The sequence below is a fragment of the Cupressus sempervirens genome, chromosome 6, assembly GCF_028749045.1.
Source record: "Cupressus sempervirens isolate cs-2001-9-10 chromosome 6, ASM2874904v1, whole genome shotgun sequence".
NCBI lineage: Eukaryota > Viridiplantae > Streptophyta > Pinopsida > Cupressales > Cupressaceae > Cupressus > Cupressus sempervirens.
This window is the reverse complement of record NC_143123.1, coordinates 532,714,173-532,858,351: the sequence shown is the minus strand read 5'-3', so window position 1 is coordinate 532,858,351 and position 144,179 is coordinate 532,714,173. Positions and strand designations below refer to the sequence as shown.

Here is a 144,179-nt window from a genome sequence, read left to right as displayed (position 1 = left end):
TTTTGCAAGGTACTCCGAATTTTCACATAGGAAGTGATCTTAACTGAAGTGTGCCTCTAAACCGCTGTAGTTTCAATGGTAATCATAGTGGCTAGGGTGACTTCTCTGGCATATGTAACAAGTATAATCTTCTATTTGCATATGCATATAAAGTTTATTTTCTCTATAGAATCCTTTCTGGCAAAAATCACAAATTTGATGGCCCATAAAACGTCCTCTTTCTATTCCACTGCCATCCACTTCTGAATCACCTTCTTTGTAATTTTCTACCTTGAGTTCCTTAACCTATATGTAGTCGGATGTCAAAGTCAATAATGCACCCTTAGCCAACTTGACACCTCCTATTTCAAACATTCTATTGTTATATCACTGGCCCTCTATATAGAGCACTCAACACTTAGAGCCAACTGTGAGTGGGGACATATCTATAGATTCTACTTCGTCCACTAGTTTTGCTAGCACGACTTTGGCATCTTCATACTCCAAGATGGAGCTAGTTATTTCCACATCTCTTATATTGCTTTTGCATTATGATACTTTAATAAAACAAATCCATTCCAATCGCAATTCAATCATGTTGAAAACTTCATTATGCCTTATAAATCTGATAACATTATTCGGGCCCCAAAGTGGGTTTGGCTAAAAAAATTTCATTTCCAAATGACTAAAATGCAGAAGTAATCCATTGATCATTTTGAACTAATTAGAATCAAATTTGATCATTGACTGATCAACTGAAACCTAGTTTACCATTAATCTGGAAACTATCAAATTAGTGCTAGAAGGTCCGTTGACTAGCCTTAAAAACTAATCCAAACAACTGACAATGCTCTAAAAATTGGCATATTGAATCTTTGCTCCACGTTCTTTCCTCCTGTCAATTTTTGTCTCATGAAGAGATCGCAGTCAAAAGATATTGACTGTCAAAGTTGCCTTCTCAGATCTACCTGCAATCAAACACGTCAGAAAGCAATAAACTAGGTTTGGATTCGGCTCAGAAAACTGGGAAAATGAACACTTGGGAAGACAAAAACTGGGGCACTCAATCTTTTTCATGAGGACATTACGGATCTATGATTTAGGCTCATGACAAGTACAACCAAGTACATATGCATCTTAAAAGCGTTTAAGGGCTTGATTTTTTCAATGGTGCTCAAAATCGAGAAGGCAATTTTGAGCGCCAACAGATCCAAAGGGTGAGAAAGATAGGTGATGTAAAGGAAGAGGGTATCATAGGCAAGGGAAAAAATGGGAGAAGGGATTTAAGGGGGTGTAGGGATGATGAGTGGTTATGATATGAAAGGTAACTAGGGTGATAGAAAAATAGATGTGGGGTGTAGAAGAATGGTGCAGCATATCACTAATCGGTCATGACCTTGGTTAGAGGGTAGGAACAATATGCAAAACTTTAAATAGGACATGCATAGAAGACTCCAGTGGATGGGACTGAGTAGGAAATTGGGATGATGGGGAAAGATTAGGTCATGGGGGATAAGAGTTTTGAGGGAGCAGGGGTAGAGAGGATAGGAGGGTAAGAGAATGTGTGTGAGGGGGTGATTATGGATGTGCATGAGGGTAATACAAACATGTAATTCTTCATATGGGAGAAAAAGGTGAAAATAAGGGGATACACTGGAAGCTTGAGAGAGGGGTACTTTGTAAAGAAGTACCACCATGTAGTGTGAGCATTTTATTTAATATAGGAATATTAAGGATTTTCCAAGGTTACTAAGAATGTCAAAGCCTATTCCCCAATATTACATAGGATTGATGCAAAGAAGCACGCAAGGATTGCCCCAACATCACACATGAGTTCTGAAGAAATTAGCATGGAAAAAATGTTGGGTGATCTACAAGCAAAGGATATTTCCCAACTACATCATGTGATCATAAATGAAAACATATTTGGAATATGCAAGGTGATATCCAACTAACTCACAAGTAGAAAAGGGGCATGGTCTAAACCATGCTTTTGAGTTGCCCCAGTCAAAGCACACCATGATATGGAAGACCATGACGACCATGAGGAGGGAACAACTAAATCGCTTGCAAATGCCCTGCTAAGATATACAAGAAAAAGACCAAAATCAAAAGAATGAACAAATCCATGATACAGTAACCTTTTGTCAAAGAGATCAAGATAATTGGGTACTAATGGGTCAATGTTAGGTACTAGGAATGAAGCATCCTATAAGGATTTAGCAATAGTATGTTTAGGATGGTGACAAAATTGGCAATGATACTTTCCTACATATGACTGGCTAGTGACATGGGGTTTTTCTATAAGACTTGAAAATGTATGAGCATGACCATACAATGGGTGGGTGACTCAAGATCATATGATAAAATATAGTAGTGGGTATGTGCATGAAGTGGGAAGCTTAGGATGAGGAGATAGCATTTTTGTAATACAATTATTGTTACCTAGGTATGATACATAAAGTACTACTATTGTTACAAGGATATAATACATAGAAATGGTACAAAGGATAAGCTACACCTGATAGGATACATGTGGTAGAGTATAAAAATACACCTAATATGATACATGTGGTAGAATACAAGTATAGGATAGATATATGAACTACAAATACAATACAGGATCTAGGAGGGGTGTTCAAACTAATGGATGTTGAAAGGCAATGTCATGAGGCATTTGGGAGGGTGAAGGTGAAACTATGGGGAACACCTTAGAAAATGGGAAGAGGGGTGATGAGGGAGTGAAGGGGTGATGGGGGAGATGGATTTCATTGATAGATATTAAAAAGGATAAGTAAACATGGCACCAAATTACTAGGTTTTCACTAGGGCACCTATCTAAGGTGCTTGAATTGTCAAGTTTTCACCATTTGGATGCTTGTTTTTTTTTACCTAATTTTTTTCTTTTCTTTTCCTATAAAGGGGGCAGGATACACTAAGGATATTTAAGTGTAGAATTTCTCGAGGTGAATGATGTTGGTGGGATCATTCAGGACTTCACCATCAAGTGTGGATAACTGATAGGCCCCTGACCCAAAAGATGTTGTGACTATGTAAGGACCAAACCACATGGGCTCAAACTTGCCTTTCTTTTCTCAGTCAGCTTCAAAATTCATGTTTTCTTTGAGGACCATGTCTCCTTCTTGAAAGTGGCATGGATGGACCTTCCTATTTAAATTGCACTTGAGGTGATTCTAGTAGACCATGAGGTGGTCATAAGCCTATTGCCTTTTCTGATCAAGTAAATCTAGTTGGGTAAGTCTAGCCACTCTATAATCCTCATCTAATATTCGGCCCTGCAATGAAATACATAGCGATGGGAGTTCAACCTCAATAGGTAATACTATTTTAGTGCCATAAACAAGTGAGTATGAGGTTGTTTTAATGAATGTATAGAATGAGGTGTGGTGGGCCTATAGAGAGAGGTTGATTTGCAAGTGCCAATCATAGTTGAAATCATTGAAAACTTTCTTTAGGATTTTGAGTAGGGTTTTATTAGTTACCTCCACCTCACTATTACCTTGTAGGAAGTATGGGCTAGAAAAATAGTGATGGATATGAAGGGAAGTGCACAATTCCTCCATGTTGAGATTTTTGAAATTACCTCCATGGTTAGTGAAAATGGTAGTTGGGATTTCGAAGCAACATATGCTATGATATAGGATAAATTTGGACACTTGAACTCCTATGGTAGTGACAAGGGGGACTATCTCAACCCACTTAGTAAAATAATCAGTAGTAGTGATTATCCACTTGTGTCCTTCTAAAGAGAGAGGTGTGATAACACCAACAAGGTCAAACCCCCAATAGGAAAATGGACATGGTGGTGCAATAGGTTGGAAATCTTGACCTAGGGCTCAGATTAGGTTAGCATATTTTTGACAAGGTAGACACCATTTTACAAAGTTGCATGCATCATGCTCTAGAGTAGGCCAATAATACCTAGCCCAAGGGATTTTCTTAGCTAGAACTATTCCACTCATGTGAGCACCAAAAAGTTTGGTCTGTACCTCCTTGAGAGCCATTACAACCTCATTTTGATCTAAATATTGAGAGAGAGTATCATGATAACTATGATGATAGAGGGTTTGAGCAATGATAATATAGAAGGAGGCTAGATGAATAAGGATCTAGTGTTGGGTTCATGTGAGATGGGGAGATATGGTACCATTTTGTATGTAGCCATGAATTTCATGGTACCATGGGGATTGGGGACCAACCAAGATGTATACCTATGTTGATTCATCATTCTCATACTCAAGCTCGTAATTACTCAACTAAGAATTCATATTGTGTAGCCTCACATGGTATGTCCAAAAGTGAACCAATAGTGGCCATAGCATTTGCTACCTTGTTTTGCAATCTAGGTATACGTATGAACTAAATTTGAGTAAAATGTTCCTTTAACTGGTCAACCAACTCCTTGTAAGGAAACAACATGTCATCCTTGGTCTGATATTCATCTAAAGCCTACTTGATGATAAGTTGTGAATCTCCATAGACCTGTACCTCTGTGATATTCCATTCAACAGTTATTTTGAGTCCTGCAATAAGGGCCTCATACTCTGAGATGTTGTTAGTACACTGGAACAATAGTTTGAAAGATTTAGGAATTTAATCTCCCTAATATGTGACCAAGAGTATGTCAATGCCAAAACCATGGGATGTCTAAGATCCATCAAAGTATAATTTCCAAGAGGGTTGTTTGTCTATTAAGCAGAGGTGCTTGTCTAGAAATTCCATAATAAGGGGGTGATCTACAACCAAAGGTGCATCTGCCAAGTGATCTACTATAGCTTTCCATTTGAGAGCCTTTTAGTCAACATATTAGATGTCAAATTCATTGAGAAGCATGACCCATTTTTCAAGAAGTCCTATGAGCACTGTGTGTGACAACATATATTTTAAAGGATCAATTTTGGATATGAGTTGCATAGTGTGGCTTAACATGTAATGATGCAACTTATGAGTGGAAAATACCATAGCTAAGAAAGTCTTTTCCATTGGTGTATAATTGATCACATATCCTACTAGAGTATGACTAATGTAGTAAACAGCCCTTTCCTTGCTTGCATCATCAAATTGTGCTAGAAGAGCACCTAGTGCTATTGGGGTAGTTGTGATGTAGAGTATGAGCAGATGGCCTACAACTTGAGTAACCAAAATAGGTGGATTAGCCAAGTACTACTTGATTAGTTCAAAGTTGCATAGGAAAATGGGGTCCCACATGAAATTCTGATCTTTTTTGAGTAAATGTGTAAATGGTTGGCACTTGTCAGCAAGCTATGAGTTGAATTGTCTGACTGATTGTAGCTTCCCTTGAAGAGAGCAAAGATGTCTAAGTGTCTAAGGAGGAGCCATATCCATGATGGCCTTGACCTTCTTATGATCAATCTCAATAGTACACCATGATACAATGAATCACAGGAGCTTTCCCGAGGTAACACTAAAGACACACTTCTTAGGGTTGAGCATGAGATGATATTTAGCCAATCGATCGAACACTTCCTTGAGATGAGATAAGTGAACAAGGGAATTAAGAGATTTGACTAAGATATCATCCATGTAATCCTCAAGATTTTTATGGATGAGGTCATTGAAGATGACTATCATGGTGTGTTGATATGTTTCCCTGGCATTCTTTAACCCAAATGGCATCATGTTATAATAGAATGTCCCTCAAGGGGCAATAAATGTTGTCTTATGTTAGTCTGCCTCTACTATTTGAATCTAATTATATCCAGAGAAACCATCCATGAGTAATAAGAGCTCATGGCCTACAGTGAGATCAATAATCATGTCTATTTTTTGTAAAGGAAAATCATCTTTTGGGTAAGCCTTGTTGAGATCTCTAAAGTCTGTGCAAATTCTAATATCACCAAAAAACATTGTGACAGGGACCATGTTGGAGATCCATTCTAAGTAGTCAATTGAGTGAGTGATCTTTGTCTCTAGCAAATTTTCTAGCTTCACTTTAACTAGTAAGGAAAATTTTGGGTGCATCTTATGGTGCTTTTTCTTTACAAGTTTGGCCCTTGGATCCACGACCAAATGGTGTACTACTAACTTGGGGTCCAACCCTAGCATGTCTTGATAGGACCATGCAAAGAAACCAACATTTTCATGGAGGACTTCGATGAGAAGTTATGTCTTCTAAGGTGGTAGAGATGTCACGATATATGTGATCTATGGTACTATGATTAGACTGATATTGATCGGTCTAGTTTTCTCTGTCAAGACTGATAAAATGGCAAGCCTGTGATCCTATGGGGGAAGGATAAAATCTCCATCCTTAAGTGCCTCTAAGAAGTTTTCACTGTTAGATACATCCTGTATTTTCTTTTCATTTTTTGAATTGTTCAATGGAACTCCATAGGATTTTTCACCAAAGGATGGTTTTACTTTGCTTTTTTCTTTTTTGTTTCATTTTTGGTTCAATTTTGTGACTGGAGATTTCCTTCTCCCCAAAGTAGTCTGTTGGATCCAATTTTTAGACATATGCTAATTGTGGTGGAAGTCATTTATGTTGTGTTTCTACCCCCATGAATCTAAGAAGCATGTGCTCTATAGAGAATTCATCAACATGGAAAACACATGCTTGGTCCCAATCAATAAGTTCGAGGTGAGTGAGTGGTAGGTCTATGAGATTTAGGGATAATTGGCAGAGCACAAAGGCTTTGAGGATAATTTTGTCAAGGAAGATATCATTGTAGGATTTCTTTTCTACTTCCTCGAGGATGTCTTTGACCTCAACAGAACTATTTTGGATGTTGGTGAAGGCATGGCCCTCTTTCATAGTGCCCCTAGTTGCAGGGAGTATATAGCCTAGGCCTTTCTTTTTCTTTTCTTGGTATGCTTCTACAGGCTACCTAATGCCTAACTCCAGATGGCCTAGACCACCTCCTTGATAATCTCATTTCTCAATAGCAAGGTGATGTGACCATGGGTATTTTTGTTAAAGGTGATCAAGAAGTTCTTCTCTTTTTGGAGGTGGCTCTTTGTATAGCCATGCACTAATGTTTGGAATGGTTTTTTCTCTATCGACGATACCCTTGGTAATAAATGTGTAGGACCCAACCATTTGAGTTGAGATATGGTATCTGGCCTTGGCCCTTGATGTGTAGGCACCCTTGAGTATGTGGTGTTGAGATAATGGGTGTTGCACACATTACATAATATTGTTATATTGTATTATTTTATTTTATTATGTAATGTTGTACCTAGATGGACATGCAACATGTAAAGATTCTCATGGAATATTCTTGATGAGTTGTATTGTAACATTGTGATAATATTTTATGTAATTATTTAATATTAGGGAAAAAAATTAAATGTCCAATATTAAATGTGGGGTCAGTGGTTTAGGTAGCACATGGTTTATGTAATACCACTTGGTGGTTTTATGGGACTTGCTACTATATAAGTAGCCACAAGGGTAGTTGTTGGTGTGCGAGAAGAAAAATTCAAGAGTCGAGTGGGACAAGGCTTGACAGGTTAGCCAAGGGAGCATTTGTGAAGGTTGGAACCATGGCATGGGATGTGTGGATTCTTGCTTGTTCACATGGATTGCTTGGTAGTGACTATGGCTTTGAAAGCTTTCATGGTTGTATTGCAATGATATTTTTGTTGAATAATGCATCGTGATGGATGCTTTTGGAGGCTAGGTTTTTCTCTCAATGAGGGTTTCCCAAGGTATATCTTGTGTCACAATTTTTTGTGGGTATGTTGTCTATTTTCTTGCATGTGGATTTTAATTCTGTGTTTATTTCAGATCTATTATGGGTTATGTGGAAACGGTTATATTCTTTATTTCTTGCAAGTTTCCTTACAAGTGGTATCAGAGCTATGGTTTTATTATTGTAACCCTAGATTGAATCCATGGGAATGCATGAGAGGATAAAAGAAAGGGAAAGATATATGAGTTGTTTATTGCAGATCTAAGGATTTTGGGTTTGTTGTTATGATGGGATATCGATAGACTTTGGGCATGTGAAATTTTTGGACAAAAATATTTCTTCAAATGTTTCATTTAAATGAGGGTTTTAGGGGGAGCTTGCAGAAATGACCTCTTGGGTAAAAATAAACCTCATCACTGGATCTAGGTCATTGTTTCCATAAATTTTGATATGTAATATGCTCTAGTTTGGCCATGTTCAGAGGAAATGAAAGAGTTTTTTAGTTTTAGCCCATGATGGACATCAAATTTAATTCCATCAATTTTTTTGTCAAAAAAAAAATTTTAAATTGCAGTGAAAATGGTAAAAATATTGTCTTAGTAAAATGACCATAACTTTCTCTCAGGATATCAAATTTCAAACTTCTTATAGGCGTTGGAAAGCTAATTTAGAGCACAACAACTTAGTTAGGTTTGGTTCTATGATTTTCACATTTTTTCAAGTTTTAAGGGCCCAAAAGTTGGATGTTATTTATTTTGAGCACATATTAGAGCATAACTTGGTCATATGGAGTTGGATTTTGGACTTTGAGTAGTCAACAAAAAGCTATTGGAGAGCTCTACACATTGGTTTAGATTTGGTGTAGGTTTGGCATGATTTATTTGGTGATATATTGATCTAAATAGTTTATGGTATATATTGACTATGATAACATTGTGAGTTTATGGTATTGGAGATTTAAGATATGATGTCATTGTATACTTAGTTTATATTTTAGATTGGTCTTATGATGATATGATTATCAGTGTTTTGATTTGGATATGTATGATGACTTTTTGGGTTTACAAGTTGTGCAATGTTGTAAGCAGTGTATACTTACAAGTTGCATTTATGGCTTGGTTATGGTTTGTCTTTGCCCATTGATCTTTCATTATTGATGCATATTCAGATTGGTGACTTGGATTTGGGTTGCCTATGCCCTAAGTAACATGATTTTCTGATTTTTTCTTCATATAAAAGGGATGAGATGTTGTTACCATGTATAGTCATGGTGGAGGATTGTGGTTGACTATTTTATGCTGATAGGTTGGACACTTTTGAGATGCTCAGTTCATAGATGTGATCATGGTGCCATGGAGTTTGGCATGACATGATTGGATATATATGTATATCCTTGATGTTCATTGGCTTGGATTCCTAATTTGGTTATGGTGGTATATCTTCTTGGTTGAGGATCATGGTTATTTGGTTTCTTTTGAGGAGCTCATGATGTGCACTTTGGGTTATTTGATGGTTTGATGTCTTGGTTGATTGTCATGGTTAGAGGATAGTTTTTCATCATGTTGTCATGGATAGCTTGGATACATAGTTTAGTGGTAGCTTGTGATAGTGAAGGATTAGTTCCTGGTTTGGTTTGTATCTTCTTGGTTTGGAGATCTTGGTTTCACTTGGTGTTGACACTTTGGTTGTGTGGGTGTAGACCTGGAGGATCTTCATGTAGGAGATGGGTTTCATGATGCTATTGGTGAGTTGATACCACAATTGAGTCAGAGTTTTTGGCATTGATATATTTATTGAGTGTTTGTAGATGTTGGAGGTTTGTCTTAGATCCCATTACTACAAAAATATCTTTGACATTTGCACAGTGCACTTTTTATCTTCATGATGTGTGGAGATGGTTTTATTGATGGTGTGTGGAGATGGTTGCATCTGGAGGACTTACGGGGTTCTTGGTAAAGGTGTAGTTTATGCTTTCATTTGACATGTTATCCTTGATATGATGATGGTTTTATTATTATGTCATAGTATACTCTTGATACATGTTTAGAGTTGTGACATGTTATACTATGTTCATATGGAGCATGATGTCTCTTTTTGAGATGGTTAGATCATGTTGTCATGTTTATGTTCCTAAGACCGTGGTTGGAACTTTGACATTGATCTTGATTTAGTATCTTAGTATTGAGTACACTAATCATAAGCTAGATACTTCATGATATTGTTATGTTTCATTTGGAGTTGGCATGGATTGATTGGTTATAGGTGCTCATGGGTGCTTAGAGACGGTGGTGATGCTGATTTCTCTTGGATTAGAGAACTATTTTTTGAAATAGTTGATGGTTTCAGTAGGAATTATGAGGGGCATTTACCTAATATGGACTTGAGATGATATTTTTCTTAGATGATTCTTGGTTGAAGACTTGGATATCTTGATGAGAATTCTCATTCCCCACTCTTGGTCTACTCGGTGATTTGCTACTTAAGAGATATACCCATTGTTTCTCTCACTTGCATTATATTTATGCTTGTCTTTCATGGATATAGATTATGAGCTATATTACATGAATTAGTTTTGGAGGGTTCATTTGAGAGATGGTTTAGCATTAGTTATCTCCATTTGAATATTTTGTTATGTTGGTTGAATTTGGGAGATGGTTTTATATTGGGCATATTCATTGGTTTAGGAATGGTTTATGAGTTTGATCTTCTTATGAGAGGCTTACATCCATGATTAGTTATATGGTATGGTTTGGGTGTTGTTGAAGCTTCTTGTTGGGGTTTTATGGAGGATATCATACTTGTATAGTTTACATCTATAGGTGTGTGTAGAAGGAAATGATATAGGCTATTATTTGCATGGTTTATCTCTAGTCTTGGTTATCTTCCTAGATGTTCAGTTTTACTTGCATTGGATTTGAGATTGGTTAGAGATTGTGATCACTAGTTTGTGTTCATTATGTCATGTAAGAGATGACATGATTATTCCTTTATCTCTTTCCTTTGTTGGTTGTGGAGAGCTTAGGAGACTACTAGAGATTGTTTTGAGAGTTGTTTTTGCATATTATTGGTTTATGTATTGTGGATGTCCTTGAGACTAAATGGATTCACTTCTTTGAGATGTTGTGAGTGGATTGGTTATAGATTTGATATTATCTTTTGCAATGGGAGCTTCTTGGTATATATGTGGTAGTTATTGCTCTTAAGGCTTGTAATTTTAGGTTACATATTAGATATGTTGATGATGTGAGACTCACTTGCTATATACCTTTGGAGGTATGGATAGTTGGATGGGTTTGGCACTTATTGTGGATGCTACTTCAGCTATGGATATATTTTGACAACTACAGATACAAGTGATTTCCTTTGGATCAATTTTTGTGCTTGGCATTTCAGTTGGTACAGGATTTTATGATCTTCTAATGCGACACATTTGCTAGTTTTTTCTTTGGATGGCTTCTATGTATGTCTGGTGGTAGTGGCATAAGAGGAAGTGAGATCATTCATGTTTGAGATGCTAGATACTTTGATTTTGTTGCAGGTACCAAGATGGAGCACTTTGTGTACTTTGATCCATGATGGTAGATGTGTTGGGAGGGATTGTTCCCTTATTCATTTATGTGGCTACAGATTTACCCTATGCAATGTATACAATAAGTGGAGGATTGTTGAGATAATGGGTGTTGCACACATTGCATAATATCATTATATTGTATTATTTTATTTTATAATGTAATGTTGTACCTAGATGAATGTGTAACATGTAAAGATTCTCATAGAATATTTTTGATGAGTTGTATTGTAACATTGTGATAATATTTTATGAAATTATTTAATATTGGGGGAAAGAATTAAATGCCCAATATTAAATGTGGGGTCAATGGGTTAGGTAGAACATGGTTTTAGCACATGGTCTATGTAATACCATTTGGTGGTTTTGTGGGACTTGCTACTATATAAGTAACCACAAGGGTAGTTGTTGATGTGTGAGAAGAAAAGGCAAGAGTCAAGCGAGACAAGGCTTGACAGGTTGGCCAAAGGAGCATTTGTGAAGGTTGGAAGCATGGCATGGGATGTGTGAATTCATGCTTGTTCACATGGATTTCTTGGTAGTGGATATGGCTTTGAAGGCTTCTATGGTTGTATTGCAATGATATTTTTTGTTGAATAATACATTGTGATGGATGCTTTTGGAGGCTGGGTTTTTCCCTCAATGAGGGTTTCCAGGGTATATCTTGTGTCACAATTTTTTGTGATTATTTTGTCTATTCTCTTGCATGTGGATTTTACTTCTGTGTTTATTTTAGATCTATTATGGGTTATGTGGAAATGGTTATATTCTTTATTTCTTGCAAGTTTCCTTACATGTAGATCTAGTGGTAGAGCACCAATAGCAAAAGCATTTATGAGACTATATTCACCACAAAATTGGTAGTTGATCTTAACCATGGAGATTTTGAAGGCTAAAATGGTATCTAGATCATGGTAGGTGCCAGAGGAATTGGCCATGGTGTGGCCAATTTCCATCCTAGGACAACGGTTGGTGTATGAAGCTTTGACCGCATTGCAATAAGCAAAGAGTACAAGATCTACGTGGATGGTTACCTCAATACCATTATGTATAAATTTGACACAATGATGGTATGTGGATGGAACAGCCTTCATGTCTTGAATCCATGGTCGACCAAGGAGGATGTTGTATGGAAAATTAAGATCAACTACGTGACACATTATTTCCTGAGTGGCTAGGCCAACTTGGAGAGGTAGCAAGATGGTTCCTTTAGTAGTGCACTCCAAGTTGTCATATGCTTTTATGGTAATTACCTCATTAAGGATATCTGCCTTAGTGTATCCTGCCTATTTGATGAATTTTAAGGTACATAGATTTAAAGTCAATCCATTATCTATCATGATGGCTATGCAAAGTGGAAGTACATGATCAGGTTCAACTATTGGGATGTCAAATGTCTTGAAGGAAAAAGCACATGATGTGAAAAGGTGGCTGAAAAAGTTACGAAACTTGGTGGCATTTATGTCAGTAGGGACACGTGACTCATGGAGAGTACTATCAAGAATCTCTTGATATAGTGGGCTTGTTCGTAAGAGATCTAGAATGGAAATCTGAGCTAGCATGTTTCCAAAGTGCTCCAAGATATTATACTATGGTCCTAATGGGGGTGATCCTGATGAAGGTGCTCTCAATGGAGGTGTCCTTGATGGTGTAGAAATAGATGGGCAACTATATTGAGTCAAGATCATCAAATAGTGACTGCACATTGGGCATCTGGGCCTTTGATGTTTATAACATTGATAGACAGTTCAACTTGTGATATGTAGCTGATAACATTTCCACAGTCCAAGTATGTTGAGGTATAGTTTTGAGACCTATCTCAATTATCACCTTGTTTGTTTTCAGCATTGTTGGGTTTGTTGGCAGGAGTGTTTCTAGGTGTTTTTCCTGTGTTTTTATTGTGAGGAGGAAAAGCATTTTTATATATCATTAATCCTGCATTGAGTGAGGCTTGTGTCTCCACTGTGATCTCTTTTTGATCAATAAGGTCTTAGATGTAGTCCTTGAGTTGCATGCACTTGAGGGTGGTATGTCTTTTGACATGATGGAATTTGTAGAACTCATTATCCTAATACCAAGATGCCCTTGACTGATTCGGTTCCAAAGATTGTGTTTATGGATGTCTAATAAGATTATCCTTGGCTAGTTTCTCAAAGATTACATCAAGAGGTTCCCCCAATGGGGTGTATACATGGGGTTATCTCTTAATGCATGGTTTAGGTCCAACTAAAAGTGTGATGGTTTTAGTCTGATTGTGATGGTTGTGCATTTGGACCTTGTGTGGGTTATTTTGCATAGCCTGAGATTGTTGATAGATTGGCGATTGTTGCTGGTAAGGTGGTTGTTGACTTGTTGAAAAAATGTGGTAGGTATGTTGGCTGCTACCCCAACAATATGAAAATGTTAGGTGTTAGTGATGCCATATGTCACTATGTTCTTATTCTTATTCCAATTTTGTGGTTTGGCATTTCTTGGGCCTCAGTTCTAGGTGTTTTCCTTAAAAAATTTCATGACACCTTCCTTGATGAGCCCCTACTCGAGTCTCATCCCTTTTCCCTTAATGTCTTTGTATGTTTGTAAATAGTTCATTACCATGTGATGAGAGAGGCTAGGATGTGCATTGTTGATGAACATTTTGACAAGGTGACATTTCGGGATGGTACATTAGATCCTAGTTGTGAGGGTTTTCCAACATTGTAAGTATTCAGCAAGGCTTTCTCCTCCTTTTTACTTGGTATGAACTAGGTCTACTACAAATAACTTAGTCTTAACCAGATGAGCATATTGAGCCACAAAGGCTTCAAAAAGATTAGCAAAGGTCTTAATGTTACCCTAGGGTATACAGCAAAACCATTCAAGAGCAGGCCCCCCTAAGCTTTTTGGAAAAATTTGCATGAGGAATACATCATTATAGGCCACTTCTTGGCAATGCATATAGAATTCTTTCACATGTGTGACTAGATCACTTTTCCCCTAAAATTTATCAAACTTGAGGATCTTAAAGTGTTTAGGAAAGGGTGTCATCATGATGGTTTTGTCAAACGGATATGGATAATCATTTTTGAATTTAAAATTTTTGGAGTCTATCCCATCTTTGAGGACTTTGAGAGCATTTTTTATCTCTTCCCATTCAGAGTTTATAGGTGAGGTAACATGTGCCCCCAGTCTAGGTGCCCCTAGTGTGGGATATGTAGTGGATGTTGAAAGCTGATATGGGAAACCCTAACTGCCATATGGTAGTGGCTAAAAAATATGTTGCACAACTATTAGGATGGATGTGATGGGTAGTTGGAATGTAGTTTGTGAATTCTACTACATATGTTAGGTAGATTGTTGAGTATGAGGTTGTTGCCCTACTAGATAATTTTATGGGGATGCCTAGGAATATTTTTGGTGTGATGATTGTGGTTGAAAAAATGGTAGTGTAGGTAATACCTAGGCCATGCTTTGGGAGTGTATGCCTTGCCCAATATATGTTGGTTGTGCTCCTGCTTGAGAAATTAATTGAGTATTAACATGGGCTAAGTAGTTGATGTGAGGAAGAGTGTTCACAGTCGAGTATTGTAAGGAAGGGGTGGTTTGGCTATGGCCTAAGGGTGGCATAGAAAAATAGTTGGTCATGGGTGGTAATAAATAGACTTGAGGAGTGAGGGATGAAAGTGACTGGGGTATGGATATGGATGTATTTTTGAAGGGTAGACTAGTGGCAGGTCCTTGTGCAATATCAAAACTCCAACGCCCTAAAGGAAATGAGGACGAAGTACTTTGGCTAGTGACAACTAGATTGATAATGATGTTGGGTGGGATGTAAGATGAATTATATGACCCTAGTGGAGGTATTTTGGTAGTGAATGGATTGGATGTGCTTTGAGATGGAAGGGAAAATGCAGTGTTGCTAGGTGTAAAAGGGGTATTTATGAAGCAAGGATATGGATAGTGGAAGTAAATGTAGGTGATACACTTGTGGTAGGTTGAGATGTGGTATGTACTAAGGGTTGAGTGAGGATGGGATGGGTGTTTTGTGGAATGGGATTAGTCACCTAAGTTGAGGGGATATTCGGGTCTACTGGTTCTATCTGTGGTGGTTGGTACCAAATAACACTACAAATGGTGGTTTCCATCCAAATAGAGGAAGTGTAGGATCTATAATGTTAGTAGATGATGAGCATCCAAACTCAAAGGTGCCAACATTATCCCTTAAGAAGTTTTCCATGATGGTATCCTTATTTCGATCTATGATGGCATTAACAATGGTTGCATGGCTAGGTTGGTTCATGAAAGCATCAATATCTATGGAAGAACATGTCTCTTCAAGGGTTTGTAGTGGTGGATCTGGTGGTGTCATGGAAACTATGGGTTATGGCTGAGCCCCAAGCTGTACTACTACTATGACTAGGATCCATATCCTTCTTTTTTTGTGTATTCTTACCAAAATGTGTGGTGGGTGGCATGAAAGGATAACTTCTCTAAGGATGAAATGTGAGAAGGATGATGCTAAGTGTATATAAAAAAGTGATTTTCCTAAGTGTGACTAGGGTGGATTGGTTTCCTAAAATGTAAAGAAGAGTGTGTGAAAGTGTGTTTAACGGTACCCTAGGAACCTAAATGATATGATACTAAGTGAAGGAGATTGTGTTTCCCTTAAGTATGAACTTGAAAATGTGATGGTGATATCAAACCCTAAGATAGCCTTATGTCCATTTTTGGAAGATAAAGAAGGATCAAGTGTGTAGCCCAACCTTTTTCTCAAGGTGATGCAGGACACAAGTAACAACCTATCCTAGACAATGCTTACTTTTAAGGATAACTATGATGGTGAGATGGATAGAAACTACTTTTTAGGGAAACAAAGCTCAATGAAGTGATGCTAAAATATTTCTAAGTGGATGAGTAAATAGTGGAGGGTTCTAGGACTTAATGATATATGTGGAGGATTCCTAAAAACCTAAGGTTGATGACAAAATGGGAGGAGATGGTTCTATTTTAAATGCTTGAATGGGGTAGTGATTTTATGTAAAAGACTAAATCTATGAGGAGATAAGTGCATAAGTGTGTGTGAAAAACAAGGACCTAATCACAGTGAGTAACACTAGATTTTTTTATAAGGCAATGGTTGACACCTTGTCAGAGAGTTAGGTTCTAAATTTTATAATCCCACTTAGTTTGTAATGCAATGTCTACATCATCTTTCTCAATTTGGTCTAGTTTGGTGATCCTTGGGATAGGGGTATATTTCTCATGTTCTACTTCTATTTCCTTGTAAAATGTTATTTGTGGAAGTTTAGCTTTTTTGAACTTGGTCTCAGTTTAGCCTGACATGAGATAACTCTAAGAGATTTGATCACAACTGTGGGTTTTAATAGGTAGTGACTACATTAAGTATACCTTTTAACCTTGGGTTGGAAACATAAATCAGCTGAGGGATAGCTAAGTTTCCAAAAATGGTAAAGTGGTAAAGTGGGGCAAGCTAGGCTTAGGATTTGTTGTGAATGAACTTGCTAACAATCCTTTTGAACAAAGGTAATGAGGACCTATTTTCAAGACAAATGTGTTGTTTCTAGTCAAGTAGGATAGGTAACAAGGATAGTTCTGAAAAAGGTAAAGTTTGAACCAATGAGACAAAAGTTGTTGTGAATGGACTTGCTAACAACTATTGTTTTGAAATAACAAGGAGGGCATCTTTTGAAGATAAACATGTTATTTTTGGTCAAGTAGGATAGGTATCAAGGATAGTTCTAAAAAGGGTAAAGTTTGAACCAATGAGACAAAATTTGTTGCGAATGGACTTGCTAACAACTGTTGTTTTGAAATAACAAGGGGAGGATCTTTTGAAGACAAATGTGTTATTTTTAGTTAAGTAGGATAGGTAACAAGAATATTTTAAAGGAGGAAAATTTGGACTAAAAAAGATTTGTAACTAGATTTTGCTAGTAGTTTCTTTTGAGAGAACAAGTATATTTTTGGGAAAGACAAAGTTGAACCAATGAGACAAAAGTTGTTGTGAATGGACTTGCTAACAACTATTTTTGAAATAAAAAGGATGGGATCTTTCTATTATGATGGATTATGAGAAAATAGTTTCTCAAAGGACAAAGCAACTTTGAGAAAGACAAAAAGGTAATCTCTTTAGTAAAAGGATTTGATAGTAACCATAGAAACTGTGTATGTTTTTACAAAAAAAATTCATAGGTCTTGAGCACAAATAAGACAATTCAAACACACTTTTAATCTGTAAGGTCAAATTTTGGTTTTAATATGCTATTCAATAGTCCACAACTTGATGTCTCCTAATTCTAGTGTAATATGTCCCTCTAATTGAAGAGGTGAGTTGATACAAGAGTTGATCGACAAATGATACACATCAAAGAATCTTCAACACATGGCAAATAGAAGTTCCCCTTCTGTGAGAGCAACAACCCTTGGATGTGAAACCCAAGTGGCCTTATGCCTCTACTAGGGGAGCACAATGGTGAGTAATCTTAAGAGATGTTGTTTCCCTTGCACTGTAAATGAACATACCATGGATAAAATTGAGAATGACTAAAATAGGGTTGTAAATGGGTCTGTAGAGTCTCACCAAATAGTTTTTACATATGTGATCCACTTAAGAATCTATTATGGATGTGCTAAAATTGTGGGAAATTTTTCCCACATCAGGCTACCCCTAGAAACACATAGCCCAAACTTGGGTGATAGAGCGAGAAGTTTACCTTTCCCCTTATTTATATATCAGCCAGAATTTTTACAAGTTTCAGCTTCTCATCAAAGGGGGCATGCTTCCCAAAGGTGGATGAACTCGCCAGAAGCACTCCTAGGTTGCAGATGATCTTGCTAACAATTTTGGTACATGCATCATATAATTTGAGGTCTTAAGTTGCAAAAAATAAAGAAGACCAAGATGTGCTAGAGGGCACAATCTCAAAACATGCAAGACACTTGATTCACTTCTATTTGAACACTTTAGTGTATCCTAATCAAGCTATTTTTTGAAGACACACATGAGCTTAGCATTCAATTATTTAATCCAACTTTATAGCCATAGTCAATAAAAGGAAATCAAGTCAACAAAAGGTTAATCGTGTGTGAAAGCTTTGAAAAGGAGGGAATAAGAACATTTTTATCCTTAAGGCATTCAAGATTTTATGAGTTCATTTTAAGCACTAAAATTGAGGTGTTCACACATAATGTTCATTTGCACCTTTAAATGAAGTGTTCATCACCTTGGTTCAATTTTAAATACTTGACATTCAAGAGTGGATTTTTTTAATTAAACTATCCAAGCATTCCAATCAAAAGAGTTCTAAAATATAGGCATATATTCCACAAAAATGCAAAATTTGTTCATTTTAGAGTATTTAAAGATGGATTTTCTAGCATCTAAGGAAACCTACAAAAACTTGTTCGTATTCTGCTCTAACAGATACCTACAACAAAAACATTAATCCAGTGATCCTACAGAAATACACAATGATCCCATAAGTTTAAACATCAATCCCACAATGTGGGAATGCAACTGAGAGGTGGCAAGATTATAGTATAGAGAACTAGTGAAACCATGGAAAATTGAGTCACAGGTAAAAAAATCATTGGTCAATCCCACAGGTCTATGAGGAAGTGTTCTCACTGAAGAATTTGTATGCAAGTTCAAAAGAGGAGGAAAAAAGTGTGGAGGACTGGTTGAATAAATAACACAAACATTTCTACAAGTTTTTAACAGCAATCCCATTGGTAAAAATTGGCATTCCCACAGGAATAGGGTCAGAAAGAATGAAAGGGTTTTAATGGCACATGGCAGTTTGTTTTGGAAAAGAGAGTGACCCCACCTTTGCAGGTCTATGTTCTTGTGGGTTTAGGACAACGATCCCACAGCTATGAATTCTTGATTTTGCACTCACGAGATTATGAACAAGAGGTGAAAAAAAGTTGTCTAAGTTGGATTTTTCTTTTATGGCTAGAAGCATGATTCTTGATAGAAAATTTTGGTGCCTGCAAAAAATATTAGAAAACCACCTATGTACAAAAATAAACACCAAATGTCAATTTGGTTAGTTCAAATATTAACAAGAAAAGGTGAGATTGTAGTGACCCAAATGTGGGCTCCCACTGAATGTGCCAAAATGTATCACCTAATCTAGTAGTGTAATATTGAATACTAATACTAACAAAAGCATTCACAATACTAAATAAACTAACACTTATGATAGGACCAAGGTTATCACCAAGAAGGAAGGCAAACTAAGAATGGTAGGCTCCTTATGGTATAACCTATGATGACATAGATATGTCCTATATGGATGGGGATGTACACTCACGTTGTGCTCAAGTTTCAAATAGGTGGGGTTTTTACCAAGTGTGTGTATGGGTGAGGGTTTCAATAATGGAGGTATGGATGGATTTCAACATTATGATGGTGTAAAATGGCTATGATGAAGTAGTTAGTGGAGCATTATAAGCTTGTATAAAAGTAGATGATGGAATGTGAAAAGGAAGGGCTTTATTTATAGGCTAAGGGGTAGTGAAATGGAAGTTCAGGATGCAAATATGGAAGAATAGTGAGGGAGGGGTAAGATTTTTTCAAAGGGAAGCACATGGATTCTGCTTGTTTGGAGCCAATAGGGGAGTGACACTTGTCACAAGGAGGATGAGTGTAAGAGGATGGGATAAGGGTCAAAGGGAGTAATGAGGGAGGATGAGTGTGTAAGAGGGATGTAAGAGTCATAAAGAGGGATGTAAGAGTCATTAAGAGGGATGTAAGAGCCATTAAAAGGGATGTAAGAGCCATTAATGCTCTTGGATAGGGATGGAAGAGGATAAGGGAGACTTGTTGACTTTGGCTTGGGTTAGCAAGTCTTAACTCTTGCTTAAAGTTGTGCACATGTTTAGGAGGGGGATTAGGCTTAGTTTAGAAAGGGGGTTAAAGAGCAAGTGGCTTAGATTTGATGGGATGGGTTAGTTAGGAGGCTAAGTGAGGTTAGTGTGGGTGAATGGGTTGGATTGGGGGTTAGGATAGGGTTTAGGGATGTTTTAAGGGCTTGGATAATTTATTAAATCGTTTATTTAATAAATAAGGGATGTTGGATTAAATTAAATAGAATTTTTGGAGATTTATTTAATTTAATAGAGGAATCAGGATTTAATTGATAAATTGATTTTGGCTTATCATTTGATTTTATCAACTCGACTATAGTTAATTAAATAAAATAATTAACTAAGGTATGATGATTAATTAATTAAATAATAAATATTTAATTGATAATGTTCTAGGAGATGACTAAATACAATTACCTAGTGATGTAATCAAATTTAGGTGTCTACACTTTATAACTAAACTAGCTCCTGGAATAGGCCACTGCGCTTTTGCAACTTCATCTCCATCACCTCCTTCATAATACTTTGTCAAATCTAAAATGTTAAATACTGGTGAAATATTCAGTTCATTAGGAAACTCCACTTCATAGGTATTTTAATAATCATTCATTTTCACTATCTTGTACGGTCCAAACTTCTTCATTTTCAACTTATTATATGTACCCAGTAGAAAATGCTCCTTTCTCAAATGAACCATGACTTCATCTACAATCTAAAATTCCTTATACCTCCTTTTCACATCTATCTCAGCTTTATACTATGTATTCATTGTAATAATTCCTCACCTCCTCATGGATATTCTCCAAATGTTCATCAAAATCTTTCACTTCAACACTACTTATTTCTTCTTTATCCCAATGTATCAATTTAGAAGTGTTTCTAGGATTGTTACCATATATAATCTAGAATGGTGATTTACTAGTACTCCTATTGAGAAAATATTAAATACAAATTCTACCTATGGTAAAATCATATCCTTTCCCTTTGGTCTATCTCCAACCAAGCATCATAGTAAATTCTCCAAACTCTGGTTTACAACTTTAGTTTGTGGATGATGTGATGAATAGAACTTCAAATTTATCTTCAATTTCATCCATAAAGTATGCTCAAAAAACTTGGTATCTTGATCTAAAACTATACTCTTTGGTCCAGACTATGTATCCTCACCACTTCTCTGAAAAACAACTCTGCCACATGAATAACATCACTAGTCTTCTTGTAGGAAATGAAATATTTCATCTTTGAAAATATGCCAACCACCACAAATATTGAATCATTCCCTTATTCAGTCCTTGGTTAACTAGGAACAAAATCTATGTTAACATCCTCCCAAGTCTTATTTGGTATAGGTAATGGTTGATACAACCCAATATTCTACTTCACTCCTTTTTCCACCTAACATACTCTGCAACTTTACACAAATTTCTTCACTTCTTATTGCAACTATGGGTATTAATAATTCTTAGCAAACAAAGCAATGATCTTATCTCTACCAAAGTGTCTAGCCAACCCTCTAGGATGCTTCTCCTTGATGAGATTCTCTCTCATAGAACTTCTAGGCATGCACAATTGACATCCTTTGAACAGCATGCCATCTTGGATTATAAAATCCAACTACTTTGTCATGCTAAGTGTTGGGCTTTTTGTACATGCCTTCCAAGATTGACCAAAATCAAGATCCTTTGGATAAAAATTCTTGAGTTCCTTAAACTCAACCACCTTAACTTGCATCTATGTCAACAAAAATTTTCTTCTAATAAGAGAATATGTAACTCTTTTAGACTTCCCACTCCTTTGTTTCAAAACAAATTTGTAACTTTGCAAAAACTCAACCCACTTCAAATGCTCCTAGTTCAATTTTTCTAGACTATTCAATTATTACAAAGCTTGATTATCAATATACAAAACAAATTTCGTAGGAAGAAGATATGGTCTCCACTTCTTCAACTCCTGAACTATAGCATAAAATTCTTGATCATAAAAAAAAAATATTTTCTTTTGGCATCATTCAACTTCTCACTAAAATAACGAATGGGTCTACCTTCTTGACTCAAAAAAATTCCTATTGCAGTACCACTAGCATCACAATCTACTTAAAAAACATCTTGTTAAAATCTAGAAGTGCTAAAATAGGTTGCTCTATAACTTTCTATTTTAACAAATTAAATATCTTATCTACTCCTAAAATCCACTTAAATTCTTTCCTATCCCCTCTCATTGTTTCAGTCAAGGGTCCACAAATACTATTAAAATATTTCATAAAATTTCTATAAAAACTATCCATTCCATGAAAATATCTTACCTTTGTTGCACTCTTTAGAGTAGGCCATTCAAGGATAACCTTCACTTTCTCAAGGTCCATTTTCAAACCTTCTGTTGAAACTAAAAATCCCAAGTACACCAACTCCTTCTTCACAAAACTACTCTTCTTTAGATTTATTAGCAACTTTTCTTCTCTCAACTTATCAAAAACCTTATGAATATGCATCAAGTGCCCCTCCAATGTCTTTCTAAACATCAAAATATCATTAGGTAACTAATGAAAAAATTACTTAGTAACTCCTTCAATAGCTCATTCATGAGCCTCATGAAAGTTCTCAATGCATTGATTAGCCCAAAATGCATGACAAATCATCATACAATCATTCTCTTGTCTTGAAGGCAGTCATCCACTCATCTTCTTCTCTAATGTGCATCTGATGGTACCCATTCTTCAAATCTATCTTTGTGAAATACACAACTCCACTCAAACAATCGTTAATATCATCTAGCCTTGGAAATGGAAATTTATACTTGATTTGATCATGTTGATAGCCCATGAGTTTGTGCACATCCTTCATTATTCATTCTTATTTGGTACTAATAATGTGGGTACAACACATGGACTCAAACTCTCTCTAATCAACTCCTTCTACAATAACTCATGAACTTGTCTATTCAAATCTTCACTTTCTGTTGGTGTCATTTCATGTGTTGCCTTGTTTGGAAAACTAGCTCCTAGATTCAAATACATCTGGTGACTAATCTTCCTCGCTAGAGGTAATCCATTAGGTACATTATCTGACACAATATTAGAAAATTCCTCCAACAAATCAAAAACTTTTGGCACCTCCTCTACTTCTTTACCATCTTTTTGGATTATAGAAAAAAACATATGCTTATGATTCATACATTTGAGAAACATCTTTCCATCAACAAAACATATTCTAGCAACACTACATACCTTTTCTTTTTTCTCTTTCAATGACTTCAAATTATGTTTCACTCCATCCTTTGTCAGAGTGTAAATATTTTCTCAGTCTTCATGTATAGCATGCCTATCAAACTGTCATGGCCTACCCAAAAATATATGACATATATTCATAGGTATATCACAAAGCACCTCATCATGGTAGCTTCCAATCTTGAACTTCACTAGGTACTACTCATTGACCATGACCTTGTGGTCATCCTGCACTCAAGAAATACAGTACATGGGTGTTTCTTCCTCTTGATATTTAACTTTGTGACCATCTTTTCTAACATTAGATTTTTTGTAGTTCCACCATCAATGATCACATCACACCACTTAGATTTCCATTTGCACCATGTGCAAAACAAACTCCTCCTTTGATTAGGCTCATTCTCACCACTCAACAAGACTCTTCTATTAACTAGAACTTATCCTCTTTTAGTATCTTCATAATGGGATGATTCGACATCCTCATCAACATGCACAACTCTATCTTGGCCTTTAATTCTTCTATTTGTACTTCCATGACACTAGGAACATTCAAATGCTTAATGGCCTTCTTCTCTATGGTGAAAACATTTTCCACAAAAACCTCCTCTTCTAGATCCTTTCCCTCTTCCTCTTCCTCTCTAATCTATATTATTGTGATAATGGAAATGATTGAAATTGTTTACCCTCTAGTTTTGACTATTACTACTAGCCTCATCCTTGTTCTTATGATCATCATTTTGGCCTCCATAAGATTGTCTATCAAATCTTCCACGTGACCTCTTCCACTATTCTTGTTATCAAACTTCTTATTTCTCTTTTCCTCAACTCTTAGAGAAAACTAATATGTCTCTTCAATATTGTTCATTCGAACTAGACTCAGCTCCTCCCAAATGATTGGCCTCAACCCATTAAGATAACGATCTACTTTCTCCTTATCATCTTTCGCATGATCAATTTGGATGAGAACTCAGTAGAACTCCTCAGTATACTCCCAAATAGATCTTCTCGCCTTCTTCAACCCTTTTATTTCCTTTAAAATATATTAAGCTCATAATCTATGGGAATGAACTATTGCTTCAATTTAGTTATCATATGATCTCATATGGTGTTTTTGTCCTTTCCTCTTCTATTTCACTCCAATTAAATCTCTTGGCACTAGATCTTTATGTGCACCTTCATTTTTTACTTCACAAGCTTGACCCTATAAAGATCCTCAATATCTTCATACTCAAAGTATTCCTTCAATCTCATTGATCCAATCGATCAACTCCTCTAGGTTAAGATTTTCCAAAAATGCGGGAACCTCAAACTTAGGTATTTTTCCAATCTTAGAGATGGTCTTTAAAAGTCTTTCTTCTTCCAAGTTCAAAACTACCTCTTCTTCAACATTTTATTTTTCTTCTTCTTTGTCTTCTTCCTTGCTTTCATCTCTTATAGCAAGATTTATCCCTCTATACATATGTTATGTCAATGCTTGTATTTGTCTCTAGATGGGTCTGAAATCCTCAGGTATAACAGCTACAACTCTCCCACCATGCTCTCTTTATGGAGGAATTTCCACACTTCCATTGAAACTCTAGTGAAAACTACCTCATAATTGGTGATATATCTACACACTTAGCCCAAACTACGGTCTTCATGCAACTACCTCATAGTGGGCAATCTATTTACACACTCAAGAACTCCTACTCTAATACCACTTGATGAAGGATACTCCCCTTAATACTATAAACACATAAGAGAAATAACACCAATTGGAAAGAATAAAATATAGGATTCTTATCAATGTCACAAATGTAGAATTACATAATTTTGAAATACAATATGCAAACCCACGTGGGTGTCTTCCATACAATAATTTACAACATAGATCTGCAAACTATCACCCAAACCTTTCCTAGACAATGTACGAGCATTCTGTATATAGGCATTTTTACACTAGTTGGGAAGTTTCTTAAAATCCAACCTAAACCCTTGATACCAACCCTAAAACTACATATAGAGTCAGCTTGAAATACATTTGACACTTATTTTGGAAATTGTGGTCAGTCTAACTTCAAAAGTCAATAACTTTTGAATCATTTCTTTGATTCACTATTATAACCACTTTTCAAAATCTAGAGCTTCTAATCTACATGACCTACCTTGTGCAAACTTTGGTTAACCCCATTTTGAAGCCCATCTAGGGCCTCAAAGGCCTTTGAAACTGAACCTGAAGTTTTTATACCAAAATTGAATACCAAAAATCCATAATAACTTCATGAATACTCATGATATAGCATTGAACCTCAACTAGTAGGTTGATATATCCAAGATGACCATCCACCTCTAAAATTAGGATATTCGAGCTCATATGACTGACTTACTAAGTAGCAACTCTTCATAGACAAAAACTCTACACTAAGACAACTCTTATTCAAGGAAAAAAAAAATTTGGGTGATGCAAGATTTTTGTTACACCCAAGATGCTCATGCATCAGACATCTAAGGTAATTTCAGAAGTGACCTTGTCATGTCTTAGTTTTTTAGAGAAAAACCAAGATGATTAACCTTCTCCCTTTCTAGCCATGATGAATCTTCTACTAGCCTCCCTTTCCACTTGACCAGGTACTCTTCATAAGTTATTTTCCTTGTATTTTTCCAACACAACTATCTAGTATCTCCTTAATCTCCTTTATGGCCAAACTAGTTGTTGCAATATGCCAATGCACTTCTACAACTTCATCTTTGTTGGCTCCTAATTTAACAGTGTTTTAATAACCAAGTATTCAAGGAAAGAATGCATCTATGGGAAGCTATCTCCAATAATGGACACAATTCACCAAGAACCCGAGCTAACTATAAGGCTACACTCCTTCTTCACTGCAGGCTCTGCAAAACCTAGGTGGGTGAACCTCTAAAGATCTGACTATGTGACCAGTGCAATAAGCATAATCAGGATCTAGAATAACAAATGGAACCCCTAATTCTTCTATACTTGATCGAGAAATCAAAAGCATGAGACAACTAATAACATGACTCATGAAACTGGCAAGCTAAGTGTGGGTTAAACTTTGAATAACTTTCAACATGAAAGGGGAAACATTTGATTAATGATGTTGATTCAACACAACCTCAAATATGTAGCAATATAACAAGTGATCCTATAACTGATCAATGCCTAATCCATTGGGCAATTCCATGAATTCAAAACATAAATATGTGACATAAGGACATATTTCATATACCAAGACATTAGATCTATCTAATCACTTTGTGATTCAGACATCAGTGTTCATTCAGATCTCATTCTCACAAAATATCCTTCTCAAGTAACCAGTAACCTTGTTAAACATATCAAGCATTTATTTGGCCCTTTGATCCAATAGCAAAATACATCAAACATACAACCTGAAGGGGATGCAAATGGATCTCAGATCTTTGTTCAAAGACCACATAAGACTTATAGATTGCTGAGACAAGAGACAAGAACCAGCATGAAACTAGTGAAATTATTGCTCATATGTACTCATTTCCTTGAAATAATACAATCAAATGCATGAAATTAAAACATGAAACAACCTAACAGATCTGAACTATTTGTATTATCTCTACAACTGTTGTTCACATGAGAAAATTGTGTTGAAGAATGGTGTCACAGTATTGGAAATACATCAAGGCTGGAACTAAAACCTGGTACCACAGTAATGTGCAAAAAATTTCCAAAGAACTGGAACCAATGGTTTCACAGTGAAAAAATTGGAACCTCTACAAAAAGAAAGAAAGAGATTGATATAGAGGAAGGAATTCCCAGATTGAATCTACAATTGATATCTGTCCACATAAAATTCCCTCTCTTCGCCATGAAAAGACTCTCTCTAATCTCTCTCCTCTACTGCCAAAATCAAATCATCATCATTTATTTCTAAAGAAAGAAATATCTGAGATATTTGATTCACCATTATAACTAATTTTGATGATAAGTTGAACTCATAGTAAAAGTGAAAAATCAGTTGAATATGGCCTTTAGAATGCAATATAATCTTTTCCAACTTATTTTTACCGCATTTAAGCTTCAATAAGTCTTCAAATCTACCTCATGACCAATTTTGATGATCAATGACGAAAAACACCTATTCTGCTAAGAACACCCCAAAATTTACAAAATGGCCTATAGTGTGAACCGATGAACACCTATGCAAAAACTGACCTCAAAAATAGAAAATTCAGCTCATTCTAGTTCCAATGGTATATTGGAGTGCCCATTTTCAATAAAAATCACCCCAATAATGGCTTTCTGAAGTTCAGGCCTCTGACTCCATGGTGTGCATTAAAAACCAAAGATTTTGAAAACTTTAAAAACTTCTATAGTTCAGACTATAGAATATTCACCTTTTAAAATTAAATTTTTCAAATCTCCTTTGAATGAGCGCATAGGCATTACTTTTATATTTAATAATAAATAAAAATTCTCTTTCCTCCTTTGATCAATCGGGTAATGCCACTTGTTAACCTTTGATTTTCTCTAACCATCCAATAGTGACACATGTCACTTTGAGATTGGTTGGTGACCTCATCTTGCTGCCACATGTCATCACCACATCTATGCTCACTACTTCACTATGTTTAACTAGTGAGAACTTTCAATTGGCGAGATAACAACACCCGCTGGATCCTCCACGTGGTGCGATCTTAGCCTCCATCGCCACATCATCACATGTGTGTCCTTGTTCAAAATTAGTGATGTCATTACCTCAGCTAGCATCCTCCAGGTCGAGTCCCACCACACATGGTTGGGCTTCCAAAAAGCCCATCTCTTATTGACATTGACCTTATGTTGTGCAATTGTATTTAAATACCGAAAGATGCCCTCACACAGGCGATGTGGGATAAATGGATTTCATTGTTTTTCCCTCTTTGACACAATGAAACTCTACGACTCTCTCCAAAATTTATTTTCTTTTACCTTGACTGCCATGCTCTTCAAACACACAGCTTTTCCTTAGCTACTACTCTTGTGTTCAATGTGTGGGCTGCTTTTTTGCTTGTTTGTGGGTGTCTTTCCTTTTAAGGGTAGCAATTAGACAAATATAAAATTTCAAATAATGTGCTTGCTACCTCCATTCATGTTGGAAATGTACCTTTTGATATGGTACTTCCTTTTAAGATGCATGTGTGCTTCTTTATTCTGCCTGGGTCTACCTTTGTTAAACTCTGATAAAGAACTCCTTTGCCTTCACGTGATCAATAGATTTAAAAGGCATCTCCCTTATAGCTACTACACTCCTCCTCATATGGCATCTCTTATTGTACCTATGGCTTGTTCATGGTCCTCCCCTTCAGGTTGCGTGTGGAGGCTTTAATAGTGCTGCAAATTCTTCCTTTAATACTGGAAGTTCTTTCTTTGTTTGGTGCTTTTGTTTCAGCATTTATTCTTATATTCATGGGCTTCCCCTTTTCATTTTCATCTTCATAGAGGTTGCAGCAAACTACTCTTCTCATGCATTTGACTTGGCCTCTTTTAACTTTATATGTTGAAGTCTTCAACTCGTGGCTTCATTTACCAAAGCTTTGACTAAGTTTGAGAAACATAAATCTTTTGGCTTCCTTTTTAATATTCAGCAGCTTCCTTCTTTCACAATACATTTTTATGCTGCTTCCTCTTCATTTGGGAGCTCTTCTTTATTGGATATTAATGCCAAATTGAATTAGCCGGCATTTTATGGCTCTTTGCATATCTTAAATCATTTGATTTAATGGCTTTCCAAAACATATTAATTCCTTTTGTTGTTGCATTATAAATGAAGTCCCCTTTTTTATTTTTTAATATGTTTGATTCCATTTTACCTTCACCTTCCAAATCTTACTTGCTCTATGGAATTAGTCGGCCCCCAAAGTGGGTCCAGCTAAAAACTTTTTGTTTTCAAACACCTGAGCTTTGTGAAGTAATCCATTGATCAATCTGATACTCACTAGAATTAATTTTGAGCACTAATTGACAATTAAAATTCATTTCACTTATTACCTACAAACTGTGAATTTGTGTCTGGAGGCCCACCAGCTGGCCTCAAAAATTGATTCAATCAAGTAACCAAGCCACAAAAATTGGCACACAAGTGTTCAATCCTACACACTCTATCATACTGCAAATTTTCAGCCCATGAGGAATTTTGATTCAAAATATTTTAATTGTCGAACATCCATACTTTAAATATCCTATGGGCAAACAGTGTTAAAAATATAGATGAGGCTCGAATTCGGCATTATAAACTGGGTTATTGATCACTTGGGGTTCTAAAAACCAAGGTATAGGTTCTTTTTCATGAGGAGAATATAATTCTATGGTTTGGGCTCATTATGAATCACAGGATGTATTTGGCAAATTTTTGAAAACAGGCACTTGGAAATTTTAAACTGGGAAGTGTGTCAAAAGTAATTTTTGGCAAATGGACAGACATATGAAAGTATGCAAATGGATTTGTCATGACTTGGAAATTGGCATACTTCAAGGATTTCTAGGACACAAAATCATGGTGCAATCCATTTAGGCTCACCAATCATAGTATCATAGTTATAATGTTCCGAACAGGGGTACAGATCAATCTGGATACCTTCGCTGTAACAAAACAATGTAAACTGGGTTTTTAATCATGTTAGCAAAGTGATTAAATGGATTCGTCATGATCTCAAAATTGGAACATATGAAGTGTCTAAACCCTAGAACACAATGCAAAAAAAAATTCTTCATTTGGGTCAACTGGGTCAAAGATATCATTAATTGAACAAGGCTTCCCAAAATTGTGAACAACTACACAAATGTACGAAACAGTAAATGACCAACTTTGAGGGGTTCACAAACTAGTCAAATGGATTCAAAATAACTTGAAACTTGGAACATAGGTTCTTTGATATGCATAATACACATCCCCAAAGTGGCAGGTCATAAAAAATTCCTGGGTAAAAGATATTCAAAGACAAACTGAGCCTCTTGTCACTATTTGACACTAGGGCAGAATTGCAAGTTTTGACGCTAGCTCAAAATGGGACTTCATAGAATGGTTTGAAACGTCAATTTAACTTCATGGAACACATAGACGCACTAAATGAAAGGTGTTAGAAACATAAAACACCACTTGGGGCTCAAAGGCACAGCCAGGTACAATCTCATTTAAAAGCACTCATAGGGCTCAATTTTCTCAACAGTGCTCAAAATTTGAGCTACAATTTTGAACGCCAACAATCTCCACCACCTCTTTCATAATACTCTATAAAATTTAAAATGTTAAATACTATTAAAATATTTAGTTTAGTAGGCAACTCCGCTTCATAGGAATTTCCAGAATCATGCCTTTTCACTATCTTGCATGGTCCAAACTTCTTCATTTTTAGCTTATTATATGTACCCACTAGAAAATGCTCCTTTCTCAAATGAACTGAGACTTTGTCTCCAATCTAAAATTTCTTATACCTCCTTTTCACATCTTCCTTATCTTTATATTGTGTATTAATCTTAATAATGTGCTTCCTCACCTCCTCATGAATATTCTCCAAATATTCAACAAAATCTTCCACTTCCACTTCGGCACTACTTATTTGTCCTTTATCCAACTATCTATATTTAGAAGTGTTTTTGGTACTATTCCCATATACAATTTGGAATGGTGATTTACCAATACTCTTATTAAGAGAATTATTGTATGTGAATTCTACCTATTGTAAAATCGAATATCAACCCTTTGGTTTATCTCCTACCAAGCATCATAACAAATTTCTCAAACTTTGATTGAAAAATTTAGTTTGTCCATCATTCTATGGATTATTTGATGAACTAAACTTAAAATATGTCTTTAATTTATTCCATAATGTATGCCTAAAGTACCCAACAAACCTAGTATCTCAATTTCAAACTATACTCTTTGGCAAACCATGTAGTCTCACCATTTCTCTGAAAATCAGCTATGTAACATAAACAGCATCACTAGTCTTCTCATAGGTAATGAAATGTGTCATCTTTGAAAATATTTCATCCACCACAAACATTGAATCGTTCCCTCATTGATTTTTCGGTAAACCAAGACCAAAATCCATGTTGACATCCTCCCACGGCTTTTGTGGTACAGGTAATGGCTGATACAACCCATTATTCTTCTTTACTCTATTTTCCATCTAAAAAACTCTAGAACTCTGAATACACTTCTTCACATCTTGTTTCAATTATGACCAATAATAATTCTTAGCAACCAAAGCAATGGTCTTATCTCTACCAAAGTGTCTAGCCAACCCTCCACTACGCTTCTCCTTAATGAGATTCTCTCTCATAGAACTTCTAGGAATGCACAATTGGCATCCTTTGAATAACATACCATCTTGGATTATAAAATTTAACCACTTTATCTTGTCAAATCTAAAAAGTTATGTACAATCCTTCCAAGCTTCACAAACATCAAGATCCTCTAGAAACAAATTTCTTGAGTTCCTTGAACCCAACCACCTCAATCTGCATCTCTTTCAACAAAAGTCATCTTCTACTCCTATGTTCAAAAGAAAAATACAAAAACTAACTCAACCCACTTAAAATGTGTCACTGGTTCAATTTTCTTTGAATATTCAACTATTGCAAAGCTTGATGATCAATATACGAAATAAACTCCTTAGGAAGAAGATAGTGCCTCCACTTGTTCAACGCCTAAACTATAGCATAAAATTTCTAATCATAAATAGAATATTTTCTTTTGGCATCATTTAACTTCTCACTGAAATAAGCAATAGGTCTACCTTCTTGACTCAAAATAACTCCTATTCTAATACCAGTAGCATCATAGTTTGCTTGAAAGACCTTGTTAAAATCTAGAAGTGCTTAAATAAGTTGCTTTGTAAATTTTTGTTTCAACATATTAAAATTTGTATCTTCTCCTATAGTCCACTTAAATTATTTCCTATCCCCTCTCATTTTTTTAGTCAAGGGTCCACAAATACTACTAAAACCCCTGATAAAATTTTTGTAAAAACTAGCTAGTCCATGAAAAAATCTTACCTCTATTGCACTCCTAGGAGTAGGTCAATCAAGGATAACCTTGACTTTCTCAAGGTCCATTTTTAGACCTTCATCTAAAACTACAAATCCCAAGTACACCAACTCCTTCACAAACCTCCAGTTCTTTATATTTATTATCAACTTTTCTTCCCTTGACTTATTAAACACCTTAAAATTATGCATAAAATTCTCCTTCATTGTCTTGCTAAAGATTAAAATATTATCTACATAAAAAATGACAAACTTACCCAAAAACTCATTTAGTACCTCATTCATGAGCCTCATAAAAGTGCATGGTTAATTGGTTTGCCCAAAAGGCATGACTAACCAATTGTACAATCCTCCCCTTATCTTGAAGGTAGTCTTCCACTCATCTCCTTCTTTGATGCAATTTTGATGGTACCCACTCTTCAGATCTATCTTTTTACCAGTGTTATTCTATGTGTTTCCTTGTTTGGAAAGTTGACTCATGGAATGAAATCCATCTATTTACTAATCTTCCTCAATGGGAGTAATCCATCAAGTACATAATCTGACACAATATTAAGAAACTCTCCCAACAAATATGCAACTTTTGTAAGTACCTCCTCTACTTCTTCTTTACCATCTTTTGGGATTGTAAAAAAATGCATATTCTCATGATTCTTACCTTTGAAAAACTCCTTTCCATCAACAAAATATATTCTTGCAACACTACATACATTTTCTTCTTTCTCTTTCAACGGCTTCAACTTATGTTGTTGGAAATGATTGAAATGATGGAACTGATAAAGAATGTCCTCAATCATTGTTTTGTCATTGATGTCAAACTTGCTACTTGTAGGAATGGAAATTGCTCTAATGATCCAAATACTATCAATTAGTTGATTGTCAAGGAGGAGGCAATCAATACGATGTAACCAGAACACCTAGAGAAAGGTTGAAGTTATGATGTTATAATGAAGTACAAGGATCAGCTAAGCCATTGATGAAAAAGTGTATTTGATGACATACTATAAGATACAAAGAATGGGCACACTGAAACATATCAAAGATTTAAGATTTTAGCTAAGTCTTTTTCAAAGCTCAACTAAGTTCATTAGAGAGAAGGAGCCGAGCAAGCTAGTAAGAGCCGAGAAAATTCCTAGTTAATGCTGAGTAAACTTTAGATAACGAGTAAACTTCAGATGTTGAGTAAACTTCAAATGTTGAGTAAACTTTAGATGTTGAGCAAGTTCAGATGCCGAGTGACACAGAGTTAACCAAGTGCCGAGCAGAACCAAGTGCCGAGCAGGTATAGGTGCCGAGTAACACAGAGGTGTTGAGCACCAGTAACTCAATAATGTCAAGTTGTTGCATTATTTTGGAAATCAAAGATTCACCAGATCTAAGCCGACAAGGTTGTTATCTAGAAATATGTGAATTAAAAGGAAGATAAGAATGATGAGCTGGTGGCACAGAACACCATGTAGAACATTTTTAAGGATACAATTGGCAAAGTTTCTAGAAGAGAACAAGATATGGGGTAGATACATTGTATCCTACCTAATCCATTTTGAAACCCTAAAATTGGAGAGGGAGAATTGAGCGGCAAAGGCAAATCAGATCTCTATTTAAGAAGACATAAGTTAATGAAAAGAGATAGAGAGAGAGAGGTGGTCAAGCATAAAATCATGAAGTACTGAAGAAGGTGCTAAGGAGAAGAAAGCACAAGAACTTTGTTTGGAAAGACAACCACAAGGATGATTGCATTGGTAGAATGAGTAATAAGACTCAAGGAGATGAAGCTTGAGAGGAAGACAAGCAGACAGAGCTGAAGTGATTGAAGCCAAGCATAAGGATTGAACTGAAAGTGTGATTTGAAATTTGAAAAGTATGTTGTAAGTTATATCAGATCAAAAGACCATTATCGTTACTTTCTAGCAATTGTAACAGTAAGTTTAAATCCTATGGACTTAGGTTGGTTTAATAGCCATAAGATAAATCCTTTAACAGGGTGACATTCCAAGTGAATGTTCTAAAGACATTTAACCAGGCCCATTCCTAACAGTTTGGTGAAATCCTCTAACAAGGCCACATTTAACATTGTGTTGTAAGCCTTTAATAGGGCATCACTTCATAAGAGTGAGAATCAAGTAGCATGTTACTAGTGGTTTTTCCCAAATTGGGTTTCCACGTAAATCACTATGTCATGTGTTGATCTTACATGTTTTATCTTTGCATGTTGATTTACTGTAACTTGCTTATATGATTAATTTAAGTTTGGATGGATGAAAATGTATGAATTCATTAAAAGTATTAAAAAGGTATTAATAGGGCATTTGGACCTTGAATAACTGATTCACCCCCCCTCTCAATTATTCTAAATAATTCTAACAATTGGTATCAGAGCTTGACAGTTGATTCAGTTTAAAAGGACTATAAGCAGAAAAGATCAAAATGTCAAAGAGAGAAGTTCCCAAGCTCAACAAAGACAAATTTGTTGCATGGAAAAGCTTTATGAAGCTACATCTTGGATCCATAGGAGATTACGCCCAAAATTCAATTGTCACTAAACATGTAGATCTAACAGTCGCTCCTACTATAGAAGACATGAAAAACAAGCAAGAACACAATCAGACAATGCTGAAAATTGCCTCTGCACTTAGCTATGTTGAATTTGATGATATCAAAAGATGTGACACTACATTCAAAATGTGGAAAGCCCTATCAAACATCTATGGAGGAGATCAGAATGTGCAAAGAGCAAAAAGAGAAAGTCTCAGAGGAAAGTTTGATGACATGAAAATGGAAGAAAATGAGAATGCTGCTCAGTATGGTGCAAGAATAAAGGAAGTGGTAAGTGCAATAAGATGCTTGAGTGGTCAACTGGATGAAAATATTGTTAATAGTAAGTTCTTAAGAACCTTTCTCCCTATCTATGCTATTAGAGTATCAGCAATACAAGAGCTAAGATGTATACCAGGAAATAATCTAAGTTTTGAAGGTATAATAGGTAGACTCACTGCATTGAGTTATCTAACTTTGAAAAATACAGACCTGAAAATGTTGAATCTACTTTTAAGGCCAAGTTATCATTGAAAGATTTTGAACAGGTGAAATCAAAGAAAGGAAGAAAAATGAAGTATGTATCCAGTGACAGTAGCACTGATGAGGAAGATGTGGAACAATTGGAAGCATTGCTCACTAGAAGATTTCATAGGGGCAAAAGAAAATTCAAAGGTGAGATGCCTATCATTTGTTTCAATTGCAATGAAGTAGGTCATATTGCTGCAAGGTGTCCACAGAAAAAGGATTCCAAGGAAGGCAACAAATACAAGTACAGAAGAGATGATGACAAGAGAGATTACAAAGAAAAAGGTAAGAAGTGCTATATTGTTGAAGAAAATTCTGATGACAATGATGATGAAGTTGTTTATGTAGCCATGAAGGACCAATTTGATGAAGAAGACCCCATAGCACTGCTAACATGTATAAACAAGAATGACAAATGGATCATAGACAGTGGATGCTCACATCACATGATAGGAGACAAAAGTAAGTTTGTTAACTTTACTCAGTATGATGGACATAGTGTTAGATTTGGTAATGATGCTCCATGTCAAATCAAAGGAAAAGGTTCCATTAAGCTCATAGAACAAATTTCATGTGACAATGCATACTATGTTGAAGGATTAAACTACAATTTACTGAGTGTCTCACAGTTAGGTAATATAGGTTGCAAAGTGGAATTTGGAAACAAAACTGCAAAAATCTATGATACTGATGGAAAACTGATAGGAAAAGCAGATCAAAAAAAGACTAATTTGTTTTACCTTGATATGGATGATGTTTCTTGTTTATTTGCAAAATTTGATGATGAATGGTTATGGCATAGAAGATTATGTCATGTCAACTTTGATAATCTAGTCAACATTAGTAAAATGAAGAAAGTCGGAGGTTTATCAAAATTGAAGAAGCCTGATAATATCATGTGCAAACAATGTCAGCTAGGAAAGATGACAAAGTCAAGTTTCAAAAGCAAAAACTATACATCTAAAGAGATACTTGAGTTAATTCACACTAACTTATGTGGTCCAATGGAAATACAAAGCTATAGAGGAGATAAATACATAATTCTATTTGTTGATGACTATTCCAGGATGATGATTGTTATGTTCTTAAAACAAAAATCTGATGCTTTTCAAATGTTTAAGTGGTATGTGGCTAGAGTTGAAAAGGAAACTAAAAAAAGCTTGAAATGCCTAAGATCAAATAGAGGTGGTGAATTTACATCAAAAGAATTTGAGATATTCTGTAATGATAAAGGAATCAAAAGACAAACGTCAGCTCCTAGAACTCCCCCACAGAATGGAATTGCTGAAAGAAGAAACAGATCTGTGATTGATTGTGCCAGAACACTAATGATGGAAAAGATTGTTGCTCTAAAATACTGGAGAGAAGCGGTAAGTGTAGTTGTTCATACACTGAACCGAGTACAAGTCAAGAAAGGTACAAATACAACACCTTTTGAATTATGGTATGGTTACTCACCCAATGTAAAACATTTCAAAGTGTTTGGTTGTAAATTCTTTATCCTTAAAGATGCTAGAAATGGAAACTTTGATGCAAAAAGTGATGAAGGTATATTTCTTGGTTATTCCACTAGAAGTAAGGCATATAATTGTTTGAATATTAACACTAACAAAATTGTGGAAAGTGCAAATGCAAATTTTGATGAGCACACAAAAGTTCAAGCTGAAGAACCAAAGAAAATGGAAGAGTATAGAACCTTTGTGTATTCTTATGAAGGAATGACTGATGATAAGGATGATGTCAATCAAATTGAAACTCAACAACAAATTTTAGTTTTAGCCGAGTCTCAACCTGTGAATGCCGACTTGCATTCAGAAGCTGAGTTACAGAATGAAGAAAATGCACAATCTGATTCTGAAGATAGTACACATGATGAAGAACAACCTGACAACGAAGTGCATAGTGATCCTAAATCTAAAAGAACAAACATGGAAACAAGGACAGAGCCAAGATTATCCAAATATGTAAAAAGACATCACCCTGCTGAACAGATAATTGGTGACAAAGATGCAAGACCAATGACAAGGAATAGACTAAGACATGAATCATGTTTGATCAGCAAATTTGAACCCAAGACAGTATATGGTGCATTACAAGATGATGACTGGTATAAAGCTATGGAAGAAGAAATTGATCAAATAAGAAAAAACAAAACCTGGAGTTTGATTCCCAGACTAACTGACAAGAATGTGATTGGCACCAAATGGGTATTCAAAAAGAAGCTAGATGAGAATGGTGAGATTACCAGAAACAAAGCTAGACTAGTATGCAAGGGTTATGCTCAAGAAGAGGGAATAGACTATGGGGAAACATTTGGTCCTGTTGCTAGAATGGAAGGAGTAAGAACTTTACTTGCTTATGCTACCTACAAAGATTTTAAAGTCTATCAGATGGATGTAAAATCTACTTTCTTAAATGGTATACTAGAAGAAGAAGTCTACATTGAACAACCAGAAGGATTTGTTGATGAAAACAATAGGGATATGGTGTGTAAGCTACATAAAGCACTCTATGGTTTGAAACAAGCACCAAGAGCATGGTATGAGAGACTTCACAAGTATCTAGTTCAAATTGGATTTGAAAGAACTGATGATAACAGCAACATGTACATCAAAGCAGAAGAAGGTAAAGACATTATTGTATCTGAAATCTTTGTGGATGACATAGTGTTTGGTGGTAAGGAAGTACTTTTCAAAGGCTTTGCTGACAAAATGAAACATGAATTTGAGATGTCTATGTTTGGAGAAATCAAATTTTTTGTTGGGTTGCAAGTACATCAACTCAAACATGGAATATTTGTTACACAATCAAAATACATCAAAGAAATTCTTAAAACATTTGGATTGGAGGAATCCAAACCAGTCAGCACACCAATGGCAACAGGAAATAAGTTATCCAAAAATGATGAGTTAGCTGAAGTCAATCAAACAATGTACAGATCCATTATTGGAAAACTACAATATGTTGTACATAGTAGACCAGACATAGCATTAGCAGTTGGAATAGTGGCTAGGTTCTCTACTAATCCTAAAGAAAATCATTTCATAGCAGTAAAAAGAATAATGAGATATCTTAAAGGAACTAATGACTTTGGTCTATACTACAAAAAGAATGGAAAATTTGAGCTCAGTGCATATACAGATGCAGACTGGGGAGGAAACATTGATGATAGAAAAAGCACAAGTGGAGGTGCATTATTTCTAGGCAAAAGGTTGGTCACCTAGACTAGCAAGAAACAAACATGTACATCCCAGTCCACTGCAGAGTCAGAATATGTGGCAGTCGCAGTCAATTGCACAAACATTGTGTGGCTCACACATCTATTGGAAGGAATGAAAGAAGAGGTAACAAAACTTGTGATATTGTATTGTGATAATACAAGTGCTATAAACATATCCAAAAATCCAGTGATGCATGCAAAAACCAAGCATATTGCAATCAAGTATCATTATGTTAGAGACTTGGTAGAAGACAAACAAGTAAAGTTAGAATACATTCACACAAAGAAACAAACTGCAGATATCTTCACCAAACTATTGTCCAAGGATGCTTATGAATATCTTAGAGGCAAGTTGGGGGTAATACCCCTAACTCAAGCAGTTTAAGGCAACAAGGAAGCTGCCCTACATCAATAGGAATAAATCATTGAAATATTAACAGGTTGATGCAAAGGATGACAGTAGGAGCAGAAACTCCAAATCAGTCACAAGCATGGTGATAGAGGGAGAAAATCAACAAGAAGCCAAAGCTTATATTTTGCATGATAAAGATGCTACATCTTTGGCATTTATGTCAAAGAGGGAGAAATATGCAGAAATATGATCAATACAAAGAAAGAGGGAGATATATATGAAAGAGGGAGATATATGAGATCAGTAGTAAAAATACAGCAAGACAACATATACAATCTTGGTGGTAACTAAGTTGATTAATTGATCAGTTTGGTTTGCCATCAATACCAAAGAGGGAGATTGTTGGAAATGATTGAAATGATGGAACTGGTAAAGAATGTCCTCAATCATTGTTTTGTCATTGATGTCAAACTTGCTACTTGTAGGAATGACAATTGCTCTAATGATCCAAATACTATCAATTAGTTGATTGTCAAGGAGGAGGCAATCAATAAGATGTAACTAGAACACCTAGAGAAAGGTTGAAGTTATGATGCTGTAATGAAGTACAAGGATCAGCTAAACCATTGATGAAAAAGTGTATTTGATGACATACTATAAGATACAAAGAATGGGCACACTGAAACATATCAAAGATTTAAGATTTTAGCTAAGTCTTTTGTAAAGCTCAACTAAGTTCATTAGAGAGAAGGAGTCGAGAAAGCTAGTAAGAGCCAAGCAAATTCCTAGTTAATGCCGAGTAAACTTTAGATGCCGAGTAAACTTTAGATGCCGAGTAAATTTTAGATGTCGAGTAAACTTCAGATGTTGAGTGACACAGAGTTAACCAAGTGCTGAGCAGAACCAAGTGCCGAGCAGAATCAAGTGCCGAGCAAAATCAAGTGCCAAGAAAAACCAAGTGTCGAGCAGGTATAGGTGCTGAGTAACACAAAATTGTCGAGCATCAATAACTCAATAATGCCAAGTTGCTGCATTATTTTGGAAATCAAAGATTCGCCAGATCTAAGCCGACAAGGTTGTTATCTAAAAACATGTGAATTAAAAGGAAGATAAGAATAATGAGTTGGTGGCACAGAACACCATGTAGAACATTTTTAAGGATACAATTGGTGAAGTTTCTAGAAGAGAAAAAGATATGGGGTAGATACATTGTATCCTACCTAATCCATTTTGAAACCCTAAAATTGGAGAGGGAGAATTGAGCGGCAAAGGAAAATCAGATCTCTATTTAAGAAGACATAAGTTAATGAAGAGAGAGAGAGAGAGAGAGAGAGAGAGAGAGAGAGGTGGTCAAGCATAAAACCATGAAGTACTGAAGAAGGTGCTAAGGAAAAGAAAGCATAGGAACTTTGTTTGGAAAGATGAACACAAGGATGATTGCATTGGCAGAATGAGTAAGAAGACTCAAGGAGATGAAGCTTGAGAGGAAGACAAGCAGACAGAGCTGAAGTGATTGAAGCCAAGCATAAGGATTGAACTGAAAGTGTGATCTAAAATTTGCAAAGTATGTTGTAAGTTATATCAGATCAAAAGACCATTATCATTACTTTCTAGCAATTGTAACAGTAAGTTTAAATCCTATGTACTTAGGTTGGTTTAATAGCCATAAGATAAATCCTTTAACAGGGTGACATTCCAAGTGAATGTTATAAAGACCTTTAACCAGGCCCATTCCTAATAGTTTGGTGAAATCCTCTAACAAGGTCACATTTAACAGTGTGTTGTAAGCCTTTAACAGGGCAGGCTTTTAACAGAGCATCACTTCAGAAGAGTGAGAATCAAGTAGCATGTTACTGTTGGTTTTTTCCAAATTGGGTTTCTACGTAAATCATTGTGTCATGTGTTGATCTTACATGTTTTATCTTTGCATGTTGATTTACTGTAACTTGCTTATATGATTAATTTAAGTTTGGATGGATGAAAAGTGTATGGATTCATTAAAAGTATTAAAAAGGTATTAATAGGGCATTTGGACCTTGAATAACTAATTCACCCCCCCTCTCAGTTATTCTAAAGAATTCTAACATATGTTTCACTCCATCCTTTGGCAATGTGTAGGTATTTGCTTTACCATCATGTATAGCATGCTTGTCAAAATTTCATGACCTACCCAACAACATATGACATATGTCCATAGGTATGATATCACAAAGCACCTAATCTTGGTAACTTCCAATCTTGAACTTCACTAGAAACTTCTCATTAATCATGCCCTTGTGGTCATCCTACACCTAGGTAATATGAATGGATGTGAGTATTTTTTTCTCTTGAGATTTAACTTCATGACCATCTTTTCAAATTCCATATTGTATTGAAACTACTGAACAAAAAAATGCTCAATACCAACATGGTAATACTCATACAACCTAAGGAATATCCAATTCCTATTAGCAATTAAATGTGCAAATCATTTGGACCCAACTTCAAAAAAACCAAGGATAGTTTCCTACTCTTTAGGTTCTACAAAACCAAGGTGGGTGTACCTAGGGATAATTCACCAGGATATTGTTGTATGAAACTTAATTTACTTTCATTCTAATTCTCATCTTTTTTCCCTATCACATATGCAATTTATCCACTTGTTGATACTCTCTAATTCATATATATCCCTATTAAGTAGATTTGGTCACAATTCTCCTTGAGTTTATAAAAAATCCCTGGTAATAGTAGCTACCTATAACTCAAAAATAATGTATAAACAAGTGCTGACCAGCAATACAACCTTTACTGAAAATGATTTTGAATTTGAAATTGATTTGGCATGCAGAAGCAAGATTTACTCTCAACTATCAATGGTTTATATGACTAGTGCCTTATCCATTGGGCAAAACTTACTATTGGTGGGAGATCTAATTTAGACAACTTGTGAATGAATTTATCAATAGCAATCAAAAATTCCCATTCTTATAAAATATCCTTTCCATAAACTCATGAATTCTATTGATCTATTGAAGCATTTATATAATTCATTGAATTAAAAGCAACAATATAACCAATACACAACCAATCCAAATTGCTTTCAGCCATATGAACCTTACTCAAATGACCTCAAAATAAACAAGTTCATAAAATGGAGACAAGAAGTGATGACACAGAACAATAGTGCAAATACCCCTTTGTATTATCTTATTGAAATGAGTAATACAGTAACCAATAGAATTTCAATGAAAGCCCAGAAAATTCAATTGGTTATGTCATATTTCTCTGAGAAAAGTACACTTGAAAGTATCTAGACTACTACATGAAACAGGACCGACTATACTATTTCTTGATAACTTCAAAAAAATACGTCTGAATTTGGACCATTACATTGCCTTGAAAACTCATTTATATAGGCATGAGTTGCAACAAGAAAAGGGTATATGTGATTGATAGGTGTCCTTCAAAAAAATACTTACATACACCTATCACAAAAAGACAAAATTGTGAATAACAAAAACACTGATACATCGAACATTCTTTTGTGAGTCCCTTTCTATTACACCACTTGGAAAGAAAAGGGTACTATGATTTGGTTCTTTGATTATTCTAATTCCTTGGAGTAAGTGGCCATCAAGCTTGAAAGCGATGAGTCATCTCTAGTTACCTGCAAACTTACTTTAACCTGAGGATTTTCCTTGTCTTCATTATTAACTGTAAGAGTGGCAGTTACTCTTTCACTTTCTTCTTCCTCATCATCTTCTACCTCATCACCTTCTACCATCTTCTCTATAGACATAAATTTATCTTTCCACTCATTATAAGCAGTGTCATCCAACCAATCAAAATTCAATACCTCCCTATGTACAGTTATTAAAGAATTTGCAACTGCCACTATATCAATAAAATCCTTTTTGACAGCACTATAAAATAATTGTAACTTTACCAGCTCCTCAGTTGTCAGTGCCCATAACAGGTGACCGGTTTCATTAATGATTTTATTCATCCTTTCACAAAAAATATCATCCAACTCTTTTTTCCACTCTTCCTTTTCCTTCACTTTATCAACAATTTTTAGAGAACAAGGAAATAAATCAAATTTTCCTAAAATATACTTGGAAAAACAAATTGTTAACTTCTTCTAAAAAGAATCTTGCTTGTCATCAAAACCTTGCAATTTATTTAGTAAATCAAAAATCTTTTCAATTTGATGACAAGATAACTGGATGATAGATATACACATTGTAGTAATATCATTATTCCTTTTTGTCCACTTTTGCACAAGGGGTCTGAATTTAACCTCATTTCTCTTTAATTCATCCCTAATAGCTACAATCCCTACTAGCAAGTCAAAAAATCATGGCCATTCAATTCTATCTACTAAATATATGATACCCTGCCTCAACTTTTCTTCATATTGACTGTTAAGTTCTACATGCAATGCATATAACTTATTCTTCTCCTCTTCAGAATCCTTTGTAGTATAGAACTGATGTATTTTTGGAGTATCTGGTATTTCAATAATTGGGGTTGATTTGAAGGGTTCAATAGGTGGCCATGGGGGGTATGCAATCCTGGGTCTACTAGATTCTCCCACTTTTCTTTTCCCAAGTATTTTCTCCATTTGAGTTACTTGGTTCTCTAGTGATTGTATTTGCATACCCCTCTCCTCATATGCTTTTAAGACTTCTTCAAATTTGGCATTGAGTTGTGCAAACTTATCCTCCTCCTGGCCAAAGACCACACTGCCCAATTTTAACATCTTTGAGGCCATCCCAATTATTTGCTTGCTGCCAAGCTCACTAGCCCTACACACTAATAATGCACCAGTATGCTCTGCAGTAGAAATTTTTGCATTCTGTTCTTATCCCTTTTCTCAATAGAGCAAATAACAAGGGCTTGGTGGTCATCACTAAACTTGACTCCTCTATGAGCCTATAACACCTCTTCTTCAGTCTTAAATTGGACATCCTTTTGTTTCCTGTCTGAATCAAAAACCATGGCATTCACTATGTCCCATTCTGGTAAAATGAGGACTCCTGATTGTCTTACTACTTGCCTTCCAGCCTCAAGTGTAAATTGAGCAAAATTATTCAAAAATTTAGACTTTACCTCTTCTTTTATAACAGAGTCTAGTTTGTCTGGTTGCTCTGCCTTTATCTTTTCACAATTCTTTTCAAAATTGCCTACGTTTAACCTCCACAAAAATTGTGCAAAGGCTCTAGACTTCACAAAATTTTCATCATTAATAAACCTCTCAAAGACTTGGGCAACAATAGGATCTATTTCTTTACCTTGGTAATCAGCAATAGTGAGATCCAAGGAAGGTGCAGGAGGTTCTTGTGGTTCTCCAATCTCCAAATTAGTGAAAATAACAATTACATCCCCCTCTCCACCAATCTGTCTAAGTTGTTCCCTAAAAGATGCTTCATCATCTATCTAGATAGAGAACTACAATGGGGAGCATTGTTCTGCTTGAGAAGAAGAAGACCCTTTCTCTAACTTTTGTCTTTTTGGAGCACTGGCTATAGATGGACTTTTTTTCCTTGGTCTTTGCTAAAGGGGAGCCTATTGCACATTTTGAACCATCACATAACCTACCCTTTTTTGCAAGATGTACTGACCAAGAGCCACTACATTTCTACTATTTATCCTCCTTTGCACCTCTGTAGCCCTATCTAGATAATTCTTGACATATATGGCCTTCTTCTCATTTATAGTTTGGATTATCACAGTAAAATTATCATTAATGCTTGCATCTTGGCTTCCCAATATTTTTTATCTTTTAATGGGTCATAACTAGAATCAAAAGCATTAATGAATTCTAGAGTCTTACTAAATACTATCCATTTATCTTTTCTCAATTCTTGCTCTTGTAAAGAAAAAAATTCCTATTAACATCCTTCAAATAGTATACTCGATGCATGATGTGGGTAGCCTTTGTCCTCTCTCTTAAGAGGTCATAGAATCCTTTAGGGTCAATGAATCTGGCATGAGATTCTGCCATGTTGTATCTATCCAGGAACAAGTTGAGATGTTTCCACCCTTTCCTCACAAAAATGAAATCATGCACTACAGTAACAATTGGGAAGAAGGTACCCTTCTTAGGCAAATCCCTCTTTTCAATAGTGTCTGTCTATCATAACAACTCTGCTATTCCTATCTTCAAAGGCACATGAAATGGTAACACATGAGATTTGCCCAGGAAGTCATATACTCTTATTACTGTTGAGATAGTATAAGGGATTATATCCCCCCAATTATGACTAACCAATAGCCCTTGTGCATGGTTCTTAGGTCTGACCAACTCTAATAGTGCTTGTGGAATTCTAGGGTTGTCCCCTCTCAAAAGAAATCTAAGCTTTGATGCAAACTATCTATCAAACCTAACTAAATTGGCATCTCTAGCCTTTGATGTCATATCCACACTCCATAATTGAATTGGATGCCTCTCTCCATCCTTGGTTATTTCCAACTCCATACCCTTGGAAAAGAAATTATATCCCTTGTATAAGCATTTATACATAAGCAATGAATACCAAAAAAAAGGCTTGTTCACTTTCCCTCAAGCTATCATTGCTAAACCATTGTGAATTTCTTGTGCTAGAAAAGTATCAAAGTCAAGAATAGTGCTCATCCCAAATTGAAGAGTTTGAGCCATAATGAAAACAATAGAGCCTGGGATATGCTCTACTTAATCCATTCCAAATATCAAGCACAGAGAAAAATATAATGCTTGATCCCTTAGATTAAAATGTCTTCTCATTAATGGCTCAGGTGTGCTGGCAGTGATTACAGACAATGTACCCACCTTGGCAGCATGCTCTTGCAATAGCCCTATTCTCAAGTATATCCTTTGGGCATCATACCTTGCTTGGAGGTCACCCATGTCAATTTTTTCATGGACAACATGGTTAGGGTTTAAGTTGAAAACCTCTCTAATTAATTCAAGGCAAACTCTAAAAAGATTTACCCCGGCATGGTTCTTAACCCAATTTGTAATAGGGTCATACTTTTTAGCTGAGTCAACCAAAAAATCACTATCAAAGAAAACAATAGGGACTATTAATTTTCTAATGTCGAATTCCCAAAAATTGTTCATGGGGGTATCTAAATTCCTTTCTCAGAACCATTTTATGAACAATTCTAGGCCTCCTATAGATACCTGGGCATCTCTTACCCAATTTTCTTTGTCATAGAAACCCTCCGCTAAAATTTCCCTAGAGTCTTTTGGAATGAGCTCCCTCCCCTTAGTTATTTCATGTATGGATAAAGGGAATTGTTCAAGAAAATCATCATGTACAAAATGTTTCAAATAATCTATCTGTCCTATGAATTATTTTCAAGGAGGCATTTTGAATAAACCCTAGAAATTGTATAATAGTAGACACTTGATTTTGAGGAGTCACAGAGTACTTACTTGCTAAAAAGAGCCTAGCCAAGGTATTAACAATTAAGGTAGCACAATTAAGGTTGGCAGTTAGATCATAATCGCAATTAAGCTAAGAGGTGGCGCAGTTAGTTGAAAAGATATGGTCAACCGTGTGGAGACTCTATGGAATGGCAAAAAAAAAAAAAAATCATTGGCCCACACGGTCTATTCTAGTTGCAGGGTTTAGTTGACTTCCTAACCCTGCTAATTCATGAGCCAAAAATGAAGGAAGTCAAATTTTCCCATGCGATCTGATCCCTATGATCAATGCCAACCACTCTTGGATGAATTTTATACTCAGTGAATGAAGGATAATGCTCCACCACCTCTGATCCTATCCATCTACCTAGTTAGAATAGTTTAATGGTGCCAGTTCTATCTTCTCAGGGCCCTATTTCAATAGAATATTAGATTTCATTGTACTTAGGTCTGCGCCAAGGTTGGATTTTCCCTAGATCTAATTGATTCTTCTCTGTAAGACTTAATGGCAGTGGTTGTGGAGTAACTTCAGTGAGAAAATATCTTAATTATGCCTGAACTATAAAGGCAATTTTTGTAGATTTTGTACCGGTCGACTCTTCTCTAACTTCTCTGATATTGCCCTGCAACTTCAGTGTAAATCCCCTTTGCCTCTGAACTATATGGCATTCTGCCTTATCTCCTTCAGCCATTGATGTAAAGTGAAAGAACTATTTGCCTCCCATTGGTGTATTGTGGATATCTGCAATCTTGCATGGCTGTATCTCTTTTGGCCTATGAATGGTATATAAGTGAATCCTCTCTTTCCTTGTGTCATTCATTTGGGTTTTTTGATCTAAATGTAATTATTAGATTCAAGCAAGTCTGAATGTGTATATCTTTTGTTGTCATCATGGTTCAATAGTGCATGTATGGGAAGAGATTGGTTTGAACACTCTATTTTGGTGCATCACCCCCTTAGGTTAGAATAGGTAGATTTTCTTCTATGCATTCTTTCTCCCTTTTCCTCTCCAAGAGTAGTTAGGTGCACCCTGATAGTAAAGGAAGCCAACCTTCTCAAGAGACTCAACCTCACAGTTCAAGTCCCACAGCTTGGAGGTTATTTCCATGTTTCTCAAGGTTTTCCTTAGGTAAAAAACTTTGGACATGGGTGCAAATTTTGTGACAACAGTTTTTGGCATGCCCGGTGGGACAATATTCAAAAAATTTCAAGTCTACTGGTGTCAAAAGGAAGATTTCAAGATTGATATCAAGGAGATATTACTGGCTTTGGTGTTCAAGCCTTCAAGAGGCTCATTCTTCAAGTACTTGGTGACTCTAAGCTTCAAATACATCTTGTTCTAGACCAAAGTTGCAGTAATTCATACCCAAAGTCGAAACAAGGGCATCTTCTAGAGGTATATTTTAGTACCAAGAGCTTTCATTTTCAAATCCTAGAGGAAGGAGGACTAGAGTATCTTTATCACCAGTTAGGAGTGTAATAGCAACAAATACACCTGCAAGATCTATCTCTACTCCTCTTACTATTAGATCTCAACCTAGATTGCCATCAGCACATATCAATAGATCACTTGTCTATATGGTACAGCCTAGAGCCCATACTTTTGCCACCTTTAATGGTGGAAGTCCTCTTTTATTGGCCCAAAGACATGACATACCAATAGCTTCACTCAAAAGTATACTAGAGTTTACTGGTGAAACTTCTATCTCTACCTCAAAACACATTCAAGAAGCACAAATGTCTGCAATATCCATGGTATTACAGAGGATGATGTTGTAGTTAGGCTTCTAGCCTCATCTTTGAAAGGAAAAGCATTACAATGGTATAGAGGTTTGGCTAATGGTTCTATAACATATTGGGATGGATTAGGAGCAGGACTATGTAAACACTTAGAGGAAAAAAGTGACTATTTGTCACTTTTAGAACAATTGACTACTATAAAAAGAGCCCCCCATGAATGTATGATTAAGTTCAACTATAGATTTCAAAAGACATGGGATAGAATACCTACTTCAGTAAAACCTACCCCTGGTAATGCCTTCTTGCATTACCTCAGAGCTTTTAACAGTGACATTGCCACTACAATCCAAACTATGGAAGGAGATACCTTACCTAATGCTTATGACATAGCAATAAAGTTGGAAAACATCCTAATACAAGGAGGTAAGCTAGCTCCAAGGATTCTTATCCCTTTCTTTCCTGATGTTCCAAATCACTAACCAGTAATGGCTCCTCTTCCCACAACTTCCACATCATGATCCCTTGCTCTAGTCCCTCAAGCTTCCACATCTTCAAATGGAATAGATGAAATCAAGAGGATAATGCAATCTATGATGTTGAACGTAGAGAACATAGATAAAAGATTAGAGGGTCAAGAGAAGAAGATGGAGGATAACTTCTCTGCGATGCAGAAGGTGAGCAACAAGGTGGTGACTTTAGAGAGACAGCAAGCTCAAGGTAGTAAGGCTTACCAATTGCAACATCAAACTCTAAACAGTGTTAGGTCTCCAAATCAGAATTATGGGAACAATTCTTTTGATCAGAATATGTAGAATAGCCATGCTTCAACCTCAAATGTAAACCAGAGTAGGCCCATAGTCCCTCAAAACAACATAGCCCAAGATCAAGATTTTTGTCCCTCTTGTAACTACTCCTATGCTCGTTGCATGTGTCAGAAGGTTGAATCTTACTTGGCTTTGACCATCCAAGAGCCTATAGTAGGGCAACCATACAAGGAGGACCAATTTAAAGAGGCCTCATATATGCAAGGACAAGGTGATTTCTCCTTTATGAATCATCAAGTGGAGGAACATTGTAATGTAAACCAAGATTCCATTGCTCACAACACTAGGAGCAAAAGAAGAGCTATTGAAGATGCTACCCCTCCTCCCAATCAGGCCTCAAATTCAAATTCAATACCCCATGAACAAGTAGTAAATGATCAGTCAAATACCTTTGAGCAACAAAGGCAAAATAATGGCAGAAAGGATGTAAGTGATCCTCAAGTTGCCCCATCTCAACCTCCTACAAGTGCAGCTCCCAAGGCTCCTACTAAAGAACCTACTACACCATTTAGTATGGTAGAACAAATGAAGAAGACAAATGTGAATATTTCCATGTGGGATGTTGTTGCTACTATACCCATGCAAAAGAGGTAGCTGCAACAAGAATTGGAAAGTATTGAACCAAAGGATCAGCCACCTAGCATGGAAAGTGCCACAAGCCTAGTACAACCATCAAAGGAGGAAGAAAAAAATAAAAAGGTTAGACCCCCTCCATTTTTTGTTTCTTTAATTATAGGGGATAAACTAGACCACAATTACATGATTGATTCAGAGGCTAGTAGTTTAGTGATGCCTAGGTGTGTTGCTGATGCTTTGGGAATGAAATATGGGCCCATTGTTAGGGATGTGTTATAGTTGGATGGTAGTACTATCAAGACTATAGGGATCCTTAGGAATTTGGAAATGGCCCTACGTGCATGCCTTGGTTGTACTGTAACTCAAGATATATATGTTGTTGAAGTCAAGCCACATTTTGCCATCTGTCTATCAAGAGACTTCACTACCCAAATTGGTGGTTACATATCTTCTGATTGGTCATATATTTTTTTAGAACAAGAGATGGGGCCAAAGCTTCAATCCGAGCAAAGCCTCTAGCCCTCCATCATACTGAACCCTATACCCCTAATCTCATCAACATGAATTGCACTATTCTAGAAATGGATGAAAATTACATAATGAATGAGCCTACTACTTCCCTAGCTGAGATACCTAATTTTCTCTTAGATGAATGGGCTAATGTGTATCAATTTGATCCTATGTCAGAAACCCTTGAGACAGGCCTCAGTACATATTATATATTAGAGAAGTATGCCCTAGTTCCCAATCTTGTGAGGACTAAAGAAGATATGAGTGGGGTATGGAGTATGTACTTTGATGGCTCAAAGAATAAGAATGGATTAGGGGCTGGCGTGATGTTGATTTCTCCTACACAAGTAAGGTACTACTTCTCCTTTAGGCTCCAATTCAGTTGCACTAATAATGTGGTCGAGTATGAACCCTTGATTCAGGGTCTCATGCTTGGTCAGAAAAGAGGAATTCAAGCCTTAAGCATATATGGAGATAGTGAGTTGGTGGTTAATCAAGTGAGAAATCAGAATATCACCAAGAACGGTTTGCTCAAGTCTTATAAAACATAGGTTATGGGATTTTCTTGAGGGTTTCAATGCATTTAATATTCAAAGTATCCCTAGAAAAGAAAATAGACATGCTAATAGACTTGCAGCAATAGGTGCATCTCATGATGTACCAAGCAATCTTGAGGAGAAGAAGAAGCAACAAATCAAAATGATAGTAAGGTCTACCATCCCTGACAACAACATCCATTGGCAAGTGTTTGAATCTGATGATCAAATTGTAAGCTTCTTGTAGAATGAAGCAAAATTTTCAGATAGAAACCAGCCAAGACTGTAGAATCAATATGGTGATCAAATTATTAATCTCAGTTCCAAAAAACTACCTAAGGGTCTCATTACCTTAGAGAGTTTTTTTAATCTTGATGACCAAGAAAGAGGCAAAATCATGAACTTAGCTGCTGACAAAGAAGCTATGTTCTGAGATTTAGTAAGAAAGTTTTATTCATCTATGTCAAGAATTTAATGATATATTTACTTGGAAATATGATGATTTAAAGGGTTTTGACCCAAGGTTGTTTCAGCATACCATAGATTTAATTGATAGTGTCAAACTAGTAAGACAAAAACAAAGGCTAGTGAATCCCAAATTGAACCCTTAATGAGAAAAGAGCTATCCAAATTGATTGAGGCCAATATAATTTTCCCCATCAAGCACTCATCATGGGTAGCAAACCTTGTCCCTGTTAGGAAGAAGAATGGAGAAATTAGATTGTGTGTGGATTTTAGGGACCTTAACCAAGCTTCCCTTAAAGATCACCATCCTCTCCCTTCCATGGAGCATATTTTGTCCAAGGTCAGTGGTTCAAAGAGGTTTTCATTTCTTGATAGATTTTCTAGCTACAATCAAGTGCTAGTCAAAGAGTCTAATAGCTACAAGACTGCATTCACTACCAAATGGGGTACATGTGCTTATTTTAAGATGCCATTTGGGCTAACTAATGTAGGTGCTACATTTCAGAAGGAAATGGAGATGGCCTTCAAAAACATGATTGAAAAGTTTGTATTAGTTTACCTTGATGATATCATAGTATATTCAAAGAGTGTAGAAGATCATTTTGATCATTTAAGATAGGTGTTCTCAAGCTGTAGAGAGTCTGGGGTATCCCTTAACTCGAGCAAGTGTGTCTTTGCTACCAATCAAGGAAAATTATTAGGACACATTGTATCTAAGGATGGTTTAACCATTGATCCAAAAAGAACAAAAGAAATACTTGCTCTCCCTCTTCCCAAACATAAGAAAGGGTTGCAAAGTTTCCTTGGTAGGATAAATTTTGTGAGAAGATTTATTCCTAATCTTGCCACCATGGTAAAACCCCTTATGGCTATTCTTAAGAAAAATATGGCCTTTGCATGGACCAAGGAAGGGAAGGAAAGTTTTGAAGAGATCAAGGTAGCCATAGCCTTAGCCCCTAATCTCATTAATCCAAATTTTGAAAAAGATTTCATCCTTTATACCCTAGGTGGTGAGTCAAGCATTTCTGTTGTCTTGACTTAAACAAATGATAAAGATGAAGAGCAGCCCATAGCCTTCTTTAGTGAAGGGCTTAAAGAATATGAAGACAAATACAGCTATGTAGAAAAGAAAGCCCTTGCATTCATTAGAGCTTTAAAAAAATTTAGACATCTTCTATCTCATAATAAAATTCATCTATTAGTACCCCATGTGAGTGTGAAGGATTTTCTTTTGAACAAAGATATTAGTGAGAAGAGAGCTGGTTGGATTACTAAAGTAATGAAATATGATGTTGACATCCAAATCACCAAGTTGGTAAGAGGGAGGGGGTTGTGTAAAAAGATGATATTGTCTCAGGAATTAGATGAGGAAGTTGCTATGATACTAACAAAACAACAAGAGACAAGAAATGATGACCCAAGAAATTTAATGGATGATATAAAGAATTTCTTATTAGGCAATGGATATCCTCAAGGATTAGATAGAACTAAAAGGAGACAAGATAGATTATAGTTAATTCCTTATGCCATAGTTGATGGTATCCTTTTCAGGAAAGATTTTAATGGAGCCCTATTAAGATGCATTAACATAGACCAAGCTGAAAGAATGATCAAAGAGCTTCATGATGGTCCTGATGGTGGTCACTTCTCAGCAAGGACAACTACAATGAAGGTCATGAGGGTTGGTTACTACTGGTCATCCCTGTTCCATGATTGTCATAGGTATGTGAGGAAATGTGAAAAATGTGCTTTCTTTTCTGGTAAGAAAATGCTTGCAGCTCTTCCTCTTCATCCCATTGAGGTGGACCAGCCTTTTGCTCAATGGGGATTGGATTTCATAGGCCTTATCAATCCTCCTTCTAGTTCTAGTCACAAATGGATTTTAGCTGCTATAGATTACTTTACCAGATGGACAGAGGCAGTTGCATTGAAGGATTCCACAGAATCTTCAATTGTTGAGTTCCTTGACAGAATTGTGACCAAGTTCGGTGCCCCTTCAACCATTATTTCAGATAATGCAAAGTCTTTTGTGGGAGCTCAGATTTGTGCATGGGCAATTGACCATAGTATCTATTTGAGCACATCCCCAAACTACTATCCTCAGAGAAATGGTTTAGCTGAGTCATCCAACAAAAAACTTATTAGGATTATGAAAAGAACTATAGAGGATAACTAGAGGTGTTGGCATCAAAAGTTGAGGACTGCACTATGGGCTGACAGAATAACACTTAAGAGGTCAATAGGGAATTCACCATTTATGTTGGTATATGGCAGAAAAGCAAGGCTTTCAATTTCATTAGAATTCCCATCCCTAGAACTAGCTCATCAGCTAGAGCTAATTGAAGATGATGCAATGACAGTAAGAATGGTAGAGCTAATGAAACTAGAAGAAAAAAGAAGTCATGCCACGCAGATCCTAGAAATACATCAACAGTAGGGGAAAAGGAGCTTTGACAAGAAGGCTAGGGTCAAAACTTTAAAGGAGGGTGATTTGGTTTTGAAATGCGATGCAGACAGGGAAAAACCAGGGAGGCACTAAAAATTTGATGCATTATGGAGTGGTCCCTATGTGATTATCAGTTGCAAGCAGACCAATGCTTTTCAATTAAGCAGGCTTGGTGGTGAAATTTTGCCTATCCCGGTCAATGGGATCTATCTCAAACCATGTTTCTGACAAGGCTTGAAGTTTCCTATACATATTAGAGTAGTTTTATTTATGTTAGTTTCCTACTTTCCAAGAAGTGCACGAGCACATGTGTTTTTCTGAGGTCACAGAGTTGCAAAGACAAAGTTTCCCAATGTTTTTCTCCTACAAAGGTAGGGTTAGGGTTTTCATAATATACAGGATTTATGTCTTTTATGACTCTATAGCCCAATGGATGCATAAGGCCACTGGTCATATGCATAGCTGGCTTGCGTCCCCTCTAAGTCGCTAGAAATGTTACCTATTTTTGACCCGCCAAAATTTGAATTCAGACATTTGAGCCCATCCAACAGCCATCTTCCATATTTAAGTATTATTTTAATGCCCAAGAAATATCAAAAAAAATAAACGATAAAACCTTATGGTATTTCTTTGTTTTCTAATTTGTTTCTACTTCTCCGCAACTTTCCATGCTATCTGATCTTGTACAGATCTATGGTGGGTGCTTTCTTGCATTTTGAAAATGCACTACCTTTATGTAATGTGGGGAAGCCCCTTTGCGACACATGGATCGATGGGTCCTTTTTGTTCTTGTGGGCCACAGAAGGGAGAGTTGTTGGCTAAGCTAGCGATTCTATTAGCACCTGCTTTCTCGCATTTTGAGTTCTATCAGATTCCTGACAATGCAGGGAAGTGCTTTTCGACCATGTGGTAGGTGGGTCTGTCTTCTTTGAGCCATCGCAAATAGGGTAGACAAGGTGGTAGGGTGAGTTGGAAGTTTGATTGGTGCTTGCTTTCTCGCATTATTTGTTTTGTCAAACTTCCTGACAATGCAGGCAAGCACCCTAGTGACACCTGTCCCACGATGTCACATGTTCCTAGTTGTACCTTCCCCTGTCAGATCTTCAAGGATCAATGGCTGGTGCATTCCTACAATATAAAGATGAGTGGAGGTTAAACAATGCGGGTATGCACCCTTGCGACACATGGCATGGTGTGACATCATGGGCTCACCTTTCTCAAAAAGTAATGATAGCTCATCTTCCATGGTTATTGTCATGTGAATCAGAGTACAAAGAAGGCATCTCATTGGTCCATCTAGCTGACTAGGTATACGGTCATGTAAGATTTTTTATCATCGTCAGATTCAAACAATTCAAGGGCTGGTGCTTCCCTACATTATGAAGATGCAAGGATTTTAAGAAATGCAGGCAAGCACCTTGTTGTTGCATGTCCTTGTGGGGCCAGGCTTGTTTCATATGCTGCAAGGTGATGCCAGGTTGGTGCCAGTTGGATGCCGAGGTGTATGCTGAGTGTTTTGTGGGCCCAAAAATTTTGAAGGGGAAAGCACAGTATTATAAGGATCTTTCGCAATCATTGATCTTGCAGAAATCAATGATCGGCACTTTCCCACAATATAAAGATGCATGGAGATTAAAGATTGTGGGGAAGTACCTGAAGGACATGTGTCCTTGCAGGCCTGGCCAAGGTATTAACTATTAAGGCAGTGCAGTTAAGGCTAGCAGTAACATCGTAGTCACGGTTAAGCTAAGAGGTGGCATAGTTAGTTGAAAAGATATGGTCAACCACGTGGAGACTCTACAGAGTGGCAAAACAAAATAAAATCATTGGTCCATGTGATCTATTCTAGTTGTAGGGCTTAGTTGACTTGCTGACCCTACTAATTCATGAGCCAAAAATGAAGGGAGTCAAATTTTCCTGCACAATCTTATCTTTGTGATCAATGCCAACCACTCTTGGATGAATGTTGAACTCATTGAATGAAGGAGTATGCTCCACCACCTCTAATCCTATCCATCTACCTGGTCAGAATAGTTTAATGGTGTTGTTTCTGTCTTCTCAGAGCCCTGTTTCAATAGAATATCAGATTTCATTGTACTTAGGTTTGTGCCAAGGTTGGATTTCCCCTAGATTGGCATGATTATTCTCTGTAAGACTTAATGGCAGTGGTTGTGGAGTAACTTCAGTGAGAAAATATCTCAGTTATGCTTGAACTATAAAAGAATTTTTTGTAGATTTTTTACCAGTCGACTCTTCTCTGACTTCTTTGAGATTTCCTTGCAACTTCAATGTAAATCCCCTTTGCCTCTGAACTGTATGGCATTCTACCTTATCTCCTTCAGCCATTGATGTAAAGTGCAAGAACTATTTTCCTCCCATTGGTGTATTGTGGATATCTGCAATCTTGCATGACTGTATCTCTTTTGGCCTATGAATGGTATATAAGTGAATCCTCTCTTTCCTTGTGTCATTCATTTGGGTTTTTTGATCTACATGTAATTGGTAGATTAAAGCAAGTCTAAATGTGTATATCTTTTGGTGTCATGATGGTTCAATAGTGCATGTATGGGTAGAGATTGGTTTGAACACTCTATTTTGGTGCATCACCCCCTTAGGTTAGAATAGGTAGATTTTCTTCTATGCATTCTTTCTCCCTTTTCCTCTCTAAGAGTAGTTAGGTGCACCCTGATAGTAAAGGAAGCCAACCTTCTCTGGAGACTCAACCTCACAGTTCAAGTCCCACGGCTTGGAGGTTGTTTCCATGTTTCACAAGATTTTTCTTAGGTAAAAAACTTTGGACGTGGGTGCAAACTTTGTGACAATAGGTGCATACCCATATTCCTTATTGAATGAGCAGTTTCTTAATGTGGGCTTGCACCAACCCTTGATCTTTGAAGGATCTATGATTGCCAAAACTTTGATCTTATCTAGCAGTCAAACCTCTTCATTGGTACAACTGGCATTATATATCAGCACTCATTTTATAGCTTGGCACACCGTAGCACACACTAGAAATTCTCGACCCCACCTTGCTACGTGTCAAAATATTGCTTGCCTACTTTATTTATCTCTCGTGCAACTTGAAAATGTGGGCATGCAATGGCCTTTGATCTCACATAGATCAATGGTCATAGAATCATGTGTCTAAAAAATACCACGTCAGTCGAACTAACGAATAAAATACTATTGCCTAGTCCAACTCATCTGACAATTGCCACAGAAGATACTTCAATGTCACCCTATAGAAAGGATGGGCCCATGCTATCAGACTGTGCTACGTGTCCAATTTTTGCTTTCCCACATTATTTAATTCTCATGCATCTTCTAATTGCAGGAAAGTGTTAGCCCTTGATCTAAACGAAATCAATGGTTGATGAATCTTGGTGATAAAGAGATACTTCTGTTAATAGATCAACCAATGACATCGCAAGAATTCTAGAACATGCATGAAAGGTACTGAAAAATCTACAAAAAGGTTCTGACATATTATGACAAATCACACTCTTTGCGGTGCACTGAGACTTTAAAGCAGGCAAGAGCTACATGTCATCAAAGCGCATGCCCACATTATTTAAAAACCTTGCATCTCAACATTGCAGGAATGCGATACCTATTGATCTAAACAAGATCAACAGTCACACAAAATCTGTATCACATAGGATATTTCTCAATAAAATAATCAAGCAAATTGCAAGCAAAGCACGGCCAATAAAGGTTTAAACAAGATTTTTAATGAAGTCATGCTTTCATGAGCCCAACCTTAGGGTAAAAGTAATATGCCTTAAAATCATTTTTGAAATATTACTTTTGAGGGTTTTTCAAAACTAGAGTAAAAAAGATGAGGCATTAGGGTTTTTACACACTTATGGGTTTTTCAACTAATTACTCTGATGACAAACCTTGAGAATTTGATAGAATTCTAAAAACAAAGAGACTAGGACAAGAACTAGGGCAACCTAAGAATTTTAAAAATGAAAGGAACAAAAACCCTAATCTACATGATACAATGTCTTAAATGATTTTTCACTATATTTTCAAAATTTCTCTGTACTGTGAAAAATTAGACCAACACCACCATCAATGATCACATTATAGCACTTATCTTCACATTTCCACCTTGTGTGAAACAAACTCCTCCTTTGATCAAGTTCATTCTCACCACTCAAAAATACTCTTCTATTAACTAGGATTTCTCCTCTTTCAGCATCTTTAGAATGGGATGATTTGGTATCTTCATCAACATGCACAACTCTGGCCTAACCTTCAATTCTTCTATTTGTCCTTCCCTGGCACTAGGAGCATTCAAATGCTCAATTCCCTTCTTCTTCATATGGAAAACATTTTTGATGAAAACCTCATCTTCCATATCCTTTCCCTCTTCCTCTTCCTCTTGGATCTCCATTTTTCTGATCATGGAAACTATTGGAGTTGTTTCCCCTCTAGTTCTAACTGCTACTACCAACACCATCCTTGTTCTTTTAATCATCATTTTAGCCTCCATAAGATTGTTTTCTTAATCTTCCACTATTTTTGTTATCAAACTTCTTGTTTTTCTTTTCCTTGACTCTTAGGGAAAAATAGTATGTCTCTTCAATATTGTTTATTAGAAATAGACTCAGCTCCTCCTCAATTCTTAGCCTCAACCCATTAAGATAAAGATGAATTTCTCCTTATCAGATTCTAGATTTTTGGTTTTGATGACAACTCAATAGAACTCCTCGGTATACTCTTGAAAAAATATTCCTTCTTGCTTCAACCCTTGCATTTTCTTTAATAGATCAAGCTCATAATCCACTGCAATGGCTTGTCACTTCAATTTAGCTATCATCTAATCCCATCTTATGAATCTTTCCTTCCCTCTTCTATTTCACTCCAATTGAATCTCTTGCCACTAGATCTTTGCATGTCCCTTCAGTTTTACCTTCACAAACTTGACCTTATCAAGATTCTCAATATCTACATACTCAAAGTATTCCTCCAATTCACTGATCCAAACAATCAACTCCTCTTGGTTAAGATTTCCCAAAAATGTGGGAACCTCAAACTTAGGTATTTTTCCAATCTTGGAGATGGCCTTGAAAATTATTTCTTCTTTTAGGTTTAGAACTGCCTCTTCTTCAAACATTTCTTCTTCTTTTCATTCTTCCTCACGTTCATCTCTTACGGCATGATTTATCCCTCTATGCATCTATTATGCCAATGCTTTAATTTGTCTCTAGAGGGCTCTAAAACCCTCAAGTGTAATAGCTACAACTCTCCCACCATGCTCTCTTTGTGGAGGTATTTTTGTGCTTCCATTGAAACCATAGTGTAAATTGCCTCACAATCTATGATCGGTCTGCACACTCAACCCAAACCACTATTCTAGTGTAATTTTCTCACAGTCGGTGATCTATTTATAGACTGAGGAAATCTTGCTCTTATACCACTTGATGAAGGGTGCTCCCCTTAATACCACAAACACATAATAGAAATAAATAAATAACAACATTTGGTGAGAACAAAATATAGACTTTTTATTATCACCGCAGATGCTGAATTACAAAATTTTGAAACACAATATACAAACCCACATGGGTTCCTTAAAATTATTTACAACATAGAGCTGTGAACTATAACCTTGAGTTGTCCTAGACAATGTATAGACATTCCTTATATATGCTTTTTTTTCATCACCCGAGAAGTTTCTAGACATCAAACCTAAACCCTTGAGACCGACTAACCCTAAAATTATATATAGAGTTTCCCTGAGACACCTTTGACACTTATTTTAGAAATTTTGGTCAGCCCAAATTTAGAAGGCCATAACTTTTGAGTCATTGCTCTAATTGGCTATTGTGACCCCTTTTTGAAATTTGCAAATTCTAATCTGCAAAGCCTAACTTGTACTTGTGAGTCAGGTATTCAGATGTACAGATGATACAGGACAAGTGGGGAGGCCAAGTCCTCACTTTATGTTAGAGTAAATGTTACTTTTGGAGGTCCAAAAGGTCTCCAGTGGGGAGGCCTGATCCAGTGGATATTTTCAGTGAAAATTGAAGTGTCTTCAAATCTCCAATTTTTTGCACCATTAGAAAGATCTCAGCATCTTGATTCGAATGCAACTTCAACGGAGTGAAAAGGATTCTGCTCGTGCAAGTTATGTTTGGTCAAATTTTGGTCAAATCAGGACTAGAGGCCGTAAAAAGGTGAAAAAGTAATCATCTCAAAAGTATTTGACCATGGATTTCAAATGAAAGAGCTCATCAAAAGCTTTCCAATGGCATTCATTTCATCAAGAACGGAGATTGGATGTAAAATTTATGATGGTTTCAAATTCAGGTAAAAGTATGGATTTTGATGATGTCATCATGACATCACAAAATCATAAAGAGAGGGAAAACATTCAAATTCAAATTAAAATGGTTATTTAATTCGAATTAAAAGAATTAGATAATGGGAGTTGAACTCCTAACCATTGGCCTCCTAAAATTAAGGCCAACCAATGGGCTATTTATGGTACATGCAATATTAGGGGAAGAGTTGTTATCTATTCATAACAAATCTGCCCAATCTTATCTAAATAAGGGTATTTGTTGAAAACAAACCCTTAATTTTGGTATGAGATCATAACAAAATAATGGTAAAAGGGGAAAATTCGAAAATATGTAATCAAAATAGGGGATTATGTTTGTTAATTGTTTTAGCCTATTTTTGGCTAAATTTGATGTATAAAATGGGGGTAGTAGGCTTTAGAAAGGCATTCAGGTGGTGAGAACAGGAGAATGTTTAAGAGATTTTTGAAGACTATTCTGCACGTTGAGGGCATGTTATGCTGATGTGTTTAAGGGAATAAGTCTTGGTGCATTTGTAATTGATTTTGGAGAATAATCGGATCGGTCGTACTCTATTGGAGCTGACCCGGAGACGTAGTCACATTTGTGGCGAACTCCGAAATCAAACTTTGTTTGCACTCTCTATCTTCTTCTCTCTCAGTTCTATTTATTTCACCTTAAATTCTTAAGTTTTGATGCATAATTTCATTTATGTATGCATGTAATAAGACTTCAGCTGAAATTTGATTTTATTTAAGCATTCAAAGCTGCAATTAGTCTAGATCCATCAATCAGATCAATAATCCTTGATAAAATCATCAAATGATCATTTATTCAATTGTATCATATCATTTAGCCACCTTATCCTAAGTTTTAATTGATTAAAAGAACATGATCTCATTTCATGTTAAGCATTTGCATACTTGCATTCTAGCTTAATGTTTATTTTCTTTACAATTAGCTTAGATAATATAGATTAATTAGTGTGGAGAGTAATATTACATCTTAATAGATTAGCTTTATTTTCCTTATTCTTTCATATCATGGTAGCTTAAACTTGTATTTAATCTAGTTTATTTTTCATTACATATTCATCTTTGGGATCATGGATTCTTGCATCCTCATTGGTTTTTATCTTTGAATCTCTCATTCTATGGTGTAACTTGAGATGTCAATGTTTGGAGCGATCAAGTTCTTTGTGGGTTTGCAAGTACATCAGATGAAATATGGTATATACATCACTCGATAAAAGTATGTAAAGGAGATATTAAAAACTTTTGGATGGGAAGATTCCAAGCTAGTAAGCACACCTATGGTGGTAGGACATAAATTGTCAAAGAATGATGATTTAGCTAAGGTAAATCAAACATTGTATAGGTCTATGATTGGAAAATTATAATATGTAGTACACAGAAGACCTGATATTGCATTATCTGTTGGGATAGTTGGAAGATTCTCTGCTAATCCTAGGGAGAATCATTTGATGGTTGTTAAGAGAATAATGTGATATCTGAAAGGAATAGAAGACTATGGTCTATACTATAAGAAAAATGAAGAATTTGAATCGAGAGCCTACACTGATGTTGATTGGGTTGGAAATATTGAAGACAGAAAGAGAACTATTGGAGGAGCATTTTTCTTAGGAAAAAGGTTGGTTACATGGACTAGCAAGAAACAAAACTACATATCTCAATCTATTGTTGAAGCTGAATATGTTGTTGTTGCAGTAAATTGTACAAAAATTGTATGGATCAAACAGGTACTCAAAGGTATGAAGGAGGAAATCATTGAACCTGTGATATTTTATTGTGATAATACAAGTGTTATAAATATATCAAAGAATCATGTGATGCATACAAAGACTAAGCACATTGCAACCAAGTATCATTACTTGAGAGAGTTAGTTCAAGATAAAGAGGTGAAGATGGAATATGTCAACACAAAAGAGAAAATAGCTAATATCTTCACAAAAGCATTACCTAAGGATGCTCATGAGTATATAAGATGTAAACTAGGGGTGATACCCCTATCAAAGGCTATCTAAGAAGCATTAGAAGTGCCCTGCATCAAACAAGTTGATTAACATATGTTACACTCTACCTAAAGTAATCAAAGGGTTGGAGCTACAAATCAGTCACAAGCTAGGTGATAAAGGGATAAAATTGAAAATTTTCATAGTTGCATATTAAGATGACAAGTCTTTGGCATTGTTGTCAAAGAGGGAGAAATAGTACAGAATTCATGCGGAGGGAGCAATCCTGACTAGTGGGGGAGATATTGTTGTAAAAGAGGGAGATGAAAGAAAACACAGAAGAAATGTGGAATACCTAGTAAGAGGGAATTCATGGAAAAAGAGATATAAGAAGTGATCCATAGGGAGTAACCTATTCAGAAGATGAAAGTTGTTGATAGAGAGAGAGAGAGAGGGAAAGAGATTTCAATACAAAGAATTATTTTTCTTTTTGGTATTTTGTTGGTTGTACTGATTAAGTTTGGTTTGCCATCAATGCCAAAGAGGGAGGTTGTTGAAAATAGATTGATACAAGTATGATAATGTGTTTCAATCATTGTTTTATCACTAATGTTAAACCTATCACTTGCTAGTAAGACAATTGCTTAGATGATTGGAGTATTATCATTTGTTTGATTGATGAAAAGGATTTGATCAAATGAGGTAACAATAGCACCTAAAGGAAAGGTTGAGTTATGATATGGAAAAGGAGTAGAAGGATCATTTAACATAGTGATATTATAGTGCATTGATAATCTACTTAATGTTGCAAAGGATAGATACATTGATTAAGTTCAAAAGAACAAGTTAAATGAATTATGTGTACCAAGATTAACAATCTACACAATAAGTAGTGAGAAAAGTTAGTGTAAGCCGAGTAGAAGACTAGTTGGAGCTGAGAAAAGTCAATTTCAATGTAAGTCGAGTGATATAGTGTAAGTCGAGTAAATTTTAGCTGATGCCAAGCACCTATAAACTTTAGTTCATACCGAGTGTTTTAACAGTGGATGTCGAGCAATGAGGTATGTATCAAGCATCAAAAGAAAGTTAATGTTGAGTATCAGCATTATGAGAAAGATCAAGAATTTAAGGAATCTAAGCCGACAAGTTTGATTTCTTAGATTGTGTGAACCATGTGGAAGATAAGCTTGATGAGCTGGTGGCACAAAATTCAAGATGAATCATTTGAAGAAGAAGTTTCTAGAAAGGAATAAAATGAAATGATTGGTAGATTCATTGAACCCTACCTAACCCTAAAATAGATGATGGAGATTGAATAAAAAAATATCTTAATTTTATATTTATAGAGATGGTTGGTCAGAAGTAAAGGTTGTCATATGTGAGAACCTAAGGGAGACAAGGAGTCTAGGGTATTGCTTCATTCAGTGACCTAAGAGAAGAGACTATTGTTGGCAAGAAAAGCAAGAATGCTTAAGGGTATAGGTGCTTGAAGGGTGAACAAGCTATTAGAGCTGAAATGTGTGAAAGCCAAGCAGAATGAAGGACTGAAACAAAGATCTATAATCTGCAAGTGTGTTTTAAGTTGTTATCAGATCAAGCCTTACTATTACTTTCTAATCATTGTACCAATATAGGGTAAATCCTTTGGATTAAGGTTGACCTAACAGTCATTTGTAAATCCTTTAATTGGGTGATATTCTAAGTGAATGATCTAAAGTCCTCTAACAAGGCTCACTCTTAACAGGGTGACTGAAATCATCTAATCAGGTCACATTTAACAGTGTGCATTATAACCTTTAATAGGGTTGGCCTTTCATGGGGCATCACTTCAGAAGAGTGAGAATGAGTAGCATGTTACTAGTGGTTTTTCTCAAATTGGGTTTCCACATTAAATCATTGTGTCAAATGTGTTATTAAATCTAATATGTTTCATGCTTACATTTATGCAAAGTTGATTTGATAGTGACCTACAAGTTTAAGTGATTCTATGATCTAATGGATGCATGCATGATGAAAATGTTATATGGATATAGGTTCACTAAGTTGTAAAAAGTTTTATTTGAATATCTAGACCTTGGATAACTAATCCACCCCCCTCTTAGTTATTCTAAAGAATTCCAACTGAAAATAACTTGATATTAGTAACTATAATGATTTATGAACGTATGTTGATGTCATAATACTACCTTATGCTTAAATTTTGGATAATTGATTTTTATGGTTACTATGGTATTATAAGATCAATAATTACCTTCATTGAAATTGTTAGATATTGGGGTTGGAATTTCTATTAAGATAAGAAGTCCTCCTATGGAAACTTAATGGTAGTTAATAAACATGAATTATTGTACAAGTATTTTTGTAAGGGTATGGTGTCGAAATATGTTAGTTGTTATATTGTAGCAAGCATTGATCAACTATTAGGAATGTTAATTAGAAGTTAAATATTTTGTTGAGGTTACCATCAGGTACTCTATATGCTTGATTGATTTAGTTGATTATTTAATGATGAAAATTGAATAATAGTTTAATTAAAATAAATAGGTGAATTAGATGTTATATATTTTATGAAGGTTATTTTTTGTTAACTATATATGCCTTAAGGTTGTTTACTAAAATTATGTTAATGAATGCATTTGATTAGTTAAATAACATTTATAGTTATGTGTCTTGTCTTATTATGCTCTTCATATTTATACCATCTTAAATTGGAAGCACTTCAATCTAATGATGGTTTAGCACCTAGTTAATGTGAGATCATGATCTCCTTCCATCTCTCCTCCTTTATTTCTCTTTCCTCTCATTTATCCTAAGGGGAATAGGGGTAGGACCTAATAGATCCTCTTTAATGCTCCTATTTTCATGGAATAAAGATTGAGGTAGGATCTAACCACCTAGGTCCTCTCTTTCTGTCATACAATAACTCAAAATCTCTTTTTTGTGCCATAACAATCATATCTCAAAATTGTACCTAATTTTTGGGATTGAAGACCTATTTCAAAACCCCAAAGGAAATCCTATGGGTTTTGGGGCTTGGTTGGTAGGAACATAATGCATCCCTAACCAATCAAAGATGCAATGCATCCTTGTTGTACCAATTTATGGGCCCCATCTGGGGACTGTGCCTCAGGTTGTGTATTTGAACTAATCCCTGGAGTTAATGCATAGTATAATCAGCCCACAAGAGAAAGTTAATTTTGATACCTTTATAAACCCATCCATTTGGTCTATTTTTCATGTCATATCATATCATTGTCAAGTATACATGTGCACTAGAATTCAAGCAGTCAAATATTCGAGAATTTAAGTCTCCAAGCATTCTTCAAGAAAATTCATCCACTGAAGATCAAGGATTCAAGCATTCAATAAATTGAAGGATTTTATCTTCAAGATGTCCCTTAATCCACTCAAGGTCCTTTGTTGCATCTTCTACATATATCCATCTTCATTCTTAATCTGACTCAATCGGTAAAGAGAGCTCATTGCATTTTATTCAAGAGATTCTACTATTGTAAGGTGAATTTGTACATTTACTTTACATTTCTATAATTCAATTATTTCAATTCAAGGTTAATTCTTAAAATGGGTTTAACTGAGGAAAACCCCCCATCAATAAATAAAACCCTTTTTTATTAAATTTTTTGGATCTTAGAAAGGAAAAAAGGTTGTAGATTCAAATACCCTTTTTGTCATTCATCAAAAGTATGAAATCAAGATTAAGTTTGAACATAGTTGATCAGAGAGATTGCTCCCCCGATTTTGGGTTTTGTACATTTTGCGTTTTTGGGCCCAAATTTGAGGCAATTTATCCATTTTCAGCATTACATCAAGAAAAACCCAAATTATGTTCCCCTAAGGTGAATCTTCTAATTAACTCCTTTACTTTAGCACAGTTATTTCCCCTACATCTAATGTCTTAATATCATTTTCCTAGCTCTTACTACACTAATGGTTTCAAGGACTTTTGAATCTTTTCCCAACGACTCTACAACCACTAGATTTTATCTTATATTAGTTCTCTTTATCACTTGGTTAGCATTAATCTTTCTAGATCTAGTTATTTTAAAATTGGGATTGAAAGGATCAATTTCTTTAAGTTCTCCCCCTTTGAGATGTGTTTGGTTATGTGATGAACTTAGGTTTAACTTTCTTAATACACATTTCCACCCATTCATCTTTGGTGAACCAAACTTGTGCCCTCTTTCTTATTGGATTTTTCCATGTCATTGTGTAATCACCATCTTTGGTGAAACCGACTTGTGCCCTCCTTATTTGAGTTTTGCATGTCACTGTGTGTTCACCATCTTTGGTGAACCCAACTTGTCCACTCTTTCTCTTGTCGTGATAGACTTATCTTTGCATGTCATTGTGTTATCTCTTGTGATCTATCTTTGCATAGTTTATATATTTACTTTCATAAGATTATATTATATTCTTTGTGATTTAGTTCTTATTATAAGGTTAGATTCCTTTTGTGTCTTCTTATCTTGTTTAGTGTATAATTTTTATTACCTTAAGCCCTACTTATAGTGTTCCCATCAGGAGAAGTCATAGACTCATGACTCCCTTTGCTTTGGAATCCTCTTCTCCTCTCTTACGAACCTTAGTGATCCTATACTTTCTTATTATCTTAATCTTTCTATGGAGAGTGACTCTTCTGATTCATTTCATGATGAGGATGAGGCTTTAAGGGTTCCTCCTAATTAAGTTCATAAGCTTGCAACTGAGATTGATAAAATGAATGATTGGCTTCTTCAAGAGAATCACAATACTGGTATTGTGGTTGCTTTTGATGCTCTTAAGAAGGTGATCTATAATGATGAACATGGTATTAATCTTTTATGTGGTCTTCCTCACCTTGTCCACTCCCATTTGAAGCCTTTGGCTCAATTCATATCTAAAATAGGGATGGCTCCACCTATCACTGGTGTTGAACCTACCTTGCCTATTTTCACACCTATCTCTAGCATTCATATCTATGTTGATCCTATTGTTACTACTTCCATTCAAGCATCTAATCCTCCTATTGGTAGTTTTTATATTCCTTCTCTTCCTGTGAGTGTCCCGCCTACTTCATTGCCTACCTGACATCCTTCATACAATATTGTTTCTTACACTTATCATAATCTTCCTACTATAGTTCCTAGTGTCCCACTTGTAGTACCTTTTATTTTAGATAATTCATATGCTCTTTCTAGTGTGTTGAATGTGTCATTCCCACCTATTTCCTCTAATGTTTCCACTATCATTAGCCTATCTAAAACTATTTCTTCATTGCAACATCAACTTGCTTCCCTTAATCCAAGTTTAATGTGCCTACATTTGATATGGGTAGTCATTGTCTATTGATATTATTTGTAACATTGCTCCTCAACAAGATGCTATGAATTGTCTTGATTCTTATAATGGTAAGGATGACCTTGTGACTAATCTTAAAGTTTTCCAAGTTCTATATAGTTATTATGCTTGTGATCATAAAATTTAAGCTTAAATGTTTGCTTGCACTTTCCATGACAAAGCTCTCTTTTCCACCTTATTTTATTGACTCCTTTCATAAACTTGTCAATGCTTTCATCCAACAATTTCAAATAAATATTGATCCTCAAGTGTCTTTGACTAATTTGATGCATTGTGAACAAGGTCCTAAGGAAAAAGTGACTAATTTTATTGGTCGATTCAAGCATTTGCATGCTCAGACTTCTTATCCTACTCCTAATATTGATATTCAACATATGTTTATTGTGAATTTACAAAAATACATTAGAGATATTATTCTACTTATTAATTTCACTTCCTTTTCAAAACTGTATGCAATGTGTCATCGTTATCAATTACAAGTGAGTCAATTTGAGAGCATTACTCCAATGACTCTTGTACATTTTGATAAGAGTGATATCGTACCTAGTCACAACAAATTTTAGAAACCTACTAATTATGTCAAGATCAACAAAGCCATGGATACAGTAGATGAACAAGTAGTTGTTTCATCCAAAGGTGTCATTTCTTTTTCCTATTTTTTCAAATGAATTGTAAGTTTACTCATCTTTCTGAGTTATTGTATTCTATTATGGGAAGGTTAGTTAGTGCTAATATGATTACACTCTGTCCTGGTAGACCTCTCCTTCTACTACATCAAGTACGTACTTTGATCCTCAATCCTTTTGTTAATAGTATTGCCATCTTGATCATGATACTAAGGCATTTTATACTCTAAAACATAAGATTCAAGACTTGATTATTTCTAATAATTTATATGTTGATAATCCTGATAATGGAAACAAATTTGTGGTGCCTCATAATCAAAATCTTGGTTTACCTTGGTTGACTGTCATGAGAGCCATTTCTTATCCTATTCATTAATGCATTAAATTTCCTTATGATGGTGAGATTAAGACAATCAATCATAATCTTTATCATCCTCTAGGCCTAGAGATTGTGCTACCCTTGATTTCTTTTGGCCTTCTATTCCTACTACACATCCTACTCGTCCTAATTATCTTTTTCAATCCTATTAAGCTCATAAATATAAAAAGATTGCAAAGTTGGGTATGTGACTACTTATGGTCTTTTTCCTAAAACTTCTACACATATTTCATCTAATTCTTCCATTTCCAATAATCAACCACCTCCTACATCTAAGTATCCTTCTAGTGTGGCTTTACCTTCTAGTATAGTTCCTCCTAGTTCTCAAGTTGATGTTGTTTCTCCTATTACCCTGACTAATGATGGCAAGGAACTTATGATTGTTGGTCCTTATTCTTCTCAAAAAAAAATTGGTAAGTATAAGTGTAACCAACATGCCTGTGAATGTCAAAAGAATCAACAAGCTCATGATAAAGCCCATATGCACACTTCTAATCAGTTCATGTCTATAGAGGAAGTTGATCATACTAGTGAGATAGTCATATTATCACCTAAATGAACACAACATCGCCACACACTCTCAATTTTGTCAATCACAATATGGTTATCACTGTAGATTATATGACCATCATGATATCATTACCTTAATGTGCTATGACAAAAATTTAAATAGAAAACTTGTTTAACTAAAGAATGTGAACCCATAACATATGAATCCATATGAAAAGAAACTATAAGAAGATGCCTTCAAACAAGAGCTAGATACTAATTAGATGAAATGTTGACAAATATATCAAAACTACTACAATGTTAATCTATAAAAAAATGATATTTTAAGCAATGACAAAGAGAGGATATCTTATATACTACTTCATGTTTTCTTATCCAAAACTTACAAAACTATGTTTCTTGTCCAAACCTCTAACCAAGGGAATGGTTGTTTATCTTATGCAATATGTAAGAGCTTCTATTTTTATATTGTGCATGACCATGTCTTCCATAGACCCAAGAATCTCTCTATATGTGATAGATTTGTGTTTTGATAGCTTAAAAGTATTTCATCATTAGACGTTTCAGAAATATTTCTTGTATGACTTCTACAATATCTTTCTTTATGCACGTATAAGTATGACAAGAATAACCATAAAACTGTAAATAATCATACCTTGTTTGAGTGAATAATGAATTTGAAAACTTTTACAACTTATAAGATTTCTAATCACTAGAAGCCTTTTATTTCATATACGATTCACATTTTCTTTTTATCCAAAGGTTTTATATTGCAAAGTTTGAGAAGGCTTCGAATAAAAAAATTCTTCTATGCAAGCTTGTTTTTACCTAAGAGAATCGCTTCCCTTTGATGATGAATCCATAGCACAAGAATGTCAACCCTTCCTTGAAAACCTTTTGTAAGGTTCTTATTTGGGTTTGACTCCTTTACCTCCCTCTTCCTCTTTGGGTGGACATGCTCCTAGAAGAAGTTGAAGATGCTCTTGGAAACTTCCTGATGATTGATGAGGATTCCTCTTATATACTTGTTGACGTTGATGTTACTGACCAATCTTGCATACATGTTGGCATTGATGCTACTGAGGGTTTACCTACAGAGATTAAGTTGAAGTCTCCAAAGCATTTGGATCTAACCTCTAGATTATGAAGGCTTCCCTTGTAGGTGTAGAAAGTGTTTCAAGACTAGGCATGTTGGAGCTAGTTGTGGGATAGTGAAAGCTAAACCAAAAAAATTATTCCTCATAGTGGAAGGGTGCATCTAATATTCACTATAGTTATTAAGGGCACTCCTCATTCAGATGGGCATGCTAATGACCCAAATTTGGCCCAAGAATCCATTAAGGGTACTCCCTCCTTGGATGATGTTGTTGCTTCGTCAAATGGCAAAACTGAAGGGGTGATCATTGTCCCTACTAAAAGTAACTCAATTGATCCTACTATTGTTATTGTTGTCACTACTTTGCATCATACTCCTAAGGTTCATGTTGCCCCTTCTACAATAAGAAATGATGTGTCCTATGGTGTTGCTTTCTTTACCCCCCTTGGGGAGCCTACTATCACTACTCCTATTGGCTCTACTTCTCTGGTTAAGCATGTTAACCCTATCATTGTTGGTTCTAATAGATCTATGGATTTGACATTCTAGAAAAGGGATAGGGCTAAGGGTGAAGAAGGATGGGTTACTGTCAAAAGAAAATATTCAAATAAACCCTCTCCTTTCGACATAAGCCTTAGATCCCATTAGCTGAGATCTAAGGAGAAATCTTGATCTTGTTTTTCTTTGTGGGGTGATTTGATGATCGATTATATTTCCCTTTCTTCATTGCCAATTTGTATCTATGGGGGTTGTGAGTTGTTAGGCACCCCCTTCTTCATATTTTTCTTTTTCTATCTCGATTTTATCTCTTTTTTATGGATCTTATTGCATATCTTTCAATGTGGATTTCAAGTACTTTTTTTTAAGACCTACCTTGTATTGGGTTTCAGGTTCCCTTCAAAACCTGTTATGGAGAAGCTTTTGTAAGACTTAAAAATATCATATTGTCAAAATTTATTCCTTGTTCAAGTTGTAGTTTTAAACTCTCATCTATTTTATGAGTTGTTTTATTATATCCAGTGCACTTAGCAGTTCATCTTCTAATTCAACCTAGCATTCTTGTTCACTTTCATTTTTACTTAAAAAAAACTTGTCTTCATCACACTTTAAATCAATACTCTTGAGCATATATGACACAATTTTCACTACTTGATTTGTCTAGAACTTGGTCAACACTATTTTGTTGGTCATATTTCCTTTCTATATTTCTTTTGCATATGGCCATGAAACACACTACAATACCAAGGATCGCTAGTGTATATGTTCAAGGTTTTGCCTTAGATGAGTGAACTAGACATTGATAAGGGGAATGGATCAGTATCGAAGTAATTTGAACTATTCTAGAACAATCTTTAAACTTTAAACTTAAACATAAATCAAGTTAGCTATTTATTATACACATAGTAAAATTTCCTTAATTTATATATGTTTCACTATAATCAACTAAATATAATTAGATAAACTATGATGAATATGTATAAGGTATTTTCTTAAATATAACATAATGACTAACCATAGTTGATATAAGTTTATGCAAGATATCTCAAAACTAAAATTGAACAATGTATAACAAAAAGATGCCATGAAATTAAGTGCATAAAGTTGACTACTCATTACTCACAAGATTGGCTTGATTGGAAAACCCTTCAAGTGAAAAACCATTTGAAATGCCTTAGTGGCTTATATCAAATTATCTCTTTACAAAGTATTAGTAACTATAATGTCTCGCTGACAAATAAATACCTCATTGGCTTTCAAAGGCTAATTAGTTTATCATTTGATTACAATATCTCTTTACTATTTCATACACATTGTATAATAATCTTGATCCAATACCATACATTGCTGAAATTCAAATAGAGCTTTGTATCCAACAATGTATACTACTAAATTTACACATCTACATACTAAATCAAGATTTTTTATTGTGTATTTCATGTGTGCAATAAAATGTTTTATCAAATCTCAATAATCATATTTCAATGGCATGCTTATAAAGCATTTTGAAACTAACCAACTAAAATATAATATCCATTCAAAAAATGATTTCAAAAAGTTAATCCAAACTATCCAAAATAAGTTGATTATCTCTCAAAAGCATCATGTATGCATGTTCCTATTTTACCAAAGATAAAATGACTCATATGTGATTTTACTCATATCTTTGATCAACTTATTTAGGTTTTCCATAATAATCTCTTATTGGGAAACTTTGTACATAAAAAAGTGGATAAGACAATCCCACAATAGGCCAATCTTGTCATATATTAAGATTAAATGTCCAATAGCCCAAGACAAACCAAATAAAATAGTGCAAAGGACAACAGAACCCAAGACAAAATGCTAAGCCCAAATTGCTCCATTGGGTTTTAAACTAAGATCTGACAACCTGCAAAACAGAAGGGAAAACTAGGATTTTTCTTTGCCTCCCAACATTATCAAGATCCATCCCTCCTCTAGAGCATCATTTCCAATAGTAAAATCCCAACATTTAATCAACATAAGAAGGAAAGACCCCTTTCTCTCACCCTTTATGTAATGATCCTACATCCATAGGAATTGCCACATAAATTCAAGGAAAGACAATGTTGGTGGTACATTGTATGACAGTAATGAAGAGCGTCAAGGCATCCGTAAACCCTATTCATAGTATAACTTGAAAAGAAAAAATAGTCAAAATAGTTAAATCTGCCAACCTCATCCATCCTTAGCTCCTTGAGCCTTATAATCTTCTAAGGAAACCTTTCCATTGAGACTCCCAACTATCATATATCTTCATAAAAAATAAAAAATAAAAAATAAATGTTACATAACCTGCCATCTGACTTGTTCTATCCCACAAATGGTAACATTTTTTTTTCATAGATTGACCATCTATCATTTATGAATTTTAATCCTAGCTCCACGTGTCATTCACATTTGTCCCAAAATAGCATCTGACACATAGTTGCATGGATTTAACCTTGAGATAATTACTCCTGACTTGCCCAAGGCCCTCATTAATCCATGCAAAAATATATGTGTTGTCATACTCAATATCAACATACTTGGCATGCATTCTCATTGACATTAAAATAATCCACATAGGAATTGTGTCTTCTACGTCCGTACACAATATCTCACATAACTCATAGTAGGTTATCGAGAAGTAAAACTCAAATTCATTTGATTAAAAGGATTCCTTCTTAAATTTTACAATTGAGACCAACTCAAAGTCCTTAGACTTATACTTGAAAAGAAGTAACTCCCTCAATTTATATGTGTCCATTCTTCTTTCATAATTCTCTTCAAAAAAGGGGAAAAATCTCAACAATTAGCTTTTTAGAGGTCAAAATATTCATGGATTATCTATAGATTTACATCCAAAAAGTATCTTGTACAATTATAAAATGTGGAACATACTTGTCTATAATAGTTCCCATATCCGATGTAGTGCCTACCCCTAGTTCGCTTTTCATTTTATATTGTTGAATTCTTTTAGACTAGCATTTATGGTTGTGTTATGATTTAGTAGTACTTGGTCATCGGATTTGATTGATGTTATTTCATACTTAGTTATTTATTTGATGAGCTACTTGATATTCAATTATTTAATGTGTTCATGGTTATCTTTTCGATGATGATGCTTTGTATGATTTCATGATGATAGTTAGATGGATGATTTATATATGGTTTTTATGATAACTTACCCCATACTTGCATGTGTATGGTGTACATATATGTTTTACTTTATGTTTGACGTTTCTAATATGGTTGAGGGAGGGAGTCGTACTCACCTGCTAGTCAGAATTTACATGATGTACCACTCCCCGCCATTGCATGTTTAGTTAGATTTTTATGCATGTGTACATGTTCAACTTTTATGTAGATTGCAGGTACCAACCATCAACTTCCTTGAACTGCCAAGATGAGCAATGCCCTATTGCAGTATCAGAATGGTAAAGAAGGGAGATAGTTCTCGAGTCCAAATCCTAAACTAAGTAAATTGTCCTAAAATATAAGATAAATATCTGAATTATCTACCCTTCCAAATTCGTCAAGTGTCTTGAATTCAAGATTTTAACCCTTAAGTTTGAATTTGTACTATCTTTTAGATGGGTTTTCTTATTCAGTTTGTGGGTCTGTTGTGACATTCAATTATAATTTAATCAAATAAAGATATTATTAAATGATTTAATTTAACAAAAATTCTATAAGAAAAACCCATTTTTAATTATACTTAATTAATTGAGAAATTAATTATACTTAATTAATTGAGAAATTAATTAAATAGATGAAATAAATTTAAAGATTTAATTAGAAGTCCAAATTTGGCATAGTTATATTTATTTAATTTAATAATAACTAATTTAGAAGTTTCATTTTAATAATAAACTCTAACTATTATTATTAGTTAAATTAATAAATATACTTTCTAAACACATATTATTATTTAATAAAATCAAAGTGAGAATAATTTAAATAAACTTTACTCTAATTAAAAAGCAAAAGTATGCACATGGAATTAAAAATTAAATTAATAAAAGAAAAAGCTTTTACATGTTCGTAAAACCAAAACCCTAAAAGGAGAAAATTCTTTATTAAGGAATTAGAGCTCATTTTCTCCACAGGTTTGGAGGAGCATGTTTCAAAAGGGGGTTCAAGAGACGAGAATCTTGCATTCTTTAAGCGTCCATCAGATTTTAGCATCGGATCAAGGTAGGGATTGTGTGTAGTTTATCACAGTAAATTTCATGTTTTTCCTCTATCTTCTTTGTGCATGCATACAAATATTGTTTTGAAATTTGTATTTTAAATTAAAACCTGTGTTTTCAAGATCATTATTCTTCATGCTAAAACATCTAGGGAAGAAAACACATAGAAACCCTTGCTAAAAAGCTTGAAATTATGTAGTTTATCACAGTAAATTTCATGTTTTTTCTCTATCTTCTTCGTGCATGCATACGAATAATTGTTTTGAAAATTGTATTTTAAATTAAAACCTGTGTTTTCAAGATTATTGTTCTTCATACTAAAACATCTATGGAAGAAAACACATTGAAATCCTTGCTAAAAAGCTTGAAATTTTAGGAAACACTTCATGGGTAGGGTTTGAATCAAGAAAAGGATATAAATTGAATAAAAATTTAATGGTTGTAATTATGTTTTCTATCAGATATGTTTATCTTGTGACTTTTGTTTTTTTAAGGGAAGTTTTTTTGTATTTAATCATCAAACTAAGAGAATAATACTTGATTATTAAAAAATTATGATTTTAACTATGAAGATGAAACTTTCATTTTCATCAAACTGAAATTGAGAATTTTATCAACTAAGAACATTAGCAAATGATAGACTCCGATGTTACTCAAAATCAAAACTTAAGAGTCTTGCTATAGAAAATAGGAATGATTAATTATCTACACTTGTTTTAATTACTTAAAAAGATGTTATATTTATTTCATGTTGGGGTTTGGGATCAACCTAGCGCATTGACCAATTAGCTATGTTTACCAGAGGCTTGGGAGATATTGTTTTATGATGTTGTATATAATGTCATGATTTATGTGATTTAACCTTTAGGATATTGATCAATATTGTGATTTCCAATTGCTTGTAGAGAATTGAAGTGGTCATTGTGCCTTTATGAGATTCTTTGTTATGAGTTGAGGGTAGGTTATCTTTATGTATGTTCAGAGGTGGTGGAGAGAGCAAATAATGTCCCATTTTTTGCCACATTTCATCATATTCTTACATTCCATTTCCATTTCATTTTTATATCATTTAACCACTTTATGTTGCATATGATTTAATATATATAAGTTATGTTTAATATAATTTTGAGGTTAAATTATGAAAATTAATTATTGATGTTTTAATTAAAGAGCATTGCTATTTTATGTTTTGAAATATATATTTGCAACATACTTCTTGTCACCTTCTATGTAAGAATCTTATTAGCAATCATTATTGCCACAACAATTTAAAGCATTATTCCTTCCAAGACAATTGACCAAAGAGTATGTTGAGAAAGAAACAAAGAAGAATAATTACCAACCAAAAATGACAACCAATTTTGCATTTTATTTTGCGAACAGATAAGGATGAATCTCACAAATCCGAGACGTGCATTGTCCAAAACATGCCCAATTACATTAATACACGGTAAAATCTCCATAAAGTGGATGATGGAAAAGTTTGTGGTGGTTTTCTAACCGTAATTCTTCATGATTTACTATTACGAGTTTGGATTTCAATGGTTAAAGCTGGTACTATCTTATGTTGTTCTAAGTGTATTACCAACTCAACACATAACTCCTCCAGCTCAACACATAATAATGATGACATCCACATAAATCAATGGCTACTTTTATTGAATTTCAAACTACCAACCATTACATTTCCTCTCCATGTCATACGCTCATAAAAGACTTCTTTAACCATGGATATTTCTATGATCTTGTTTTAATTGAAATTGCATTTTCTTATGGAATTTGTTTTAAGGGAATGGTTTTAGATCATTCATTATTTTCTATAAATCATTTAATAAGATTCCACCACAGGTTTATGAAACATAGGCAAAAAATAGATATTCAATTTTGTATTGTAAACCCTATATAAGTCAACTTATGTAATAGACATGGAAATTAGAAATAATTATATTATATCACCCTTATTTTATGCTAAATTCAGCTTGCAAGGTTTGTGATCTTTATCTCTGTCGACCGATTGGGAAGAAGGGCACTCATCCTTCAACAGTCGATGAATTGTAAATAATTTGTATTTATGTGTTTTGATTATTGTTCATCATGTTTTACATTGTTTGGTATTTATTAATAATTTGTTTTAGTTAATATTACATGTTTATGTTTGTTGTTTGTTAACAATTTGTGTTTTGCAGATCAAGATAATGTGGTTTTCCCATTTAATCTATATTTTTATAATCTATCTTAGTTTCAATTGTAGTACCTATAACCTTTTAATCATATAAATAGAATAGAAAGTTAAACCAATTCTACATTAAGGAATACTAAATTAACCATTCATACCTTATGCACATTTATGGAATGCAAACTATTCTTCTTTCAATTTCTAATTTTTATTTGTAGAATTATTACATTTGTTAAAACTGTTCTTGCCAAAAAATGATACTTCCTATCACCAAGAATTAACAAATCCTGATGCATGAATTGCTTTGGTTTGCGTTGGTTTGTTCTAGGTTTATTTTTGTGTGTTTTAACTACATTCATAATCGCTCATCTCAGAAACTACACCTCTTGGTGATATATTACCCAAACACCTTTCACAAGCTTATGCCCCTGAATTGTCACACATAGACCAAGCTTAAAATCATTCTAATTCATATTAAATCTTTCTCATTATTTACCCTAGTGTTGCGCTATCACTTAGCTTGCAATGGAGGCTAGAGCACTAGAGAGGTTGCTTGGGTAACCCATTGTAAGTTGTATTAATAAGTGATAACATTTTATTAAATGGGTTAAAATGAATTAACAAAAATTAGTATGTTGCCCCACCCATGCCTCAAGTGCTAGTATAAGCTAGTATAGGAGTATTGAGGATGCTCAGTTGCGACCTTGCCTCATTAGGATGTCTTGTCTGTAAGAAATGATACTAATGCCACAAAGTCACTAGGGGGGTAGAGTCCACAGAGGTTGCCAGGGTAACCTTAGAGTTGGCTCATGCAATGACACTTACCAACTTACATAGTAGATTTCCTACATGTCTTTGTTGCCTTTGGGATTAGATGTTATTTGTGCACTTGGTACCTTGAGATCGATTACTATCAAGATTTCCTTGACCTAGATTCTTATTACAACCTTTCGAACTTGAGATTATCTTCTCAGTACAATGGGTGTGAGTCATTCAAGTTCCACGAGATCGGGTGGTAGTGTTTCTTGTACCATTAAGATCCAACAGCTAGATGTATTGTGCAATTGTTTCATTCTTTTGATCTTGTTATTTTGTTCTGTGGTATTATGTTGATTTATTTTACTTCGATTATTGGAGATCCTATGAGATGTCGTGACTTATCATGATGCATAATCTTTTAGCATTTCATACCATGTGACTTGTCAAGAGGATGATTACACATGTTGGATTATGTCGTGTGGCATCTTATGTACTTGTATATTATTTCATTTGATTTCGTACTTATTGTTATCCTATGATGTGGATTTTGTTATGTATCAAATTTAATCTTAATAAAACTTATGTAACTCAACGTCGTAGAACCCTTGAGAGATGTAACTGTTAGTGTATTGCTTATGTATGTATGCGAGTTGTTACTTCTACTATGTTATCTCTTCTTGTTTTAATCTTTGGAAAAAAAATGTTTGACAAACTTAGTGAAGTAACAAGTTCTTTTGAGTTCCCTAACGAGGTGTCACATCCAATGTCAATGGGTTACATTAAGGAATAGAGGCATCTATATTCTTGCAGAACGAGGTAGATATGCTTCAATCCCTCTTATGGATTATTGCATCTAAATGAATAAGGAAAGAGTGAAGTCAACTTGAAATTTACTTCCAGAACCTAAGAGAGTTTACAAAGTTCCCTATGAGCCACTATATGTTCAAAATTCACAATGTGTACTACATGCTCGCCCTCCTTCCTATGTGAAGAGTTTCATTTATAAGAATTTTACTAAGGAAAAAGAATAAAAGTTATCTGATCTATAAGGTTAATTGATAGCACAAATGAGAGGCAAAATACAAATGACAACTTATATGCAAATGCATTATCATAAGTAAACTTAAGTAATTAGTGAGTGGTTAATTATACCAACCACTACCAACCCCTCCCACACCCTAGAGAGAAACAAGATCAAATGTGCATCATCAAATTCTCCCCAATCAGGTAATGATGTCTTCAAAAAATGAAAAGCAATCTCTAACACATTAATATGATCAACATAAACTATGTAAGGAGACATCTCAAGGGAAGTTGGAATCTCACTAGAGCTTACCTCCAAAGACTCAAATGTCTTCACTAACATGAAAGTGACCTCTAACTGTTGTATCAAAAGATCCAACGTCACATCACACTCAAGCATTATCAAAAAACAATTGATGAGGACCAAAATATTCCCTCCCAACAACTAAAGGAGGATCATCTTCAACCAAAAAAAAAACTAAAATGGTAGTTAAGAGGTCATCCTAATGGATTATAACTAGAAGACAAGGATATCCTACTACACTATACCACAAGGAATATTATATGGCACTAATACACAAGCAGCTATGATTAGAACCATCAAGAGCAATTGTAGGATTGATCTCAACTCGAAAAATAAGAGTTTCAACTAGATATTCTAGACCTTTTGGTATGTGGATCTCCATAGGTTACCCAAAGAAATGGTCCAAATATCATGAATGATCTATCTTTTTCTCACCAATTGAATTAAGACAATTTCCATCCATATGATAATAAATAACATTGAGAACTTTTTCTCTTAAGAGTTCCAATCGACATACTATAAGCACTAAAAAAAATCTCCATACACAAACAAGGCAATAGATTATGCTAACTAAGATGAGCAAGACCTAAATCACTCCATTTCTCAAAGTTTCTTTTCATCAAACAAATTAAACCTATGGTGCACATCTTGCATGAGAAAATGAGATCAAAAATCTGGTCCTAAACAATATGTTAAATACATTTTAATCTATACAACATTTGTAAAATGGCAAAAATCTGGTCCTAAACAATATGTTAAATACATTTTAATCTAAACACATTTGTAAAATGGCAAAAAAACCAAAATTTTCTTGCTCGCACATTTTTATTAAGTTTAAACGAGAAAGTAAGATTACAAGAGATAAAACTATGGCTACTCATTTCTTGCTTTTGTGGTTTATAAAATAAATAACAATGGTGAGCGATCTCTTACATTTTGCATTCTTCAAAAATTACATATATTCTTGCTAAAGACTTAACTTTATTTTTATCAAAAATATGTCAATGGGAACATTAATGTCAAATTGCATGCAGCAAAAATTGATGTACAAAAAGTTACAAAGGTCAACTTTTTTGCATCTTACATCGATGGGAACTATAAGAAAACCTTTAGAAAACATGAAACTATTTCTTTAAAAATCACACCTGTCTCCTAAAGACTTCTACCATTATTTATAGTAAAAAGATATCTATCAATGAGAACATCAATGTAAATTTACATGAAGCATAATATTGATTAAGCAAAAAATGCCTTTATAATCCAAACAACAACAAAATGGTGTTCAGTCCATCTGATATTTTTCTCTCTTCCTCAAGGCAATATCTATTCAATAAAACTTTATCTCTAGACACAAGTAAACATCTAGATGATAATTGAGGATAAAGCAAGTATTAAAGGTTGTTAAGAATACAACAATTTGATCCACAATGTCTATTGCAATAGCATATCCAAGCCTTAATGATAGAACAAAGCCCCAACAAATGTAGTCTCAAGAGACTACTAGAATATAAGTATGTAAAAAAGCATGTACGCCTTCCATTAAAGAAAACAAACTTATAGCTCAATCGAGAAGACAATGAAGTTTGAAGATATCTACCTTAAAATTTTGTACAGTAACCATTAACAAATAATATTAAGGGGTAAATACATCTTAACCATATTTCATAGTGTAAGCCTCTCTTGAAAACCTAATGTGCAACAAGCCAAATTGTAAACATTAACATATATGAAATAGTAAATTGTTGTCTATAATGAATAATATTGTTTTAACCAAAGCTTATCCTCACCAAGTTTGTGCTTACTGTGTGTTGTGATATAAGAGGCATGGACAAGGGCTCTTCTACAACCTTAAAATCTTTATCTAGTTAAACAAAGCCCAATTTGTTTTTGTTTTTTTTTTGGAGGGTTCATATTTGTGAGGCAACCCAACAAAGGCACAAGGCCTACACTAAGCGAAGGCAACACTAGAACAATGTAGGAACCCAATACAGACCCACTCATTCCTGACAACTCTTTGCCTGGAGTCAAGGATTGAGGGTCATCCACGCCATCAAAATTGCACAGGGCACAATTTCAGCCTCATCCCTTGTAATGTTAGAGCCATTCAACTTCTCCAGTGGACCACGGCCCATTGACAAAAGTCTTAATATTTTAAATAATATATTTATGTTAAATTGTAAATATATTACTAGTATTTTTTGTTATAATGTCATATTCTAATATAATTATAAAATTAAGAATTGAAATATGTAATTAGAAAAATACGAGAAAAAGTAGCCATAAAGTTCAAAGAAAATGTGATATCTTGTTATCAACCGTTCCTAATGTAGCTAAAAAAACAACCAGCCATTAATGTAGCTAACCAAAAAGAAGCTGAAATTATAACTAACAGAGACAAATAAAGGTTGGCAATGGAAATTACAAACAGGCTAACTTTTGTGGGCTGTAATAAATCTTAATCTCTAGATACAGCAATATCACATTTAATGCTACATTGATTAATTGGAATATCACTAACATAGTTGAATCAATTTGTAGGCTCCTTAAGAGGATGAACATTACAAGAATCCACATTTGTGTCAAAAAAAAAAACACGATAGTGCTTAAAATAGAAACAAAAAGATCTCGAAAATCAATGAATGTATGATTGAAGTCAAAAGTGCTATTTTTTAAAGCTTAATTTCTTCTTTAATGTGTGATATTTGAAGATGACCATATATTACCGGCATTTCAGTTCAACATATAGTTCAAGGTGACCATTAAAGTTATACATACGCTACAAAAGATTGTTGTATTTTTTAAACCTAGTTCCAACTCTTACAATAATACATCTCAGCAAATAGAGGCCACAGTCGATCGAAATGCCAACAAACAATGAAAACCACTTAGTGGCAATGCCAGGCAATTATTTTGTTTTGGCAATCAAATAATTGGCGTCTTAAACGAAAAAATATGCCAAACGGCAATGCAAAAAAAATTACAACTTCCAATGAGATTTGTTCATTCGGAGAAAGGAAAAAAAATATTATATTGAACAAAATTGCTCATCCACAACTAAAATTGAAAAAAATATTAATGAGAACAAGCATCTACAATAGAAGCGAGCAACTACCTGTATCAACTGTACACATCACGCAACCAATATATTGATGATCATCAATATTAAAATATTATTTCCAGAGATCTTAACAGAGGTGGTGTACTAGGCTTACAGATCAAAGATAAATGGCAACTTCGTTGCAAATTGACGTCTACTAACATATAAAATATATCCAAACACATGGTTGCAGTATATTTTTTCTCAGACAAAACCCTTCCCTAACATCATAAGACACATTCATAGCTAAAAGTAGACATATCACACTAGCACGACTGTACTTGCATTTTCACCTTAGTTTATGGTTGCAGTGCATTTTTTCTCAGACAAAACCCTTCCCTAACATCATAAGACACATTCATAGCTAAAAGTAGACATATCACACTAGCACGAATGTACTTGCATTTTCACCTTAGTTTCATCATTCCATTAACTTGGAGAAAAAAAATTTATGGACAGGACTTATTCAATACTGTTCAAAAGGCAAAGATCTCTGTAAAAAATATTACACAGATTTTGTCCACTTAGTTCAAGAGCAAAAACCTCTGTAATGAGGAAGAATCGACAATAATTTCCTAGCTTCGTAATACGAATTCATCTTTCATAATTTTGACGGATAATTAGTGCAGGAAAGAATAAATCCAGAAATGGCAACAATCAAGAGCTGTGATACCATTAGATTATTCAATTAGATGTAAGTAGATTTCAAAATTTTCCATATAGATCTTACAAAAAAATTCTCTCAAAATTGACAACAAAATATACAAGATTTTGAACACAGTTCTTTATTGAAAAAGTAAACCTGAACTTTGATTTTGAAAAGAGGATTAAATTTGTATCAAGCTTCAAATATTCTTTTAAAATGTTAATATGTAGCTTATATATATTATTCTGTGCCCAACCCCCCTTTCACAATATGTTAACAGTATTTTTCCAATTTTAAAAAAGGCTTGCAAATAATCATAACCCTACTAAAAGAATAAAATGACATGACCAACAAGCACCCGTGAAGGCTTCCTCTGAAAGTGCAAAAATCATTGATATGTATCATATAATAGAAAACAGATAACAGATGAAAATCCTTATTGTAACAGCATGAAGCATACCTGAAACAGAAAAAAAAACCTCTCACGAGGCCATTATTTATGTACAAGGTGAAAGCGACCACTACCTGTCTGGATAGCACAAAATTTCCAGCATCTAACAAATAAATATCTAACACTAGTTATAGACAAAAAATAAAAACTGCCTTCTAAAGATCCTGTGAGCAATAAAGAAAAATTAAATACGCATACCTTCCAAATTTTCACATTGAATTTCTTACATGAGCTTCCCCCCAGTGCTCTGTGTGGCAATGTTGCATTTCCGGAACTTTGTAAATCTTAGCTGATACAACTCCATGAAAATTGCAAAATTGCATTCTCTAGACTTAACTGAGATATTATAATTTTTCAAAATCTGTGGAAAATGCATTGCCAACTAGAAATATGATATACTAACAAAATACAGACCAATGTTGCATTTGGAATGCTTTCCCTTGAAAAATAGTGGAAAAAAAACTATAATGAGCGCCTGAGATTCTAAATAACTCCATTTCCATAATTTAGGGATAAAAAGTTTCAAGGTTGCACAAGGATGGGGGTACTTGGGTACTAGAGTACCGGTGCCAGTACAGCTATTTTTCAAAATAGGGGATGGGTATTTGAGTACGTCAAACTTTTTATAAGAAAGGTTTTTCAGTTTCAGATTTGCAATATGTTTGTATTCATAATATATGAAAAATATTTAGATGCATAATAGAGAAGGCAGCCTTTAAACATGAACACGAAGATCATAAATAATATAACAATGACATATTGCAAATGACAAAATTCTGACTTGAACAGTGATAAAGTTTACTGTTATTCAATATTGTCTCAAAGGTTCAAACTGATTTCGTATTGAATTAAGCTTGATAAACAAGCAGCTGATACGCAAATACAGAACCAAAACAAAAATCAGAATTCTTAATCGCTCTCCAGAGTACCCAGTACTTGGGGTACGTGTACCCGGTACTTTGGTTACGTGGGTACTCATCCAAGGGGTGTGGGTACATGTACCCATGCAACCTAGTTAAAAAAAACATACAAGGGCCCAGAATGGTAGAACTAAAGTCTAAAATTGAGGTCAAGAATTTATGAAGCATTGAGAATCAGGTCTGGATAAACTGGATTTTGCTTAGTACATCCCTCAGCGGAGTTCTTTAACTGACACCTAGAAATCATTCTTACTCAACGGAACTTTAAAAATATATATTACCCTGCCAGACAAGACTAAACCATGACAAAATATAATTGTTGATTAATATACGTAGCTCTGATTTCAAGCTCAATTAGATCAATAATTTCTGATGAACGAGCAAGAGAAAAATGGTAAGGTAGAATCAGTGCTACAGAACAAAAATGTTTACAATGAGAATCTGAATAAATAAGGTTCCACAAATCATGTTGAATAGATAACCTACAATGGATTGATGGATCAAAAGTAGTTATACTTTGTATCAAGACCATTGACCTTAAATATTTGCAATGGCCCCTTAATGAGGTAATAAATACTGAAGAAAATTCTTCAAGGCGACTCCAAAATAGAAATGATCCAAAGGAGTTTGCTAAAAGCACAAATCATTCAGCAACTCCAAAATATATGTTATGCACTTGTTATAGCAAGCCAAGGTTGAAGATTTGGCTAGAACATAAAAAAATCCAAAACCTGACCTTAGACAATGTCTTGACATTTTGTTAATTGGTTACATTCTAAAAACAGGATTTTCTCACAACCAAGGCAGCAACATATCTCCAGGCTAAGTTTATGGTCAAAAATAATCCTGAATAGTTCCTCTCAACAGATGTTCAATCAATTCAATCTGTAGCAGAAATAAAAAGTTGTGAGATCATAAGTCATTAGTCAAAAGTAATCTTTGAACTCCATTAAAACTTAAAATACATAATAGAATGAAACAAGTACCAAATCTAATTTATGACAAAGCTTATATCTGGCCAACTATAATAAACTTAGACAACATACTTCTTGCTCGGGAACTGCCAGCACCTCCTTTACGACCACTTTGTCCAGAAGATCTCTGCAATCCATTTGTCTGCCAATGAACAAAACTCATAAGTTATATAAAAAGGATCCTAACAAATGAGCAAGGTCAAAAGCAGACTACCATATTCTACCATATTTAAATAATTATAGGTTGTGTTTACCAACTATTTACCTTATTTATGCTTCGAGAAAGTAAAAATTCAAAACATAAGAATATATTGAAATTCTATTATGACATGTTAAGTAAAACCTCACCTGCAACCCAACTGAAGGATAACTTGCTGAACCTGTAGGATGAGGTCTACCTGGAAAATTTTATAAGCATAGATGAAATGAAAAACCCTCCAACATGAATTAAACTTTTAGATCAAGAAACCAGTCAAATTAAACTAGTCCTAATACCTGGATTCTGATAATATTGTTGCTGAGATAATCCTCCAAACACACTGCATAAATAGTTTATAAGAAGAAATACTATTTAAATAATCATTAAGCAACATATAACAAAGCACCATATGATCAGAAACAAGACTCAGTTCCAACATAAATTTGCAAACATCTTATGTTACTTTACACAAATCCTAACATTTTATAAATTGAATGCATATGATAAAACAAGCCCACCTTGAGCCACCAGCTAGAAGAGAATTATCAAGACGAGCACGTGGATTTCCTCTGGAGTCTCCATATGGATCTTCACCCTGAAAAATATTTCAACATAGTAAAATACTCAATTTCAAGTAATGAATACTAACAGATTCAACTCGTGTTCCATTAAAATTTCAACTAAAAATGCAAAATACCAGTGCTGAGTATCCCCGCTTAACTCCTGAATGAGAGAAATCTTGCATAGCATTTACAGATGCTAGTTGGGAAAACATAGCCCCATCATACCCTGCATGATGGCCTCCAGACAACTGTGCACTACCAAACATGGGTATATCTCCCATGCCAGTATTTCCCAGAGGCATCCTTCCATAATCACCAAACCCAGGACCTGAAAGGTTGCAGCGCTATATGAGTAAAACAAAATTAACATAGACAATGCTTATACATAATCTGTAATGTCTCTTTCTAGATTCTTTTATTTTGCCCTAAACTAATAATTCCAACTTAGAATGATAATTTCATTATATATGTGAAAATAACTTTTATCTAATTTGATGAAGTTTTAATATTTTATTATAATATTCAACTTATGAATTTTACAAATAATTATGTAATTAGAACTTCTCATGGTTTTCTGCTACAATTCTCCTTCAACTGTGTGATGAGTTTCTCTTGTATGTTACCTTGAAAAGTTCCTCAGATCTGCCTGAATCAAAAGTTTTCATCTCTAACTCAGAAATGGCAACATTAAGGGTTCTCTCCTCAACTTTGTTCAAATATGTAGCTGCAATAGAGACTACATACCTATGTTCCTTTGCAGCCATGTTTATTGGTCTAGCAATATTCATGTGACTTGGCACCATAAGAAGCTTGCTGTCATCATATTTTTATATTTTTCCAGCTTCGTTATATTGATTCCTGGCATCATGTGTTCACATTATCCTTGCTGGCATACTTTTTGTCTGCTGTATGACTTGGCATTCTTTCACCTTATCCTTGCTGGCATTACGTTTGAAGGCTTCAGTTTCTTCCTTAATGGCTGCAGATGTCAAACTGAAACGGTGCTCATTTACTCTTGTGATGATTCTAAATGCAGCATTAGTTCATGTCTCACCTTCATCAGTTGGTACCTTACGTGTGTGGTGCTTCATTGCAGTGTCGATCCATATCTTGCAACTGCCCAGGTCTATAGATATATGTTAGTCTCTCTGTGTAGAGAGATATCAGTTTTCGTCGTGTTTAGAGTTGAGATTTATATTTCAGAAAGTATTCATTGTTGAACGTTTCATTCTGAAAAGCTCAATATTGACTATATATTCATTTATGATGGTATGCTCAATATGTAAGCAGCATCTTTACGTGTATTCAGAAAAAGCTGTGATGTTCATATCTGAGTCTCCTGATTCTGTGAAGAAATATTCTGTTGAATTTTAGACTCTGATCATTGAGTCATCATTGTATGTTGAAGACGTCTATAAGGGGTAGAGATTCTTTATAATTTATTTGATGAACTGAATAAAGGATCTATCTTTCTGTGGGCTGGGTAGTTTCCCTCAGTGAGGAGGGTTTTTCCCAGAAATTATGTGTTCTCTGCAATTGTGATTTCAGTTTATTGCAATCTACATTCTGGTTCAGAACTTAACAAACTTGATGTGATAACTTGAGGGGTTCCATCCTTAAAATTCCTAATTTAGCTTGGAGGGTTTACATCCTCTTTGGCAAGTCAAGGCTTGGGTTTTCGTCCACAACTAGGTAAGAAATAAGGGTTTTCTCCCTCAACTCTCTTTATGAACTCTGGAGGGGTTTGTTATCCTTGGCTGTAATTGCTTATTTGCAAGTCACTTCCTATTTTCCAAATTGATTGCTTGATTGCTGGATTGGCAATTTCTGATTGATTCAATTGATTCCTTGATTCTCAATAGTTGACCCCTTTATAATAAAATGAATTCCCCTCTATAACATATATGTGAGTAAGTCGGAACCTTTCCCACTGGAAGGAATCACAACCCTTCTAATCCAATCACTGCCATAATCTCCTTTATATTGCTAGCTCCACTTTAATTAATAAATTGTAAATGATAGGGGTGCTGCTATTTGATATTCTAGTCACTGCTTTTATAATACGTATCCTGCGATCTGGTATTTGACAGGGACTTTTAAAAAGAATATATACGAAAAAGGAGGCCCAGTATATACAACCTCAACACAGAATGTTTTTAATTACAAATTTATTATTGCCAGATGCTAACAAATTACTAGACAACACACTCTTCACAATGCAATATGTGATCAATAGGCAGATAGTTAATATATACACACTCAGAGGGGGGGAAGCTTTTTTAAAAATGGGAAAAAAATGACCAAAAAGCAGGTTTTTCACCAATAAGAGACGATAAAGAATCAAGACTCTAAAGCCTCAAAAAATATCCAAATCGTCAATAGGACTTGATCAAGAGTTGACTCATTATCATGATTATTACAATTGCTAGTGAAATAATCACCAAGAAAGTGAGCATTGTTTGAATTGGCTATGTCTTTCAGAATGTGGAGTTGAAATAGTTTGATGCTGGTATCACAATCACCCTAACTTTTCTCTGCAATTCCATCACTGGCCCCTTTTTGTCACTATTACAGGGTTTGGTTAAAGCCTTGCAGTTGTAACAGCTTCATTAAATGGTTTAGACTACAAATATTCAGAGTCTTCCTACATGAAATGGTTTGGACTACAAATACCAAGTTAACACAGTGGAGTGCATCATAGTATACCTTGCATCAATTGTACCCCATATCTAAATATAATTTAGTTCCATATTACTGATCTTCGTTTGATAATCTTTTAACTACAGTTCATGACTATCGCCATCTTTTCTGTTTGTAATTGAGTTGTTCTCTAACCCAGTCTATGTGATCGCTTGTGACTAGTCACCCGATACTCTCTTTATTGTTTACCATTTTAGAGTATATTTGATGGTCAAAGGATACATTGCTAATCATCTCATGGTAGACAAACAATATTAGCTTAGTTGTCTTCTTCAATAGTCAACTAAAAGGCTTTGACCGTAATTGCTCCAAATCTCCTGCTATTGACGATTGATACATGATATGTATTTTCAATGGAAGCCCAAAAACAAAACCAAGAGTGCTAAGTTTCTATATGCCTTGATCCAATGTTGTGTTGATTCTTTAGTTAAATATAATCGCGACACTTCATTTAGAGTGTTTTAAATTTCGCAGATCGCACCTTTCAATTTATTCTTCTAAGTTCTTCCATAGAAGAGTAGTTTGTAAAAACATAGTGTAATTTTGTTTCTTCTAAAGACTTCAGAAAATTGGAAATTTTGCAATTAATGTTTCAAACACGGGCCATAACAAATTTTAAAATTCAGAATCCTGTCCAGCTATTTCTCATTAATATTGGTTTGTATTAGTTTCCAGAAGCTGCTCAAAGTCTTGCTTCTTGTTGATTCACGTCTGGCAGCCTTTGGTATAGTGCAAGAGAAAGACAACGATGCTATAAATCTGTACATTTCCTCCAAATACTTCATTTCTTTCTAGTCAACTCGATATTTTCTTCAAATGTAAAACTCTTGGTATCTCTATGGAACGATCGTGATGTTTATAAGTCGTTGCATTCAATAATATCTCCTCCACAACCACCGATGCAGGATGCTCGTGCCATCCTACACAAACTAAAAGACTTTCTTATAACAAATTTTGTTTTCCCTCTGTTTTTGCAATGTGTTGCAGGTCTTTCCTTTATTCTAGCTTGAGGCAGGCACTACCTTGTGTTGTTTTTTTCATTATACATTTCAAGGGACCAAGAAACACTGCTCATGTGCCCCGTTGAAAGTATTTTATACTTGCTTAACCTCAGGGGTTTATTGTTATTCAAACTTGCTTATATTTGAATTCAGCCTGTGGGTTACCCCCATGCCTAGCAGTGGATGCTCTAATCGCTCTAATCCTTTTCTTTTCCATACTTGGCCGCAGCTCTTACGTAGCAACAGTTTTCAAAAGAATTTCCTAGTTTTATCGAACCTGTAGCAGCCAACAGGCAGCAGAAGGATTACGTCAGCAGCAGCTTTCAAATATTTGTCATTTTCAGCCACCCAACTTTTGCGATTATCTTCTATATGCAGCTGAACTATGCTAATTCATAACACATGGCAACTTGTGTCCATGGTAATTCAGGAATCAGTATTTTAAGTTCAAATAAATCTTTCAAAGGTCTCATCTGTCAAGCCATGTGACACTTGATAAGTGAGTATCACAGGACTATTTAATGATAGTGTAAAAGTGGATGAAATTTACCAGTACACCAAGTACTTGCATTGAGGATGATATTCAAATCTTGTATACCACTGCTGGACTCTGCAATTCGCTCGTAGGTGCCTCCACAATCAGGCACTGTAGCTTGCAATCTGTGTCACAAGGTTCGGTGAATTTCATGCATGAAGCGCGAATTTTGGTGAACATTAGACTTATATTAAATTCGTTAAAATTTGCAATGGAATTTGTATGGATAATTTCAGCTAATATTTTAATGCTTTTTGTAAAGTGTCTTAGCATTTTGGAGTGTTTTTTCGTCTAAAACATTCCTAATTGTGCATGCATTTGTCAGCTGGCATAATGAAATGTGATCATTGAAGTTTCTTTCTATGCATCTAATGTTGTTTGAAGATGTTTGAGAGCTGCGTGGACAGAAAAATAGAAGACTTCAAATCTTTTAAAGAAACAATTGTGCTGACTTCCAGCCACTATTTGAGAGCAAAGAATTGTAAGCTCCATTCTCTGTGTGATTTCTTCCATTTTCATTGCACCATTTGCAGTCCTTTCCCGTTGCACTAACAGGTTTGTCCAAGGCGAATATAATATCAAACTTTTTACAATTTTTTTCTTTTGTCGAGCATCATCCGAATTTTATTGTTGTCAAACCCAAAATCGAACTCGAATTCGAACCTTGTGACATAGCTTACAATAATGAAATTCTGAAAGTTAACATTGGAAACTTATACTTTCCGATCTCCCCAAGTTGACCTCTAGAACTTGAAATTTTGAGGTTGAACAATGTTATCTACATGATGCAAGCTGGGACTGTTGGCCTCATGTCCTTGATACATGTCCATCTAAGGAGATTATAGAATGACTCCCAAAAGTGCCTTGCTAGGATCACTGGAAACTCTATTATATAGCAAAACTACAGTCCTTTCAAAAACATTTTGACCATAACCTTTTTTTCGTTACAAGCACACATCCAGGTTTGGACTCAAGTATTGGATGAGCAGATTTGGAAGGTAATACATTTGAGAAGTCCATTGCATTTCCAAGTTCACTAGTCCCTCACACGCTGCATCCCTATGGCTTCAATTTCTTGCAAGCCAGCACTATACACTTGTTGTCAATCATCCTTCCTTGTACACAATAACAATGTAGACTGCTTTTGCTGCCAGCACATGAGCACTCCCTATTTTAAAGGCATGAAACACATTAAATTTTGTTCTTCGCACAAATGGTATGCTCTGAATATCATATTTGTTTGTTTTTTGGTGGTATATGAAATGCATAAACGCTCAATGAAGCATCAGGCTCCAGTTAGCTTCCAAATTTCATTTGAATGATTGGTTGGGCTCATTCATTATTCGTAAAGATTTCTATAGCCATGTGGAGTTGGCATGGCAATGTGCTGGTGAATATTTTTCTTTTGTATTTTGGCCCTTGCAAAACCAATGACAATAACTAGATTATTAATTCCAGCACAATCTCCATGCAGCACCAATCACCTATCCTTGGTCATTTCCAATAATATTTAGTTTGAATCTCTTTCCTATCTCCACATTTTGCATAATGAAACGCTGCTCCTGAGAAGATCACCAATTAAAGGCCCGATCTGGAGTGTTGTCAAGAGGCAAATATGTTGCTTAAAAAGAGGTAGTTGTGTCTTCACTGTTATCATAAGTTACGAATGAGCTTTGTCCTGCTTGATTGTCTTCTTTGTTGTCAGCAAGTGGGAATTAGAGCAGCCCTCCTACTTTTTTAGGGGATCATATAAAATCAAAACCTTTTGTCCTTAATTGTCATTTGATTTCCACAATCCATTGGTAATATTCTAGAGTTTTTCTGGACTTTGATTGTGTAGAATTTTTTAGCATCAACATTTTGGATCACACACAGTGATCCATCATCAGGATGAACAGCTGGAGAATAGAGAAATAAGTTAGCAGACTAGGGGAGAAACAGAGATATAAAAAGAGGAGGGAGTGGCGTGGGGGGGCATGAAGACCGAGAGGGGAGAACAAAAGGTGAAAAAAAGAAAAAGAAGACAAAAGACAGAGAGTATTTGGACTGTAAGAGGAAAAAAAAAAAATTAAAAGCAATAAAAATAACTTGGAAAGAAACTTATAAAGAAAGACAAAAGGAAAATTGAAAAAAAATGAACGAAACACAAAAAACAAGACTAGAAAAGAAAAAGGAAGATTAATAAATAAGCCTATAAATAAGAGGAAAATCATAAAAATAACAAAGTGTAAAAAATTAAGTTAAATGAATAAAAAGCAATAATAACGTATTAATAATGCCAACCTGAAAAAGAGCTATTACCAATAATAATGCAAAAGGGAGAAATTAATGAAAATACTACTAAACAAACTCTCAAAAATAATACTACGGACAATAATACAACTAACCATAGGACATAATAAACCTAAAAACGAGAAAACATAAAAATGACAAAAAATGGAAACGAGCTAGTAAAGTGAACCAAAAAAACCACAAATAAATAATAATAATACAATTGAAAGAATGAAGAAAATACAATCAAAGAAACTCTAAAAACCCGACTAGAAAAGACAACAATTTAAGAGGAAAATTTAAAAAAGAAGAACTTAATTAGTTACTCACTAATTATAAGGAGAAGAAGTATTATTAATATCATAAAAATGAAATAATATTATTTCATTTTTATAATATTATAATGCTAGAATATTATATTATTATAATATGAAATATTATTATATAATAAAATAATAAAATAGAATATTATAGAATATATATAATATTATAATATTATTATTATTATAGTATTTCTATTATTATAATATTATAATTAAAAGAAAGGACACCCTAAACTCATAATGTGTCCTTACTTCATAATATTATTATTATGAAGAAAGGACACCATTATAAAAGGAAGAAAATATAAACAAAGAAACTCAAATAACCTAACTAGATACAACAACAAATTAAGAAGATAAATTAAAAGTTAAAAAGAAGAAGAAATCAAAAAATAATGAAGACAAAGGAAACAAAAGCAAAGAAAACAAACCAATAAAGAGAACCCCAAAATGAACAACACAAACTAATAATAAAAATGGAAAAAAAAATCATAGAAATAATAATCAACATGAACAAAATAATAATAATAATAAAGAAACAAATAACCAAGCCCGCCAGAAACATAAATAAAAGAAGGCATAAAAAATTAAAATGAAAAACTAACCAAAAAATTAAAAAACTAATAATAATAATACTAAAAGATAATAACAAGCGGACACATTTTTTATATATATAAACGAATGCTTGAAAATTAAAAAGAAAAAACAAAAATACAATAACTAGACAACAGAAAAAGAAAAAAGAAAATTAACCCCAAAAAAATAAAATAATAATAATAATAGAAATAATGCTCAAAAAATAATAATACCAAACGGACGCAATATATATATATATATATATAAAACAACAAAAATATAACTAGACAAGAGAAGAAACCCAAAAAATTAGTTAAAAAAAGGGAAAAAAAAAAAAGAACAAATAAAACCAAGAGTAAGAGGCAAAAAAACAATAAAGATAACAAAACCCATTAAGCGAGCGACAGAACTACAAAAATGATAATGAAAAAATGAAAATAATACGAATAAAATCAAAAATCAAAATAATAACATTGGGGAAAAATGAAAATGAAAGAAAATAACACCACAAACGAAAAGAGGACAAAAATCAAAGAAAAAAGGAAAAAAAGAAAGGCAATAATTAATAACCTAGAGCTAAAATTAAAAAAATAGAAAGCAAAAACCGACGAGGACCAAAAAAATCTAAAGAAAGAGAATTGAACAAGGAAAAGGAACGAAAGAAGCGAGGAGCAAGAAAGAGAAAAAAAAACTAGATGAGGGGGTCCTAAAGAGCAAGGTCGACACAGGATGGATGGAAAAGAGAGAAGAACAACCACCAACTTAAAACCGACAACAGGGGAGCAAAGAGGAGCAAAGCAGCAAGGAAAAAACTACGAGGTGGGAAGATTGCCAGAATAGGAACGTTGGCTCTAGGTGGGAAGATTGCCGGAATAGGAACGTTGGCTCTTAGCCAACAAGGGAACCCAAGAGGGGTTCAAGGCCCGAACTTAGTCTCTGTTGAGGTTGACGGGGTGGACGATGATTTCTACAACTTCCTTAAGTTTCCTTTTGAAATAGTTGTCTTCCTTGGATAAGATCTGAGCATTTTCCAGACAAATGCGGTGCTTAGTAGTTGACGAGTGTTTCGCTAAGGCAGACTTCTACACCCTATCATGTCTAATGTTAGCACAATGCTCCTTGATTCTTGTGCCAAAAGAGCGACCAGTTTCTCCTATGTAAGGTAAACTGCAAGAGCAAGAAACTTTGTAGACTCCTGATTCTGAAAAAACTTCTTTGGAGTCTTTGAGAGCGGGGGTTCGATTTTTGAGCCTATACCAGGGTTTGAAAGCCACTCGAAGGCCTTTTTTGCTCAAAATCTTGGCTAACTTCTGGGAGATACCATCAACAAACAGAAGCAACACAAAAGAGGGAGGAGGAGCGAGGGTGGATTGGGGAGCTGAGAGGGAAAGAGAGAAAGAGCGAGCTTGGACAATGGCCTTCGAAATTTGCTTGTGGGAGTACCCATTTAATCTAAAGACATGGCGAAGGTGGGTAAGCTCCGAATTTAAGTGGTCATCATCACAAATTCTATGGGCCCTTAAGGCTAAGGTCTTGAGGACGTCAGCTTTTTGGCTTGGATGGTGGTGAGAAGAGGCGTGAAGGTACAAATCATTTTTATAATATTAATAGTACTTCTTCTCTTTATAATTAGAGAGCAACTAATTAAGTTCTTTTTTAAATTTTCCTCTTAAATTGTTGTCTTTTCTAGTCAAGTTTTTAGAGTTTCTTTGATTGTATTTCTTCATTCTTACAATTGTATTATTATTATTTATTTCTGGTTTTTTTGGTTCACTTTACTAACTTGTTTCCATTTTTTGTCATTTTTATGTTTTCTCGTTTTTTAGGTTTATTATGTCCTATGGTTAGTTGTATTATTGTCCGTAGTATTATTTTTGGGAGTTTGTTTAGTAGTATTTTCATTAATTTTTCCCTTTTGCATTATTATTGGTAATAGCTCTTTTTCAGGTTGGCATTATTAATACGTTATTATTGCTTTTTATTCATTTAGCTTAATTTTTTACTTTATGTTATTTTTATGATTTTCCTCTTATTTATAGGCTTATTATTAATCTTCCTTTTTCTTTTCTAGTCTTGTTTTTTGTGTTTCGTTCTTTTTTTTTTCAATTTTCCTTTTGTCTTTCTTTATAATTTCTTTCCAAGTTATTTTTATTGCTTTTAAATTTAAAATTTTTTCTCTTACAGTCCAATATACTCTCTGTCTTTTGTCTTCTTTTTCTTTTTTTCACCTTTTGTTCTCCCCTCTCAGTCTTTGTGCCCCCCCACCCCACTCCCTCCTCTTTTTATATGTCTGTTTCTCCCCTAGTCTGCTAACTTATTTCTCTATTCTCCAGCTGTTCATCCTGATGATTGATCACTGTGTGTGATCCAAAACGTTGATGCTAAAAAACTCTACACAATCGAAGTCCAGAAAAACTCTAGAATATTACCTTTTGTACTTGCTTCTGTTTCAGGAGTTTCTTAGAGGTTCCTTGATTTCCCAACTATAGACCAAATTGATCTCACTTCCCTTATCAATTTGGCCCTTGAGTTTTTTTGAACCAAGTCAGGTTCAAGCATAGTTCATGAGTTGCTATATAATGCCAACAATCTTTGCTCAGCATACATTAATGGCAGTTACGTCATTTCACCATCGTTCATCGAGGCTACCTATATCCCTGCTTTGTGCATGTTAAGAGTGTTCATCAATGACCATATTTGAATTGTTGGAAAAATCAAGAGAACAGTAATCTTTGAAGGTTTATACATTGCTCATATTGGTTTTTGAGATTGCAAAATAGCTCGACTCTCCAACTGCTCTCTAGAGACCATAATAGTGCTATTTACTTTGCTGGCCTAGGAGTGGATGTCCTCATGTTGGCAAATTAATATCAAACTTATTTGCAATCAATGTTGAGTTTGCCTTTATATTGATAAGAACGCCTATCACATTCAATTTTCCCTTAATAATCTTGTATTCAGAAACAACATTAAGAGAATCATAATTAATATCTACAAGGGTGATGGCCCACAAAATAAGAATAAGTTTTTTAAGTTTGGTCAATATCCAAAGAGGGCACAATATACTTCTTTGAGTTGGATGTCTCTGGCAGTAGTTTTTCAAAGAAAATTTGTTGCATTTGTAGTGTTCTTAAAATAGGGATGTTTTATCTATGAATCATTGTGTTCTTTTTTGCACCCCTTGTGGCAAGGACATGCTTCTTTCCAATTTTGGATCTTTTACATTGTGCAAGTCTCCCTTGGCAATGCTTACAAAAAACATAATCACTATCCCCCTGCTATTCCCAAAAAAATAGGCCCTCAGACTGCCATCCCAAAATGCTGTTGTAAATTTGATTATTAATTAAAAACATATACAAACAATTTTTACTTATTTCAAAGCTAAACTTTTTTAGATGAATAAGTTAAATTTAATATACTTACTTGTCAGTTAGAGCAAAGATTTAACTTTTCTATTTAATGTTTATTTATATTTTAGTGTTTTAATATTTATTTTACATATTTTATAAAACACTATTATTCTCATGTAAATATAGTACAACTGTAACCAGCCATTAAAAAAATATGAGGAAGGGAAATCTGTTTTACCAGTATACCCATACCTGAACCAACAACTCAGATTCTACTGCGTGTTCATATATGGCTGTATATATTATGTTCCCTCAGGGTTTGCAGCCCAGAAATTGTACTTTACTTGACAATTTGATAGGATAGGTCTTTTGATTTATAAAGTAATTGTTTGATATGGATTTGTTTGATATCATGTGGCTGTATGTACAAAGGTGAGGACCACAAAGTTCTTCAATTTATGACCAAAAAAGATCTGTGTATACATTTTTCCCATCTAGGAATTTTAAACATATGCATATAGAAATATGAAATAATGAAAAGAGATCTTAAATGTAAATGAGAAGATGCATACCTCCACCAATAGATAAATGTCCATGGCCCCATGCTGCTTGTTCTCTTAGAACTTGTATGAGCTCATGTGTTGAAGAAGACGATGCAGGCAGGCCACCCCTCCCCAAAAGCCCCTTGCCTATTGCTGTGTTAGAGAAATTACTCTTCAATTTATGGCCTGTTTCCATTCAGAAAAGTGGTCAGGTTGGGAAAAATATATCTTCTTCTTGTGTTTAGGTTGGGCCAAATGTAAGTCTCATTTGGTTTGCACATGAAATTGGAAAAAACAAAAGCCCTACCATTTCTTTCTTGAAAATAGAAGATTAAACTTTATACAATTAACCATTAAAAATCAAAGATCCCCCGAAAAGAAAAAATTCAACAGCTTTACATGCCGTTTCCAGAGATTGTTTGTGTGCATTAAAGAACTACTTATTTAGCTTAACAGGCATGAACTGACTATTACAATTCAACAGCCTTTCATTCCATTTTAAAGAACTTGCGAATGTGCATTAAAGAACTACAAAATTAGCTTAAGTGCCACCCATCAGCATTCTAATTGGATCTAGTAATCAACCAGATTGTTACCCTGGCACAATCAGTAGGAACACATCAATTTCATCACCCTTTATTTACCTTCAGCTTCATACCAGATGGGTCAGCCCTCACTCCAGACAGCTCCACTTGAGCCCAGTCATGAATTAATCTAATATAATATATCAGATAAGCTGCAAATTTAGCCCATGATAGCTTGTTCAGCGCATGGACAATATTATACGCTTCTAATGGCTAAAAACATACTAGTGTGGAGAACTGAATACTAATATTACAATATTACACGCTTTGAATGGTTAAAAACAGAATGTCATGATTGTCCAACCAACTTTCAATAAAGCAAAATACACTGTAACAGAATAATGTGAGTAGTAACTAAAATAGAATGTTCAAGGATAGTCCAACGTCCTTGTTCAAAATATCTACACACCACATTCTCTTGGGAACCAATTTACATAACAGCTTGCCTGCCGGAACTCTCCCGCCATAGCAGGGAGACAGATTCTGAGAGAAACAACAAATTATCATTGTGACTTTAAGCTTTCTACCTTACATTATCATAAATGTTTGAAAACATTTATGGCATTTCCAACCTATTTGCTAAACTAGCCAATTACTATAGAACTATGTACCCCGGGGATGCATCCCCGGCAAAACACCTCGGGTTTCCAAGACGGGGATGTCCCCGAGACAGGGGGAAGGGTATGGGATGTCCCCCCACCATCCCCAAATGGCCATGAAATCTAGGGGACGTTTCCAATACACGTGGACTCCCAAGGAAAAATAGAGGAATGGCTAGCTGTCCTTGGTACAGAAAGGGGGCGTCCAAACATCCCCAATCGTACCAAGGCTGGACAACCATCCCCTATTTGTTTCATACTAAAAAATTAAAAAAATCAACCAAAAAAACATAAAAATAATGCCTCCTATTTTGTCACCACCCCTCCAAATGCCCTAAAAGGTTAAAAGAGACCACATTTTGATTGTTTGATCATTTGTTTGATTTTGCTAATGAAGTTGGAGTGTGTTGCAGATGGCTGAGGTTTTCATTTTGCAAAAGGTGAATTTTTTGCTTCCAAGGGTTTGAACCTCCATTTTGTGCACCAAGTATGAAACTATTTATGCTTTGATTTTCCATTTTTTAAATAGATTTGCAGCTTGAAAAGTCTGATTTTTTTAATTTTCTTCATTGTTTCAGCTCATATTTCCATTGTGTAAGAATTTGTCTTAGGGAAAAGTTCACCCAAGATCGAAGAACTCGAACACAAGCACAACTGTAGACCAAAAAGGAGTATGATCAATATATTAGAATGTGTCCTCATACATTGCTCTATATTGTATAAACAAACACACTAGGACTCCCTGTATATAAAAGTCTCTCAGGAAGCGCCTAGAATGTCTCTAGAAAGAACCAGGAGATAAGATAAGCATGACAACTAAGCACACGTCTTATCCATCATTCTAGATGAGAGGATAAGAATGACAAGGTGTATCTCAAGTGGAGATGTTGTAGACACCATGTGCTTAATTAGTATGCTAACTCCTGTGTTGTAAACACCATGTACATAAACAAGGTGCAAACTCCGATGTTGTCAACATGACAACTCACAAGAGTGCGCATACTCCTAGGTGACTAAATAAATAAATATTAAAATAACGCATTAACCTAAGTAAACTTAAGTGTAAATAGTAAATACGTATTTACACCAACACCCCTGGCAACTTAGGGGAATGCCCTTAAACTTACGAAAACTAGGATGAAATGCAAAATGGGTTTCGGCTACTAGGCCATGTTGGGTACCCATGTACATAATGCAAATGCAATCTCTCATAAAGCAGAGAAAGAGGGAAAACCTCATGGGAAAACCCCTCCCCCAAAAAGAGATGAAAAAGGAATGCATGGATGGATGGAGTAATTAAAACCCCCCCATTACGACATACATCTAGTATATACAAGAGAGAAATGGGAGAAGGACAAAACCCCCTAAGAGGAAAAGTCCACCACCCCCCCCCCAAAAAAGGAGAAGAAGGAGACAAAGTAGTCCCCCCCCCCCCCCCCCCTAAATGTAAGGTGTCGATCAATGAGAAATGCTCCAATGTAGAAGCTGATGCATGACCGCTAAATGATGTTCCTCCCCTTTGGAAGAAACAGTGGCAGAGGTACTGGTGAGATGCTTCCCCTTTGTGTAGAAAGAATCTCTATGATGAACGATGTCTCTGAAACCTACTCAAGTGTCCCTGTGTCAATATTGATGATGGCTCCTCCCAAAACTGTTGAGAAGAAGTGCAGATCGAGCAAGGATTGCAGCAGAACCTGTTTCAAAGAACCAACAATCTTCTCAAATGACAAAGAGACCTCTTGCAAATGTTGTACCTAAGTATCCACAATCACATCAACTTGTAAAAACTAATCATGTAGAGAATGGACATGAGGGTCAGAGTGAGCCCTCGCAACAACTGTATAAGGATCGTCCTCGGCAAAGAGAAGTGGTATATCATCAGAGAAGTCTCCCAAATCTGTTGTGTGCGACTCCGCAAATAGAGCTGAAATGTCTGGCAGGAAGTCATCACCTAGAAGACAAATTGTACCCTGTTGTGTTGAAGTACATGAATCTGTCACTACGGCAACAGATGAATTCACCTCAAAGACAAGACAAATATCATCAATAGTGTCTCCCACATCTTCAATGTGAGACTCCATTAACAGGCTTGCAAGGGCGGGAAGGAAATCGTCACATAAAGGTAAAGTAGGAACACGTGAAGTGTCCTACTACACTGCATTCGAAGCATCGATGGCTAGAATAGGATCAGTAGGAGCAACAGGAGCATTTGGAGGTGTGATCTCATCTAGAGTTGAAGAAACCATAGCTGGAGTGACTAGATGTACATATCCCCTGGAGATGGAGGAACACATGGATCTCCATATGCTTCCCAAATAGACATCCAAATATCATAAGGAAAACTTGCCATTCTAAGAGAAGCAAAAGATTCCTTACTCATACTGTTATACAGAAAGCAACAAAGGTGCACAAGATGTGTCCAATTAAAATGTGGTGGCAATTAATTGAGATAAGGAAGCAATTCTTAATGGTCTCTCAGATGATCGAGTATCAAAACACTCCATTTGTGATAGTTCATTGTTGTCAACTATGGTCGAATACCAGACTGACAAATCTAACAAGACTCCATGAGATCAATCAATGAACCCCCAAAGAATCAATGAACCCCCCCCCAATGAATGATTTAGGCACTTGGTAGCCACTTACTAATTTAGGGCCTATTTCTAAAAGCAGTATTTTTGTCCATAGAACCTATAATATGATTACAGATCTAGAAAGACAACAAAAAAAATATGTACTTTCAAGAAAAAACGAAACCTGATTTGGAGTCCAAATGAGCCCATACTAAGCATTTTAAGTGGCAAAATTCGAAATTTGCGAGTTGCAGAAAAATTCAGGAATAAAGATCTCAAACCACCTGCACCAATGTGTAGATCATGAAATTCTACCCCAAAACAAAAAAAAACTGCTCCCAAAAAGGAGAGTCCGTATGAGGGAGATATCACTGTTTGAAAATTACCTCTGCTCTTATTTTTCCTGAATCGCTGCCATTGCACCTCCAAAAATCAAATGGCTCTAAATTTTGCCTCACATGTCCGATTTGGATGAAACAAAATCCAATTTGGAGGTTTTCCAACCTTATGAATGTGATGCAAATATCTGATTTGCACCCACAAGCTTCAATTTTTCACCTGCAAAAAATCTCTCCTATGGCCTAATGGCAAAAAAAATTCAAAAAATAATGCAGATCCGAAAAAAATAGCAAAGACGCAAATGAAAAAAAGCAAATCTGAAAATTAAATGTACAGATCTGAAATGATCATACCAATTTCACAAATCAGACCTTCGGGTGTCGGTTTGCAAAAAAAAATTTGCCCCACAACCGACTTTGGCTTATGGTAGGCAACTTTATAGTTGATTTTCACCAAATCAACGTTTTAGACACAATGGCGAGGTCAAATCTAGTTCTAAACGCTCCCAATTTCTGCAATACTCCAAATTTGGGCCGAGGTGCTGAAGCAAGAATATGGTCTCGAATGGTTATGTGAAGAGAAATTCTCCAAGCGCTTTGATACCATGTAAGAATTCAACTTAGGGCAAAGATCACCCAAGAACGAAAAACTCGAACACAAGCACAACTGTAGACCAAAAAGGAATATGATCAATATATCAAAGTATATCCTCATACATTGCTCTGTATTGTATATACAAACACACTAGGAGTGCCCATATATAAAGGCCTCTCAAGAAGCACCTAGAATGTCTCTAGAAAGAACCAGGAGATAAGATAAGCATGACAACTAAACACACGTATCCATCATTCTAGATGAGAGGATAAGAATGACAAGGTGTATCTCAAGTGGAGATGTTGTAGACACCATGTGCTTAATTAGTGTGCTAACTCCTGTGTTGTAGACACCATGTGCATAAAAGAGGTGCGAACTCCTATGTTGTCAACATGACAACTCATAAGAGTGTGCATACCCCTAGGTGACTAAATAAACAAATATTAAAATAATGCATTAACCTAAGTAAACTTAAGTGTAAATAGTAAATACGTATTTACACCAACACGTTGCATATTTAAATCTCAAAACAAAGCACAATGAGTAACAATGGGAATACTAATAGTAGTGGTGACGAGGAAGACAATGTGGTTGGTGGTGATGTTGCTAGTAGTGAGACTAGGAAAGAGTTGATCCTAAATCTGATTTGTTTAAATGCCCTTTCACCAACATGAAAAATTTTGTCAAAGGTCCTTTCAATAGTAAAAAACCTCTTCTCCAATATGTCACGCCTAAGCCAAAAAATAAAAAGAATTCAGGAGGAACTAGGGTGTGGAATTGTTGCATTTGTCTTGATGATTTTTAGGGCAGCTATACAAGGGTGAAGTTACAATTTTTAGGTATTGCATGTTAGAGTCAAAGCTTGTCCTAACTTGACTAATGAACAAAGATTAGAATGCCAAAGATTGCACTTAGAGGCTGAAATGGAGAGGCAAAATTTGACAGTGACATCACCATCTATTCCATAACAAACATCTAGGCATATGTCATCCGCCATTGGTACTAGTGGCAGCCCTACCGAGTCTAGAGGGAAGAAAAAGATTAGTTGTGAAAAGGTTTCGATGGAAAGTATGTTTAATGTACAGGCAAAGGAAAAGTGTGAGGCATCCATTGGCAAGTTCTTTCTTGCTAATGGTATCCCATATCATGCAGCCCGTTCCATTTATTTTAGACAACTGGTGAGAGATATATTGAATATGAATCCCTCATTTGTACCCCTAGTGAACATAAGCTACGAATCACCATCTTAGATGAAGAGTACTCAAGGCTTGTTTTGTTGTTTGAAAATGTGAAACACACTTGGGTTAGGACAGGTTGCTCTATTTGTGATGAATGGGTGGACCAATGTTAGACATCGGCCACTCATCAATATCATTGTCACATCCCCTATTGGCTCTTATTTTTTGAAAGCCATAGATTGCTCAAGAAAGAAGGATGCAAAATTCAAGTTCACCATTTTGAGAGATGCCATAGAGGAGATTGGGTCAGCTAGTGTAAAACAGGTTACAACTGATTCTGAACATGTGTGCAAATCAATCAACTTGATGATATTATAGGCACATCTTTTGGACACCTCCTTGTGTTCATGCCTTGAACAATGCATTAAAAGACATTTGGAAGATTGTATGGGTGAAACATGTGGTGCTAGAAGATAGAGAAGTGCAAATGTTTATATGCAACAACCACACTTCACTTGCTCTATTCAAGTCCTTCTCTAACGAGTTCCTCAAACCAGTCAAGACAAGGTATGTCAATTTTAATTGAAGTTTACTTTTAATTTGCTTCAAGTTTATTTTTATTTATAATTGTTACAAACTCACATGTGATTTTTTTAATTGTTAATGTTCAACTTTATTTTGCTTGTCTCTAGAGGTATTGCACATATTTCATCTTGATGGAGAGGATGATTAAGGTGTATGAGGCCCTTTGATTGATGGTCGTGAATCCAAAGTGGGGCGATGGTTTGATTCTAAGTCCTTTGAAGCAAAAGCGGTGTACCAAAAGATCCTTGATGAGAATTGGTGGTCCACAATGAGGTAAGTTGCTGATTTTTTAATTTAATATTAGTCTTTTGCTTGTTGATTTTCATACTAACAATCTTAAAAACATTTAAATTCTAATTCTAATCTTTATTTTTATTTACATCTTGTAGAAATATTTGCTCTATCATAGCATCCATTGTAAATGTTATTAGATATGTTAATATTGACGCTCCTAGTTTGGGAGTGATATATGAGACTACTGATAGCATGTTGGGGAAGATGAAAACAATTGTTGCAGCAAAGGATCCTATATTGGGGTTTTAAGATGAGCATATCAGACCTACTGTGACATGGAGGTGGAACATGATGAATACCTCGCTTCATACGGCAGCCTTTGCTCTAAATCCCAAACACTATGCACAATTGGGTGGAAGGGGCTTTCTATGTGATAATCCCGAGGTATTGGATGGCTTCACAAGAGCTATTGATAAGATGTATTCAACTCAAGAAGCCTCTACTCTTTGTGCATAGTTCCTTGACTTCTCCAACCTTCATGGCCCAAACTTGGGTAAGCCACAAGCAAGGTTGGATAGAATGGCTTTGGCACAAAGAGATCCTATTGAATGGTGGACCAAGCATGGGAGAGATACACTTGAGTTAAAAAAACTTGCCACTTGCCTCCTTGTACAGGTCGATAGTTCCTCATCTGTTGAAAGGAATTCATCCACATATTCATTTATCCAACTCCATCAAGACGAACAAACTTACCTCTAAAAGAGTGGAGAAGCTAGTGACAGTGCATAATTCTCTTCGACTTGCAGATCAGCAGACACCAGCTTTGCAATGGAATGTTGAGCTTGAGGATGTGGCCCAAATAGATGAGGATGACACAGCACCAGGATTGGTTGGGGTTCCATTAGATGAGACTACACTTCCTATAGAGGATGAGAGTGAGGAGGACTCAAATTTTGATGCCATAGCGGCAAAGGCAGAATAGGAGCAGCAATCTACTTCATTTTTCTATGTTTTGTTTTCTTAGTTCTATGTTGAACTTGAACATGATGATGATAGATTGCTACTTTATGGCAGCCCTCTAGCCTTTGAGCATATTTAGATTTTCAATTTTTTATGATATTGTTCACTGCTAAACTTACATTTAAATATTTTTGTTCACATATTGACAATTGAGTACTAACATCAAATATTATTTCCTAGATGGCATTCAAATGTTATATGTTAAGGTTCTATAATGTTTAAATGACATGCTTTGTGCTTGGTTTCATATGAATGGCATGTGTATCAATATATATTTTAAAATTTCCCAATATATAGCCATCCTCGTTTGCTGCCCCCCAACATCCACAAAATTGCCAAACTAATTTCTCGTCCCGGAAACTCAAGGGAACATAAGCTTCAGACAAGCTTTGCAACATAAGAAGATGCCTAGATTTTGCTGTCTTGTGACACCTTTTATCTCTAATTTTTGGAGAAAATATGTCTTAGGTATCCAAAAATAATTTCTCTTAACCACCAAAGATGAACTTGTTGCTCTCACAATACAATTCATTGCCTCCTACAAGATAAATCCCTACCTTCAAGATAAATACTCCAACATTTGCAAACACTCAATAAATATATCAACGCCAAAAACTCCCACTCAACCATGCTACCGAGTCATCAATGACATCATAGCATCCATCTCCTACATGAAGATCCTCCAAGTCTACACACACACAACCTAAGTGTCAATACAAAGTGAAATCAAGATCTCCAAACTAAGAAGATACAAACCAAATCAAGAACTAATGTTGCACTGCCACCTCATCATTGTCACAAGCTCCCACTAAACTGTATATCCAAGCTATTGATGACATCATGATGAAATAACCATTCTCTAACCATGAGAATCAGGCAAGACATCAAACCATCACAGAACTCAAAGTGCACATCATTAGCTCCTCACAAGAAACCAAATAACTATGTGCACATCATTAGCTCCTCAAAAGAAATCAAATAACTATGATCCTCAACCAAGAAGATATACCACCAAAACCAAATCAAGAATCCAAACCAATGAACATCAAGGATGTACCTATATATCAAATCATGTCATGCTAAAATCCATGACACCATAATCAGATCCATTAATCGTGCATTTAAACTCTCATTGTGTCCAACCTATCAACATAAAATAATCAACCACAATCCTCCACCATCACTGTACTTGGTACAACATCTCCTCCCTCCTACATGAAGATAAATCAGCAAATTGTGTGACTAAGGTCATAGGCAACCCAAATCCAAGCCACAAATATGAATATGCATCAATAATGAAAAAGATCAATGTGCAAAGACAACCCATATCCAAACCATTAATACAATCTATAAGTATAGACCGCTTACAACACTACACAACTTGTAGACCCAACAAGTCATCATAAATATCCAAACCAAATGCTGAGAACCATATCATCATGAGACCAATTTGAAATATAAGTGGAGTATACAATGACATCAAATCTCAAATCTCCAATATATACAATGACATCAAATCTCAAATCTCCAATATATACAATGACATAAACTCGCAATGTTACCATAGTGAATATATATCATAAACCACTCATATCAATATATCACCAAATAAATCATACCAAACCTTAACCAAATCTGAACCATTGTGTACATCTCTCCAAGATTTTTTCGTTGTCTACTCGAAGTCCAAAATCCATTCTGTATGCCCAAGTTATGCCCAAATCTATGCTCAAGATAACATCTAACATTCGGCTCATAAAAGTTGACAAAATTTCAAAGTGAACATCTCTCCAAGATATTTTCATTGTCTATTCGAAGTCCAAAATCCACTTTGTATGCCCGAGTTATGTCCAAATCTGTGCTCAAGATAAACATCTAACATTCGGGCTCATAAAAGTTGACAAAACTTCAAAGTGGTTAAATCAAACCTACACCAAATTGTAGTGCTCTAAATTGGCTTTCCAACGACTATAAAAAGTCCAAAATCCGATATCCTAAGTGAAAGTTATGGTCATTTTACCAGGACAACATTTTTACCATTTTCATCACATTTTTTTTGTGACGAAAGTTCTAACAAGGTTAAATTTGACAACAATCATGGGCTAAAATTATAAATCTTTGCATTTTCTATCAACATGGCCAAACTAGAGCATATTATATATCAAATTTTATGAAAAAACCAACCAACATCCAATGGTGAGGTCTATTTTTGCCTATGAGGTCATTTCAGCAAGCTCCCCCATAAAACCCTCATTTAAATAATATGTCCAAAAAACCCTTTTGACCAATAATTTCATATGCTCAAAATATGCCAACATCCAAAACAATAAATCCAAAATCCTCATATTTGCAATAAACAACCCACAAGCCCATATATCTTGCCCTTTTTCTTTATTTCTGTCATGCATTCTCATGGATTCAATCTAGGGTTACAATAACAAAACCATAGCTCTAATACCACTTGTAAGGTAACTTGCAAAAAAAATATAACTATTTTCACATAATCCATGATAGACCTGAAATAAATATGCAATTGAAATCCATAGCAAGAGAATAGACAACATACCCACAAACATGTGACACAAGATATACCCTGAGAAACCCTCATTGAGTGAAAAAACACCAACCTCCAAAAGCATATATCACCGTGTATTATTCAACAAAAATACCATTGCAATACAACCATGAAAGCCTTCAAAACCATAGCAAAAGCCAAGCAATCCATGTCAACAAACACAAATCTACACATCCCATGACATGCTTCTAACCTTCACAAATACTCCCTTAGCTAACATGTCAAGAATTGTTTTGCTCGACTTTATTTTTTGCACTTTACCCTTTTGTCTTGTCTCATACAACAACTAACCTTGTGGTTGTTTATACAGTAGCAAGTCCCACAAAACCACTAAGTGGTATTACATAAACCATGTGTTGAAACCATGTGTTAGCATGTCAAGCCTTGTTTTGATCGACTTTCTTTTTTTCCTTTTGCCCTTTTGTCTTGTCTCATATAACTTACCTTGTGGTTGTTTATATCGTAGCAAGTCCCACAAAACCACTAAGTGGTATTACATAAACCATGTGCTACCAAACCCATTGACCCCACTTTTAATATTGGACATTTAATTATTTTCCCCAACATTAAATAATCACATCAAATATTATCACAATGTTACAATACAACTCATCAGTATATCCCATGGGAATCTCCCCATGTTGCACATTTGTCTACGTACTCCTAGGTGCAGCATCACATAATAAAATAAAATAATGCAATATAACTATATTATGCAATGTGTGCAACACACATAATCTAAATAGATTAGATTAATGATGCTTTATGGGTTTGTCGTGTGGGGATCGTCTCTGCGAGTTGATTTAACTTCTATGGGGTAGGTCTAGACCCTCATCATTATCAAATGCAAACAATAGACACATCACAATATTATTCTGGCTAAGTTCAAGGCTTCCCCTTTCCAACTTGGTACCATCTTCAACCTAGTTTGGTTTTTACATTGCCCTTGATGCCTCGCGGATTCTTCTAATGATTATCACAAACACTCCTACTTGCTTTCCAATACTCGAAAGCTATCGTGGGTTCTAATCCCATGAGTCCAACTTGGTGTTGGTGTGCTCTGCATATCAGCATATATTACCTTCTCCCTTTTTGTACTTCTTTCGATGCCCCCTTTCATCTTTACTAACATATATTACTCTTCTTAACAAGTTACCTATTATTCTTAATTACTAAATTAATTTAAATAATCAATTAATTAATATGGCAATTAACTATTGCATCCCAGTCAAAAACATATTATTCATTCGGAGATCACCTTAATAAATATAAATCAATGGTAACACTTGAAAAAGACTCTTGCTAACATTACAATTCCTTCAATCTATGTGGACTAGCAACATTTTGCAAGCAGGTTAATTAAAGTTAAGTGCCCTATTATTGTTAAAACATGCCCTTTTCCCCTCGTTCGAACAAACGGTCAACACATTGAAGAAAATCCTACTAGCTAACTCCACGTAGGATCAGTAAGGATACCACCAAGATGTTTCACAAGAAAAGGACTAACGAGTTACAAGCATGGGCAACGCCTGATAACAATGAAGGTCATGTCCCTTGATTCAAAGAAAATATAAATACTGGTACTCGGGTAAGGAAAGGTACCATTGAAGAAGTAAGAATTGGATAAAGCACAGAGTCGAGTATTGCTTTCAGAAAAAACTATAAGTTACAAATACATCTTAAATTCTGTTAGCAGTACAGCATATTCTGCACAAAGGGAGCATACCAATTATTGCAATAAAAGCATATAATTACATATATTGTTGGATGTTTCCATCATTGATGTCAAAAGGATGGTGATCAAGATTGTGAAACATTAGAGAATTCAATTGAGTTGCTTCAGCTGCTTGAGGCGTTTGACCTGTTCGACCATTTCAGCTGCTTCAGGTGCTTGTCTCGTTTGCTTGGTTGAGATGCCTGGGCGCTTACTTGTCATAAGCGGGCTGCTGGGTGACTAATTCTCGCTATCAGATTAAAACCTTAGCTAAATTGGCATTTGACTCTTCAATCTGGATGTGCGGTGGTGGCTGGGAAGTGGTTTATATACTTTGTGCCATGTGCTCAGTTTTATCAAGAGCTGAGACAAAACGGCATATATACCTTAAGATGATAAGCAGTTTGAAAAGTGCATATATAAGTTTGGAATTTCATCCAAAAAGAGAGGTATGTGTCAGTTCTTTCTATCAGAGCATATGCTCAGAGTCTGTAGAACTGTCATGATTAAAAAACGGGTAACGTGCCACTGTGCATACAAGAGCATGCACAGAAGTATTCAGTTTTAATAATTAAAGACTGACAGTGAACCATCAATATTACTGAAATCAAAACATATGAGATCTGGAGTTTCTATCTTTAGTTGGAACGATGCATGGAAAAAAGGTGTTGCATGTGTGATAAGTATGTGCCAACAAAAAAGTCACATACATTATTCTTTGGTTTAAAAAAGGAGTATTCTGGATGTGCAGATATAAGTTCAGAATGATGAATTGCATTCATTAAGTTACATATGCAGGCAAGAAAGAAAAACTGAAATATATACTTTCACTAGGTATGATGAGAAAAAGCGAGTGTGCTGCATTCAAGTTTCCAAAAATAAATGGAAGTGGGGATACACAAAAGGAGAGATGTTTATTATGTGATGAATGACACTGCTGAGTATAACTTATACTGCATTGATTTTTCTTACAAGCATATTTTTTGACAGTGAAGAGGAGTTTTAAAAAGCATAGGTTCGAGAATAGTGGAGTGACTGCAGGTTCTGCATGCAACTTCTGATTAACATATCATTTACTGCTGCAATCAAAAGAGTTTTGAGGGAGCTGAAGATATTACTTGCGCAGTAAAAGGCAAATTGGAAAGATGAACTTAAATGTAAGCTGGATGAGGAAGAAAAGACCTTACAGTCTGTTGTTCCTGGCAGACGCAATCCTTGAAGAAGTTCACAGAGTATACTTTATGGAGATTGACTAACTACTGATCTTGTAGCCTCTGCAGTCTTCTTTTAATTCTTTTGTGGTGGAGGGATAAAAAAGTAATATATGTAACTCGAATCCCAAGAAGTAATATAAAAGTAATTCTCGCATCAGAACAACTTTCACAATCTCATGCTGTCTAAACACTTTTAATCCCCTCTCAGGAATTCCAATCAACCCTTTAAACCCCTCTAAGAGATACCAATCCTGCCAAGGTAAAATAATTACTGCAGGATTTGAAAATAATAGGAATTACTCACCTTGCCGGCCCTACCAGCAAGGCATCATTTTTTGCATCATATAATACTTAACAACCTTGTTATCTCCACTGTCAACAATATTAATTTCTAAAGAACCAATACCTTTAATGATTATATCTTATGTTTCCAGTTCAGATGTTATACATCCCAAATTCAGAGTAAGTTTGAGCACTTGTTGAATAATAACTGAAGCTCAAGACCAAATAAATCAAATCCAAGATTGCTACAAGAATCTCCTATTAAAGACAGAAATGTGCAGGTTGTCGCAAATTTCAAGTCCTTTTGAATAGGATGTCTGAGCCAACTAAGACAAATGCTTATCTTGAGTGACTTTGGAAAAGCTATATAGCTTGGTCATGGCATCTAAAGCAAAAATGAGAAAACTACACCATTAAATAATTTGTAAGTATTTCATTGTATTGCCTAAAGAATCATTAGTAGCTTCTTAATCCAATTTCATATCTTAAAATCTGCAGTGGAATAATATAGAACCATGTAAGTGTCCATTCAAATAACTTATTTTGATAACAATCCAAACCAGTAGCTTCTTAATCCAATTTCATATCCTAAAATCTGCAGTGGAATAATATAGAATCATGTAAGTGTCCATTCAAAAAACTTATTTTAAAAACAATCCAAACCAGTAGCTTCTTAATCCAATTTCATAATCCTAAAATCTGCAGTGGACTAATATAGAACCATGTAAGTGTCCATTCAAAAAACTTATTCTGAAAACAATCCAAACCAGTACAAAAGCTAAAAATGACAAACCCTAAAAGATACTTAGGCCCCATATGAAGCCTTGAAAGAATGAATTAAAGCAATTAAACAGATCAATATTGAGATGGAAACATTCAAAAAGTATAATTTCAAACAATGAAAGTGTGAATGTAAATGTGAGCCTAAAACAATAATTATTAAAATATAACCATTATTCAAACCATTAAACCTTATTTGTAAAGAAAATGAGGACCTGGTTTATTTGCTCCTTTTGAATCCCCTTTACTTGTTCCCTTTGAGTCTCTCTTTCCCGTATTACCCTTCTGTGGAGGTTTAGCAAGTGACACCTTAACTTTCACCTACACAAAACCAGCAAACAACAGAGGTAAGTGTAATCGCAGTTGTCTACAACTACTACTTACAATTTTTGGTATCTTGAAAGGAATAAATCTCAACCTTAGAATCTCCATCAGTAAGTTCATCAGCCTTGCTGAGTGTCTCAATGCAAACAATTGCAGCTTCTCTAGTTGTGTAGTTTATAAATCCAAAATCTTTTCTCTTAGCAGATTGTATATTGCGTGCCAGAACAACTTTTTCTATGTCACCGAATTTGCTGAACTGTTCCTTAACTTGTTCTTCATTCCATGTTGAGGGCAAGCCATCTACAAAGACAGACTTCACCTGCAAGGACATGAGATTGCACTTTTTTAACACAAATAAGTGGGGAATAAGTCAGGATAAATACACAAATAAAGAAGCAGTTCTATGCCAACAAAGACAATTAAGGATGTAAAACAAATTTGTCTCTGATAGATAAAGCAAAACTTCTGAAGGGGCATCACAGTCAAAAAAAAAAAAAAACTATGGGTAGTGATGGAGCCCCAACTATTCACAAGATTAAAACCTCCATTTGTATTTTTCATTTCATTCATAGGATGAATTTTTTATCTAATCAATTATGACTCTTCTTGCTTGTTCTTAAGATTTATTTTTAAGCTTCATATCATTATTTTCATTCAGCGGTGCTGCTAGTTTTCAACCATTCAAACTATATGTTATTCTATGGATAAAGCTGCTCAGTTTACATGTAGTAATCTCTAGTCACCCTAAAGGATTATGCATAGAAGAGAATGTGATAGTAGTAACTGTAATGTGGATTGTACAGATGCAGCTTTAAATGGTTGTGCCAGTGAGCTATCTTCTGATGGGTAGGTTTCATGAGATATAGTTAGATGAGGGTGGATAAATCCTAAGTGACACAGTTGCAAGGAATATGTCCATAATGGAAAGCCTTGTGTCGTAAATGTTAGGTCTCATTGAGAAGGCAGCAATGACTTCAAACAGCATAGAATAATCAGGCAGAATTTGAAGCATAGAACTATATGTGTACAAGATAAGATTTTGCCTGTGAAAGAGACTGAGATTATATCAGCCTGACTGGTGTTTGAAGATGCAAGTAAAATGATTTATTCCACATATTTTCTTGACTGAAGTATGTTACATATATGAAAGAATTTGAGGAACATGTGTAAAATGAAGCAACCTGTTTTGATTGTGTGCGCAAAAGGAAGTTGATCGCTCAGGATAAAAAGAATCTGTATGTCCACAGATACAAGCTCCCAGCCTGCTTCTTGATCCATAGAATGAGGGATTGGAAAGGGACTGTATTGATTCAGTTTCCTACAGGAATACTACTAAAAATATATACATCCACAGCAACTCCACCTAGCACTTTACCAATGTGAGCAAGTAGCCAAAAGGGGTCTTACTTCAGAACTGTAAGACTTGAAGAATTTCAAGAAAAGATGACCAAGGGATGTTAAGGCTTTGATGCTGAAACTCACAAGATACATGTTGCGTTTTTAACACGTCTTTGTCTGGATTCCCCCTGAACGTGCAGGACAATTCAGTGGTGTGCCTGAGGATGTGAATGTTTTTTCAAATGCAGTAGTTGAGACCGTTGAGAGTAATGTCCAAATAGAACTTATTATTGAGGCATGGAAGAAGTACTAACGACTTGAGGATCATGTGATATACATGAAGGCTATCAGCAATCATTCCCAGATATTCAGTCCTCATGAATAGTGAATTGTTTCTCTTCCAGCAAGGCAAAAGAATGGGATCACAAGATAATCGTCAGTATATCAGTACATTCCGAATGAATTCCTATAGTGAAGAGATATCATTGGAAACTAAATGCAAAAGTTAGAATCATCAGTCAATAAAATATCTGGAATTTCAACAGCAGAATTGCATCCTTTTAGAGGACCCTCGTTTAGGAGGATGTGCAGGCGATTACGCTGATCCTTGGCCAAGGTGTAAGGGGCCAATCATAATCGTATGACCATTATTAAAGGATCTGAAGACTACCACGATGAGATTATTCAGGTATATAGAACATGCGATTGGGAAGCACCGCTAACATGCGATTGGGAAGCACCGCTACGTACAAGTCATCCCGATGAAACAATGAACAGACAAATATACTTCTGCAAGTTGTCGTATCCTACAGAAGCCTCCCAAGCAAGGATTTGCACCTATCATTATTTGATGATTTGTATCTAACGATGCTTCATGTTTCTTGCAGGTATGAATAAGCACACGGAGAGAGAGTGTCGGCTCAACACAGGATGAAGAAATACATGCGGCAATACTGTATGAAGTTGCATCTGCATGTTGAGCATTAGCATTACCATCAATACCAAGCCACAGAAAAGGTGTATCCAGTGCTCATGCCATTTTCACGTTGAAACAATCAAGTCTTCTATCAGAAACCATATTCCATGAACCCGTGCGATGGCTGAGAAGGTATATATGATGCATTTGGGATGAAAGGGATTTTATCCGCGATGTTTTGGTATCTCTCACGAGTATTTGAGGATCTGTTGAAATAGATGATTAAGGCAAAAATGTCCATGTCACTATGTGAGAGGGAGAGTATATACGATGGAAGTTACAAACATAATACTGCCGGCTCTATTTTGACAAAATTAAACCATATTAAGTGTTTAATATTGGTTAGTTTTTAATTATGAAGAGGTGCAAAGTTTGGAAAGGCAACCAATGTCTTTTGATCTTCTATAAATATATGATGTAACATCAAACAAAAAACAATTCATATTCATATTTTAAAATTTTACATATCCTTTGCACACTTTGATATATTATATTTTTTCACTGGTAAAGGAATGAGTGATTGAACAAAGCTCGTGGATTTGAATTATTGGATAAATTCTATGCAGTCCGGATAAGTTTGCACTAGATGGATCATCCGTAAGCGTATCTATTTTTATTTGCATTAGAGTTTAAAATATTATTAAGTTGTGTCCTTTGTAATTATTATTTTTGATTTTGTAAATATTTTAATGTTTGGACAAGAGGACAGTGTCGTTATTGTATTTAAAACTTGATAAACATAGACATTGTGAAATATTTAATTGTTTCCATATTAATGTCTATTTTGTCTCCATATCAAAGGAGTTAATGTCCATCCTAGAATAGTTTAAAATTGTGTTCATATAATTGATCCGTCGCTTCTGAATTGTTAAAATTATTTATAGATTGACTCTGTTAGCCCATTTAATTAAGCACTGCTCTTTATATTACTCTTGATTCATAATCCATATGCTGGCAATTGTTTCATTTCTTTCCATTGAGGAATTAATATATTCATTATTTTGTTCATTCTTTATTTAAAACATTCATATATTCATTATTCCTAATTTGTAATTTGCAAATTAAAAGTTATCTGTAATTCTTGCCATTAGGAAAACTTTCATCCCATTTGCATTCTAATCAATCTGCTATAAGCATCCTGAGCTTAAGTGTGTTGTTCAAGATCAGGTACACCCGCCTTGGTTTTGCAGAGCCAGAAGTGCAGGAGAGTTGGATCGCATCAATCAATCCCGTCAAGTTGGCCTTAACCGGTTGGATATCCCAATATCGAGCAAGCAAGGCACACAGGATTCCAATCGACGGTTTTGAGAACCAACAGGTAGCCAGAGCAAAAACCAAAGATCAAATGACAATAACAAAAGACATTACTGAAATAAAAAATGCAAAAAATTAACTATAATAGAACAAACAGAAACTTCAATTCAAGTCGTACCTGTGACATCACGTCTTCATCTGGCTCATTCAAAGGTTGAGCCCAAGCAACCTTTATAGTTCTGTCCTGCCCGAAAATATTCTTCTTTTGAAGTGCTCTAAATGCGATTTGAGCATCTTTGTAAGTCTCCAACTCCAAAAATGCAAAACCACGATTAAGTTCTGGGTTAAGAGAATCTTCAATAACAGATACATTTTCAATATTTTCTATTCCACCTTCTTTCAACTTGTTTAGAACCTGCAAGAACAGAGTAACTGTTCAAGAACCTGTGTATTACATTCATGATGCTACAAAGATGAATTAAACCTCATTATGAAACATGAGCAACCCAAAATATATGTAAACTGCATACAGGTCAACAACTCAGAGCCTTGTCACATATCTGAGATCATGAAACAAAAGATAAACCTTTAGGTAACCACCCAAAAAAGCTTAAAATAACATCTAACAATTCATAATACACAATCTCAGCTCCAGTTCTCCAATTTCCAACATCAAAGATTGGGAGGACTTAATAGCCTAGTTGTGAATAGAAACAACAACAATTTTTTATACCTTTACCATCTCTTAACTACTACCATCCAACCAATATTTTATACTTACATCATCTTTCTTCCAGTTTTTGTCAATGTTGCCCAGGAATATGGTGTCATTCTCCTCAAGAGGCACTACTCCACACTTCTTGCCCCGAACCTGTAATAATTGATTGACGAAACAGCAAAGAATTTTCAGTCCAGTTTCCAAAAAACATGCCATATGAATCTGATAAACCTTGTAGATGATTAATCGGAGCATCATCAAAACAAAATCTAGTAAACACAATCTGTCTACCAATAATTGAAAACCCTAGGTAGCAATAAATAATTTGAAATTATATCTAGCCTGACAAAAGTTAGTTTCAAAACTAACCCAAGATCTCTTTCTGGAAGAGATCAATCTGAAATGACATTATTATTTCTATCCATTTCTGAAATCATCCATCCAATGGTCATTTAAGAAAAATAGCCCTAAAGTTCATAATTTTTTAAGGAAGTTTTTTTATTTTTAAATGCTACAACATAAGGAAACAATACATATTAGAAAGGCCATGCCTCTTCCCAGCGAAAGGGAAAAATCAGAAAAAAACATTGTAGTTAATAAACAAGGTCAAATTTTAAGAAGGGCAAGCAACTTCTCCTCCCCTCAATGTGGGTCAGTGAGTTCAACTGTATAAGAGACCCACTAAGAGGGCGAAATTGAATTTATAAGGATTTGAATAAAAATAAAGATTTGAGAAATATTCCTGTGTTCCATCTGATGGAAAACATTCAGTGATCAGCCCTTGAAAGAAAACTTGCCCATGCAAAAAAGTGAAAATGCAGTCCTAAATGCTGATAATTTGGTAAACAAAAAGCCCCACTGATATAGATTTGACCTATGGTAATGAGGATGTCTCCAAATGCAGTGGTGCTGGACTGTAGTAACTCCATTTTTTTAGGGATGGAAATTGATCTGGACTAAAGGCGGTTTCAGAACTTGGCTGGTATTGGTGATTTGATTTTTTACTTGCTTGATAAATAAATGCCTGATGTCACGATGTTTTATCATCTTTGAAATCAGCGAAGGCAAAAACTGTACCAGAAACTGCTCAGATTGTTCCAGAAAGCCTGGTACTGAGGCCTTGGGCATCAGAACAGCCATAAAAGAGTCTATCAGTGGAGTAAGATCAATAGTGTAATATGCATTCATGATGCTCAAGATAGAGTGAAGACTTACACTATGACTAATTTTTTCTGATGCAAAAAGTTCTTACCAGTACAACTTCGTATGAATTTCAGCCTCTTTTAATCAGTCTGTGTAAATGATAAATTTTGAGGTAGTGCTTTTTGTAGTTAATTTTTTCACAAACTGGTCTTCATATATAATTCTGAAAGCTGTCCCCAAAATTCAGAGAAATGCTTTGTTATAATTTTTAAGGAACAGCTAAAACATAAAATGGTTTGCAGTGCACAAGTTGTTGACAGATTTTTGAGCGATAAGGAGCAATGGATGCCGGCTGGGCTAGGGCTCAATCCCTAGCCCGTGTTTGCTGATATTCCTCCCTGTTCTTTTTGGATTGACGGCTGCTGGACAAAGTTAGTGTGGGTTCCGGTTTTTGGAGAGCATTTGCAGACAATTTTGGATTGGGGTTTTTATTGTTTGCATGGCAGGGCCTGGGATTTCTTCTGCGTTGGTGAGGACAGATGGTTCTTCTCCAATTGTGCATGTAATGAGATCTGAATCATTTTATTCAAGGGAGAGCTCCAAGATGAAAAAGTTAATGGTTGTTTTCTGTGTAGCCATGATCGGGTAATTATTCCTCCAGCGCCAATAATGGAGGACATTGAATATTGGACCAAGCATGCTTTGATATGCAAATTTCTTGGAATCCGGATTTCCTTATCTGCTCTTGAGGCATGGATCCGCCACTCATGGCAGGTGGAAGGAGATATAGAGATCATGCTGGCAAGGAATAGCTATTTTTTGTTGTATTATCATGCATGTCTGATAATGATCATGTTTTTGAAGGAGGCCCTTATTTCTACAACCATGTGGGGTTATTTGTCAAACCCTATCATTCAGGATTTAATTGTGCTGAGGATCTCCCTTCAACAATGCCAATTTGGGTTCGCTTGCCTCGCCTTCCACTAGAATTTTGGCGAGAAGACATACTCTATCAAATTGTTGCTTTGCTAGGAAAGCCGACTGCGATTGCGCATCAATCCCTCGATAAAAAGGTTATTTCTTTTGCTAGAATTTGTGTTGAAATTAATTTGAATAACCCATTACGTTCTTTGGAAATTTGTCTTGGTGCTTTTTCTTGGGTGCAACAGTTAGATTATGAATCCGTCCCTTTCCAATGTCGGATATGTCATGAGTATGGTCATTTACAGCGTCAGCGTCAGCGTCCTCGTAACTTGACTTCCAAAGGAGTGGATGGTTCTATGGTCAGCAATGTTGATGGTCTAACAAATACTGTAGGGAAAGGACAAGCTTAGATGGATAATACAACCAAGGGGAAGAATTTGTCAGATGCTACAGGAAAGGGAAAGGCTCAAATGCAAGATAAGGATGGATTTAACCTTGCTCGCCCACAAGCTAAGGGGCTTGGTCAAAAGAGGCCTTTGAAAGATAGAATATTTGATTCGGGTTTTAATCGCTTTGAGGTGCTGGATACTATGGTTCTAGAGGAGGGTATTCCTCCTATTGTCTATTCTAACCCAGTTTGCCCAGATGAGGGACTTTCACCTAATGATGCTTGTAGGGCATCCCAGGTTAATGTACATCAGATCTGTAAGGTCCCTATAGCTCCTGTGTCAGATGCTTTGGTGACACCTGTGGTGTCAAAGGATAATGACATTGTTCTAGCAGACTTGGTTAAGGATGTGCTACAATCTGGTAAGGGGAAGGGATCTCCTCTCCCCTTGGGGTTGATGCATAGACCCTTTAAGCGGGTTTCCTTTACTCCTCGAAGGAGTGGGAGCAAAACAAACCAAGAGAAAATTAAACTCACAAGAGATATATTGATTGAGTCTGGGTCAGTGAAACCACTGGATGCTCATTTTCCCCATTCTCCTCAATGATGATTATTCTCTCATGGAATGTTAGGGGGTTGAATAGCATCCCTACACAAAAGGCTATTCAGAATCTGGTGGTTGATCATTCTCCTGATGTTTTTTGCATCCAAGAGACTATGCTCTCTATGGAATCTATGGTCCAACGTGCCTCTAGTATTTGGACTCATGGGCAATGCCACTGTGTTGAGGCTATGTGCAGTGCTGGTGGTGGTTTGGCTATCTTTTGGGATCCACCGAAAATTTCTCCCCTTGCCTGGGTGTCCTCTTGCTCAACTCTCTCTATGGTGGCTTTTGCTCTGGACTTCAGAGAGGTAATCATGATTACTAATGTGTATGCACCTGTTGATTTTGTGGGAAAGGAGAAACTTTGGAGGTATATTCAATATGTTCGAAATTGTCACCCTTTTCATCCTTGGGTGTTAGCAAGGGACTTCAATTCAATTTAAGTCTAGAGGAGAAGCAAGGTGGTTTGGCTAGATTGGGGCCTTCTTCTGCTCTTTTTCGGCAACACATATCACTTTTGCATCTCTCTAATGTTAAGCCTTCTAATGGTCTCTATACTTGGAATAATCGAAGGAGTGGGGCTGATGCTATCTCAAAATGTCTGGATAGATTTCTTGTTTCTTGTCTCTTGGTTAGTGGCACCCTTTCTCTCTCTTCGGAAAGGCCTAGAGGGGTTATAATCATTGGTCAATCAAATTTCCTGCTACTGGAGCATTTATTTCAAGGCGTCCACCTTTAAAGTTCTAGTTGATGTGGCTTCGTGACTCCTCTCTTCGTGATTTTGTTTTATAGTGGTGTTGAGATGGCGCTCCTGCATATGGTACTCCTATGTTTTCATTTTCTAAAAGGTTTCAATATGTTAAAAGGTAGCTCAAGATATGGAATAGGCAATGTTTTGGGAACCTTCACTCTATGAAGAGGCTTGCTCAGGAAGATCTTGATGTCTCCACTAGGCAAATTAGAGATCGAGGTTTCTCAGAGGGATCTTGGAAGGGTTGAATCCCTTGCTTCTAGAGCTCTAGAAGAATAGGAACTTCGAGAGGAAATTTTTTGGAAGCAAAAGGCTAGAGTTGATTGGCTCCATGAAGGTGATCAGAACACTGCTTTTTTCCATAAAACTATGCAATCTCGCCAAAATTAGAGCAATATCTCTTCTTTGGTTAATTCTCAAGGTATCCAACTAACTTCCTTGCCAACTTTGTTCCAGGAGGCTACTCGATACTTTTCTACCCTCTTCTCTAAGGACTCTCCTCCTGCTGATAATGAAGAAAATATTATTTTGTCTTGTATTCCTTCCCTTATTACTCAGGAAATGAATGATTATCTCATGTCAACGATCTCTTTGGAAGAGTTGGAGGAGGTGGTTTTTAACATGCCTAAGGGAAAGGCTCCTGGTCCTGATGGCTTTCCAATTGAGTTCTTTCAAGAATTTTGGGACATAATTAATCATGATTTGTTGAAGGTGGTTAAGGAATCCTATTCTAGCAAGTAGATGCTTCGGGCATTGAATTCAACTTTCTTGACTCTTATTCCAAAAAGAGAGGGTACTCATCAATTGTAGTTTTTTAGACCAATTGCCTTATGTAATGTGGTTTACAAAGTCATCATTAAATTGATTGTTAAGAGGATTAGAAAGTGGCTCCCCATTATTATCTCAAAAAAACAAGGTGGTTTTGTTGTTGGAAGACAAATTCTAGATGGGGTGGTTATTGCTACTAAGGCTTATTCACTCTATGTCTAGTTCAAGGGAGAGAGCAATATTTGTTAAGCTGGATATGGCTAAGGCCTACGATAGAGTTAAATGGAGTTTCCTAAGGAATATTCTTCTTACCTTTGGCTTTAGTTCTGACTGGGTGAGTTGGACTATGAGTTGTGTTACTTCTGCCTCTTTTTCAGCTCTTCTTAATGGTCACCCTTCCCAGCTATTCGATGCCTCTAAAGGCCTCCGCCAGGGTGATCCTCTCTCCCCGTATCTATTCATCATCATGGCTGAGGGCTTGGGCAAATTCATTAAGTATCAAGTGTCCCGAAATTCTATTCAGAGGTGGCGATGGGGTAATGGTTTACCTACTCTTTCTCACCTTCAATTTGTTGATGATTCTGCTCTTGTGGGTCTTGCTAGGATCAAGGAAGCTGAAGCCTTTCGACATACTCTGGATATTTATTTGGCAGCTTCAAGCCAAAAAATTAATGAGCACAAATCTTCCATTTACTTTTTTAACACTCCTGATTCTATTCAGCAAAGGATTGTTTCTATCCTGCGATTTAAGATTTTTTGTCGCTTCCTTTGACTTATCTTGGCATCCCTATTGTTGTTTCTAGGCAGCCACAACTCTTCTAGCAAAATTTGATTACCAAGCTTCAGGATAAGGTAAATCATTGGACTCATAGATGGCTTTCTACTGATTCTCGGGTACTCTTCTTCAATCTGTTATTCAAGCTCTTCCTACTTATTAAAAGCATGATTCAAGTTGCTCCTATTTACTTTCTCAAGGAGTTTGATGCACTTTCTCTGCAATTCCTTTAGAGTGGTAATTTGCGTAGCACTAAATGTAGTTTGATTAACTAGGAGACAGTTTGTAGGCCTAAAAAGGAGGTTGGTCTTGGTCTTCAATCAGCTCACTTGAGTAGTCAAGCGTTGGCTACTAAGATTTATTTGCAATGGTGCTTTGGACAACATCAACTTTGGGCTCGTATTATCACCCATAAATATTTTTGTGGTGTTGATCCTTGCTCTATTTCTGCACTTCTTCTTGAAGGTTGTGGCTCTATGGTCTAGCATACACTGAAGACTAGTGTTGTGTTAGTCAAGAGAGGTTTGTTCTAGAGATGTAAGGGAGGCTCTAAGGCTTTGTTTTGGTCTAATGCTTGGGATGGATTCCCATCCATATTATCCATGTACCCTCATCTTCAGACTCTTTGTGATTCTTTTCATGTTGTTGGATGGGATAAAGTGGCTCATTACAAGACTCCTTATCAATTGGGACTTGTTATTGGTTACAAATGGAAGCACTCTTCTAATTGGCCTCCTGGAGGCACAAAGGTGGATCGTCAGGAGCTTTCTCAAATTCTGGCCTCTAGGAAGTGTTCCTCTTTGCTCGAACTAGACGTTTTGGCTTGGGGATGTACCTTGTCTGGTTAAATCATGTCTCTACTAGGTATCAAGAGATAACTAGACAATTATTTGGGGATGCTGAGGTCCTTTGGTGGAAGCAAGTTTGTAATAAAGTTTCTTGGTCCAAGTGCAATTTTTTCATATGGCTAGTGGCTCACAACTACAGTCTTATGTGGGATAATCTTTGTAAATGTGGATTTCAAGGCCCCTCTTATTGTGTTTTGTGTAGTAATGGGGAGGAGTTTGTCTCCCATCTGTTCTTCCATTGCTCCTTTTCTACTCAGCTATGGCACCTGTGGTGGAGTGCTTGGGGTTGCTCTTGTAGGCATGCTTCCTCTTTGCCTGAGTCTTGGGCCCGCTTGGGCGGTGCTCCCTCCAAGTCTTCTCCTCTCCATGCTGCTTGGATTGCTGGCCCATTGTTCATTCTCTGGCATATCTGGCTGGAGAGGGATAATTGAATCTTCCAAGTTGTTCGGATTGGTATTATGCATCTTTGGTGGAAGATCTCACATTCTCTTCAAGAAACTATTCAAGTGAAGTGTGCACTAGATGGGGGTATGGATCCGGTTGATCCTACTATATGCAATCGCCTCAATTTTCATCTTCAGGATGGGGTTGCAGCTCAAAGGTATCAAAGAGTGCCTAGGCAGCTTCGGCAACAGAGGAAAGGCTAGGTGAATCGAGATAGGCATTGGACTCCTCCTCCCCATGGAGTTCTGAAAATTAACACTAATGGCTCTTCCCGAGGGAATCCTAACCCTGCTGCTATTGGAGGAGTGGCTCGTTGCAATTCTAGTGACATTAAATTCTTTGTCTCAATGCATAAGGGTGGTTACACTAACAATCTCATGGAGGCTCAGGCCATTTTATATGTTGTGGAACAATGTTGTTAACGGGGATGGCACAAAATTATCTAAGTTTGATTCCCAAGTGGTGGTGAACTTGCTTTTCTCGCAAGAGCTTGAGGATGTTAGTTGGCAGCTGGCCACTGTTGTTAATCAGATTCTTCTCTTTTCTACCGCTGTTGAGTTCATTAGGTTTACTTTTTACTTACATTCCTCGTGAATGGAACAGAGCTGTTGATTGTTTGGTCAAATGGGCTTATAGTCATGCTTCAGGCTGGAATATTATGGATAGGGGCCAACTTCACTTTGAGATGGTGCAGGAATTTGATGCACTTGTTGCTCAAGATAGAGCTCCTTGTTGAGCTCTCCTTGTTGTAAACCTTTCTGTCTTAATAAATTTTTACCCCTCTTTTTCCAATTTTTAAGGAACTTAGATTGTATAGTGCTTTTTGTAGTTAATTTTTTCACAAACTGATCTTTATATATTATCCTGAAAGCTGTCCCCAAAATTCAGAGAAATTCATTGCTATAATTGTTAAGGAACTTAGATCGAATATAATCCCTTTTTATTTTTTTTAGATGGACTTGTTCACTATTTGATATTTCACAAATCTGTTTTTCTCTCTCTACAGATTTAAATAATATATTCGCTGATATGGTAAATGAAGTCTGAATTTCTTTTAATAATACTTTCTTGTGCTTATAGTTCACTGCAGATGTACAAGTAATTATTCTCTAAGATATCTTCCATCTGCAGTGGACTCTCTGTATTTATATTAATCAGATGAGTCGCATCCCATGTAAGGACATGACTCCATGTACATACATTGGACGTGACCTTTCATTATACTAAACGCACCAAACAATACTCAGCAATTTCCATAATACAATACCGATTCACTTGCAGGAGTGATTCTCTTAACACGCAGCGACTAATCACATGATTGTTGCCCCATGCCAAGTCATGGGTGACAATGCAACCATGACAACAATCGGTGACATATAATGCAGTTAAGTAAATGCAGAATGGAATCGGGAATAATTTTGAAGTCCTGATCTGCATATTAACAGAGGTATAATCAAATTGGTGATGTGATATAAACTTATGATTAATATTAGACAGTAAGTATATACCCATAATAACAAAGACATAAATTAAAATACCCATCAACAGAATGGGGTACTTTGTAATAATCAATTTCAATGAATTATATTCAAACTTAACAAATAAATGAAAATCTTAATAAAATGAACTATCGCATCAAACCTAAAAACACGAAATAAAAACTTAGAATTATTAAATGTTTCAAATGACAGTGGTGGTCAGAAAGAAGATGTACTGAACAGATGGAATCGGATGGGACAAATCTTAGAAACGACAGATGGGAGTTGCAGAGACTGCAAACCAAACAAATCTCAGAAACAACAGACCGGAGTTGCAGATTTGATTTGTAATCTTATGCAGACGATTACAGAAGTCCTTGATTTGGCAGACAACCATAGAAGAGTCCAAAAACGTTGCAGAGAAGCCCACGATTTGGCAGATGGCAGCACAAAAGAGTTGTAGAGAAGTCCAAAAATTTTGCAGCTGATGCCTAGAAACATGGATGAAACATTGCCCTAGCCGCTGTCCCTTAAAAATAAATCGAAAACCCTAAAAAGTGAGGTGATAAACTATAATTTCTGCAAAACAGCTTTTTTCTTTCCATACGAATTTTTAGCAAACATCAATGAATTTTTTATGGGTTCACCGAATTTCGAACCTCAAGCCTAAAATTCGAAAAACCCTGTGACTTAGAATATGTGTATATATATATATATATATATATATAACTTGTCTAATAAATATTAAATCAATGATAGATAAATTAATCAAGATGACTAATTTATCTCTGATTAAATTAATCCAGCCAAAGATATAACTTTGGTAATCCCTCTTAGCTAGGAAGGATTTGATTTTGATCAACACAAAGTACTTTCAATAGGATTGAGAGAAATATCATCTCAATATGATATTCTGCAAATGGAGAGACTAGTTACAACATAGACTCATCATTAGATGTTACCTTGGGTATCATTAGAAGTATGGTATAATAATTAATATCAAGTTACCAACCATTAGATATTCACCATACTTATATTTTCTTGGTATTGGGAATAATTTAAATTCCCGATCTACATATTAACAGAGGTATAAACAGATCAGTGAAGTGATATAAACTCATGATTATTATTTATTAGACAGTACTAATAACTTTCACTATATATACATATAATTATGTATGTATAGAAATGTGCAATACACACACAACACACACACACACATATAACTATATGTGTATATATGTAACTCTTTTGATAAATATTAAATCAATGATAGATAATTAATCAAGATGACTAATTTACCTCTGATCAAATTAATCCAATTGAAGCTATAACATCAACAGTCCCTCTTGGCTAGGGAGGATTCAACTTTGATCAACATAGAGTACTCTCCATAGGATTGAGAGAAATATCATCTCAATATGATGTTTGTGCAAATGGTGAGACTAGTTACAACATAGACTCATCAACAGATGTTACCTTCTGGTATCATCAGAAGTATGGTATAATAATGAATATCAACCATCAATTTGCCATACTTAAATTTTCTTGGTATGTGCAGTGGCATCCAGTCTCATGATGCCTGGACTCCAATACAAAGTCTCATAATACACACCATGTCATATCTCAATAACTACTAACTCGGTTACATGAGACATGCACTATTATGATCTCCATGGACACCGTTATAACATCCATAATGATAGTAGAGGAGACAAATATAATATCTCAGTAACTACTAACTCAGTCACATGAGATATGCACTATCAATATCCAGGGACATCATTACAACATCCATCGTGATAGCAAGTTAGACTATAGTAAGATAGGCACCTTACTATAGTAACCACAACCAAACATCAATGAAAGGTAGTTGATGTTTTCATAGAATCAAGCAATGACTCACAAGACAAGGAAGAAATATAACATAGATATATTAATATTTTACTGAGACTCGACCTCACATTTTTACCATACCAAGTTTACCTTTGAAGTGATCCAACATCAAATTTGGGAGGGGCTTGGTTAAGATATCAAGATTCTTAGGTTCATCATGTCCTTAAGTATTCTCCCTCTAAGGTCCTATTCCATGTTTATGAAATAGTTCATTACCTCCCTCATCAATATGTTTTCTTCTTCAAATGTTCATCTTTGCTGAGCTCAATTGTTTTCTAGTCGAGAATATATACGTAAGCTTTGGATGATTCACTATATCCAACAAATGTCTTTTCCTTCCTAATGGCTCAAGTTTGAGCCTTTTCTCCTTAGGTATATGAATATAGATAAGACAACCAAGGATCCTTAAATGACTTTAAAACTTTTCACAAGTTATATTATCAAGTATAGAGTGAGGAGATTTATATGTAAACAGTAGTATTAAAGGCTTCTGCCCAAATGAAGATTCTGATCATAAAGCTTAATTTTGAAAATTACATAGTTTGTATAAACATCCATCGTGAACTCCTATAATGCATGCATTCTTGATATTTGAGTTCTTAGGCCAAGTAAGAACTCTCCCATCCAAGAAGGTAATATGAGACCCTTTGCCTTCAAGGGTTGAGATGGATAGTAAATTTCTATTGATGTGTGGTACAAATAGCACTCCAATTTTTAATTGAATTGTGAGGTCCCAATTCCTTTCACAGGGTAGGTGGAGTTATCTCCAATAGCGATTTCTTCATTTGAATTCTCTTCAAGACTGTCCAATTGTTCTATGAATCCATTTGTATGACGAGATGCTCCACTGTCGATGAATATTTATTGTTGTCTTTTCCCCTCTTTTATTTCTTGTGAGAATTCGTATTTAACACTTGAATCTCTTCATCAATTTTATTCATGATGATTCTTTTGGTGATCAATCTCAACTCCTCCTGAATACAATCAATTTTTAATCAATCGAACTTTGGCAATTAGGATCGGGCACTTATCCCTAGTATGAATGATTCCCACAATGTGGGAAGTCCATTTAGTGCCAACATAGTCAATTCTTTATTGTCAATTATTTCTCTAATTATAGATAATTGATCCCTCAATTCAGTAATTCTTATAAGTAAAATGTAATAGTTTTGCCTTTATTCATTTATATATAAATAGTAGTATTAAGGGCTTCCGCCCAAATAAATATTTTGATCATAAAGCCTAATTTTGAAAATTACATAGTTTGTATAAACATCCATCATGAACTCCTATAATGCATGCATTCTTGATATTTGAGTTCTTAGGCCAAGAAAGAACTTTCCCATCCAAGAAGGTAATATGAGACCCTTTGTCTTCAAGGACTGAGATGGATACTAAATTTCTATTGATGCCTAATACAAATAGCTCTCTGATTAGTTGTGTTAAAACTCCAATTTTTAATTGAATTGTGAGGTCCCAATTCCTTTCACAGGGTAGGTGGAGTTATCTCCAATAGCGATTTCTTCATTTGAATTCTCTTCAAGACTATCTAATTGTTTTATGAATTTAGTTATATGACAAGATGCTCCACTGTCAATGAATATTTATTGTTGCTTTTCCCCCTCTTTCATTTCTTGTGAGAATTCGTATTTAACACTTGAATCTCTTCATCAATTTCATTCATGATAATTCCTTTGGTGATCAATCTCGACTCCTGAATACAATCAATTTTTAATCCATCGAACTTTGGCAATTATGATTGGGCGCTTATCCCTTGTATGAATGATTCCCACAATGTGGAAGTCCATTTAGTGCCAACATAGTCAATTCTTTATTGTCAATTATTTCTCTAATTATAGATAATTGATCCCTCAATTCAGTAATTCTTATGAAGTAAAATGTACTAGTTTTGCCTTTATTCATTTTTATGTGATGCAATTGTTTTATTGCAAGAGCTCGACTTGTGTTGTTTATCTCATACATGTTCTCTAAGAGGGTAAACATGGCATGAACAGTGTCTAATTATGAGATAACATGAACTATGTGATCCTTAACTGAGTCTATTAGAATCTTCATGGCTTTATTGTTATTCCTTTTCCATTGAGTTTTCTCAATTTCTTCATTCGGTAGTAGTACACCATCTTCTACATATATATCTAATTCTTGCTCAATAAGGATCATCATTAATCTGAGTTTCCATGAGACAAAATTTGCAGCACCCTCAAGTCTATCTTTAAATCTAACTTCGTTCAACATGACTGCCTTTGAATTTAAAGAAATCCTTTCGATAATATTTTAGATTTTCTGAAGTTATGTATATTCTTGGTTTTATATATAACCTGGCCCTGGTACCATGTTAAGGAACGCAGATCGAATATAATACCTTTTAATTTTTCTTATATAAACTTGTTTACTATTTGATATTTCGCAAATTTGTTTCTCTACAGATTTATATGATGTATTCACTGATATTGTAAATGAAGAATGAATTTCTTTAACTAATAGTTTCTTGTGCTTATAGTTCATTGCAGATGTACTAGTATTTATTCTGTAATATATCTTCCATCTGCAGTGAACTCTCTATTTATATTAATCAGATGAGTCACATCCCATGTAGGGACTTGACTCTACATGGCTTCATGTCCATATATTGGACATGACCTTTTGTAATGCCAACCACACCAAATAGTACTCAGCGATCTGCATAATACAATACTGATTCACTTATGGGAGTGGTCCTCTTGGCACACAATGACTAATCACATAACCCAATGCCAAGTCATAGGTGACAATGCACACCATGACAATAATCAATTACATATATAATGCAGTTAAGTAAATGCAGAATGGAATCTGGAATAATTTGAGGTCCTGATCTGCATATTAACAGAGTTATAATCAGATCGGGGATGTGATATAAACTTAAGATTATTATTTATTAGACAGTAATAACAACTTTCAGTATGTACACATATAATTATATATCTGTGTGTGTGCAATGTATATTTATAAATATATATGACTTGTCTAAAAAATATTAAATCAATGATAGATAATTAATCAAGATGACTAATCTATCTCTGATCAAGTTAATCCAACTGAAGCTATAACTTCAACAATAATTAGATTTAAATTGTTTAGGCCTGGCAAGGTTCGTGCTCAACAAAGATTAAAAATTTAGATAAAATTCAACAATTATAAAATTCACAAAAAATGTGCCTAAACTCGACAAATATTTTTCTCTTTTGATCAGTAATAATAGTTTGTTTTTTATTAAAAGTAGAAAAAGGAAATACAAAGTGCCACTTCCTTGGTGGATATACAACATACAAGCCAAGTCAGCCTCACATATCCAAAAACACTGTCTCAGATACAAAGGGATCCAAAAACAGAAAACAGAAAAAACCAAACTATAATAGTAACCAAAGAGCCTAAGCTTTGCCGTGAACCTTCATGTGTGAACGAAGGGTCATGACGAAGGAAGCATCCTTTGATCTTCGTTCCCTTTTCTTCTTCACAATTCACCAATCATCTCCCACTTGAGCAACATCAGTCTCCCAAAAAACAGTACTATGCTCATCGTGACACTCTTGGTCATCCATATCTGAAACATCTTGTTGGATCTGATCATCCCTAACTTCCTATGTCTCAAGAACGCAAGAGCCCAAAGACTTTCCCTTCTTGAGTACCACTAACTCTGCCTTGCTAAAAATCCTCATCTCCCTCCACCAACAAGGCAGAATATTTAGCTTGAGGCACTACTTGTGAGATCGATCCTATATAATTCTGTATTTTTTCCTCCACGGCCTAAGAGAAACCCTTTTATTTCTCCACCTTCTTCTGTACTGCATAGTGTTGATCAGTCACATCCTTCCACCATGAAACATCCTTTTGAGATCTCACTTAGTTGCATTTTACAGCTTAGTGATCAGTTTGAAAACAAATCCTGCATCTAAATAACATTCCTTCATAATCTAAGGTATGGACCCAACAACTTTTAGAGGTCACTATCTTATTTTCAGCAGGAAGGCCCTCAACAATATTCATTCCAACTAAAATACATCCATAAATCGAGTGATACAGATTTGATGACTTCTCATCAACCAATAAAAAATTTCCCAAAGAATCCCCAATAGCCTCAAGACAAGAATCAAACCAAAAATGAAGGGTCAAGTCTGGGAGCCTTACCCAGATTGGAATTTTGTTGAAAACTTCAATGTTGGGTTTGAAATTGGATGCCAAGGTTTACATTAAAGCATATTTCTCTTCCTAACACCATACCTAATCACATAGGATCTTATTTTTGTCTAAGATCTTTTCAAAAACTATTGTGAAAAAACCTTTGCAGCAGGTTATACTTTAACCAACAGAGTGAGGATGGGTTCCTAGTTGATAAAGATTTAGTTGTGTAATTGCTGCAAACTTGTCCAGTAGCCCCTAAAACATCCAATCAGACCCATCTTTGACAAAACATAGAGATTGTGAGATACCTCATCATTAGGCACAAAATCCAAGTTTACAGACAACTCTCTGGTAGAGATTGGAACAAGCCTAGGATCTAATTTGGTTATTTTTTGAAACCCTAGCTGGTTCTGGGATGATCATTGTGACCTTGTCTGCATGCAATCGGCATAAAGATCACTGTTTTTTGTAGCTTGATCACCACCAAACTCATGACCACCAACAACAATCATTTGCACACCCTCCTTACTCAGCCATCTATAATACCTATTTTCCTTAAAGCCTGGCCTTACAAGTCTTTGCACTGTTAAAGGCCCCCAAACAAGATGCCACCCTGCAAGAACCCTAACTATCGCCCCAACAATATGGGTAGACAAACATGATCTCCCACTTGGCACCAGAAGTACCACCAGGTTCAAAATGAACCTCACATAGCTACAGTCGTTCCAATAAAATGATCCATTCTCCTTAAAAACCTGCTAGTAAACAGATTTGTCCTTCGCACAAATTGCAAAACTTGACTAAATATACCCAACAAGAAAGACAAAATGTACTAATAGTTGGACGAGTTATCATTAATTGATAACCCTCCTCTAAAGTAAGAGGTACAGCTCCCTCATGAAAAGATATTCAATGAATTAGATAATAGAATATGTCTTTGACCGGAAGACACGATGGCTAAGTTGGCATTCATCCATAGACATGGATTAAACACAATTATCAGATATACAAATAAGAATGAGAGAAAAACTAAATGATGGTCTCAAGGCCATTCATCAAGCCTTTCATAAAACAAAAGAAGTAAAAGGAACTAAATAATCTATTCAATAGACGATGAATTTATGAACCAATTGATTCACAATCACATAAGTGTTTGACATAATAATGCAGAACTATATTCAAAATAAGAAGAAAAGACTACATAATCAATTTCAACCAAAGAATAAATACTCAGACCTCAAGATCTGACATAAATATACTCTTTATTCTGAAAACATAACAAAATAACCACAAGGTTACTTGTCTCTATCATTACAATCATACTACAAAAAGATAAATATGTTCCCTCCGTCTCCCTCGATTACAATCAAATTGAACAATGTCTCCACCCCCTGTATGAGCTATAGAACTTCTAGACTAGGAAGAAAGAAGAAGAACCCACTCTTTCGCTTTCATCTGCATATTTATCTTTTTCTCCTGGATCGGCTTCTTTTTAGTTACGAGCCTTTCCTCGAGAGAATATGGTTCAGTTTTAACAACTGAATTTGTCGAAAGGAAAACTCTTGCACTATTACCTTTTACAATGTTATAATCACAACATTATATGTATAATGTTTGTATAATATGTTCCTTTATCCGATGACAGGTGGCATTTAAGTTTTTGTTCCTTATTGTTTCAATCTTGAAAACACATTCTTTTTTTTATCACTGATTCGAATAAGTATATGTGGGTTGTAACAGCTAACCGATTACCACTATACTTGTCGTGTTTCCACTTGGTATATCAAATCTGAGCTTTTTACCTTCTTCATCCCATATGCCATGAACTTGATGATCCAACCATGGCTACACTTGTTCGGATCAAGTTCCTAATAACCTAGTCACCTCGGTGTTTTTAGTGAATAAATGACGCATAGCATATTCAGCGATGCGACACCATTATATAAGAGTCTTTGTTTGGGGTCTTATAACATGTTGCGCCTTTCGAGATATAAGTAAGGCAAGGCAACAGTATTGAATGGGTGTCTTAGCAATTCCATGGACAGGATTGTGTCATGGGCATGGTCTTTTATTACCTTGTAACCCACATGATGACTGTGATGGTTCGCACCAGAATGGGACTATAAGTGCACCATGGGATGAGTTCAAACACCTCGACTCTTTCCGAATGTGGGTCTTCACCATAGACATTTTGTCCAACAGTTCACACGCACCACCTATTTTGTGCTCTATCTCACACACATAGTGTGCTCTGTTTATGTTTTAATTGCCAATTCATCCCTTTTTCTTATCTTTCAAAGATTTGATACATCTCTGAGCTTGTTCATTGAAGTCATATGATATCAACTTCTTGGAGATATACGATTTTGGTGGGCTTTCTAGTCATAGGCAGAAAATGATGCCTTATGTTCTTGGGGCCAAAGAGGAATTTCCTTTGACACTTCTTAATATGCACGAGAGCTCAATCCTAGGCTTAATCATCGGCTTTGATTTTGTACTTTGGTCATGGAGTGCAGAGGGACTCGCCATCCTATATGATGTTTGTTTATAATCCCAATTGTACATACTCGGACTTAAAATTCGAATTGGACACCTTCCGAATTGGGAGAGACCATCATCCAATCTAGGTCAACTCTTCATGTACACAAGATGTGGGTCAGATCCTTTGTTTGAGTCGGCTTCAATGGTGTGAATGATAGTTGACTGATTGGAAGGATATCTTAGATGATTCCTTTCATCCACACTCTCTTCTAAGGCTCAAGCACATCAAGAAAAGATTTCACACAGACCTGGGAGATTCCCAACCATAACTTCAATCTTCCACTACACACTTGTGGTGAACGCCTGTGAAAGTGGAATTTATTAGAGTTGATGGAGCCCAAGATTGTACTATTGAACCATTCAACACGAAACCAACAAGCTATGTTTTAGAACCCAAATTGATGCACTTACGCCTCGACATTTGTATTCTAAACTATGGATCTAAGTTTTGCTTGTACATTTCAATCCCTAAACCTTGAACCATGAACTTTGCACATGTTCAACTCGAAATCTGAATCTAAGCATAGCTTTGAACTTTGAGTCACTGATCCTCTGAATCTGCATTTCAAAACATGGTGAGGCAAACCACTCAGCTTGAAGCTTGGGCCTTGATTTTGCAAACTTGAAGTTTCTGAACTTGATGGTTCAAGTTCAACATACCGCCACAACACTATCTTCTTCACAAGTCACAGTTTATAAATCATCATTAGCAATTAAAATCAACCAAAATTTTCTCTACGGAGCTAACTTGGAAGCTTAGAATGTGGGTGCTAAAAGCATGGTAACAAAACAATTCCCCAAGAAAGTAAGATTGGGTTGCACAAACTGTGGAAAATGTGGACCACTAATTTTGGGATGGGAAGAAACCCTAGCTCCCACAACATTTGATAAATCCTGCAATGTCATCACATCCAAAACTAGAGAATAACTAAAAGTTATGTTGACAAGTATATTAATTTAAATATTATAAGCATATTATATTTTATCTATGACAAATATAAATAATTGATAAAAAAAAATATGATAGAAATATATCAAATTTTTAAATTAAAAGTTTTAATATATATATAAAATAATTATTTTAGCTTAATGTTTTTAAGTTTTAATTTTAATGTATTGTAATAAATTTAAAACTAGTCATCACATTTAAAGATTTCAATTCGATATCTTAAATTTTATAAATAAATAGAACCTAAAATTTAATATAAAAGCAAAGACAAAGAGCCATGTTCTTGGAGTAAATAGTTGTTTACCTATTTACAATGGTTAAGTCCAAATTAGGTTGCATTTTTCCTAGTTGAGCAGGTAGAGTTTATTATCGTTTTATTATCTACCTCTGATTTTTTGTGTTGGGTGGTCATGCCTACCCTTGTACCTCATTGGTGCTCTCTTTCTTGTTCATGCCTTTATCAGCAGGGTATCCATAAATTTGTCTTCACCTCTAGGCTATCTGAGCAATACATCTTCTATATTAGTGAAATAGCTTGTGGTCGCTTCTCTCGTGCGTGAAGGATGGCTTGCACAATGGATCTTGGACAAAGGAATAAACACCCACATGGTATCAAGCAACTCCCTACAACCTCATTTCAATTTATGAGAGTTTTCGCCATTGTCATTTTTTAGGTCTAGGCCAGAGGTTTCAGACACCAGTTGGAGAAATTGCAGATTTATCTGATCACGGATTCATCACTTTGCTTTGCTCATTTCTTACATTGGCTACAACAATTACACTGAGATGCTTCTTTTGCCATAGATTAGCACCATTCACATTTGGTGCCTCATCACTCACGGCTTTTCTAATCAGTTTCCTACCCCTCCGCCCTCTTTTACTTGGCCTTTTCAGAACAAACAATGCATATTATGTTTGGCCCATGATGTAGTCGCTCAATCCAAATCAGTACTATTCGTTGGTCGTTTGATAACAGGGCAAGGACATTTTTCTGCAAGATCGGACTCCATTGTTGATCAAATTGGCAGAGTTTGTGGATTCTGCCTATTTTGAAATCTACAAGTTTTTTTATTTTAATTTGAGGAGTGTGGGCACTTTGTTATTCGTGATTTTAGGTATTTGGAGGTACTATTAGCATTGGCACCATTCCCTTATCAGGGCCCGACTAAGCTTGCACAAAGGCTTAATTGGTATGTGGGATCTCCTTTGATCTCTATGGTTTAGCAACCGTGCACTGTTATTCTTTTTTTACAGAGTTCATTTTGTGGTCAACTTTCTGTTTTACAAAGGTTTTTAACCTTGTACTATGGTTTTGGCACTTCCAACATTCTTTCTTGGCATTTTGACATGGTGGAAAGCTTTTGTGGTGTTTCTAGTTGTTTGAAAGAAGTTATTTAGCCTATTGTTTCCAAGGTAATGGTTTAACTTTTGAATCAGACACTTTTATTTGGCTGGCCATGTCCTTTGTCTTTCTAGCACCATCACCCATTTTCCCTCTGGAGACATTGCCAAAACAGGACTTGCAGGCAGATTAAGGCCCCCACTTTGCCTAGCTCGTGAAATGTTGTTTCCCAAGGCTTTTGGTCATCTTTGACGGTGGATCAAGCAACTATTGTGGTCACCTGAACATAATCTGAATATGGAAACTTACATTGGCCACTAGATCAACACAAGCAGTTCATACTGTAAACACAAATGGACTGTGAAGATGATAAAAAAACAACTTTCTAAAAATGTACTTTGATAGGAGAAAAAAAAATTATGACCTATTATATGCATATGTAAGGTGAAACAGCAAAAAAAAAAAAAGGCAATCTTCCAAGTTTGCCAAATTCTGAAGTTCATGCATTGAATTTGAGGAATCCTGGGATATAGTATAGCAGACACTGAAAGTCGACCAAACTCACAAAAACAGAAAGCGAACTAGAATATTTTAACTAAAAAGTACATATTCCAAAACATCTGTTACATATATTATAATCTTTTGAATTGCCTAGCTCTGGCTGAAATTTTCCACGCAACCTCAGCCCAAGTCAGAACAGAGCTTTGTGAGTTTTTCCTCACTCTGGGTCTCTTACTCCTTTTTACAAAAAAGTAATAAATTTGTTCCCACTTTTCCAAAACTAACGGGATGATCTTATTTGAGAAAGCACGGGAACATCTAAGACCGCTCCCTGTTAAACAGGTTTGATATTTATAGTTGGGACAAGTACGATAGTCCATTTAAGCGTAATTTATGGATAAATAATACCAGAAATGAAAACTAAATGATGGGAAACTAATGATGATTTCTTTGTTCAAATACCCAACAAGATGATTTCCCATTTACCATACAAATCTTTTCATATTTTGAATCGGTGGTTTGTGATATCAGAATCAAACTTAAAAGTGAACTTCATAAACATTAGTCCACCTGCATCGAGAGTACAGAGACTATCTTTGTGTAAATCTATCTTGCCTAACTCTCTGTCGTGCTCTTTTTAAATTCACTAATAATCCTAGATAAATTTACTGAACCTGCCATTAGAAATCAACCGAACAACAAAAATCGGTTGCATATCACCTCAAAAAATGGCATAAGTAGACAAAATATCATCACATATCTAGTTGATGTTTGGGCAGAATGTAAGTGGAAAATAATCAATTAAAATAATACAGTCATAATAGATACCTTGACATTGGCCAGCTCCTTAACAGCTCGTTTTGCTTCTGCCACAGTGGCATAGCGCACAAAACCGTAGCCCTTGTTCTTCCCAGTCTGAAAATTCTTCATCAGTCGTATTTCAGTAATCTCTCCAACTTTCTCAAAGGCCTTCCTCAGATCGTCATCAGTAGCCTCCTTATCCAGCCCGCCAACAAATACCTCCAATTTCTTGCGCAACCGCCTGTTAGAAGCATGCATTGCCCTCTGCAATTCAGTATCCTCTTCACCTTGCCCTTCATCCTTACCCTTTTTACCTGCTCCGTCGCCCGTCTGCCCCGACTCTTTTTCGCCCGCGCTTTGCATGTCCACATCTTTATCCTGTTCTTCGTCTTTATCCTTTTCCTCCCCCTCGTCCTTTTTCAGTCCTCCGTCCTTCTTCGCTTCATTTTCAGCTTCGTTCAAACGAACTTCCAGCTTGGCCTCCGCCATGACAACATCTTCACCGACCTTCTCATCCGAGGTTCGAACCGGTACCTCCGCTTGCACATCTTTTTTCTCAGAAGCCTCTGGAATATCTTTACCTTCCTCTACTGAAACCCTTGGAGAATCCAAACCCTTGCCAGCCGCCACTTCCGATTTACTAGCCTCCTCTTCAACAGCCGGTATGACGGCCGCCTCCTCTTTAACAACCAGCTTGACGGCCTCCTCCTCCGCTTTCAAAATCGATTTATCCTCTCCGGCCTTCACTTCGGAAACTACCTGAGGCTCAAGCTTTGGGACGCCATTTCCAGCTTCCGGTGCTGGGTTCGTTTTCTTAACAGTAGATTTCTGATTGGCTTTCGCGGCAGCCGCCTTCTTTGGGGGAGCTGGTGTTGCAGTTTTATTTACCTTGCGGGGAGGCATTTTCAGAGTTTTTTCTGTTCTCGGCCTAAAGCGATTTAAAAAGAGTCGAAACAGATCTGCACCTCGGAATGGTAAAAACCAACTAAACAGTTGGTCTAAACAAGAGGCAGGAGAGGATTTTTAACCTTGTTCACAGATTCCGGTCGAGGCGGCAAACGTACAGAAATGTGTAGGGTTTTGAGTTGAGCGGCTTCGTGATATTTTTCGCTGCGTGCTGCGCTTTAGTTATAACTCTCTCTTCTGTCAAATAACGTTCGTCTGTTTGAATAGTCTACGTTTCCTAACATTCGCGACCCAGGAGGGACTACGGGAAACAGAGAAATTATAGGTACGAAGTTTTTGTTTTTTATTTTTTTTTTTAATTAATTCGTAAACTATAGTATTCAAATGCATTTAAACTTTTTCATTTGTTTGTCCAACTAGAACAATTTATTATTCAAATATTTTGTTCTATAAAGTTTACATATTTATTGTATGAAAAATAATTTGTTCCCAAAGTATATATTGTATGAAAAATAATTCTGTTATCAAAGTATATATTGTATGAAAAATAATTATATGTTATCAAAGTATATATTGTGTTGAATTATTAGTTCCTGCCACGACACGATACTATAGCATCCAACTAGGTGCTATTTCCAATTTACTTTTGACCAATTGTAGTGGTTTATTTAAATACACAAACTTCTTTTATAATGTATTTGTTGTAGGTTGAGTTGTCAAATCATTACATGTGAATTGTGCATTGGTGAGTTATGTGAATAGTAGGGCTTCCAATTTTCTCTTCAATGTTTGCAAATATTGATTTCTTGCAAAAGCTAAGGTGCAATAGACAGCAACAAGTTTTCCCTCTGCATTGATGACTGATGTGTTTTCACTCATTACTCTTCTGCCATAGAATCTTTCCCACTGAAGTCTATTTACTGCGTAGATTGCATAAATTGTGTTAGGTGAACGTCTTGTGGTTCACTCACTTTGACATGTCTTGTCATTCATTTTTCTTGTGCCACGAAACCAAGCAAAATCACATAAAATCTTTTGTCCTGCACACTTCCTTATTTTATTGTTTCAACAAATTCTATAGGTGTTTGCATTTTGTCGTCTACCAATTAATGCAATGGGTAATGTGTCTAGGTCATATTGTTCTAAACCGTAGCTATCAAAGATCATTCCAATGACAAGCACAGTAATCAATCTATTTCAAATAGTTGCTGCAACATCCGGCTATAAAAAATAATAAAAGAACTTCAGGCAGGAACTTGCAGGAGAAAGAATGAACAACTTTGGGCTTAGAAATTTGGGAGGCTTATTCTCTAATTTTGCAACAAATATTGTAGACCATCTAACGGGCAAAAGTGTTTGTCATGGTTAGATGTGAGAAGCAGGCACCTTGTCACCATGTTGCTTTTTTTAACTTTTGGATTTTCCTGTTAAGTTTTGCCCGCAATTAAAGATAAACAGCAATTAAAGATAAACATCATTAGTTCTAAACATAATAAAGTCTTTGCAAACCAAATTAGCTTGTTTGTTATCGAATATCCACTATTGTTGTTGTTTTTCACTTTCCTTTGAGATTATTTTGCACTGAGATTCATGGCTTCTCCTATAGTAGACTTTAGACAACTAAGGTGTAACATTTTGACAAAAAATCTTCATTTTTCAATGCATTTCTCTGTTATCAAAACCATGAAAACAACAAATAACTGAATCAGAATTTGATTGGTTATTTTGTGTTAGAGGGATTGCATATGTTTGTCCAATCAAAACAGTTTATTATTCAATGACTTTTTAGAACTATAAAGTTTTAAAAGAAAATTTGTAGACTTTTTGTTCAAATTTTTAACATTTTTTTTAAGTTTGTAATTTTAATTTATGTTGATTTTTTAATAATTTGGAAGAAAGTATTTATCTATCATGTTTATAAAATAAATCTATCTTCAATATTAATGAGAAATTCTAAAAAAAATTGAAACATTTATTTTAATTATTAAACAACACTTTACATGAATATTACTTCTGTCTACTATCCACAACAAAAAAACAAAACTACTAAACTATATAGACAAGAACTAAACAAATTGTGAATTTAACAAGTGCTCAAGGACAACTAAGGTCCTGCCAAAAAGCTTCATCAAATTTAACAAGAGCTCAAGGATAGCTAAGTTCCTGCCAAAGATGGAAGAAGAGTCACACTTCAATGCAAAATTTATAAAATTTATTTATTTTAATTTTACACTACTAATTTTACTAATTTTAATTTTGCACTAACAAAATCATGGAATAAAATTCAAATTTTATAATAGGCCAATCTCTCGTAATGTGCATTTAAGTTATGTTTATCCCATAGAAAATTTTGTTAGAGTTTGTAACATAATAAATTATATAATATATTCGAATTCTTTTTATAATTGAAAATTCAATTTTCTAAAGATAATTCTAAAAATTATCAAAGATTAAATATAATAATAATAATCAATTTCCTAAGAGATTATTATAGGAGGCTATACTGAGTCCCATAAACTTTACCTTAAATCTACCATGCCAAAATGTACGAAATAACACATTCCCATTTATTTATTTTTTATTAAAAAAAAAAGGCTATGCGAATGACAACATACCTACAGAAGTGGCTTCCGGTATTATAAAAAATCAACCAATATAAATTTAAATATAACTGTTGAAAAACTACTACAAATTCTACTACCAAGATTTAGACTCTGAAGCAATATTATATTAGATATCCCTGGACCACTACCATTACTGATGTATCAATCTAGTAACGAATCCACCAAAACATTAGCATATGCAAATAGAATCATTAATAAAATACATTGATATATTAGAAAGTACAATATTTTCAACCTCTCTCTCTAATATTACAAAGATATATGTTCCAAATCTTTTTCGTTGTTGATATAGATAATTCATCACTAAACAATTCATTGACTAGATTCTATCTTGAAGCTATCCAAAATGGTCTTGTTCTTCAATTGCTCACTCCATAGTACCACATGTGTTCTTCAAATGTGTATCCTCTCTACAAAGTTGAATGGTCGTCATCCACCATGGATTTTGCAGGAGAAATGAATGCATCCAATTAAGGTCCATAAAAGGTGGGTATGGATATACGAGAAGAAGTATTGTTTGTTATAGCCCGATGCTCGATGCTCTAGAATCTCCCGTCGCTTAATACCTAACAAAAATCTAGAGTTTCACACTAGATCATTTAAAATTTCAAACCACTCAAAACAAAGTTTTGAACAATGTACAGGAAATTCTGAATTTACTTTCAAATATATATATATGCTTAACTAAGATAGATTTATATAATTCATAGTTTTATACTTCTGATTTGAGGAAGGACATCTTGTAACTGTCTTTCATTAGTTATGTCTTTGTATCCATAATGTGTGCCAAGTTATTATGGGGTGTTTCTTAATACTCTTTATGTCACCAATAGAAGATTGTTATTTCCCTTTTCAAAGAATGTATTGAGTTTATATTTTGCAAGTATTGAAGTCATTACAAATTCTTTGAAGATCAATTTGCAACTATAGAATTTAGCTTTCTGCCAGATCTTTTGGTTTAGATCTCTCAAATATTTTTTTTAAAAGGGCTTAAAAATGCTCATTATTTCTGACATTTATAATCTTAGAGGTCTGAAATTATTATTTATATGGTATTTACATCATTATTGATTATGGGTGTTCCATTTTTAAACACTTCAAACCTTTTTATTTTAATTACTCGAACTATGGACATCTTGAATTTAATTCAGTTGTGAATGCTCTAGTTTTTAGCATTTGTAAAATCAGAAATTTAGGTATTCTTAACTCTTTTAAAGAAAACATAACTAAAGGGGTTTTTAATCATATTTTTTAGAAGGATCTAATTGAAGGTGGAAAATCAAGAAATCTTAAAATAAAAAAAATATTTTTAAAAATAACTTTAAATATGTGTTATATATTTAAAAAAAGGGGCTAATAGAAATTAGATATCAAGGATGAGGAAGGTGAGACCTTGAGAGAAAAGAACTTGGACAACAGAAGACCAAGAACCACATCTCCAAGAGGTAAGAGTACTACTAAACCCACATGTTACTTTTGTGGTAAGAAAGGAAGTGCATCTAGTATGTGTTGGTTTCCAAATATAACACTTGTTAAGTGTTGACATTAAGGTCAATTTGTCTATTAGTGACTTAACACTTAATCAATTGGTTATGTTACTACCAAGCTCTATAGTTGCTACTGAGCCAAGCTAAACAGTTAGATTACAGTTCATGCCAAGCTTCACAATGTCTACCAAGCATCTAAGACAGTTTATAGTATCATCTAAGCATAACAAAGCTACCAAGCTATCCAATGGAAGTGGTGAAGATCTTAGTGTTAACTGAGATATGTAGTGTTAACAAAGTATATCGGTGTCTACTAAGCTTGTTGTGTTAGCAAAAGTGTATTCAGTGTTGATCGAGTCATGCAATGTCAACCGAGTGATTAAGTATCTACCAAGTTTCTCAGTGTTCACCAAGTCATGTAGTGTTGGTCAAGTTCCTACTACTTAAGTGATCAATATGAACCCACTTTTAATGTCAACCGAGTGCTAGAGTATGTCAAGTGTTAACAGTGTTTGTCAAGTGTTAGAACATCATTGAGTTGACTTTAGAACTCAAGTTACAACAACGGGTTGACTTTGTGAATTATAATGAATTTGGTATTGTAGTAGACTCTAGCATGATGAATGTAGATATAATAGGAGTTCGATCACGGAAATAGATTATTAGTTTCACATAAAATTATCCAAAAATAGGCTAACAGTTGATGTAATTTTAGTTTATATAATGATTACAAAACTACAAGAACAAGTTATTCTAACAAGGTTTCAATATAGAACACAAAAAACATCCAATTAATCATGATTTGCATATATGACACCTACATATGTTTGAAAACATTACCTTTGAATAATATTTGTCCAAGGACAACAACAAAAAATTGGAAGAATTTCTATTAACACAATTTAACAACTTTGTGAAGCTAATTACAGATCTTTGCAATAGTTAAATGTCTTCAAATATCAAAAATTAAAATAGGAGAAATTGTAAAACTTGTAGCTATTGAGATGGCATGAATAGTAATTGTGGATAGTTATATTATTGAGGGTTTTGTAGTTTCATAATGAGCAATTTTTATTCAAACTTGATTTCTCCATGTATTAATCTAAATAAGAATTTCTTATAGTAAACTTGACTGAAAGCAAGAATTGTTATTTTTACATATTAAACTAAGCACTAGTTACTCTTCTAGATTACCGTGCACTTGGTTTTTCCAACTTGACTTGGTTTTCCATACAAGTACCTTCTTATTTTGATTTCTAAATCAAGTCTCTCCTTATTCTTAACTCTAAAACAACTTGGCTTACCTATGTTGGTAGGAACTATGTTGTCATACACCATCTTGATGAAATATAGTCACTACACCTTTTTTATTCATAAGACATTGATCTTGCTAGATATTAATTATCAATTGACAATTCAATGCTTCCTGTGTTATTGATTTGTTTCCCCTACAGAACACTCACTATGCTTGTTTCATCAAATCTTTAAACAAATTGTGATGGAAATGTTTCCTTAGTCTTTAAATTAACAAGTTTTAATTAGGTTCTTATTTCCACTACTAATGTTGGAGTCATTGATTTTATTGCATGAAATGTTGGTCAAACACTACTACTTGTGCACTAGAAAATGGAAGGATTATTTTGATTATTTTTTGTTTAATAAAGTACATAGAGTGTTTATCTTCATCCAAAATGATACTCTTGACATCATTGTTCACTCAAGATTCTTACAAAATTTGATGTTTTTTGAATGTGAACTCTACCATAAATCAATTTACGCTAGTAGTATTGGACTCCCATCAAGAGTAGAATTTGCTCTAGTTGAGCCTTGAATGAATCTAATTTGGATGTTGTCCCGTATGTTGATTGAATGGTTGTACATTTGTGTCTCCTTGGATGTTTAAAATCTAATCCACAGATACAATACCTTCAATCCTATCGCATCTTATTCTTCTGGTCCTACCTTCATGACAGGGTGTTGAATTTGGATATATGTATTTATTTTTTTGTTCCATTTAAGGACATTCTTATGGATGTCCAAAAAAATTGGAATCGAATTCATTTAATGGTTATGAAAATCTAAGCCAGTAATATTTGGTGTACTATTAATAAAAGACTATATCTCAATGCAAAACCTTGGTCATACCTAAGCAAAGGATATATCCTATGTGGTGTTAATTGTTAAGACCTATGGTGTAGAATATTTCTACTTTAATTATATCATTCACTTAATTGCAATGGAAGATGCAAACAATTGTAAAATCCAGTGCTAATATGTGGAATGAATGGAGTAAAGTGATAATGTTGGGTGCATCAAAAATTGAAGCACACAAGCAGTTCCTAAAAGAAATGGACTTGACCACTCAAGACATAACATATATTATGTATCACATTGTGAGATTTCTTATGATGAGCTTAGAAGACTATCTAGCCCTTATAACTCTACGTCTTGAAACCCTATTTGGTATGGCAGGTGATTTGTGCAATGCTCTCAAAGGGGTGGCTTAGCTTTTGAAAAGTGTTTCAAGTAACAGGTGATACCTATAGTGGAGTCAACAAGTGATCAAACATTCTAGAAGGGTCTACAACATTTGCACGAGCCCTCATTGTGCTTCTAGGTGTTAATTTGGAAATCGTGGTTAAGAAAACTTTATTGATGGCTAGTCTTGGCCTAGCAATAGAGGAAATCATTCAAATTCTTAAGGTATTTCCTCTAGCACTTTGTATGTAAAAAAAAGAATTGAAAGAAAATGTTTTTTTTAAATTTTTATACACTTTATAGGTCTTGATTCCAAGATTATTCCTTTGAATTCTATTATCATTAGTTTAGGTGTATGGAGAAGGCTAGTATTAACTCAATGAATATTTTAAGTCGGATAAGGAGTGACGTTAATTAGTATAACATGTCCAAATGGAATTAAAAGATCCAAAAAACAAAATACCATTGACAACCATATTATTGGGACACAATGGCACAATGGTGGCAACAAAAACCATTTTGGACACACTTAATTGTAGTGTTGTGAAAAGAAGATCATTTACCTTTGCAGCTGCAATTTGATTGTGGATTTGTTAATGCCTTGCAGGTTTTCTCAGAAAAAACTTTGTACATGTGCAAATGGTACATCTACACATATTTTACCAACA

The 144,179-nt window shown here is 35.2% G+C and overlaps 1 protein-coding gene and 1 long non-coding RNA gene across 3 annotated transcripts; both read right to left on the bottom strand.

The window, feature by feature from the left end:
• Window positions 1–82,557: 82,557 nt before the first annotated feature.
• Window positions 82,558–83,178, bottom strand: LOC149553360 (uncharacterized). 2 transcript variants are annotated; one of them, XR_016353072.1, is made up of 3 exons: window positions 83,045–83,178; window positions 82,856–82,924; window positions 82,558–82,768 (listed from the first exon to the last, which is right to left on the bottom strand). It is a non-coding gene; the product is annotated as an uncharacterized LOC149553360 (long non-coding RNA). The 2 variants fall into 2 exon arrangements; XR_016353071.1 differs by lacking the exon at window positions 83,045–83,178 and having other exon boundaries at window positions 82,856–82,971.
• A 1,030-nt stretch (window positions 83,179–84,208) lies between these two features.
• Window positions 84,209–137,118, bottom strand: LOC149553359 (uncharacterized). The gene is made up of 12 exons (XM_089788824.1): window positions 136,044–137,118; window positions 115,745–115,834; window positions 115,142–115,378; window positions 111,490–111,714; window positions 111,287–111,392; window positions 96,831–96,986; window positions 85,637–85,830; window positions 85,458–85,534; window positions 85,236–85,279; window positions 85,089–85,138; window positions 84,813–84,882; window positions 84,209–84,651 (listed from the first exon to the last, which is right to left on the bottom strand). Exons 1-12 carry the CDS (start codon window positions 136,917–136,919, stop codon window positions 84,647–84,649), a joined length of 2,130 nt encoding a protein of 709 aa, XP_089644950.1. The 5' UTR covers window positions 136,920–137,118; the 3' UTR covers window positions 84,209–84,646.
• Window positions 137,119–144,179: the final 7,061 nt, after the last annotated feature.

What these genes read in the sequence shown, in the direction of transcription:
- LOC149553359 (XM_089788824.1), bottom strand. Translation starts at nt 136,919, where the DNA reads ATGCCTCCCCGCAAGGTAAATAAAACTGCAACACCAGCTCCCCCAAAG. An exon ending in AGGAGCTGGCCAATGTCAAG is followed by an intron (nt 115,835 to 136,043) that starts GTATCTATTATG and finishes CAATTATTACAG; the next exon opens with GTTCGGGGCAAGAAGTGTGG. An exon ending in ATGAAGACGTGATGTCACAG is followed by an intron (nt 111,715 to 115,141) that starts GTACGACTTGAA and finishes ATGTCCTTGCAG; the next exon opens with GTGAAGTCTGTCTTTGTAGA.